The following is a 144,179-nucleotide window of genomic DNA, read 5'->3' as shown; positions in this document are numbered from 1 at the left end:
CATGACAGACAGACAGACGCATAGGAAACAAATACTTTGATAAATATGTGTATGAACTAAAAAATATATTTGTAAAAACCCATGTGTTTGTGCTTTTCTGAATATCGGATTTGGGTCCACCTCTAGTTCAAACCTCTAGCAGGTTGATGGAGGATACTGATTGGCTGTTCAATAAAGCAATTACTTTAAAATTAACATCAGAAGAGGTAAGCTTTAGTCCTCCCACAGTGACCCGGGTTCAAATTGAGCCAGTGGGCTTTTGTTGCATGTTCTCCTCTCTCTCTCTCTCTCTCTCTCTCTCTCCCACACCTCTGTCTTTCTCTCGATACATCTGTCAATAAAACATACACGCACACACACACACACACACACACACACACACACACACACACGCACACACCAGATTTATGTTGATTGACAGCTGAAATGTAAAAGACAGAGGCATAGGAAACAAATAATTTGATATGGCATTCTGATGCCATCATAAAACACTTGCTTGTATTATCAAATTATTTGGTCTAAATTCAGAATTTAGCAGCCAGAGGACAGGAGCAAAACAGAAAACATACTTCCGATGTCAGTAAAATGTCAGCTCTCTGTGGTTTTCTGTGTCATAACCCTCAGCTCATGTCTCTGCAGAGGTCAGGGGGGGGGGTTTACACAAATAACTGTACTCAGAGTTAAATAAGGGTTAGGGTTAGGGTTAGGGGCATATAAGTTCCCAAAGTATACGTAGAGAGGTTAGGGGCATATACTGTACGTATGATAAGTATAGAAGTATTCTAAGTATTTATAACTTTTCTTGTTGATTTAATGATTGTTTTGCACCTGCTGCTCACGTTTGAGATACTTCTGGCTCGCCTGGAAAGAAGGTGAAAAATTTGTCCCGTTTGAAGCTCAATTTGGGCCGTTTGAAGCCAGATTTGGGCCGTTTGAAGCCCAATTTGGGTCGTTTAAAGCCAGATTTGGGCCGTTTGAAGCCCGATTTGGGCCGTTTGAAGCCCAATTTGGGCCGTTTGAAGCCCAATTTGGGCCAAGTCCAATTTTACAATGAGATGCACCCACTTTAAACCTGAATAAAATAATAAAACCACTAGTAAACCAGTAGGCGGCGCCTGGCCTGCTGTTCAGTGAGTGGCCTGGCCTGGCCTGCAAATTTTTTTTTTTTTTTTGCAGGCCAGGCCAGGCCAGGCCACTGGGCATTTGCCCGACGTGCCCGATTATGCAGTCCGCCACTGTGTGTGTGTGTGTGTGTGTGCGCGTGCGTGTGTGTGTGTGTGCGCTTGACTTGATTACTTTCCTTCTAGTTCTAGTATGAGCGTCATTTAGAACAGTGGTTGTGAAACTTTTTGGCTTGTGACCCCTTAAAACAAAGACATGCCTACTTATTATGCAGAGTGGAGAACAGTTCAGGCAGATAATGATTTTCCCTTTTCAGGTCATTCCATTTGATTGTCAGAGGAGGCAGAGAGGCTGAAAAGTATCTAAATGAGCAAAAATGAAAGAAAAACCAGAAAAAATAGGGCATTATGAATATGTATGTATAATGTATTTGTATAGCAGATTTTTTTTCCATATCCCGTCAAGGATATTAACAGATTGCAGCGCTTCATACGTTGTACTGTGAAGGCGATCGGATGCAACCTCCCATCCCTTCAGGACCTGCACACCACCAGGACACTGAAGGTGTCTTGTAAAATCATAACAGACCCCTCCCACCCCGGACACAAACTCTTCGAAACACTCCCCTCAGCAAGAGACTGAGGTCTGTCAAGACCAAAACCTCTCGCCACAAGAACAGCTTCTTCCCATCTGCCATCATCAGCCTCATCAACAAGGCCCAAAAGCCTCCTCGGACTACAAATGTCATAAATGCAAGACAATAAAATGTATACCTTCTTCCTAGCATACTTCCAATTATATAGTTTTCACTTTCAGAGCGACACACTGGCACTGCTATGTGACTCACCTGTGTCCCATATACCCTTACATATTGAATGACTGTGTAGTAGACTAGAGAGTGGGAGGGAAGACGGTGGGGAAGACGAGAGGAGTTGATAAATGGAGTCACAGTGCCACCTGCTGGCCAGAAGAGCTACAGCTTACCCAGTCAATGAAAAAGAAGTAATTTAATTTTGAGAGTGATATATCACTGATGCCAATCTTTTTTGTACTGTTGAACAGCGGAGAGTGCAGAGGAGCAGTCATGGCAGATGTAAAAGCAGCTTCTCATAGAGCAGTCTAGTGAAAGAAACTGGTAACATATAAGCACTAGTGGAAACCATAGTGTGAGAGTGTCAAACTGACATAAGTTGTGTAAAACAGAACAGCAGGGGGGGGTATGATCATAAAATGTATATCCACTTTGACAAGCATCATAGGTAAAGCTAAAGCTGTGACGGGGCAGCCTCTGACAGAGACTTGCTGCTGCAGCCGCCCCCTCCCTCTGAATGCTGACAAGCCAAAAGTCATTGTCTTTCATACTCATTATGTCATCTTTCCAAAAAAGCCTTCAAAACCCCTTTTCACTGTTGCTTTTGACCTATAATCTTCTCTCTCTCTCTCATCTATTGCAATATTTTTTCTCTTTATTAAAGTTGTTTTATCCTGTTTGTAAAGTGTCTTTGAGCATAGTCAAACAAAGAACAAGACAAATCATTCAAACATCACATATTGATTAGTTAATCTCAACAAAACAAACTAAACGATTCTCTCACATTCATGTGACATCAACAGTTAAAAACAAATGAAAAATGAAATAAAAATGAATAAATAAAAATAAATGTATATCAGATCACTGATTCAGATTCAATACCAAATAACACTAATTTCAACAAGATTCATGATATTTGATATCCACATGATACACTTGACACTGAGTAGGCTACAACAGGAAACCACATGTACACCATCAAATATCAACACAACAACAACAGAATATCATAAACTGGTTTCTTTGTTAACAGGTGCTGTTGTTAATTTCTTTTTAAAACAACTTGTCTTACTAGAAATCTAGTTGAGGTCATGGGTTCAAGCCTAAGTCAGTTTTGAATGGCAACAGTCAGATGAAAGAGTGAAAAGCATTGAGAAAACCTGGCTTAAGAAGTCTGAGCTGGTATCCTAAACTAATATTTAAATTGAATTTTGGTGATTTTATTTCAAGACAAACAATGTATAGAAAATTGGAAAATTCTGCCTTTGTCCATGATGAAACAATCTCAATAAGACTGTGCATGATTCTCAGTTTCTAAATTCAAAGCTACTGCAATCATTTGGACCTTAATTTATCTTACATTGTTTTATGTAGGCTAATGGTAAGAGAATCCATGGCCATTTTTCCATGTGTTTGCATACCATCAAGGTCCACTTTGTAAGATTCCTCCACAACAATAACAACACAAAGCCACACACTTTTGGTACAACTGTTGCTCAAAGATTGTTTAAATAATCAAACTGCATCCATCTTTAAGTCAGTAAGGCCACACCTTATATAATAACACTGTTGTGTTTATCTCTATGGGATATAGATGGTATAGAGATAGGCACGGTGCCTATCTCTATGGGATTTAGAATGCATAGAGATGAACCCAGGTTTCCTGAGGATGACCTCTCTCCCTCATTAATTCCATTCATGATGAGATTACCTGATCCAGCGCAGCTGTCGTGGATTACCACTTTAAGACACTTAATTAGCACAATTGCGAGCGCCTGCTGCTGATTGGCCAGCCTCGGCCATATATACCTACTCTTAGCCGTGCAGCCCTTGATTTTTCTGATTCCAGCTACCAGCAGACAGTCGTGTGATAGAGTGTGTGGAGTGGAAGCAAACAAGACAAAATGAATAGCATTAGTGTTCAGTGAGCCCACTTACTTGATAAGAAGAGAGCTGATCACTGTGTTTATCTCCATGTATCTCAGTTTCTAAATGAAAGGCTACTGCAATCATTTGGACCTTGATTTATCTTACATTGTTTTATGTAGGCTAATTGTATCAGAAAGTGCCATCTGTCTGCGATTTTGGTCACGTTTTTGGTCCCACATTGTGAGATTTGTGATGATTTTGGTCAGTAATGATGTCACCGATGACAATATAGTATTCCTGTAAAATTCCTGTGGGGACTTATCGAGACTTATAGGTTTAGCATAAGACATATAGAATAATGTTATAGAATGGAATTTCACCATTCCTCATCCGCAATATAATATATATAACAGCTAATATAAACCAAATGAATGAAGCCAAGAGCCAGAAAGTTGTCTTATAAGAGTATATTTAAAGCCATAACAATCTCCTATAAACTGCATTATAGGAGTGACTGAATGCACTCAATGCACTCAATGCACTGAATGCACTCAATGCACCATCTGATCAATGTACAGAGTCCAAATATTCAGTAGCGATTGACAGTTTGACACACGCTTTATAGGCAAGGAAGGCAGAGAGAAACAGAGAGGAATGTATGAATAGTTTGGAGTGTGTGTCAGTGCAGTCCAACTGGGAGACTATTATCAGCAAGCGTTCCTGTCTCATGGTCATTGTCATGCTGAGTTTCTGAAGGCCAGAGCAAAGGGGAGAAATCTTGTGCTTGATAAACTAATTATGTGTCTCTGCATAGTGCAAATATGCATTTGTGAGATGTCTTATGACTAATAACTCATAGCATTAATTATGTGTATGCAATTATAGCTTATAGCTTATTGATTAGGAAATGGCAATGGAACTTCAATTTTCTCCAACAAATAACTACAAAAAAAATCATCAAACTTTCAGCACTAAAGACTATATACAGCATGTATGGTATGCCAGAGAAATGAAGCTGTAGTTTTGCTTTCAAACGCAAGATGGCATTACTGAGATGTCACTGCAGATCTCTGAAATGAGACATTTCCCCTGGTTTAACTTTTGCATGTGTAAGAGCTCGTCTGCCTTTTTGGTCTGACTGTTGTCACTTATATGAAGACAGGGCTTTCTTCATATATTATAGGCTATAATATAAGTGTGTGTGTGTGTGTGTGTGTGTGTAACATATATGGCAGTCATCAAGGCTACCGACCATCCATCTGCAGCAAACAGGAAGTAGTGTGAGAACTGGGAACAGCAACTGAAACCGAAACAAGCAGTTGGCGTATGGTACATGCTCCACTACCTCTATTCCTATCAAAGCACAAGCAAATGTTTACCACAGAACACACACACTCATACTGGTATTCATTACCAAACTTTTAACCCTTATCTAAACCTTAATACAAGTCTAACCTCTAGTCTAAACTGGCCAACTTTCACAGTGAATACAAACAAACTCTCTTTTATCTCAACAGGAACAGAGGTACAAGGTCTCTCACACACCATAAAAGCGGACTCTGGTCTTTACGAGTTTCACTAGACAAACCTTACACTTCTCATAAAAACCACAGATTAAATAACAAAAAAAGTCTTTATTCAGATTTACAAGATGATCCACAGTTATAGTTACCATGATAGAGAATAAACAGTTGCTGTGTGAAAACCTCTTAACTCCGGTATGAGTAGCTAAGCAGTTAGGCTCCAAACCCCCCTCATTCATTTTATGACTTGAACCGAAAGGTAATATGCTGCTTTATGGTATGTGTTGAGTGCAAGACTATAACACAAATCCCAGAATTGAATTGTAAAAGACAAGAGAGATTTTCCATGTGGAACAGTTTGTCTTATTAAAGGAACAGCTCACCCAAAAAATGACAAACATCACCAGACGTCCCCGATTTTCTCCACACTCTTTTACAGGCTCTAGTGCGCTCATTTTTAAATCTAGAGTGAAGATACTTATATATCTCCAAATGTCAAAAGTTATGGATACCAAATCACAGCATGCATTTCTCTATGGTGTTCCTCAAGGTCTTGGTGTCTTAATGTGGTATTTTGGAGGGATATCAGTCATACCATAGATTATTACAGTACAACAGCTACCATGGTCACAAACACATGAAACTATATATAATATAATAACATTTGATATTTTAATGATATAGTGACAGTTAAACTGGAAATGTCCCCGATTTTTACTTCAGAAATCTGTTGATCTTGAGTAGATGACAGAATCTTCATTTTTGGGTGAACTGTTCCTAAAACATATCGACATGCAGATGTCCGCTCCAAATACAAAGGTGAGGTATCAGGACTTCAAGCTCAGCAGCTCAGAGTGCAATCTCTTGAGAAGAACCTAGACCTGAACGTAAAAGAGGGTGAATAACTTACACCCTTCGCCACAAACCTATTGTCAGTAAGGTTTGACTCTGAAGAAGACACCTGTGTGTGTCGAAACGTTAGTCTTTGCTTGCACCTATTAAATTGCCTAACTTTGACCGTGTGCTCCAGATCCTTTTGTTTCACTAGTTTAACTCAGTCCCCTTGTCTGAGAGGCACCGGTTTGGCATTATCAGCTAAAGCACGTTTTTTCTCTCTTTGTTCTATCGTCAGTAGCTACAGAAGACCTGAGCACAGCTGTAGACTTTCTTTTCTTTCTAGTTTTACTTACTGCCCTTTATGCCTACTAACATCTAGGGCAATGGTTTTCAAAGTGGGGGTCTGGGCACCCCCAGGGGTCCCTGAGTGGGTTCCAGGGAGTCCCCAGCAAAAAGGGGAATAATTTAATTTCATTACAATTCTATCCATAAGTAACATGACAGAATGTATGACTATTTTGGTCATGGGTTTCATATAATTTCTGTAATAAAACATCTAAAAGCAAAAATCATATCAGATGGGGGGATCCTGGGACAAAATCGTATTTAGAGGTCCTTGACATGAAAAAGTTTGAAAACCACTGATCTAGGGCAGCAACAAATGATCTGCACTCCTGTCTGTTTTGGATGGTAGCCCTGCTTAAGCGTTTTCACTTGTCTCTCTCACTGTTCCACATCAGGTTTCTTAATTATTCTTCTCTTACTCCTCCTTTCTGGTGTCTAGTCTAGGACAGTTCTGTTCTGATGTCTCCAATTCATCTTCATGTTTGTCTTGTCTTGTCTAGCTGTTGTCCAGATTATTTTAAAAATAATAAAACGTATTGCCAATCTTCAAAACCCAAAACAAGCAAACTGTTGACAGAGTTTAAAAAAAGGAAGTTGACAGAGAACTAAAGGAGTACTGGCAGCTACTGTATGCTTTGATCCCATTCTTGACTTTTTGGGGGGATGTGAGGTTTTCGTCTATCACATTGATCATGGGTTGCATGAATCTGCCAACTAAACATCGAAGTACAGAAAAGCAAAACACAGGTTGGTGAGATCGAACAATGATAGAAAATCATAGTTTCAATAATAATATTACTAAGCATCAACGTTCATTCTTTTTTCTTTCTGAGAAACACAAAAATAAAATTTCAATGTCCCCTTTGGATTAATATGACAACCCTTTACATAAAATTAATAAAGCAGAAAAGGGCACTGGGCTGAAGTGCACATTAGTTATTTCATACTAGGCCTCTTTGTATTCATTCATACAACATAAGACATGGACAACCTTTTGAGGCAATATAAATTAGTCTGAATAGACATTTGGATTGCTTTGTAGGCATGATGACAACAACACCATTCATTCAATTGTTGTAGATAAGATGGTGACCTTAGGACGGTGATTATTAAAAAAAAATTATCACATCATATGACTGTTGAAAAGATGCATGAAATAAGGTCTGTGGTTAACAAAAGTTTATTTGAGTGGCAATTTGTGTTCAGCAGGATAATCTTCACAAACGTGGACCACTTGTATGACTTATGAAACGTAAATGCGTTTTTTTACGTGATTTTCAGAAAACGTAAAAAGTCATAAAAGTGGTCGTCGTCTGTTAAGATTATCCTGCTGAACACAAATGACCACTCCCATAAATTGTTAACCACCGACCTTATTTCATGCATTGAAGTGAATTCCCCACTCTAAAGTTCCATAGTCTTTTCCCACATGAAGCAACATGGCAGCGATTTCTGGTGAAGCCTACAAAAATATTATCCCTGCGGTACTCTATATGCATTGTTTAAAAATATTGCCCATGTACTATGATGGCCTTTAAGGTGGCGACAAGGCTGTTCCGGACAACAATCCAGGACTGCCAACTGAATCTGCTCAGTAAGGGAGCTGTCCTAGTAACGAAGGCACACTAAAGAAACATTTGTTCAGGCCATTTCTATCCCATGTCTGCTGTCAAGTGAACCTGAATGCACTTAAGTCAGCACATGATAGGCGCGTGTATCCAGTGTAAAAGTCCAAAGGATGGGTTCAGAGGTATGACAGATTCCTATTAGATTTGAATATGATTTGTCTTCTTGTGTTCCTGTGGCAACTTTTGGAGCTGCTCCAGGCTGGATAGTCTTAAGACGCGTTGGCTCCCGCAATTTGCAAATGCTTCCGCCTAGTACCGTCTGTACTTCATAGAGGAGAAAGTTGGTCAAATTGGATACTGTTTAAGGTGGGACATCCGCTCATTTCTCCAATCACCTGCCTGAGTTTTGTTTACATGTGTCGTGATTGGTCGAACACCACTGAACTTAGTCTGGGCTGAAGTACAGACTGTCTCTGGAGCATTGGAAGATTGTGGAAGAGATAGACTGGCTTGAGAGCCTACAGGCTGGATGACTCTGTGGAGGACAGGTCAGGCAGGCTGGGATTCAGGGATGTGCTTTAGCCTGCTAGCTGCTAACACAGCCTACAGCTTTAGCCTGCTAGTTGCTAACATGGTTATCCGACAGCTTTAGACTGCTAACACGGTTAGCCTACAGCTCAAACTACAACATGAGTCAAGTGAAAGCGCCTGAAGAAATGGCTTTGGTTAGTGCCACCGTTCATCGCTCTGTGCATTTTGCGTTGTCAATTAAGTTCCCTTTTGTGCTCAGAAACTTCCCAGTTCCCATGAAGACAGCAAAATACTCACTTTACAGTACCTGTCACAGGGATGCAAACTCATGGAGAGTGAAAATGGTGATAGACACCACGGCAGACACAAAACCACTCAAGATCTTTCACTTCCTCATGTTACTAGTTTGCACCCCTGCTGTCATCAGTGGCTATGTTTACATGCATGATGTCACCTGGCTATTGGTCATACCTAAGAAGATCATAGTCATGTTATGTTACACTGTTGACATAAACCTTTGGGATCCTGAGAGTGAGTCTTACTGTTTCCATGAATAAATCACATAGGGTTGCAACTAACGATTATTTTCATGTACTCATTACAAGTCTGCACAGTATGTCAACTGTATGTTTCCATGCCACAGTCATCAGTTTAATATATCATAACTCAGTTATGACATTGACTTGAATCAAACCTAAACCAGGTTACGTGTAACCTGGTGTCATAACTCAGTTATGACATTTACTTTAATCAAACCTAAACCAGGTTACGTGTAACCTGGTGTCATAACTCAGTTATGACATTGACTTGAATCAAACCTAAACCAGGTTACGTGTAACCTGGTGTCATAACTCAGTTATGACATTGACTTGAATCAAACCTAAACCAGGTTACATGTAACCTGGTGTCATAACTCAGTTATGACATTGACTTGAATCAAACCTAAACCAGGTTACGTGTAACCTGGTGTCATAACTAGGGATGCACCGATATAAAAATTTTGGCCGATGCCGATATTAACATTGCTGTTATGGCCGATAACCGATATTTACCGATGTCGATATGATCTGTATAAAACCACATTTTTATGATCATCACATTTTGTACATACTGAAAAACACATAACAATGAATTTGAAAAAGTTATGCATTTCTTTATTTGCAAAGCCTTTGGAAAAGCCCATAAATCATAGATTTACTGCATTATTTCATATCAATGTGAAGAATTTGGCTGATAATGATAACCGATATTAACATTGCAACATCTGACCGATACCGATATGTTAAAAAATGACCAACATCGGCCGATACCGATATGATTGCCGATATAGCGTGCATCCCTAGTCATAACTCAGTTATGACATTTACTTTAATCAAACCTAAACCAGGTTACGTGTAACCTGGTGTCATAACTCAGTTATGACATTTACTTTAATCAAACCTAAACCAGGTTACATGTAACCGGCTTAAGAATGGAATTCTCTGCACAATGTCTCTCATCTCTTTATTCCTCAAAGTGTCCTACTATCCTGTTTGCTAGCTCCATCGATAACCAACTAGCCAACACACCTATCTGCTAGTTACCTCTATGTGTTTGCTAGCTCCATCGATAACCAACTAGCCAACACACCTATCTGCTAGTTACCTCTATGTGTTTGCTAGCTCCATCGATAACCAACTAGCCAACACACCTATCTGCTAGTTACCTCTATGTGTTTGCTAGCTCCATCGATAACCAACTAGCCAACACACCTATCTGCTAGTTACCTCTATGTGTAACTAGCAGACTAAAGCACATTTAGTTTGAATCCAGCAACATACTATGAAAGGCACACATCTTCAATAAGGCTTCTCACACACACTCACACACACACACACACACACACACACACACACACACAAGTGCAGTCCATAAGGTGCAGAAGCGGCTTGCATACATACATACATACGGTATGTGCTATGTACATTATTAACAGTAGAAGGCAGAGTAGAGGGAAATTACATGATTGGTCACAGCCAGTCGATCACAGTCGGTCGGTCTGTCAGTCTCACTGGCCGTTGGCCTGTCTGTCTGTCTGTCTGTCTGCCTGCATGTCTGTCCATACGTCTGTGTTGGCGGGTACATGGTCCTGAGGTCTCCAGACAGACAGGCTGACAGACGCCTGCTTTCCACTACAGGGCAAATCAGGGCTTATACATTATTAAAGGTTTACTATGCAACCATTTAATAAAAAACCCATTATACAAACATTTCCCCTCAAAACGATCACTTCTGGCCCATATAATAGTGTGGCAGTGTGTTTATGTTGAGACGCTGTGCCCTGTGTGTATTTTGGTGATGGGACATTGTTTTGCTGTGTTCTGTGTTTATGTGGTCGAGCAAGGTTATGTTTAAGTGGAGAGAGAAAGCGCCGGTAAAGCGTTCAAACACAGGGATTAAACGTTATCCTCTGATAGTTTCACAGTGGTTATGCTATAAAAACACAAACACACACATACCTTCAAACTAGGGCTGTGAATCGCCACTGGCCTCACGATTCGATTCGATTCCGATTCAGAGGGCTACGATTCGATTCGATTACGATTATCGATGCATCTCGATGCATCTTAAATCGATGCATCACTTTTTTTTCCCCAATACATGATTTATTTTTTCTCACTTTCTTTTTTCTCACTGTGTGGCTACTTTTAAAATAAAAGTGCATTTGGAATTGCATTATATTATGATCCATAATTAAAATAAACAACTGCATGTACTTCCATTATATTTTATTTGATTATTTTAAAAGAATATATATATATATATATATATATATATAATCGATTTTTGACATTTGTGAATCGATGCAGAATCGTGCACGTCCGCATCGCGATGCATCTTATAATCGATTATTTTTTACACCCCTACTTCAAACCATCGAGGGATGAGCGCCAGACAGCTCAAACATTGATCTGGGAAGGAGCTCTATTTCCTGATTTTAGTCTGGCGCTGACTCCGCTCTAGCGATGCTATTGGTTGGCTGTTGCGCTGTGAGCGATGTTATTGGCTGGGTGTTATACAGCTCCACGTGGACCTCTTACACAATGTATCCACCCAAAAACGTCCCGGAAAACCAACATATTGCCAGCACAGGCAGAGGGCAGTGTCCCTCCATGTAAACACCCCCCCCACACAATTCCAATGGGCCATAAGCGATGATTGATAGGGTTAACTTTTCTATGAGTGTATATAGATATATAGATATTTTCTTTTATGAAATAGTTGCATAGTATACCTTTAATGTCACTCTTCTTCCCAGCAAAACAACATGCCCGTGATCCTTTCTGCGTCTTGTAGCCAGTAGAGCTGGTCTACCAGCTGGGATGTAGTTTCACATAAAATATTGTGTTCCCTCCCTTGCTATAAACATAGTTTGCTTTTATTAAAGGAGTTCCCATGCATGTGTTCCCAGTAGCATACACTATGTGACTGACAGTAGCATACACTATGTGACTGACAGTAGCATACACTATGTGACTGAGAGTAGCATACACTATGTGACTGACAGTAGCATACACTATGTGACTGACAGTAGCATACACTATGTGACTGACAGTAGCATACACTATGTGACTGATAGTAGCATACACTATGTGACTGACAGTAGCATACACTATGTGACTGATAGTAGCATACACTATGTGACTGACAGTAACATACACTATGTGACTGATAGTAGCATACACTATGTGACTGACAGTAGCATACACTATGTGACTGAGAGTAGCATACACTATGTGACTGATAGTAGCATACACTATGTGACTGATAGTAGCATACACTATGTGACTGATAGTAGCATACACTATGTGACTGATAGTAGCATACACTATGTGACTGATAGTAGCATACACTATGTGACTGACAGTAGCATACACTATGTGACTGACAGTAGCATACACTATGTGACTGACAGTAGCATACACTATGTGACTGATAGTAGCATACACTATGTGACTGATAGTAGATGACTAGAACTACTTCAACAGTGATCAAATGAGAACTTGTAGCAGCTCAAGAGCTAAATTGTCAGTACGGTAATCTTAAATTATATGTGGCGAGGTCTTGTAGTTCTGAGTAGGAGATAGGTAAACTTTACACTATATATATATATTACATATTATATCTCTCTCTCTCTCTCTGTATATAAATGGGAGCTGGGGCTCTGTCCCACTGATGACATCATCAGAGGGGCAGAGAGACTGAGGGAGAGAGAGGGGGAGACATTGTGCACGCGCCAATAGGGCAGGCAAGGCCACACAGCAGCCGAGCCGCAGGCAAGACCGCGCAATTATCCAGCAATTACCGGAAAACAGAAACGCTGAATGCTAGATACCAACAACCACTCAACATAGTGTATGCTAACACATTAGCATGGGGCACCAGAGCCAATGACGTACTGCGGACACTGACGATTTGGTGTCAATGTTGACATCTCTTAATGGGTACTCTGACCAACGGGCAAATCTCCCCAAAACTCTGTATATTCCTTTAACGGCAATCTGCATCCCCACATTGAATGGGAATCAGGAGGGGTTAAACGGCCCCAAGACGGGAGCTCCAGTGAAATCAAAGGTTTTGGAGCTTTGCCACGGTAAGCCCCACTTGGCCCTGAGGTGGAAAAGGGACATTCTCTGTCATTCCTATGCTGTGGAAGCTGTGCCCTGGTCCGGGGTCAAAAGGTCAGGAGGAGGTGAGGTCAGAAGTCTTCATAATGACACTGGCGCGCATCTCGTGGGTGGCAGCACTCGAATCCATGGGCAGCAGGTGCTGAGCGTCCTGGCTGTAGCCTGACGTCCAGCCGTCGGTGTGGTAGCTGATGAGGGGGGTGGGGTCTCGTGTGCTGGTGACCCGGAAGTTGGGCTTGTGTGGCGTGACGAAGGTGGCCATGCCAGGCAGAGAACATGTAGGAACCCTGAGAACTGACGAGCTGTAGCTGCTGTAGCCATGCTGCTTCCACAATCCACTGACACCCTGTCAATCACAATAACAAGGGGAAGAAAAGAACAAGAGGAGAAAGAAGACCATAAAAAACTGTGATTTGAGCCACGTTTCAAGGTACACAAATGAAGGTATTTGAAAACGATATTTTAACTTCGGATGTGTATACCAAAGACTAGTTTCCCAGAGCAGCACTTAGGATATTTATACCAAAGACCAGGTCCCCCAGAGCAGCAACTTAGGATGTGTATACCAAAGACTAGGTCCCCCAGAGCAGCCACTTAGGATCTGTATACCAAAGACTAGTTTCCCAGAGCAGCACTTAGGATATGTATACCAAAGACTAGTTTCCCAGAGCAGCACTTAGGATATGTATACCAAAGACTAGGTCCCCCAGAGCAGCACTTAGGATCTGTATACCAAAGACTAGGCCCCCCAGAGCAGCCACTTAGGCTCTGTATACCAAAGACTAGGTCCCCCAGAGCAGCACTTAGGATATGTATACCAAAGACTAGGTCCCCCAGAGCAGCCACTTAGGATATGTATACCAAAGACTAGGTCCCCCAGAGCAGCCACTTAGGCTCTGTATACCAAAGACTAGGTCCCCCAGAGCAGCCACTTAGGATATGTATACCAAAGACTAGGTCCCCCAGAGCAGCACTTAGGCTCTGTATACCAAAGACTAGGTCCCCCAGAGCAGCACTTAGGATATGTATACCAAAGACTAGGTCCCCCAGAGCAGCCACTTAGGATATGTATACCAAAGACTAGGTCCCCCAGAGCAGCCACTTAGGATATGTATACCAAAGACTAGGTCCCCCAGAGCAGCACTTAGGATATGTATACCAAAGACTAGGTCCCCCAGAGCAGCCACTCAGGATATGTATACCAAAGACTAGGTCCCCCAGAGCAGCACTTAGGATCTGTATACCAAAGACTAGGTCCCCCAGAGCAGCCACTTAGGCTCTGTATACCAAAGACTAGGTCCCCCAGAGCAGCACTTAGGATATGTATACCAAAGACTAGGTCCCCCAGAGCAGCCACTTAGGATATGTATACCAAAGACTAGGTCCCCCAGAGCAGCCACTTAGGCTCTGTATACCAAAGACTAGGTCCCCCAGAGCAGCCACTTAGGATATGTATACCAAAGACTAGGTCCCCCAGAGCAGCACTTAGGCTCTGTATACCAAAGACTAGGTCCCCCAGAGCAGCACTTAGGATATGTATACCAAAGACTAGGTCCCCCAGAGCAGCCACTCAGGATATGTATACCAAAGACTAGGTCCCCCAGAGCAGCCACTTAGGCTCTGTATACCAAAGACTAGGTCCCCCAGAGCAGCCACTTTAGGCTCTGTATACCAAAGACTAGGTCCCCCAGAGCAGCACTTAGGCTCTGTATACCAAAGACTAGGTCCCCCAGAGCAGCACTTAGGCTCTGTATACCAAAGACTATGTCCCCCAGAGCAGCCACTTAGGATAGGTATACCAAAGCAGAGCACCCACTTAAGATCTGTATACCAAAGCATGGGCAGTTGGCACTGTAAACAGGAATACTCTACAAAAGAAAAAATATCACTAAGTACATTTTTGAGGTAACATACAATAATGTGGATAAGCAAAAACTCAAAATCACATCACAATCCAACAAAAGGTATCATAATTATATGAACAGTCATAAGGCCATGCTCTTGGACGAATCATCTTGTTTGTAAACAAACGGATTGGCTATACTTCTGGGTGCAACTACCATTGGTTTTAAACAGCAGTTTAATGTAAAACCATGCCCTCTTTGAACTCTAACTGCTCCTTCATACCAGAGCAATTTAGAGAGAGTGGCGTCAGAGGACCAAAATGCGTGACTCATTAGCCAATGAACAGCCAGGAAGGGGTCTCACGCTACTTTTGAATGCTAAAATAAAGCTGATAAGGTACAATTTGATTAAAAAAAAAAAAAAAAAAAAGTACATCACAAACTGTCCATTTTGCTCCAACTCAACAGTGCTGCTTAATCCAGAACCTTACTTCCTGGAACTCTTAGAAGTAAAAAAAAAAAAAAAAGTCCATTGGAGTGAATGGAGATGTCGCGACTCTTCTATATACACGGCTCTGCTTCATACTTCATGTGAAACCACACCCTCTTTGAACTAACTGCTCCTTCATACTTCATGCTAGACACTCCATTTCAACTTTCAGCCAGTCACCATGTTTACGACTCATAGCTTTAATTTATATTTTGTACTCTTTGAGAAATCACAGTTTATGTTTTGTACTTTTTTCAACCTTTATAATGGGACCCTATGGGGCCAGGAAGTCACTCTTTTTACTAAATTCAAACATTTTGAAACTAGGTCAGTTCACACAACTTTAACACTACATATAGTACATATATTATACATGGAACCCTTGAGCTATTTCTGCTCTTACTCACAAGGTCAAAATATAACCGATGTGATGTATAGTTTTTCAGATATTAACGTCTGTTTGGCACAGCTTTTCAACTATATTTCATACTAGTTTCTGCTGCAATGACACCCAGAAGTACATTGTTGTTGTTGTGATGTCTTGCTGTTTTAAGGACAATGACATGTTTCTATCAAGCTATTTCTACTTTTACTTAGGTAAAACATTTGTGCACTCCCATTACTGGCAGCAGGTAGTGCATGTGTGTGTGTGTGTGTGTGTGCGTGTGTGCGCATGTGTGTGTGTGCAATGTACAAAGGACAATTGCAGGTTAATGTTTGACAGACACAGTTCCCGACAAGCCCCTCCTTTTTCTCTGGCTCTCGCAACATAACAGGAAGGAACACAAACATATATACACACACACACACACACACACACACACACACACACACACACAACCTGTGATAGGTTGTCGTTTCTCTCAGGTGAAACAGGTAAAAACCTGTTGATCTTTAGAGCAGAGCAGTTAATGATTCATTCACCACTTTCTCCTCTGTGTGTGCGTGTGTGTGTGTGTGTGAGAGAGATAAAGAGAGAGAGAGAGAGAGAGAGAGAGAGATGGGAGTCTCACCTCTTTGGTGTCTTCTGTATCACTATGCAAACTGTCTGTGTCACTGTCTGAAGATATAAAGAAAGCCACACAGAGAGAAAACCAGTTAAAAACAATAGAGTATATGTGTATAGGAAATAGCAGCAATTTTGTCAATAAGCCAACTATCCTCATTTACAACAGGGAGGAGGTGCGGAGGTGCACGAGTTCAATTCAACCTCGACCACCCTGTAGACTACACACATAGAGCACCTGTCTACATACTACATACATAGACTAAAGAAGATAGCACACTTGAGTTGATACATACTGTACATGTAGATAACACATAACAATAACAAACGTAAAAGAAAAATAATAGAAAACATGAATTACAGTCATTTTGACTCCGAGGCAACTAGCCTCATACCACCTATTCATGGCAGAGTAAGAGATGGACAGCTACAGATACATAGAGAGATAACTGCAAAGTGACAGAGCCAGCTCTGCTAGAATGGCAGGTTGGGGGAGAGAGGGAGAGGTGGACACAGGCTGGGGAGGTTGGGGGAGAGAGGGAGAGGTGGACACAGGCAGACAGGTTGGGGGAGAGAGGGAGAGATGGACACAGGCAGAGAACAGGTTGGGGGAGAGAGGGAGAGGTGGACAGGCAGAGAACAGGTTGGGGGAGAGAGGGAGAGGTGGACACAGGCAGACAGGTTGGGGGAGAGAGGGAGAGGTGGACACAGGCAGAGAACAGGTTGGGGGAGAGAGGGAGAGGTGGACAGGCAGAGAACAGGTTGGGGGAGAGAGGGAGAGGTGGACACAGGCAGACAGGTTGGGGGAGAGAGGGAGAGGTGGACACAGGCAGACAGGTTGGGGGAGAGAGGGAGAGAAGGACACAGGCAGATAACAGGTTGGGGGAGAGAGGGAGAGGTGGACAGGCAGAGAACAGGTTGGGGGAGAGAGGGAGAGGTGGACACAGGCAGACAGGTTGGGGGAGAGAGGGAGAGATGGACACAGGCAGACAGGTTGGGGCAGATAGGGAGAGATGGACACAGGCAGAGAACAGGTTGGGGGAGAGAGGGAGAGGTGGACAGGCAGAGAACAGGTTGGGGGAGAGAGGGAGAGGTGGACACAGGCAGACAGGTTGGGGGAGAGAGGGAGAGGTGGACACAGGCAGACAGGTTGGGGGAGAGAGGGAGAGAAGGACACAGGCAGATAACAGGTTGGGGGAGAGAGGGAGAGGTGGACAGGCAGAGAACAGGTTGGGGGAGAGAGGGAGAGGTGGACACAGGCAGACAGGTTGGGGGAGAGAGGGAGAGGTGGACACAGGCAGACAGGTTGGGGCAGAGGGGGAGAGATGGACACAGGCAGAGAACAGGTTGGGGGAGAGAGGGAGAGGTGGACACAGGCAGAGAACAGGTTGGGGGAGAGAGGGAGAGGTGGACACAGGCAGAGAACAGGTTGGGGGAGAGAGGGAGAGATGGACACAGGCAGAGAACAGGTTGGGGGAGAGAGGGAGAGGTGGACACAGGCAGAGAACAGGTTGGGGGAGAGAGGGAGAGGTGGACACAGGCAGAGAACAGGTTGGGGCAGAGGGGGAGAGATGGACACAGGCAGAGAACAGGTTGGGGGAGAGAGGGAGAGGTGGACACAGGCAGAGAACAGGTTGGGGGAGAGAGGGAGAGGTGGACACAGGCAGAGAACAGGTTGGGGCAGAGGGGGAGAGATGGACACAGGCAGAGAACAGGTTGGGGGAGAGAGGGAGAGGTGGACACAGGCAGAGAACAGGTTGGGGGAGAGAGGGAGAGATGGACACAGGCAGAGAACAGGTTGGGGGAGAGAGGGAGAGATGGACACAGGCAGAGAACAGGTTGGGGCAGAGAGGGAGAGGTGGACACAGGCAGAGAACAGGTTGGGGGAGAGAGGGAGAGATGGACACAGGCAGAGAACAGGTTGGGGGAGAGAGGGAGAGATGGACACAGGCAGAGAACAGGTTGGGGGAGAGAGGGAGAGGTGGACACAGGCAGAGAACAGGTTGGGGGAGAGAGGGAGAGGTGGACACAGGCAGAGAACAGGTTGGGGCAGAGGGGGAGAGATGGACACAGGCAGAGAACAGGTTGGGGGAGAGAGGGAGAGGTGGACACAGGCAGAGAACAGGTTGGGGGAGAGAGGGAGAGATGGACACAGGCAGAGAACAGGTTGGGGGAGAGAGGGAGAGATGGACACAGGCAGAGAACAGGTTGGGGGAGAGAGGGAGAGGTGGACACAGGCAGAGAACAGGTTGGGGGAGAGAGGGAGAGATGGACACAGGCAGAGAACAGGTTGGGGCAGAGGGGGAGAGATGGACACAGGCAGAGAACAGGTTGGGGGAGAGAGGGAGAGGTGGACACAGGCAGAGAACAGGTTGGGGGAGAGAGGGAGAGGTGGACACAGGCAGAGAACAGGTTGGGGGAGAGAGGGAGAGGTGGACACAGGCAGAGAACAGGTTGGGGGAGAGAGGGAGAGGTGGACACAGGCAGAGAACAGGTTGGGGGAGAGGGGGAGAGATGGACACAGGCAGAGAACAGGTTGGGGGAGAGAGGGAGAGGTGGACACAGGCAGAGAACAGGTTGGGGGAGAGAGGGAGAGATGGACACAGGCAGAGAACAGGTTGGGGGAGAGAGGGAGAGATGGACACAGGCAGAGAACAGGTTGGGGGAGAGAGGGAGAGGTGGACACAGGCAGAGAACAGGTTGGGGGAGAGAGGGAGAGGTGGACACAGGCAGAGAACAGGTTGGGGGTGTCTGTGTTGTCTCACCACAGCCTGAAGACGCAGGGGAGATCTGGAGCGGGTATGAGTGGGAAGAGCTAACTGTCTGCTCTTCGTTCTCAGTGGTCACTTCGATTGTCTGACAGACGAATGGCAGCTGCTCACTGGTCATCACATGGTGATCTGGACTGTGAGGGGCTGAACAGGCACAGACAGTATGCGTTATGATTTAAACACATGCATTCACATTCAGTGGATAAAGCGTGTGGGCCCTAAACATGGTAATTACAAGTATTTTCAAGCTGTAAATAGTTTGTTTATGTTGGCAGTTTCTGTGATAACAGTGGAACTGTGAATTAAAAAAAGAAAGCTATGACACAGCTTCCATAGGCAAAATGAAGAGCGCGCGTGCACACACATGAAACTATGCTTAGGCCCAGTGCGGGAAGGGGGGGTCACCTTTGGCCCGGTGGGGTCACCGGCTTGCATTACATCGGGGGAAACCCTGATGTGTGAACCACGGGTGACTGGATGAGATTGACCAGTATCAGTTACATTGGGATCTGAAAGTTATTATTTTCCATCAGTAAGTCCTACATCTCAAATTAGAGATCTGATTCTACTCGCAAATGAGCTTTATGGAAACGTTTGTCAGTTGCAGATAATGTTCCATTTACATTTTTTTTTACCAAGCGTATAATATCCACAGCCCATGTTAACACCAATTTTTTCCAATATTTTGGGTGGAAAAACCTGGTAGAGAAGAGTGCACAGTGAGAGTAAACACTGTAAATACTGCTATTTACCCAAAGCTGAACATGAGCTAAAACCTGAAACAACGGTACCAACATCCACCTCTACATGAAAACACCTGATCTCAACATCTTCCTCACCTGAACAACGGTACCAATCTCCACCTCTACATGCAATCACCTGATCTCAACATCTTTCTCTTTTTCCCCTCTAATGAAGGCAAGTATTCAGCGCATGTGCATAATCCGCATTTGTAGTTTGCAAGAACTTTACTGAGGTAATATACAAAAAGTTTATTAAGAATCTTTAAAAAGTCTATTGACTTTCTAATAGCCTGGTGTGCCAAGTATGAAGTGTAACCTCTGGGAAGTGGCTTGCATTCGTACACTATGGAAATTGATTGCGGTCAGAGAATCCTTATGGTAGGAGAGTTCGTTTATTCAATGAACTGAGTAAAACATACAGGGCAGGTATTGCAAGAGGTACTGTATGTGTAGTCTGAAATAAACACAGGGACATAAATTGTCTTGAGTTTAACGTAAATCCAAATATAACTAAAATATCACAGTTATTAACAGATTGTTATAATAAGGAAATAAACATTTCAACTATTCACCAATAAAGTGACACAGATGACTATACTTAGCACACAATACACTCCTCTGGCGAACAATACATCATCCTAAAAAACCTACATTAGCATGAATACTGATAATAAGGTAACGTTAGCTTCCTCTACTACTTGTCAATTTAGCTAGCAAGACCGCATGCAAGTATGCTAAACCAACAACATAAGAGAATGAGGTAGAGTAAGGTCTATTCTGAATTATTCACAAGATAAGTGTCACACTAGGGATGGGCACCAATTATCAAAAAATCGATAATTGATCATTAAGAATCACATCGATCATGTGGAATTTTGATTGAATTATTATTATTACTTTTTGTGGACCAGGGTTGGGGCGATGGACGATGGAATTAGTTCCTTCTCTCCTCCTCTCCCCTCTCCATGTGCACAGCCGACTAACATGAGGTGTAGCTTCATGAGACGGTCTCTAGTTTTCTGGCTGGCAGCATAACGTTAAACGTTACTGAAGCAATTCACATCTCGTGGCAAATAATATCCACACGTTGGACTGAGAGCAGTTGGATGAAAATCAACCATCAGGTCAGACGAGGAATGTTTTGTCACAAGTTTATAAGCCTGGAAGAAAGTTTAGCCGTGAACGGGTGTTGAGCTGAGTCCTACATTCAAAATGTGAGTACGGTACCCTACATCAGTGATACTCAACTGGCGGCCCACAGGCCACATGCGGCCCGCGGGTGCCCCCTGTGTGGCCCGTGATGGAATTGCAAAAATATATATATACCGGGTATATATATATATATATATATATATATATATATTATTATTTTTTTTACAGTGCACCTGAACGCAACATGCAAGATACCCACTGAATAAGTGTCCAAATGTTCATGTAATTCTGGCCAATACTCACACTTCTGTTATAGCATTTCACTCTGGAATATGGAATATCTTTCAATAATCTATGATTTAGCTGCTAAATTGTCAAATACCGCCGTCTGCTCGCTACCCAGGCACTTATGTATGTACTTAACCTAAGTAACTATCCGGTGTGCACAACATTGTCAGACTAAACTCTGTCTGACACCTACAATCCGCTACAGAAAAATGTATATTGATTGTTTATTAACTGGCCCCTGGCCTTCTATCATTTCACGAAAGTGGCCCCCGGGCAAAGCAAGTTGAGTATCCCTGCCCTACATGTTTGTTCCTCTGTTTGGCTCATTGACATGTGGTTTGGCTGCAGTGTGTTAGTCACAGCACTACTGTTGTCTGATATTCTTCGACTACACAACAGCATCGCCACAGCCTGTCAAGAACGCACAACATTATTACCAGAGTTAAAAACTATATTTATATATATTATTATTATTATTATCGATAATTGATCGTTAATTTTCCAGAATTTCGATTATGAAAATTTATTAAAATGCCCATCCATCCCTATGTCACACCTTACATGTATGTCCTTCACACACACATCAGGGTTACAGACCCTTTATTATTCAGCCACAACGCTACTTCGCTAGCTTGCTAATGTTGCTACATGCTAAAGTGGCTGGCTCAACACTGAACAGCGGACTGCGATGACGTCACTTGTTTAGTTACGCTGATTGGCTGAAGGCTTTTGTCTGTCAATGCAACTACTCCCATGCTACACCCATGCTCCCGCCCCTGCAAGCACTGGGTGAAAGCTTCAGGCCAGACGGTCCCGCAGAACAACATGAAATGTGAGTTAATGTGACCGCTGGTTTACCAGGCTAAGAGAGTCCGTATCTGTGATGTCAACTTATTAAGAGGTAGAACTGGACACTGGTAGGCTTTCGTACAAGTAACAAAAGTAATAAAGTCAGTCCACAGGCTGACACACGTTCAGTAAACATAGATCATAGGCATGCGGGCCATCATGCTTGCTAATATGGAGGCTCTTCTTTCACGCAAAACAGTTTCCGCTCGTCATGGTCACGTTGGCCTGGTCCCGCTTCCATCATTTCACCTCCACAATTCCGATAGTATTCTGAAAAACACGAGTTAGCACATGAACCAATCATCAGAAGTGAGTAGCCAACCCATTGCTTAACTATAGCCTAACATATTAATCAATGCAAATATTTAAGAAGGTGGTTACAGGACGTGCAATAAGGAGACTAAAATACATTGGCTAATGTTATATGCTTGGAGCCATTTAGCATTTTCAAATGCATTATCTCCATAGCAATATAGCCTTGCTGGACTGTTCCACATAAAAAAGAGGGGCGGGGGGGGGGGGGGGGGGGACTATGTTTACATTGTTTAAACATTGTCTGTTAGGAACTGATACATCTGACCCATGACTTTCTATCCATAAATGGTACTGGAGCCTCTTGTGATGTAGCCTGGTTAAAACCATCTGGATCCGTGAACTCACATTCTGTTTAGTTTCGTGGATCCGTCTGGACTCTGTACTGTGCAGTCATTTCAGTGGGTGGAAGTAGCCAATCCTTCAAGCCAATCAGCATTGGATCCAGTCAAATCCAAATCCACTCAGAAGAACGGCGAAATAATGTCTTCTCCACCAAGAAACTCCACTGTTGCATACTCCTGTTCTTGTTTAATTGTTGTTAATAACAACAACTCCAACTCTATAACAGTTATTGAGTCTATTTCTGCAATAACTGCACTTATGGCTGTTTAAACTCGACGAACATTGACGTTACTGCTCAAAACGGAGAGCCACGGAGGCAGCCATTACTGTTTTGACAGCAGCATTCCTGATTGGCCGGTTACAATGTCAACTATGAGGCAGGTCCCTGATTGGCTAGTGAACTTTGTCATTTCTGAAAGCGTCCACCCAGGGCTGGAGGCCAGACGGAAACGCAAAACGAAACAGAATGTGAGTTCAGGTGACTGGATGGTTTACCAGGCTACTTTGTAGGTTCCACAAGATTCTTCCTCCCTGTTGAAAGTCAATGAGACGCAGGGCAACATTTTCAGCCTCTTGGCAAACGCCCGGTGCACTAAAACACCTGCATAAAGATGTGGCATGGCAAATGGATTGGAGTAGTCTGAATGTACAAATATAGTAGAATCAGTGCAATTAATTTCAATTGGATGAAGTACTTGTGGTTACTTGTTCAAGTTTGATTATAAATAAACTTGAATTTGAACTTACCTACAGTGACAGCAGTGTGTGGAATCCAATGGTAAGAAGAGGCAATATGGTAGTCTTTGCACTTCACTCGTGTTAACTCTCTGAGTGTTGAGTTTGACACATCTCCGATTAAAGAATAATTAAGGTATTTTTCAACCTGGACCATATTTTCCTAACATTTTATGTCTACGCAACTAATCTGAACAGCAATTTTTTTAATTGGTGCAGTATTGAGTGAGATGGCATCAGCTCAGCTGTCCACTAAAAGTGCTCATTTTTGCAACTGACAAGCTCATTGTTATGATCAGTGTCTGACAACATGGAAATGAGAGAAATTCAACGCTTTTGTTTACATTTCGCTTGATCCCATCTGACTGTTTGTAGCTGTGTATGACCAAGTCTCACTCAGGAGATGTCTTGATCCGGTCTGTTTGTAGCTGTATGTGATCAGGGCTCGCTCAGGAGATGTCTTGATCGGATGCAGATTCGGTAGGCCTACTATAAGTAGTTATGACATAGCACGTGCGGCCATACACAGGGGCCCGGCGAACGGGCCATAACCACGCACCAGGGCCCCGATGCATATATGGTAGTTACGCCGCTGGTCATGATCCCATCTGTTTGTAGACATCACTGATGACATCACAATCGAGACACACACCGCCAGCCACTAAGCCAATTTTAACTTTTTAACTACGGTAATATTGTTGTTCAGATTAGTTACTTAGACATAAAAAGTTAGGAAAATAGGTTCCAGGTTGAAAAATACTGAAATGACCCTTTAAAAAAGTATTATTGTTTAGAAATACAGTTTCTTCCAACACATGTCAGTTTGAAGCAAATTGTGGAATTGTAAGTTTCACTTTTGTTCTCACAATAGGAGGCTCTGTTGGAATACAATGCTGCAGGTTTACTGGCCTGTGCATTGCCAAATAACAGACATGACATTAGAGACAGTTTTACTGTAGATCTATTTCTATCCACCTTATTTCTAGCTGCCATGATGCCTTATGGGTGCTTCTTCTGGTGTCATCCTCCGAGCCCCCCCCCCCCCCCCCAAGTTATGTTGCTTGCTGACAGCTTGACACCCATCTGTAAACGTGGTTTCAAAGCTGCAGGCGAACGGAGCAAATCAGGTCCAGCTTAGCAAAAATCTTGTTGATAAATATCCAGAGTTGCTCAAAGAGCAAAAGAAATAGCGGATGTGATAGATAAAATTATTACATTCCCTCAAATAAGTCGTCAAACCGGTCTTATTTATTGTGACAAGCAACCCCCCCCCCCCCCCCTCCCAGCTTTTAACGAGTCGTTAAAACTCCGACGCTGGGAGGGGAAGGGCGCATTTCCTCGTTATTAACGAGGAAGTCACGGGCAAGTCACGTTAAACCGGACCTTGTACCCATAATTATTTTACAGCGGGGCATTCAAAAATAAGTTTGATACATTCAGCAACTTTTGTTTATGTGCGACATGCCATACAGCCCATGCATGGGGAAGAAGCGCATGTGCATTTTAACAGTCAGTCAGTTAGGGAGAAAGACTTCTTTGATTACTTCTTTGTTTACTACCTCTGTAAAGTCCATGTTCTTCTTCTTTGCAAACTAACATAACCAAATGCAGATTACCCTCATGCGCTGAATGCAAGCCTTCATGAGGCGGGGGATAACACGCGCGCAACAACAGGTCATGCGATTTATTGTTAACGGTGGAGCAGCCTCTGATGGAAGCCCCTCTCATCCCATTAAAACTCCAAAACAAAGTAGTGTCCCCTTCACACAATAGTGCAAAGTGACGACTCGAGACCACTTGAGATTGGGGGTAAAAAGACACTCATGTCTACATTATGAATAGCTTTTAACACTATTACTTCCTGGATTATTGTAGCATGTAATCAAACCTGAAGAACAGGCATTTTCAGTATACTGAGGTAGAACAATTTGCCTACTACTACTACGATTACTACTACTACTACAACCCATTTCTATATTCATTGTAAGAAGAACTCCTAGTAATCAGCAGGTACTTCATAACATAGTAGAGGATTCAGACATACTGTAGTACGTTTCTGCAAGTGGTCTCATCATCAACAATCCCACCACACAAATAAAGTGCCCATGCCTCTATTTTGCCATGTCATAATTATAAAGTATCCAGAAAATAAAATAAAAAAATAAAAATAGTCCTTATTACGACTGCTACAAAATATCAAAGGAAACGCTGGCGTGGTACCTGATATCAAGCTGTCCGTCACTGTAACCTCCTCTATTTCCTCTTTGATTTCCTGTTTCGTATAGTTAGGGGGTATATACTGTGTTTCGGAATGGGTCCATTCTGGAGAGGGAGAGGCTACCTGAGGTGGAAGAGAGTGGAGAAAGATTGATAATGATTGATTAATGATCTATAACCAATATAGACAATTGTTCATGTCTGTGTCATAAAAGCACACTGAATTGACTTGAGAGTGAGCTACAGTTAGGTCCATATTTATTTCGACATTGAAGACAATCTTCATCATTTTGTCTCTGTACAACACCACAATGGACTTGAAATGAAACAATCGAGATGTGATTTAACTGCAGACTTCCAGCTTTAATTTGAAGGTATTTACATCCAAATCAGGTGAAAGGTGTAGGCATTACATTACATTTTAAGGGACCAAAAGTAATTGGACAAACTAACATAATCATCATAAATAATAAAAAATTGTCACTTTTAATGCTTGGTTGTCTGTCTGCATCCAACTCAAGAGACCCCCTTTTCTTAGTGACGTTTCAGACCCCCTGCCCACTTTCATTGTCAAAAGAGACGAGCAAAAAATCTGGAGACTTTTTATGGCCATGGGATTAGCAATGTTAATGAATTGACTCCGAAAGAACTTTTCTCAAAGTAAGCCAATGACGATAGCTAGTTAGCATAGATGGTAAAAGCACATTTTCAAAGATCACAGTGAGAACAGAACACACCCACGGTCTTATCTGCATGTGCATGGGGGCAGTGTGTACAACACAATGTACAACTAATGTTACTTGCTTGTCTAACCAGATGAACAGCGCAGCCCGGCACAGCACTTGTAATTGTCACCGGCGCATGCTGAAACTGGCACGGGCGCGCGGAGATGTTTTATTTTTATTGATTTTATTTTATTTTATTTTCATAAAAATTAACCGCTAAGTTACCGGTAATGGGTCTTGCATAATTGAAAGCTAAATTAACCAAAACTGACATCCTGCGTCAGAACCATATGGAGGAGGAAAGCCATGTTAGCTTACTTCTCTATCTACTTCTTCTTTTCTTCCTTTGGTCCTCCCTTCCTTCTCGACCCTCTTCTTTTCCGCTGGATGGAGAGACAGACACAGACAGACATCTTTCAGAAACCAATCTGAAAAGCACCAACAAAACTGGCAACTAGGCTACTACACCATTGCAGTAAAGACACAGTTATAAAGCAATGTCCTTCAAGAGAAAACGATGAATTAAACAAGTGACACTTCACCAATAGCGAGGACAGTGTGTGTGGCAGCACTGACCTCTCTTGGCGCTCCTCTCTGCGGAGGAGAGCATCTTATAAACTCTGAAGGCATTGGTTCCCTTCTTGATGCTGTTATCCTTCAGCTCCTCGATGTCTGGGAGGCTGTTCATGGCACAGCGGAAATTAGCCTTCCACGTCTTCGGGTCCGGACGATCCAAAACCGGCTGGTACTTACCTAACACACACAAACACATGCACACAAATAGAAAGTCAGACAACTATAGACAGGGTTACCACATCTTCTTAAACATCAAATTCAAGGATTTTTCAAGGACATTCCAGGCCCAATACCCTCAAATTCAAGCCCCAACATGGCATAGTGTGAGAGACGGATCAAGCTTTCTCGCCACGGTTTAACCTGACTCATTGGACAGACAGCGGGAGACACACAAGCAGACAGCAGAACGTAGCCTATTTACTAACGCTAAAGGGACAGCTCACCCTATAATCCAGAATAGATATTTTTCCTCTCACCCGTAGTGTTATTGGACAGTATATAATAGGTATATTACCAGTATGTATGGCCCATCTCATGAAGAGTGGAGCGTCTTTCTCCAGGTCCCAGCCGTGACGAGCAGCATGCATCCATGGGATCTGGAAGATTCCAATCTCCTAAAAACATTCAAATACAGTCAGACCACATGTACACAACCTTATCAGAGACACTAAGGGTGTATTCACACCTGTAGGTCGTTTGCTTTGTTTTCCGATTCAGGTACTTAATTGATACAATTGTTGCATTTGTGCCTTGGTTCGTTTGTGTTCACACAGCCACAAATGAAACGGTCCAAATAGTATTGTCAAACTTCCTGGATTGGCCAGCAGAGACTCTGATAGGCTAATAGCCTCTCGGGATGGACAAAATAATTCCCAGAGATTTTCCTATATGATTATAAAAATGCGTTTTGTTAGACCTACATTTTAGGCTATGTCGGGCGTCCGCCGTGCGAGGAGAGAGAGAGAGAGAGAGAGAGAAAGAAAGAAAGAAAGAGGGAGTGATCGGGAGAGAGAGAGAGGGAGAAAGTTCTTTATTTATTTATTAATGTATGCTATGTAGCCTATGTAAGCCTATGTATTTATTTAGCCTATTTAGGCTATTGGGAATTTGGAGATAGAAGATCAAAGACCCTCGCAAATTCTGCTATTAGGCTACTATCACGGAGATGAGGATTAGCCGAGACATAGGCTATATGAACACCTGTCCTGTCAGGAATAAAATATTAATAAATAATTTAATAATAACGGACATTTCGAGGAAGACATGCAATCAGTCTGATTGTCTGATTGAACCAGACAATCTTATCACAAAGAAGGCTGGCTCTGATTACCACGATTTGTTTTCATTTATTGAATGGAGACCAGAGAGAGCGAGAGAGAGGGAGAGAGAGGGCGGTGTGCTGCGCAGCACACCGCACACAATTTACAGGCAAAATCCGTAGAGATTCAACACATTAACGTTGCTTCCCATGGTCCGAGGTAAGTTGATTGAGTTCAAACTGCTGATGTGATGATCCAAAAATCCCCCAAAGTTTATCGATGCAAGTCACAAGTCACCAAAACAGGATCTGAAAGATGTTGTTTTTAAACGATAAAAATGTTCGTTCTTCAGGCCATTACGCACAGCGCAGCTGACTACGGCAGCTGGTTTATCCAAAAATGCGCACCGTTTACTGCTGTTGTGGCGGATCGAGGTCGGCTCACGTTCTCACCACAAACGAACCGCACCAGAGTTCGTTTGGAAGCGGACCGAGACCACCCTTTCTTGGCGATCTCGGTCCGCTTGTTTTGTCCCGCATCCGAGTGCGATTGCTGTGTTCACAATCCCCCAAACGAACCGCACCAAGGGGGAAAATGCTCTCCGTTTCGGAACAACTGCTCCAAACGAGATAGGTGTGAATACACCCTAACTCATGGAGAGTGAAAAAGTTGACAGATAAATAAAACCACTCACAAATCATTAACTTAAAGGGATAGGCCAACTTTTTGGGGGATTCGCCTATTTGCCATATCGCCCATAGATAAACAAGATAAGCAATGTCTTTGTCGTCACTCTCTGCACAGTATGCTGTGAAGTACAGCCGTTCAGTTAGTTAGTATTGCCAATGAATTAGAGGAAATGGTACAGCCGTTCAAGTCACCAAAAACACACATTTTATCAGCGCCAAAAAGCTCTATGTACATGTTGTCACTCGTGTACTCACCACGAGATGAAATAATAATACAAGAAATGGCCATCTTCTAAGTGAATCCACACACACCGAGATCTAACAAAGATTAACCAAACTAAGCAAGAGTAACTCAAGTTACTTCCTCGTTTGCCATGAGACAGGGTTTTATAAGTGCCAGCTACCAGCTAAATGGCCGGAGCCGCCGGACATTAAAACATTTCCAGCAGGCTACAATAACCACAATCCTGCAATAGCGTGCTATAGAAAAGCTGACCGTGGTGGATGGCAAGCAACCATGCTGTGTTATTGTGTGTAATTCAGAGGTGTCGCTTTGTGAGATGGCCTCTAGTTTCCCGGCTGGGCGGTGTTTGGACCTCCAGGCCAATCACCCTTAAACATGGCAAAATTAAATCATAATCTATTTAAGTACTTTCAGATTAGAGACTGGGTCCGTAATAGCTACGCAGATTTCCCACAAATTCCATCAGTATCCCCTCTTGAGAACCATTTGCTTAGTGTTGCCTTGCACACTACTAGGGGTCTGACATCCTCTATCTATACTATTCTAAACACGACTTGCCAATCTATAATAGGAATGATAACAAAAGGAAATGGGAATCGGATCTTGAATGCACGTATGATGAAATTGACTGGCACGCCCTCCTTGAAATGTCTCAGACTGTTTTAATCTCAACTAAACACAGACAGTTACAGTTTAATATATTTAACAGAACCTATTACACTCCACACAGACTCCACAAAATTTACCATAATTCCTCTCCCAACTGCCAACGATGTAGAACCTGTGATGGGGATTTACTCCATATGCTTTGGAATTGCTCTCATTTAGAAGATTTTTGGAAATTTATTGTTGAAACAACTTCAGATGTGTTAGAAATCCAGGTTCCTTATGACCCTAGGATCTGGATTTTGGGAGACACTCGCTCTCTGGAGGTGAGCATCAATAAGAAATACTTCATATTACTTGCAGGTACAGCTGGCAAAAAGTGTATATTGCTAAATTGGAAATCTGAACTGTCTCCCTCTCAGAGACATTGGTTGAACGAATTAACATCATATAGTACTCCTGAGAAGATCCTGTACAGTGTGAGAAGGAAGCCGGCAACTTATAAAAAAATATGGGGCTCCTTTCTGGCCTCATTACCTTCATTACACCCTCTTGGATAGTTGACTGATACTGGCTTCATAAGGTTCTAAGATCACCTTCATTATGTCCACTCCACATACCTAATTTGTTTATTGGTTTTGATTTGATTGAATATTACCTCCTGTAGTTGACTTTACTTTTATTTTATATTTGAAAGAGAGCGAAATGTCTACCATACCGGGAGGGGGCATACCCTCTGTTTTCTTTGTTGTTGTTGTTTTTGTTTTTCTCTGTCTGTTTTTTCTGTTTGTATTGTTTTGTTATGTATGAAAATTGAAAATTGCCCAATAAAAATATCTTAAAAAAAAAAAAAAACATGGCAAAATTGTTGAATCACATCACAGCACGTCTGTTACAGACATAATATTATATATAATATAATAATACAGGGCTTAAAATTCACTTTGCAAACTGGGGGGGAATTCCCCCCTTATGTTCTTCAGATAGGGGGGATTTATAGACTTTGGGGGGGATTTTTTCAGCCGATACGATAACCGGTAAATATCTGCTTCTCCTGTCCGATAACAGATACGATAACCAATAATAATTTCACATTTTTGTCTTTACTTAACCTGTAGTTTATGCACACCTGGGGTATTATAATATGATATGAGTGTTTTAGTAACGTGTATCACTCAATACAAAAAATAAAGGCTTTAATACAACCGAAAGCCTATGGCTGCTTATTAGTCTCCAGATAAAACACAATGACAAAAGACATAGTAATTAGAATCTTATTCAGGGATGCAAAGTCATGGATAGTTCAAAAGGTGACAGATACCAGGGCAGACAGACAGACAGACAGATACCAGGGCAGACAGACAGACAGACAGACAGACAGACAGATACCAGGGCAGACAGACAGACAGACAGACAGACAGATACCAGGGCAGACAGACAGACAGACAGACAGATTAAAAAGGGCAGACACAAAATCATTCACTAAGTGCCATATTTTGGGGTGAAAAATGTGACTCACTGTTACCTAAAGGTGACTAGTTTGCATCCCTGCTTATTCTCTTATTCTTATTCACTTCAGGTTATATTCTTTTAGTACGGCGATTTTCTCTTTGCAAATGAGGCAGAACTCGACGAAAAAATAATCACTCTCCCACTTCTCCTGAAACTGTCTGTGCTCGTCATCAACCTTTCTTTTGCCTTTTGACAGCGACATGTTCACTTCTCAACAAAAGACAATATTTTAGCGTGCAAATGTTTTTCTTTCGACTTAGTTTTTCACTCGGGTGAACCGAATCACCTACTAATGAGGTGGATTTTACATGCAGTGATGATCCCGCTGGCCTAGAGTATGAAGCCGTGTTGCCAGATACTGCTGACGGTTTCAGGCACAAAGAGTTCAAAACCCGCCAAAATGCACACAAAACCGCCCAAGGAACTGCACATCTATGGAAATTTATCTGGCAACCCTGGTGTGAAGTGCGGCTCGTCTGCATGAAGGCAGCGCCTCATCCACGCACCTCGGGAGCGGGCTCTGTGTTTTACCATGAGCCTGATTTCACTATAACTTGATATCAAGTGGCGGGCCGTATGAAATCGTTTTAGGGCCCAGGGGCCGTAAACCATTGCGTGATTACTCCCCCTTTATAAATTGAAAATATGCGGGAATTTCCAAAAAGATGCGCGAATCTCGCAATCCCGCGCCGAATTTTAAGCCCTGCACAATATACAGTATTTGAATATATTCGAACAAATATGTATTTTTTAGAAGGAATATGCAAATATCATTTTTGACCAATTTTCACAGCACTAGTGTGTGTGTGTGTGCGTGCTGGTACTCACTCTGTTGAGCCATATGAGTCCTGGTATCTGACAGGAGTTGATCTGTTCCTCCAGCCAGGGCCGCATTCGCATCCTCTCCACTGGCATTGTAGCCTGCACACACACACACACACACACACACACACACACACACACACACACACACACACACACACACACACACACACACACACACACACACACACACACACACACACACACACACGAGAATTGTATGCATGATGATTTCTAGTACTGTATGTCTATACTGTCTATGTAGAATGATTGATTGATTTTTATTTAGTACAAAAAACATTAACTAAAGTATGTAAAAAAAAAAGGCAGTGCAAGGATAAAAACACAGACAGTTGTTCAACTGATTTCCACTGTGGTCCCAAGAAGGATACAAAGAACATTTAAGATATCTGTACAGTACAAAAAGTACATATGAAGAGTCAGATGCACAAAGAGACAAAGTACCTGTTCTTCAAGAAAGACGCAAAGAGTCCAGCAAACTCATGTGGGGATCCGAATAAAGAATAAAGAATAAAGGACACAATTCCTTGCAAATGACGCTTCACGTCCCTCCTGAAGCCTGTAACAGTGGGAGAGCTTTGAATTGTCCTGGGCAAGCAGGCCGTATACAATATATATCATCCGTATATAATATATCATCCGCTGTGCTGAGTAGGTGATCGGATGCAACCTGTCATCCCTTGAGGATCTGCATACAACCAGGACGCTGAAGCGATCTCGTGCGATCTCGTATGATCCCCCCCCCCCCCCCGGCAAGAGACTGAGCTCTGTCAAGACCAGAACCTCTCGCCACAAGAACAGCTTCTTCCCAACTGCCATCGGCCTCATCCACAAGGCCCAAAGCCCCCTCTACCAAGGACCCTACCAACGCCCCCCCACCCCACCCCCCCATACACACACATACACACTAACCCCGGGAACACTGATGCCCCCCCATAAAATGTCACTTTACAGCTATAGCAGCTGGACTGGAGACTAAAGTATTATAGCTGCTCTTGTTTCCAATTCCTATTTAATTGAATACCTATTTTATATTTAACTTGGACTGTAAATTCATAATTAATACATATTCGTGATTGTACATATTGGCTGCACTTGCAATGTTGTGTTTTTTTCCCCTATTTATCTCTAAATATTGATATGACCACTATGCTGCATACTTACACTAATGCCTATGATACACTAGACAGACAACTTTGAAAATCTTCACAGATTATGAAAAGCCTGGGGAGTATATACTACCTGACTGGTTCCTGAAAATGTTTATGACTCCTGAAAAACTGACTGAAATATTATGCAACTGCCTCAAACGAAGGACCATAGACTTGTCACAGCAACTGAACCCAGCAAACTCATGTGAAAACAATGAGCTCTCGTGGCTACTAACCATACGGAAGCTAGATGATTTTACTTTAAAACTAGAATGACCGCAACGCGGACTTATGCCTCCGACATTAGTTCATTCTTGAGTCCAAATCGCCATTTGAGGCAAATTGGAAGAAATTCCGTCAAGGCGCTCCTGAGATGTTGCGTTACAGAGCTTGGAAATTGGGTGTGTGAGTGTGTGTGTGTGTCACAGTGACCTTGAACTTTGACCACCAAAATGTAATCAGTTCATCCTTGAGTCCAAGTGGACGTTTGAGTCAAATTCGAAGAAATTCCATCAAAACATTCCTGAGATATCGCATTGACAAGCTTGAAAATGGCATTGGAGAGGTCACAGTGACCTTGACTGTACTCCCTGCGACGACTCAGGGTGTTTGGGGTCGGACAGAGGATTTTGTTATTATTTTATCATGCTGTTATAGAGAGCATTTTTCATTACGGTATATCTGCTTGGTTTGGCAACTTACCAGTTAAGCTGAAATCACAAATAAATAGACTGACTCATACTGCAATGAAAGTGATGGGGGTGAGGGAGCACCCCAGCCTTCAAATACTCTTTGAGGAAACTGTAATCAGACAAGCTAGGAAGATCATTGCTGACCCCTCTCATGTCTTGTATTCAGAATACGAACTGCTTCCATCTGGCAGGCGTGCCAATCAAGAACAAAAAAAGACACCTCAACAGATACAAATACTCTTTCATCCCCATATCAGTCAGTCTCCTAAACTCAGGTCATAGGTAATGTATTGTTGATTGTACTGTAAATTATTGATGTTTGCACCTTGGTTGTGTGTTTGCACATGTCGGCACTGGTGTGCTATGCACTATTGTTTTTTGTTGTTGTTTTTGTTATGGCACTGTGTACCTACAGTATGTGGCAGCCTGTATGTGCAAGTCAAATTTCCCTCGGGACAAATTAAAATAATCTTGAATCTTGAAACCTTTGATAACCAAAATGGAATCAGTTCATCCTTGCGTCCAAGTCGATGTTTGAGCCAAATCAGAAGAAATTCTATCAAGCTGTTCTTGAGATATTGTGTTAACTAACTTGGGAATGGCGTTCGTGAGGTCACAGTGACCTTGAGGTTTGACCACCAAAATGTAATCAGTTCATCCTTGAGGCCAAGTTAATGTTTGAGGCAAATTTGATGAAATTCCGTCAAGGCATTCCTGAGATATGGCGTTAACAAGCTTGAAAATGGCGTTGGAGAGGTCACAGTGACCTTGACCTTTGATCACCAAAATGTAATCCTTTCATCCTTGCGCCCAAGTCGACGTTTGAGGCAAATTGGCAGAAATTTCATCAAGCCGTTCTTGAGATATCGCTTTAACGAACTTGGGAATGACATTCGTGAGGTCACAGTGACCTTGACCTTTGACCACGAAAATCTAATCAGTTCATCCTTGAGCCCAAGTCGATGTTTGAGGCAAATTTGATGAAACTCCATCAAGGCATTTCTGAGATGTTGCGCTAACAAGCTTGAAAATGGCATTCGAGAGGTCACAGTGACCTTGACATTTGACCACCAAAATCTAATCAGTTCATCCGTGAGTCCAAGTCGATGTTTGAGACAAGTTTTATTAAATTCCGTCAAGGCATTCTTCAGATATCGCGTTAACGAATATTGGACGTATGGACGGACGGACAACCCGGATCCATAATGCCTCCGGCCTGGCTATCGCCGGCGGAGGCATAAAAAACGCTGATGTATTACCGCAGGACTCACTACAGGTTAAAACTGACTTTTCGAAGGCAACAGATCTATTGTTTTTCATTTAAATGTCAGGAATAGCTCAGAAATAAAATTGTCAAATCATATTTTAGTTTCTTTTTGTGAGTTAATATAAATGTAACTGATTGTGTTAAATGGGCATATGATATCGTCTCATCGATCACAGGCCGAAATCGAAATTGTATCATGGCAGACTTTGTGATATCAGCAAACATTGTATCATTGTCCAAAGAATGGTAAATGGTAAATGGCCTGCATTTATATAGCGCTTTATCCAAAGCTCTTTACAGTCAGTAGGTACATTCACCCATTCACACACCGATGGCGGCAGGTTACCACACAGGGTGCTGGCACACCAACGGGAGCAATTTGGGGTTCAGTGTCTTGCCCAAGGACACTTCGACATGCAGACTGGAGGAGCCGGGAATCGAACCACCGACCTCTTTTATCCAAAGCGATTAGTGGACGACCCGCTCTACCTCCTGAGCTACAGCCGCCCAGAATCAATATAATATTGTATGATGATGAAACTTGGGAGTCCGACCCCTAGGTCTCATCACTGTGTAATATTATATTATTACTGTGTAATATTGCTACAGTCAAAAGTAAAACAGACTGTTGTTATTTGGGCCATATTGCCCACTTGTACCTACAGCGCTAATTAACATCCTTTGCCACACACATCACCTGCCTGATACTTCCCATGTTACAGCAAGCCAGCACGCTGCCTGATACTCCCCATGTTACAGCAAGCCAGCACGCTGCCTGATACTCCCCATGTTACAGCAAGCCAGCACGCTGCCTGATACTCCCCATGTTACAGCAAGCCAGCACGCTGCCTGATACTCCCCATGTTACAGCAAGCCAGCACGCTGCCTGCGTTCCCCAAAATTAATGGGGAACTCACTTCCAGGGCAAGAAATATCACGTGCCTGTTCAGCTGTATTGTATTACTGAAACAACTGAATTGAAATTAGAATGCATAGTATCAGTTATTATTATGACAATATGTTGATTATGTATATGAGGGATCAGCCAAGCAGCATTCCCCAGTGACATCACTGGGGAAACGGCAATGGGACCCTATGGAGCCAGCCTTGAGTGCTCCTGCTCACTCTAGCCCCAGCTGTGCTGTTTACATTTTTAAAACTGTGACAGTTCACACAACTTTAACACGACATGCATATATTATTACATCAGACTCTTGAGCTACTTCTGCTCTCGCTCAAAATGTCAAAATATAAGCGATGTCCTGTATAGTTCTTGAGATATTAATGTTTGTTTGGCACAACTCATACTAGTTAACTGCCGCGGTTCTGGGGCATTTGCGGTGACCACGCCACGCTGATTCCTCGTATTATTGCCAAGCACTCTAAAGTTAACTCACTAGTCTGTAATCGTTCGTTATGTCACAAATACATGTATTCAGGTTAGCTAACGTTATATGTCTGCAAAAGTGATTTGAAGGAAGACGTTTATCGTTAGTAACAACTATTTCCCTGCTCCCAATCAATCGATCACTGTAATACGTGTTTGTAACGTTCAGTCTCACAGCACCACAAACATTCCCACTTGCATAGTGCAAAGTGCAAACCAGGCAGGGTAACGTTAAATTAGCTGCAATGCAGTGAAAATAACATACCATCGGTACTTCAATCTACACTAGAGCCTGCATGCACGAATACATATGTCTGCTCATTTTCAGCCCACATGGCAAACATATCAGTCACGATAGTGTTTAACAATACTGTTAAAAGAATAACAATCAAGCTAACAGCGCTGGTTATGAAATGCGGGCTTCCCAGCAAGCAGCCACAGTATGAAGCGTGGCTAACGTTAGCACGTTGAGCTGCGTTATTAAAGTGTGATTTGGCCTGGAGGACCGAGTCCAAAGTCACCGGGCGGTGTGTGTGTTTGTCTGCCGTGTGGCAGCCAGCCTGCTGCCCCCAAAACAACTGAGCCAAAAGTGAAAATAAACCTCACCAAGCCAGAGAAAAACTACACAACTACTTTCACTTACACCATTACACAGACAGACAGCTAAGGACCCGTCATGTCGTGGAAGTTAATATGCGGAAATAAACCTTACCTGTCGGCTTTAGTTGGCCGAGCCCTCCTGGTTGTCACAATATCAAGTGTAGTTAGAGTTGTGCCGCTTTGTTTATTTGTAGTTTAAATGGTTAAAAAGTGAAAGCTGTCCAGTCTTTTTGTGTTTCTGTGCTCAGACCGAAAGCAAAACAACGGCTGCTGGGGGGAGTGGGGGCTCTATCTGGAAATCCCCCTCTCTGCTCTCGTGCTCTCTCTGGTCTCTCGAGCCCTCGGTGGAGTCGCGGAAGTCTCTCAGAGTGGGAATACATGAGGTATCACTCTGCACTTATTTCGTGGTACTACAAAGTCACCAGAGTCTAACTCCAATTCATTTGTATCAGACATTTCTAAATAGCTGGGTTTATACTGTTCTGCTGTACAGGGATGGCGGAACCGCCCGGGCCCGGGTACATTTCAGTTCCCCCCCCATTTTTTTTTTTTTTTTAGATTTTTTTTTTTTTTTTTTTTTTTTACAATTAAACCTCATTTACTTATTACACTCGACTGGTTGTTTTTCAGATGTGATGTGAATCTAAAGTGAACTAAACAAGTCAGATCCACTATAAATGTTTTTCAGTAGATGCTGTGATGTAGCCACAAGAAAGGTGCAATATTAATGTTTTTCAGGAGATGGCGATGTTGCTAGCTATAGGTTCTAAACAAGAAATATGGTTCAAATGTTTACAGTAGTTTTCCTTTCTTGCTGCACTACAATGTTACAATGCTGTGAGACAGGTCCGGCGTTGGAGGGGGGCCTGACCGGGCCGGGCCCCCCCATTCCCTAAACTGCCCCCCCCCCATTCAATTTTTATTTTATTTTTTTGTGTGTGTGCTAAAAACGTTTTTCCGTTTTTCTGTTTTAAAGTTTAAAACGGAATCTGGCTGTCATTAGGCATTGATTAACTGAATGCTATTGCTAACTGTTACTTTGAACCTCCATTTGCAATGATTCTGGCTGGATATTAACTATTGTAAATTTGTCACAATGAATGCAATTTGTGCACAATGTGTAAATACATTTAATATTAATTGTTTAGGCCTAATTATTTGTAAAGTCACAACACATTAGAGATGTGTGTAGTTCTTCATAGATTTAGCCTCTTCATTTTGCTCTCAAATGCACCAGGTTGACGAATTTTACTTTAAAATGTACAAAATCTTCTTCCGGGGGAGAATCCCCCCGGACCCTCCTTGGGTAGCTTGGCCCCCCAAGCTAGGGGCAGGCCCCCTCTGTAATTTGGTTCTGGAGCCGGGCCTGCCGTGAGACGGAGCTAAACACAAAAGATGCAATATTAATAGTTTTTCATGAGATACTCAGTATTTAATACTAATACTAATACTAATAATAGAAAAGGAGAAGATACTGAATAATGACATCACAACAGTATAATCCTAATCAAATATCAAATATTCTTCTAAATATGGATAAAAGTCCAAAAAACATAAAATTTTCTTTGACGCTGCCGAGATTCCATTCCTTACAGCACCCCCTACTTAATAATAGTTCCAGCGCGGCTGCGAAAATATGGTGGCGCATTGTGTCAAGTGTACTGGCTCGGGGAACGGTCCGGCCCCCGGTCCCTTAGGTTTCTGACAATGTGGCCCCCTGAACAATTTAGTTGAATACCCCTGCTGTAAAACCCAGTCGCACTCATATTCTGGTTTATTTCAAGGGACTGAAATGCTGCACTACAATGTTACAAGGGACTGAAATGTACCCGGGCCCGGGCCCGTGTGGCCCGGGCGGTTCCACGATTCCTGCTAGAACACATGCTTTGTTTGCACCTAATAGGTGTAACATAATTATCCCGTTTGGAATATTTTTCGATTTCTCGACCGAGCTTGTACATTTTGGGAACATTTTGAAGCATTGTGGGCGGGACTAACACCATTGTCAAGCTGTTTACTAGTCTGGGCACCTTTCACCCCGCTTTTTGTCATGGGGCGTAAACCACGGAACCAGAATGAACACCGGAAGGCAGTGCGCCAAAAAACGTCTTTGTTGCCGTGAGATTGACGTCTCAAGGTGACCAGACGTCCCCGATTTTCGGGGACAGTCCCCGTTTTTGGTGACCTGTCCCCGGCTGGAGCTGTCCCTGAAAATGTCCCCGATTTTCTACTGGCGTCTGTGGATGACTCTATAGCTCTAGCAGGCTCATTCTTAAATGACCTACAGCATCCGTTGGGACAAACAATGCCATGCTACCTTGTCGGGAAGGGGGCTAAATAATGAATTTTGAAAAACCGGCATATATGGTCAATTTCAAAGGGGACCCTTGACCGTTCTCATCTCAAGATATCTGAATGAGAATGGATTCTATGAGTCAATGTTTTGATCCAGGCATCCAACAAGTGTTTACATGTTCTGCTGCAGCTCTTTCACTAGATCTTGAACAATGAAGAAGCAATTAGGACTCCACCGAAAATACTTTTTGAGATCTGAGGCTATTCATAAAACATCTGGTGCTGTAGGTTCGGAAGGCCAGGCCAATGCTGCTGGGGAACACATTGACATTTTGTAAAGTGAATGACGTGTGTGTGTGTGTGTGTGTGTGTGTGTGTGTGTGTGTGGGTACAGTACAACAGCCATGGACAAAATTAATTAAACTGGAATCATCCCCCATTATTATTTCATAGGTAATAACATTCGATATTTTTATAATATATTGATTGCCGGACTGGAAATGTCCCCGATTTTCATTTGATAAATCTGGTCACCTTATTGTCTGATGCAAAGCTTCTGTATTGGCTTAAAAGATGTGAGATTGTGAATCCGCAATGTTTCTAAAAGAACTTCTTCAAAAACTTCGTTCGGTACGTCCATCTTTTGTTTTGTTGTTTGCCGTTCTGATACTTGGGTCAAATTGTCAAGTTAACGTAAAAGTTGACGAGCTAGAAACGCTGCCCTTCCTGTCTAGGGCGGGCTCTAGGCCGGAACCAGGTAGGGTGACAAAATCAATTGTGAACGGAAGCCAGGCTCTTTCTCGCCGAGAAGAGCCTGGTGACGCGAGGTTACTGTTTACTGTTGTCAAGTGTGCCGAGGAGTAGCCTAGCGACCACGAGGCTGTTTTTAAATCGATTAAAAGTAGCCTATACCACTTAGCCTACTTCGAAATCCGGACAGCACTGCTTTGAAGGCATTTATTCAAGGGGAGCTGAGTTTTTTTTGCATTCTCCCGAATGGAAGTAGGCTAGTACGGCCGATATGTTGGTCTCTAGTGATTGGTTAGGGAAAATGGATTTCCCCTGGGGGATTTCCCTATGGAAATCAGTTGGAATGGAGGCAATCTCAGACTGGAAAATGGAAATGGAGTGTAACGAGTTGACAATTCAGTCTGATATCAGGCTAAGCCTATGGCTAATAGCTTACGCAAAAAAGTGTATATCCGGCTGCGCAGTCCAGAACATCAAGCTAACACTGACTGGTTGTGCAAGGAAAGATTTCCCATAGCGTAGCATGTTGTCAGCACAGCATGCACCTGCCACCACTAAATTCTGCTAATTCCCGACTATATGCAGCAAACAGCAAACTTGGGGTGCGTTCGGAAATCCAATCTGACGCTCTGCACAAAAATGAGAGTGAGGCTGTTCAAAGAGGCAGAGCATGCTCTTTCTGTATGAATTAGGCCTAACGAACGGGTCATTATAGAAACCCATGCTACTGGCTAGCAGTTAGCTAACTGCTACACATACTGTACAGTGTACAAACAGCTCACTCCTGCTCTCAGCTCCTCTCCTCCATTCTCTTCTCTTCCCCTGTGTTTTTTTAACCATTTTAGCAGTTCATCATCTCTTGGCGCTCTGAGTGCCGAGTGCGCGCTCTGAATAACCAAACGCTGTATTCCAACAACGCTCCCAATTTACAAACCAGAGTGCGCACTGGGTGCTTGGAGTGCTATTTCCGAACACACCCTAGGCTACCTCACCTAGCTGTCAAGACTGTTTATATCTGTCAAGACTGTGTGTGTTAGTGTTTATAGTGTCTATCTGTTATACTGCCTATCTCTGTGAATCCTTTCAATCTCTTCAGATTCTTTATCTATTATTTGTTTATGTCTTGTATAGGCTATTTGTTCTTGTCAATGTTACATGAGCACCAACCACACCAAGATAGTTTCCTAGTGTGTGAAAACATACCTTGGCAAATAAAATAATTCTGATTCTGCAGTCAGAATCAGTTGAAAGTTAATGCCCATGTTTGATGATTTTAGGCTTCTTTTTTCTCTCACTGTGATGCATTTGTTGTCTTTTTGTTGTTTTTATTAACATGTGTTTGTCGGTGAATATTTTTATGGCTGCAGTAATGGGTGCCCAAGACAAAAATTTCCCACCTGTGAGACAATAGGACAAATCAGCTTGACGTCGCTAGCCACCCAGAAATGCGGAACCCTGCGGCAGTTAATAGTATGAGTTGTGCCCATTGGTTGTGCTAAACAAACGTTAATATCTCACAAACTATACATCACATCGTTTATATTTTGACATTCTGAGTGAGAGCAGAATTAGCTCAAAAGTTTGATGTATAATATATGCATGTCGTGTTAAGAGATGCTCACAAGTCATTTTTTGCAAGTCCAAGTCAAGTCTAAAGTCTTTGAGCTCAAGTCCAAGTCAAGTCTCAAGTCTTTGGTCACAAGTCCAAGTCAAGTCTCAAGTTTCTTATGGATGAGCGTTCTATCATCTGCTGCATGACATCCGGTCTGCTTAGAACACTGCACAGATAAAACTAAGGAATTCAAAGCATGTACTGCATTATCCTCACTCCTTTATCTATTAGAATACAGTATCAGCATTGATTGGATGACATTAGTAGATATTTCCTTAATGTTAATGCACCGAAAAAAGAAAAAGAAAAAAAAGATTGTTCAGAAGTCCCAAACCTCAAGTCCAAGTCAAGTCTCAAGTCTTTGAGGACGAGTCTCAAGTCCAAGTCTCAAGTCCAAGTCCCCATCTCTGTGTTAAAGTTGTGTGAACTGTCGGTTTTTAAAATGTAAACAGAGTTAGCCAGCTAGAGTCAGACACACAAGCCTCGCGCCACTTGGGCTCCATAGGGTTCTATTGCCGTTGCCACCCAGTGACGCGTTTTGTTTACCAAAATGCTGCTCGGCTGATCCCGTATAAAGTGAATCTTGAATCTTGAATTTTAGTGAGTGATTCATCTTCTTAATCATAGACGATCTTTGGGGCCGATTTCATTTTCACTTCCTCAATTGTCCACCTCCCTCCCCCCCGGCCCCGCCCCCTCCTTTCCTTTCTGCCTCGGTTGACGCTGGAAATGAAACTAGAAACTGCAGGCTGTGTGTGTGTGTGTGTGTGTGTGTGTGTGTGTGTGTGTGTGTGTGTGTGTGTGTGTGTGTGTGTGTGTGTGTGTGTGTGTGTGTGTGTGCGCGCGCGCGCGCGCGTGCGTGCGTAACCACCTGCAGTTCTCAGGAAAGACTGCAGCTTTTCACTTCATTTTCCTGCTCAGAACAACTGAGGTCAGGGGTCAAACCTGCAGTCTGTTTTTAGGTCAGTGGTTTTTACTGAATACAAACACAGAGATCTTTGTCCTTGTTTTACAGTGCCTTGTCAAACAGCAATGTGTTGTTTTAGGGTGAAAGAAACAAAAGTTACATGCATGCATGCCTTTGTCGGTATTGGCAAAAAAAAAAAATCCTATTCTTTTTTTTTCTTTTTTTAATAGACTACTTCATTACACCACAACGCCATCATCAGGCAGCACAGCCACAGGAGTTTCTTATCATTTTCGGTTCCTGTTCAAGCTACCGAAAGTACTTTTTAACCTCTAGAGGGCACTTAGACCCATTTATTTCACAGCAACCCTTTTGTGGTGGTAAAGCAGGAAGTAAAGCAGATCTAGTTGTACCAGTGCCAGGGCCCTCATTAATGTTATTGTTATGGTCTAATTGACACAAGAACAGAACATATTTGTTAAAGACAGTTTAAAAAAAAAGCTCCTTTTATCTATGAGTACGAAGCTGACCTGTGAATCATCAGTAGGCTAAAATGACACAATTAAAGAGCTCTCATTATCAACAGGCAGTTATGGGGAGGGTGCCAGGGCACTTATCTAGACTGGCAAGCGATCACTACACAGGCAGGCTTATCACACACACACACACACGCATGCAGGCAGGTGCGTGCACGCACGCGCACACACACACACACACACACACACACACACACACACACACACACAGAGCGGGTGAAGGTGGAGGGCGTCTGATAAATAATTGTGTCTCTTCTCCCAGTCTTCCTGTATATTGGCTAGACAGCCAAACGTACTCTGACAGGGAGACAGACAACAAATTGAGATACAGTAGGAAGACAGACAGGTCAGATAGACAGAGGAAGGGGCACAGACAGGTAAAGCAGAAAGTCAGGTCGATTCTGCAGCATATGTCATTTGGGCGAAGTTGTAATCCAAAGTGCCTTACTGTGAATTCATCAGTTTCCATTCTGCTATGTCCCAGCAGGAACTGCAGGCCGTTCTCTTCCATCTGCGTACAAAAACACCACTTTCCACTTTCAAACTGCATACAGTGAATGTGCCAAACTGTCATGTGTGCAGGGCATTCACCAAAGAGTCAGGAACTGTAAGAAGGAAGTAGCGTACCAGGAAATAGCGTGACATCGAAATAGGATGTAGTGGTCGGGGTGGTGGAGGGATTGAAACACTCGCCTTTCATGTCGGGGGGCCGTGTTCGATCCCAGCAAAGTCTATGTTAACCATAAGTCACAGACCTTGTTTTACTTGCCTAAATGCAACCAACGATGTTTTACTTGCCTAAACATAAGTTAACAAGTGTTTTTTACTTCCCTAAACATAACCAAGAAATGCATTGCCATGCACGGGGCCTCCCCCGCTCTCACCACCAGTCTGTCCTCCCCGCGGCAGGCTCATTTTGGTGTACACATTGCACATATTTTACAAAGTGGAAACCTGTGTTATTTGTACCCCATGGGGTGAGACCAGTTTGGGGATTGAAACCCGTGTTATTTGTATGCCATGGGGTGAGACCGGTTTGGGGATTGAAACCTTATCCATGGCAGTATCGGTGTCATCTTGCCCACTAGGACTTGAATGACCGCCTGACTCTCTGCCGAGCTGGGGAAATTATGCTCCACGAAAGACAACTTTCCCAATCCGTCATCCCCCCCCCAAAAAAAAGAAAGAAAGAAATACACACACACGTTCTCAACAGTGAGTTCATCAAAATTGTAGTTTGCAGATGACAACTTTCTGATTTGGTCTCATCCCAGACGGTGTCGGGTCCACATGACAGGAGGAAACGAGCCGGCATGGTGTCATGGTGTAGAGATGGCAACCTGGAACTGAACCCATTAAAACCTGTAGAGATGATCATTGATATCAGAAGGAAGCCCTCCATTGGAAATATATGGCACCTATGGTTAATAGCAGAGTAGATCCTTACAAATTCCAAGAACGGAAGTCCCACAGCGCACTTGCACTTTAACTGTATTAATAACTCTTATTCTCATTGAGCTCCAAAGAAACAAACTGACAGCGAGAAACAAATAATGGCAGCTGATTTTCTGGAGAGAGAAAACATTAAATCTGATGAGTCCCTATTTAAACAGCCTCTGTGTCATCAAGGGTTGAGCTCAATCACACTTACAATTTCTGTTCCTGAGTAAACGTCCTGCACTCATATTATCAGGCCGGACAGCTCCCTCTAGTGGCTTCATGTGAAACAGCTTGAACTGCAAAGGAGCCGTAGCCACCCGTATCAAACGTTCCTGCAAATGTTTGGAGCAAAAAAGTACATCACATCATGGGCTCTGCTCAAAACCACTGTAACAGAAAATTACTAATATCAAATATGGAATGTGTTGACTATAAATATTCTATCTGGATGAATTGATGATCTTTCTGAAAATCTAAGGGAAATACTATTAGTGGGTAGCCTACAATTAATTCACAATTGATGCCAATTATAATTGATCTCAGTCAGCTTTATTTTTGTATTAAATTATTCAACATAACACAAAAGAAATAAAACAAAAACCACACACCTACAAAATCACCTACCGTAAATTCCGGACTATAAGGCGCACCGGTGTATAAGCCGCACCTGCAAAGTTGACTGTTTTTTACATATATAAGCCGCACCGGACTATAAGCCGCGGGTGTTTTAATGTTTTTTTTTTTTTTTTTTTTTTTGTGTTTTAATGTTTAATTACCATATGTAAGGGTTCATGCACAGAGGGGATTGTCGGGAAAGAGATGGCTGTTTGAGGAAGCTCCCATTTATTAACATTTCAACAAAACAACATAACACAACACCACCTGTGTTGTTTTTTACAGTGCACACAGTGTCCGCGGTGTGGTGAAAAGAGGGCAAGAGAGGAAATTAAAACAGAAGTGGATTTATAGTTAGAAAGAGTGCTAAAAAAGAGAGATTTTTTTTTTTTTTTTTTTTTTGAAAAAATCCATAGATAAGCCGCACCGTTATATAAGCCGCAGGGGCCAAAAAAGGCCAAAAAACGGGAAAAGAGGTGCGGCTTATAGTCCGGAATTTACGGTACATACAATTGATCTCAACTTTATGAACATTCGGTTGACAAAGTAATTCAAATGTGGGGGAAAAGGAATTATGAGAAGTGGCGAAAATGACGTTACACTGACATGTTTGTGCATTCATTTGACCATTTATTGCATACAAATCATATCACCAAATTACAAACCCACCCAAAAAGTGTTTCAACATTGCCTACACAAAAGAGAGCAATTAAAACAAACATAAAAAGATAGCATGATCCCTGGAATATGTCCCACACTTACAATCAAATCAGTGCTATTCTCTGAACACAATGACCAAAAGAAACCTACATTCTGATTATAAAGACATAAAACAGTTCTGATCAATGGTAATCTGTTCCCTTTCTTTCATCCTTAAAATGATGGTGCATTCAGGTGCTCCTTGTAATGGCATTAACTGTAAACAATGTTTACATGTTTGGACTGTGCAATGCAAGTCTTGAATTGATAATACATTCCATTTGTATAGCACCTTTCTAGATACACAAATATGCTACATTTGCAATAGTAAAATAAAATACAATCAAGACAATAAAAGTAGGTAAAAACTAGAGGAGTCATGGGTTGGAGGGAAGGGTGAGGGAATGGGTTAAGTGGTGAAAGCAAGCTTTAAGAGGTGGGTCTTGGAGGCCAGTTTGAAGGATGGTAGGGTGTTTGCCTGACGGATGTGGATGGGGAGGGCGTTCCAGAGGAAGGGTGCAGCAGCCGAGAAGGCCTAGTCACCTCAGGTCCAGAGCTTTGTCCTGGGGGTCTTCAGACTTTGCATCCGCAGACCTGAGGCAACAAGAAGGGGCGTGGGGGGGCTCGGAGAGGTGGAGGGGGAGGCAGGTTGTTTCAGGCTTTGTAGGTGGTGAGTAGAATTTTGAAGTCGATCCTGTATTTAACTAGGGATGGGCATCATTTTGTATCTTTTTTAAACCGGTGCTAAAACGATACTCTTAAAAACGGTAAATGCTAAACGGTTCCTGAAATGGTACTTTTGACCATTTAAAGCGGATTTAAAGCAGAATTTGTATTTATTTAAAGAGGCTGTAAAGAGGATTTCAAACAATAATGTTATGGGTTATGCCCTAGAATGTTAGTGAACAGGCATGCAGCACCAGTTTCAGAGCACCGGAGGGCGGATATTTCACTCAGCAGCTCGAGCATGGCACCTAAATGAGGCACCTAGATCTGCGTTGCGATTCGGTACCGGTAACACCGGTTGAAAAAGTACCGGTGCCGGGTTTCTGTACCCAACCCTATATTTAACTGGGACCCAGTAAAGTTTGTGAATGACAGGGGTGATGTGATCTTGGCTACGGGTGGAGGGGAACAGGCAGGCAGCAGAGTTCTGGACGTATTGGAGTTTGAGGATTTTGTTGGGTGAGCTGTAGAGCAGGGTTTTCAAAGTGTGACACTGCGGGGCTTCCCTCGGTCAAAGCCTGGAATCCCCACTCCCCGTTTACTTGCTTAGCTTCCCTCAATTCCTAGATACCTATGGGATCATGATTGTTATTTGATTCCATAGACACTCAATAATTGAGCCAAGATTAGGGCTGCAACAACTAATCGATTAAATCGATTAAAATCGATTATTAAATTCGTTGGCAACGAATTTGATTATCGATTCGTTGCTTTTGGCAAAAAAATTTTTTTTTTTTTTCATATTTCATTTTAGTTAAATTCAGATTATTGAAACTGGATTAGCCTGACCAGTTCTACTTGTTTAACAAGCTGAAGCATATGCTCTGCCTGTAATTCAAGAGAAGTCTGCCTTTTAATTTCATATTTAATTTGAGTTCAATTCAGATGATTGAAACTGGATTAGCATGGCCCCAGTTTAATTAAAAGTTATGACCAGTTTAACTAAAAATCATATAGCCTGCCTGTGATTCATTTTTATTTCATATTAGTTAAATTCAGACGATTGAAACTGGATTAGCATGACCAGGTTAACTTGTTTTATTATTATTATTATTATTATTATTATTATTAACTTGTTTAAAAACATATAGGCATGTAATTCAAGATAAGTCTGCATTTTATTTCATATTTCATACAGTTCAAATAAGACTTTCTGAGCATGACCAGTTTGACTTGTTTAAATTTAAAAACATATAGGCCTGTAATTCAAGTCTGCCTTATTTCAATTGGTTTTTAGCCCTAGTTGCACTTCTGTTGCACTTTTTTGTTCATTTGAAGTTTATAACAGTGCATGAAGGCATTGTGTATTAAATTAATGCGCTATTTTTTGTGCAATTAATTTGAGTGGTTCAAAAAAAAATCAGAAATTTGGGTCGCGACTTCATGACAAGGAAAATAGTGGGTCCTGAGGCTACACCAGTTGAGAACCACTGCGTTAAAGCACTTTATTTAAGAAGATATGAAGATATCTTTTGCACTTACACCATACATTTGTATGTATTTTGTATTCGTTCATGCCCTGTCAAAGCTATTTCATGTAGCAAAGCCCGGTGAGTTTTTGTTTAACAAAAAAAAAGTTGCTTTTCAATAAACGGATGGAAACAATATCAGTGCATTTTTTAATCCGATTAATCGATTAATCGAACAAATAACCGACCGATTAATCGATTATCAAAATAATCGTTAGTTGCAGCCCTAGCCAAGATAACCTGATATTGCCGTTTGACTTCAGACTACATAAAAAGGTCTGTCTGAAGGCGTTTGTTTCTGACTCTGGGAGTCACCACACATTTAGGCTCTTCTATGTGATCTCCTTTTGATAACTAATGTAGTAACTAATGGAATATTTTTTCACTTCCATTTACTGACCCTCCCCTGAAACTGTTTGGAGCTCCCCTGGGGAGGCCCGCCTCCCACTTTGAAAACCTCTGCCGTAGAGGATGCTATTGCAGTAGTCGAGTCTGGAAGTTATGAGGGCATGGATATGGGTTTGAGCATCGGAAAAGGGAAGGGAGGGCAGTTTTGGTGACGTGGTTGGAATGAGGAAGGAACAAGAGGGTGTGGTCGAGGATGATTCAGAGGTTTCGGACCTGGGTGGAGGGGACGACGATGGAGCAATCAATGTTGAGTGATGGGGGTCTGGGCGAAGCGGGTTAGGGAGTTTGGGCCGATGATAAGGATTTCAGATTTTTTGCAGTTGAGATGGAGAAAGTTCTGTTGCCTCCAGGATTTTATATCTGCAAGGCAGGTGGTGAGGGTGGACTGGGTGGCTGAGGTGATGGTCTTGGAGAGGTAAAGTTGACTGTCGTAGCATTGAAAACAGAGACAACATGGCGGCAGATAATTTTACTAAGGCGAAGGATATACAGTACAGGATGAAGTGGGGACCAAGCACTGAACCCTGGGGGACACCATGAGTGATTGGGGAGGTGGAGGATTTGCACTTGTTTATGGAGATGTGTTAGAGATAATAGGAGAGCCAGGAGAGGGCGGTGCCGGTGATGCCAAGGGAGTGCTGAAGGCGTGAGAGGAGGATGGAATTCAGAGTAGAAACCAGAATAGAAGTCACATCAGAGGAAAGTTAACTGAGTTAACTAGGACCACATAGTGACATCATTCATCAGCATTGGGGCAATGCATGGCATCCGTTCTTTAAAGTTAAAATAGAATAGACTAGAATGGAATAGAATAGAATAGATTAGAACTTTAATTGCCACGCGACCAGCCTCGGTACATACAGTATGTCTAAAGACACTACAAACTGGTTGATGCAGCATATGAGAGAGAAGGATAAAAGAATCAGATTTGACCCAGTAGAAATCAGACTAGTGTGGAAAGTAGAAGTCTTTGGTTAACATTGAGACAATACAGGGGATCTGTTTCTTGGCACTGAATCCAGGCAGGTTGGAGGAAGACTCAAAGTCTGTCGCCACCTTGCGGTTGACTCGGGTCATGATCTGCATCAGCTCCAGCTTCTTGCTGTGATGCTGCAACATCTCACACAATGCCTGCATGAACCAGGAGCCATTGGATGTGTTCCTCCAGGAGTAATATCCTGTGGGACAAATTAGCGTTACAACTCATAGGGCTCATTCAGACAGCTTACAGCGCTACACAGTGGCCGCTGCGTGTAGTGCGGCTGTAGTACGTTGGGGTGGGCGGGTCTCACTTCACCCCCCCCTTTCTGCCTTCTCCCTTCAAAACAAGTATGTGTTGGGGCTATGTATAGTTCACTGTCCTGTAGTGTACTGTCCACAGCTGCTGTTAGAGTGTACCTGGGGCTGTGTATAGTTCACTGTACAGTAGTGTCGTGTCCACAGCTCAGTGTTGTGCATGAGCGCGCTAAAAGAGCACCGTTGATTGAACAAGCTCATTGATTTGGTATGATGTAGTGTCCACAGCTGCTGTTCGAGTGTACCTGGGGCTGTGGAATAGGCGTACAGGAAGTCGGCCTCCACAGGAATGCGCTCTGACTGTTCCTCGGCCACACTGTCTGTTTCCAGGGCGGGAGAGGCACCGTCGTCCAGGTCTGAGCCACGACACGCCTAGCAAGGACAGGACATAACCAGGTTAGCCACGACACGCCTAGCAAGGACAGGACATAACCGGGTTAGCCACGACATACATGCCTAGCAAGGACAGGACATAACCAGGTTAGCCAAGACACCCCTAGCAAGGACAGGACATAATCAGGTTAGCCACGACACACGCCTAGCAAGGACAGGACATAACCAGGTTAGCCAAGACACGGCTAGCAAGGACAGGACATAACTAGGTTAGCCACGACATGCCTAGCAAGGACAGGACATAACTAGGTTAGCCACGACATGCCTAGCAAGGACAGGACATAAGCAGGTTAGCCAAGACACGGCTCTCTCTCTCTCTCTCTCTCTCTCTCTCTCTCATATCTAGCTAAATGGATTTGTTGACGCAACACTCAATAAAACATAAATAATTAAAAATAGTAGTTGTCTAATGGCGGAGATCCAAAATCTAATCAATTGTTCCTTGTAGGGCTGTCAAAAGTTAGTCTGTTAGTATTTAAGTATCAATACTAAAAATTTGAAATGGGTACAATATTAAGTATTAATAGTAAAAATTAACATATACAATAGTCATTTGCAACAATATCTTTTAGGGATGTCAACCGTTAACAGACATTAATAATTTCGACCAATTAATACTATCAATTAAACAGTTACAACAACAAAAAGTAATTAAAAGTGTGTTGCATGGTAAAAGATAAATAGGCTGTAGGCCTACAATCTATTTCTTCAGCATCACATGCTGTGTATTTTCACATTCCTCTTCAATCAAGTCTCTGCACTGCATTGAGCAAATTGTCCGGTTGAAAAGTATCAAGTGACTCTTACCGTTCCAACACATGCCAGTTCAGAGAAAATGTGTAATTTTTTACTAATATTTTCCAAATGGGAGATAGACTGTCAGGGTGCATTATAGATCTAAGTTACTGCATCGCTAAATTACAGACATGACGTGATGCGCACATTGACGCAGTGCGACCCTTACAGAGCGATTTCTATGCATTGATAAAGTGATTCACTGCTTATGTTGTGCCGGCCGTGTGGATATTGTGACGCTGCCCCCGTTTATTGGAAACAAATAGCACAACAATCTACTGCTTTATTTCAGAGTAAGAGCATATCTAGGTGGTCAGGGATGTGTCCATTGTAACAGTCAGTCCATGCAGTCAAACTCCACCCGGGGGAACAGCATTTATAGTGTTGTTTCCAACTTGGCCAGCCGGGTGAATGCATTCTAAATAGTAGGCTACATTGTAATCTTGCCGGTTAACGGTTAATGACCGGTTAACGAGGGTCGGTTGTTGGTTAGGAAGGAAAAAAACACGCCATCCCTAGTATCGATGCCAATGAAAAATCAAACATACTACGGATTTTTCCCTCCCCATCATTGGCGGGTATCTGTTGCTTCAACAAGCTAAGTGTTCTGACTACAGCAGGGGTAATCTGCTGTTGAAGTGCAATGCTTTAATGAGTTTTATCAGGCCTAGATTATGGAGAAGCGTGTGTGTCTTAGTTTATTTTTATGCCTCTTGGTCTGTTGTCATCCCGTCATCCCGTCACCCCACCCCCCGCCGTAGTATTGAAAATGGTATAGTGGTATAGAGTATTAGTGAGTACCGTGACAACCCTATAGTTCCTTGACCCAATGCCTATCATTTCATCTGTTTCATACATTTGAGATATCCTGCTAACAGACAGACCATTAACACTTTGTGATTTAGATTTTTACTTTTAGATACAAAATCTTGCTGGTGCAGCTTTATGCATGTGAGTGTTTAACTAACCTGTATAAAGAAGAGCTTAGGTTTCCCCACCAGACTCCTACAGCGGTCTCCTTTAAAGTAGCACGTCAGTTTGGTCAGCTCGACAAAGCCGTCTGTCCCATAGATCACCCCCTCGTCTCCGTGACTCAACAACACACACACTAACGATGCACAACCACCATGGTCCTCCCTGGATACTGGAGACAAAAAGAGAGTCAACAACACACACACACTAGTAACGATGCACAGCCACCGTGGTCCTTCCTGGATACTGAGACAAAAAGAGACATAGAGAGACTGGCGGTCCTCCAGGGACACATCTTAACACTGACTACTGTTTCGCTTTCATTTCAGTCGGATGGCAGCACTGTGGATTCTTGGAAAGCACTTTGTTGATGCAGAGAGTTTAGCATGACTTTACTGCTCAGATGTCTTGAGTCTCAAACTCAAAACATCACATTTAGAGTGTTGCTTTTCAAACATGTTTTCAATAGTCACATAGTAACTGCAATAGACCAGACCAGCACATCCGGGTACTTCGCACAACGTGAAGGCCGCGCCCCTTTTTCGGGGGAAACAAGGCACTCTCCGTTGACTTCAATGTAAAATAGCAATACAAACTAGAACGACCGCAGATACATGTATATGACTCCGCCAAACAAGGGAGCAGTCGACATGCATGTCTGTCCAGACTTTGACGTTTGAGCCAAATGTGACGACATTTCGTCAAGGTGTTACTGAGATATGGTGTTACCGAGCTTGAAAATGGCATTTGTGAGGTCACAGTGACCTTGACCTTTCACCACCAAAATATAATGAGTTCATCCTTGAGTCCAAGTGGACGTTTGAGGCAAATTGGACGAAATTCCGTCAAGGCGTTCTTGAGATATCACCTTAACAACTTTGAAAATGCGTTTGTGAGGTCACAGTGACCTTAACCTTTGTATTGTAATTTTGTATAATAAAATTACAATAAATATTGTAATTTGTATTTCACTTACAGTTGAGCAGTGCTTGCTGCATCTGCCCCACAGTCTGGTCATTTGTCACTTTGACCTTGTAGCCCAGCCCAGAGAAGACCTTCACAGCAGTACCAGCATCAACATCCGTCCCGCTACGAGAGTTCATCCCTGGAGAGACACACAAACCAACACAGTACCCTTTAGATAGATTTGACAATCTTTAAAAAATATATACTGTACCTACTGCTTCACCAGGAGACATTTCACATACACCAGGAGACAGTTCACATACACCAAGAGACAGTTCACATACACCAAGAGACAGTTCACATACACCAAGAGACAGTTCACATACACCAAGAGACAGTTCACTTACACCAGGAGACAGTTCACATACACCAAGAGACAGTTCACATACACCAGGAGACAGTTCACATACACCAAGAGACAGTTCACTTACACCAGGAGACAGTTCACATACACCAGGAGACAGTTCACATACACCAAGAGACAGTTCACATACACCAAGAGACAGTTCACATACACCAAGAGACAGTTCACATACACCAAGAGACAGTTCACTTACACCAGGAGACAGTTCACATACACCAGGAGACAGTTCACATACACCAAGAGACAGTTCACATACACCAGGGGACAGTTCACTTACACCAGGAGACAGTTCACATACACCAGGGGACAGTTCACATACACCAAGAGACATTTCACATACACCAAGAGACAGTTCACATACACCAGGAGACAGTTCACATACACCAAGAGACAGTTCACATACACCAAGAGACAGTTCACATACACCAGGAGACAGTTCACATACACCAGGAGACAGTTCACATACACCAGGAGACAGTTCACTTACACCAAGAGACAGTTCACATACACCAGGAGACAGTTCACATACACCAGGAGACAGTTCACTTACACCAAGAGACAGTTCACATACACCAGGAGACAGTTCACATACACCAGGAGACAGTTCACTTACACCAAGAGACAGTTCACATACACCAGGAGACAGTTCACATACACCAGGAGACAGTTCACATACACCAGGAGACAGTTCACTTACACCAAGAGACAGTTCACATACACCAAGAGACAGTTCACATACACCAGGAGACAGTTCACATACACCAGGAGACAGTTCACTTACACCAAGAGACAGTTCACATACACCAAGAGACAGTTCACATACACCAGGAGACAGTTCACATACACCAGGAGACAGTTCACATACACCAGGAGACAGTTCACATACACCAGGAGACATTGCAATACAATTTTTTTCTGAAATGTTGCCACAAACAAATTCCACACTTCCAGAGTCCTTTGTATCGACATTAAACTCAAATAACGTTTGTTTGTAACTTTTGGCTAATTTCTGGTGGATTAATAGTGATTTCCTCAGCCCTCGCTTTGAAGTGTGCCCCTGGAAAAGCTCTGTTTCAAGGGCCAGTAAGCCCTCCCCCTTCACCCTAGGTCTGATGTAAAAATGAATTAGGACAGCCTACTACTTCACGTGAACGCACAAAACAGAGGGTTAAGGGCTAAGTGGTAGGGCCAAGGGGAGATTTGGGATTGGGCCTTAATGTGGGTCACATTTTCAGGTGGAAAAAGCAGGATTAATCAGGGAAAATCACATCCCTGCATTCATTGTACCTGTGCTGCTGTGGAAGTTCTTGTTGTTGATGATCAGACAGTGTCCTAGGCTGGGGTAGTCCATCTTGTAGCGGTAGGGGTCCTGGGGCGTGGCTTTACCCCTGGGCAGAGAGTCCATTTCCTCAGTGCTACGGTCCTGGGAAGCTGCAGGCTTCCTGGAGACACACACACATGCATGTACACACGCACATACACACAACGATGTATACGATGTATTTAAGCAATAGATCATGACAGGACGTGGTATATGCTCATTATACCACACCTAAGGTTTGTGCACACCTTTAGGTGTGGTATAATGAGCATATATCACAGTCTGAAGTGATCTATTGCTTTTATAAAACGGTTACCAAGCATGGCAATATGAAAATTATTATTATCATTATTATTATTTATTTTTATGTCTTAAATCACTGTTTAAAAAATGAGAAGAGCAAAAATGAGGTGAGCTGTTTGGATCTATTCAGCCCCTCTGGCTCAGGGCCAGAGGGGCTGCATAGATCCAATGAGGCTGAATAAAGTTCACACAGTGAGTGGCTCTAACTGTGCTAAATTGACTGTGGTATATGCTCAATATACCACAGCTGTGAGCCAATCAGATTGTTCGATTTGAGAGAGCCGTTTTATAAATATACATATAACATGGTCTGAGTGATTACTAGTTTGTGATTGGCCGGCAGGTGTGCGTTAAAACCGTGGAACACACACGTAGTCCAGCTCAAGTCTAATCACATGTTGTGAATTAATCCGCTACTCAACCTGCACAGCTGTTTAATCAAACAGCACAGCTAACGTTGTTCAACTCGCTCTCTCAGCTTCTATGAGCTGAGCGGACTAGCTTCCCTGCACCATAACGGCTCATATCCAAGGTTCGTCCTATTTACTGGAACAGCAAACAAGTTTCCATTGCATGAGAAGCTGATGGGATGGTAACACTTGTTCCAGGTATTAGTCAGTTTCCCAAGTGTTAGGAAAACATTATGGCTTGTGAAAAACTTTAGATATTGATTGCTAAGCTTGCACCACAGTTTTGCAAATGCTTTTATTTTATATTGTTATTAATAATGACCATGGTATAAGCTGGATAATCAACTCCTATACAACTTCCTATTTGTAACCACGAGCTCACAAGTGCCATTTGAAGGCAGCATAAAGCTTAGGACATACTCCAGGAAGGCAGCGCGAGGCGGAGCTCCCCAAACCGGGAGCGCACTCCACGCTCGGGCTGAGGTGTTCATACTCCGAGCGCAGAGCACCGCTGTTTACATAGTACAGTGAATGGCCCATGATAAAGTCATTGAAACTCAATTAAGAGTCAATGGAATGCCATTATGTTCAGTAGACTGCGGTTTCACTCTCAAACGATTGTATCAGCACATGAATAGAATTGCCAATCCTGTTTTCATTGAATGTAAATAGGCCTAGATCTGTCTCAACACAGCACAATACTTGAAATGACGAAAAACAAACAGTTAGAAATCAAAGTTTACCACATGGGTCAAGAAATGTGGTCAAAACATGGCTCAGTGTAGCCTACTTACTTCTTCATGTCATTTATCTTCCTGTCTCTCCCATGGATCTATTGTCTCCCTGCAAAGCGGTGCGGCGCGCTGCTAGAAAAATCTGGAAACACGCACTTACGGCTGCGGTGGCCTCGCCCCCACCGTGATGATGTCATACTGGCCACACGGCCCTCGCGGTTGGAAGCGCGCGTGGAGTATGTCCCGCCCTTAACATTGGAGACTGCTTATGGTAGTGACATCAACATTCAATTAACAGGCAGCAGCTCTGCAGTCAACATGCCAATCGCACGCTCCCTCACAACCTATGATATCTGTGTCATTGTGTTGTGTGATTATAAAACTGCACATTTAGACTGGTCTTTTATTGTGGCCGGCCCAAGGCACACCATGCTGTTTAATGAGCATTGTGCAAATGAGAAGAGCTCACTAACACAGATTTAAACACATCTGTGAACTACATGTGAGAGAAATAGGCTAAGCCGTTTGTTTGCATAGAAAAGGTCTTTGATCTTTTATTTCAATGCATGAAAAATGGGAGCAGAACAAAAGTTTTGCCTTTATATTTTTCTTCAATCAGTGTAATTCTGCACAATGCAAATAAAAGGCTAGCAAAAAACATTGTTTTAGTTTAGAGGAACTCATTTGTTGCATAAGTGTCAAAATTAAATGTGAAACAAAAATGTTTCAGCTATGCTTTCATCACTGCTCTCTGATGAAACTGATGACAGTAGCTGAAGTGGTTGCCCCTTTGTGTCACTCACTTGCACATTTAAGTTGGGCACTTGTGCAATAACTGGTTTTCTGAACTAAAGAAATGTTTTTGTCCAAGCCTTTTATTTGCAGTGTGCTGCCTGAATTAGCATCTTTAAAAGTTTGGTCATCTGATCATGATGTTATGTTCCTCATAGTAGCTCTGGAAAGTTGGGCAGAAACTAATGGAAAGTCAATGGGGTCACGCTCATGTATGTACAAGCTGATGGAAGCTCACTGAAATGTCATCCACAGTGCACACACACACACACACAGTACATTTGAGTGAGCCTCAGTACAATGTACATACAGGAGCGTGACCCCATTGACCTTGCTTTCGTTTTTGCCCAACTTTCCAGAGCTACTATGAGGAACAGGATGGATTGTGCTGAGAAAGAACTCTACCAATCAACATCATCATTGGTAAGTAGCAAATAGGGCTAGACTTTAAAAAATGTGAAGTCTATTTCCATCCAGTGTACAGCTGCTACCTCTCTGCCTCTTTTAATGGACAGACATCCGTCTACAGGTAGGCTATTAGATACATGGCAGTGTATAGGATGAATCAGCGTGACATCACGACACAAGCCACCCGGAACCGCAGCAGTTAACTAGTATGAGTTGTGCCAAACAAACGTTAATATCTAAAAAACTATACATCACAGCGCTTATATTTTGACATTCTGAGTGAGAGCAGAAGTAGCTCAAGGGTCTGATGTATAATATATGTATGTCGTGTTAAATTTCTGTGAACTGTCGCAGTTTTTAAAATGAAGTGAATTTAGTAAAAAGCACAGCCTGCTAGCGCGAGACACTCAAGGCTGGCTCCAAAGGGTCCCATTATAAGCTGCCGTTTGTTTACCAACACTGATCACTCGTAGAATACCGGTAATTACCTTTTTGAAAAAAACTTCAGGGCGTCCACAGTGTCTCCCAGGCTCCCCACATCACTGTCATCACCACCCGCTGACATGGTCCTGAAGACATGAATGCAGAACAGAAAGTGAAACGATGTGTAGCCTATTATGACTTTATTTAGGTAATAAAGTAATAAAAAAGTATGTAAAAGGTGGCATAAAGGTCAGATAAAAATGTGCATTAACCTGGAGGTAAATTGGTGATTCATTAAATAAAGCTAAATTAGTCAAACTTCTGTCAAGTTTCTAGAGATATCTAAATTGATCTCTTTGTAAACATGCTCATTGGTGCATGAAGCAGCAGCCTAGGCTACTTCTGGCCATCTGGCCATGACGAATTGCACAGTAAATTTAGTCAACTTTCACAATGATTGTGACTATTCCAAACAGATACCCACACACAGGAAGAAAGTGCTTACCATTTCACAATGTTACAGGCATAGCTAAATGTAAAACATGCCAAACACATTTTACATTTATGCCTATAGCATTGTGTGCACTTTTAATAAGTTAGGGTTAGTTATATATATATATATATTATATATATATATATATATATAATTGTGTGGATAAATCATCTCTAACTAGAATTGGGTTAAAATCTCATCTGAGTGACTTTATGACAATTTTTCATGGGAGTGAATTTATAATAAAGTAGCCTAGAGACGATGCAGAGCAATAACCTACCTACCATATGTCATATTCTTTCCAGAAAGGTGTGTAGCCTAGGCACAGTGAACTTCAAAGTGCAAAGAAAGGTGAATAAATACATACACCGCAATGTTCAAACCGAGCAGAGAGCACAGGCTCCTCCAAAGTCGTCAACAGATTAACATAGTGTAAATTACTGCATGGGGTTGGGTTATCCTCAAAGCCAAGGGATCATTATATTGACGAAACTCCATGCAAAATCGTGCCATTTAGTTTCGTGGCAGTTATCTGCTTCGTTCTCAGTGCTCCCTAGCACAACCCACGGTCTTGTTGTGGAAAGAAGGTATTAATTTGATATGTAACGATATGCCGAATTGAAGAAGCTTCTATCGATCCAAAAGGTCATTATGCGCTATTTCATGATACATGTTCATTAGCCAGTAGGTAAATGTGGCAACAGTAAACTGCCATATTATTAAATTGAGTTTGGTTTACCAGTATCTCCATACATACAACAGCACATTAAATACATGTTTAAAAAAAAAGTCTAGCTCGGACGTTTTTGTAGTTCGGGTATCTCCAGACTGCCTTCAGGAAACAGCTGGGTACGTTTAACTAACTTTACGTATAGTAACCCGTCCTAAAGCATACTAATTATACCAGTTTGACGAGTCCTGTCTTTACAAGCAACACACCCTGCTGCTCAGATAATATCACACAATAAACTGTCAACATACAAAACATAAAGCAGTTTACCTCAATATTCCTAGTTTGGCCTGAGACGGTGGCAGAAAGAGGACAGTAGCTGGTGTCCTTCAAGGAAATGAACAATGTAGCCTACAAGTGTTCAAAGTGCAAGCCCGTGAAATCTCCTAGCCAATCAGGAACGGCGCACACTCCTCATAGAAGACGAGCTCCCCTACTCACCTTGACCACAGGGAGCAGGTGATTGGTTCAGAAGCCTGTAGGTATCGTTGTCATCAAGTCTTTGACGTGACGTATGATTTTCGAGAATGCAAATAGGTGCGTGTTCCGGGAAACCGGTTACGTCAGTTCTTTGGTAACATGTAATTAGTTTAATAATGGGGCAGACACAGAGACTGATGTCAAGGCCTCAACAAACCATACATTGAAAGTAAGTCATCAAAACACACTACTAAAACATTATTTTTATATGCATTTGAGCCTAGGTCTCCTACTTCTTGCCTTTCCCAATAGTTCTGTCTTCTTGCATCAGAAGAATGACTTGCAGTTTAGTTCCATCCACGTGTGTGCATTGCTGGGGGTAGTACATATTACAACATATTACAGTAACAAAACTAAACATATTACATGTAATATTTTACTTTTAGCAGTAATATAACTAATAATTTATTACCAATATGATTTCAGTAATATTATAACAGTTACTCTGTCAAAGTTTTTTTTTTTTTTTTTTTATCAAAGCACATTTTTAAATAAAGATACAATAATTTCCTAATTAAATTGTGTGTTTACGCAAATAACCACTATAGATGACAATAACAAAAGGAAAAGGAAAACATTTACAATTTTGGGCGGTTTACACTGACTTTGATGGGTCAAATTCTTTTTCGGGATGGTTCCAAAGTCATTCTGGTGGTGGTGAAGTCATTCTGCTACTGCAGTTATTTTGGTTAAAGTAATGCAAAAGTAGTGGTAATGAGTTACTCTACACACAGTACTATTGTAAAGTAACTTATTACTTTCAAATGAAAGCAACTAGTAATATGTAGTATATAACATTTTGAAAATAACTTGCCCAACAGAGTGTTTGTGTGTGTGTGTGTGTGTGTGTGTGTGTGTGTGTGTGTAATTAATGGGACATAACGGATGGAAAAGCCAGAGTTTTTCTGCATAGCATATATATATATACCGTGTATATATATATATATATATATATATATATATATATATATATATATATATATATAATAGACGTAGGTCAGACATTCTGCATGAAGCACAGCCTTTCCTTGTTGGAGTGCAGCTCAACCCTATAAGTGTATCATAATCATTCATTTCTCCGTCTTGTCCAGTCTTCTTGCCAGCCGGTTATTGATTCCTCTCAGCTGATGCTCTGCTCCCAGAACATGCTTGGTCTCCAGCAGCAGAGCTGGCAAGCTGGAAGCCCCGTACTGCAGGGGAGAGAAAGGAAAGGAATGAAGGAAGGAGACAGGAGGACCAGGAAGAGCCAGAGACTATGGTTCTGCAGCCTACATGTTTTTCCACTGCAAAATGAGCAATAGTTTAATTTCACTAGAACTCAAGTCACTGATGACAGTCCCCACTATTATCTGCCCACATAGGGGAGATGGGGGGCAATTGTGCAATTCGATTAATCAGAACACAGCTTTCACGTATCCCAAGAACCAATCAACTTCAGACTTGGTGTCTGTGCTGCTGGGGACCCAAGAAAGTGCAGTGTCAAATTTAATGCAATTCGACCAATAGGGGGAGGGTGCAAGCAGGGGGGCAGGGGGAGGGGTGAAGAGTGGGAGAGCATGATGTGTGACTGGGCGAAGGGGAGGGAGGGGAGCTGGCAGAAATAACTCACAGATTACTTAAAATAAACTCAAATCAGCCATCCTTTGATATAAGAAACATTTGTGCAGTAATTCATTTCACTGAGAAGGACAAGAAGCATTCCATACATCCTAAGAGAAATGAATTGCCTGCAGAGCAGCTTTGCTCACTGAGTTTTGACTAGACCTGTCTATTTTCCCCAGAAAGGTGTGTGTAGACCTGTCTATTTTCCCCAGAAAGGTGTGTGTAGACCTGTCTATTTTCCCCAGAAAGGTGTGTGTAGACCTGTCTATTTTCCCCAGAAAGGTGTGTGTAGACCTGTCTATTTTCCACAGAAAGGTGTGTGTAGACCTGTCTATTTTCCCCAGAAAGGTGTGTGTAGACCTGTCTATTTTCCCCAGAAAGGTGTGTGTAGACCTGTCTATTTTCCCCAGAAAGGTGTGTGTAGACCTGTCTATTTTCCACAGAAAGGTGTGTGTAGACCTGTCTATTTTCCACAGAAAGGTGTGTGTAGACCTGTCTATTTTCCACAGAAAGGTGTGTGTAGACCTGTCTATTTTCCACAGAAAGGTGTGTGTAGACCTGTCTATTTTCCCCAGAAAGGTGTGTGTAGACCTGTCTATTTTCCACAGAAAGGTGTGTGTAGACCTGTCTATTTTCCACAGAAAGGTGTGTGTAGACCTGTCTATTTTCCACAGAAAGGTGTGTGTAGACCTGTCTATTTTCCACAGAAAGGTGTGTGTAGACCTGTCTATTTTCCACAGAAAGGTGTGTGTAGACCTGTCTATTTTCCCCAGAAAGGTGTGTGTAGACCTGTCTATTTTCCACAGAAAGGTGTGTGTAGACCTGTCTATTTTCCCCAGAAAGGTGTGTGTAGACCTGTCTATTTTCCCCAGAAAGGTGTGTGTAGACCTGTCTATTTTCCACAGAAAGGTGTGTGTAGACCTGTCTATTTTCCACAGAAAGGTGTGTGTAGACCTGTCTATTTTCCACAGAAAGGTGTGTGTAGACCTGTCTATTTTCCACAGAAAGGTGTGTGTAGACCTGTCTATTTTCCACAGAAAGGTGTGTGTAGACCTGTCTATTTTCCACAGAAAGGTGTGTGTAATCTTACGTTTCCCATAAGTGTCCCTGATTGTCAGCATTCGGCAGCATGTGACATGAAAACGTTTAGGAGTTGCACTGTCAGTGTAACCACTAGGTGGTGCTGAATATTTCTCAGATTTTTGAAAGCCACTGTTCACGTCACTGTGTGTGTGTGTGTGTGTGTGTGTGTGTGTGTGTGTGTGTGTGTGTGTGTGTACCTCCTCTTTCTCCTTGGGGTGTGTGCGTCGGTGTTCCAGGTATCCTCTGTTGAGCTCTCGGATGCCGTGGAGGAAGGATTGGCCTCGCCTCAGGTCAGCCAATCGCAGCTCGAGCCTGGCTTCCTCTTTTTGCAGTGACCGCAGGTTCCGTTCGGCGCTATTGACAAACAACATCAACACGCAAACACAAACACACAAACGGGCCATTGTACATAGGGGAAGTAGGTTAATCATCATGTTAGATCGACACAAATCAGAAATCACTAGTCCATACGTGGGAATAACTTGGCGCAGACTTGCCAAAAACGCTAACAGCTTAAATTTGGGAAAATGGAAAAATCTGCTTCATCAGTCGCTGCTCAATGTCCATGGCATTTTACTCAGGGTTCCAAAACCCTCTTCAACATTCAATTCAAGGACTTTAAGGACTTTCAAGGCCCCAATTCCCCAAATTCAAGGACCCAACACAGCAATCAAGGTGCACAAATCAAGGTGAATTAATTACTGTTACAACACTGAGAATTTCTATAATGAGAACTAGCAGGCTTTACAGAAGCTCACAGAAAGAGAGATGCTTGAATGTGTCAACACGTCAACTGTGCTGTGTTAGTTGCAATTGCAAATAACAGAAATCCACCAACTGCAACGCTTGTTAGAAAATATGTTGTTGTCACTTGTCGAGAGCTGGAGGCGGAAGCTAAATTTGACGGAGGCGGCGACCTCGTAATTCTCTATGCATGTATTTAAGCATCCTTGGATAATAGGGAGGCAGGCATTGGGGATGTATTAAGAAATAATTTATTCTATATATATTCATATTTACTCCATTCACACTTGGAAACGAGTGCCTGTACATCTCAACAGCTCCTCACCTGTTCAGCTCAGACTTGGCATTCAACAGGCTCCGTCTCTTCTTACTGATCAAAGAGCCCATCTGACACGCACGCACACACACGCACGCACACACACGCACGCACAAACATACAGACGTATGCACACACATACACATACACATGCACGCACACGCACACACACACAGTAAGGACAAGTTCTCATAAGCCGTTTTCACACATGCGTACAGGAAAATTACCTGTAAATCAATATCGGCCATTTCCCGGAATTTCCCTTCACACCTGAGCGCTCGCATGTGTGAATATAGTCGTCAAATAGCCTGTATGTTGGGGGGCGGGGGGGTGAAAGAAGTTTGCTTGTCACACAATAAACCACACTCGTTTGACTTAAGAGGGCATGTAAGTTGTATCCTTCACATTCGCTAACCAGTCTTTGAACTGAAATCTTTGAAGAAGTTGGGATCCGTGTCTGAGAGAAATCGCCTGGCTGGTTCGATGTTTATCCGTTCACCTGCGTCGCGTTGAAGCACTTTTTACAGACTGGCTTTGTTTGATGTGTCCGGGGCCGGGCTTGCCTTCGCTGTCAGCAACGTAAGCAAAATACTTCCACATTTCGCTTCGTGCATCTGCTTACAAGCGTTGGGCGGCTTACAAGACTCGAACAAGCCTTTGCCATTTTCGCTGTCTGTGTCCCTGTCGGGCTGGACTGAAGGACTCTGGCCAGAGAGCGAGCAGAGAGGGGAGGGGTGGGGGGGAGCACGCCCACACATGAAGCAGCCATACCGCTCTCATGACAACCTAGAAACTGGTGAAAAGTCCGCGATGACGGGGTCGCGCTTATACCGGAAAACAACTTTCACACTCCAAGGCATTAGACCGCTTTCCGGTCATTTAACGGTAAAAAGCGCATGTGTGAAAACGGCTATAGAGAGCATGGTATTGGTAGCCTGGGTAAACCCAGCCTCCACATGACCTCTATCTATGATAGCACATAGATAGAGGTCACGTGGAGGCTGGGTTTAACCAGGCTATGGTATTGGTGACAGCTTGTCTTAGGCCGCATTTAAACCATCTGGTACAAGTGACCCAATTAAAAGTAGATGTATGCAGAAGGTGAAAAAAATCGGATATAGGCAAACAGTTGGATTCGAGCATCAGTGTAAATGGAGCCATAGTTACCTTGGCGTTGTCTTTTCTTAAGACACGGAGGTTCTTGGAAGCTGTGATCTAGAAAAACAAAAATGCCATCAGGACCATAGGATTAGAAATGTTTAAATAGATAGAGAATATTGATCTACTACCTCCTAAATAGATACAGAATATTGATCTACTATCTCCTAAATAGATACAGAATATTGATCTACTATCTCCTAAATAGATACAGGATATTGATCTACTATCTCCTAAATAGATACAGGATATTGATCTACCGTACTATCTCTTAAATAGAGTACAGCAGGAATGAGTCAGAAAGACCTGGATGTTAGCACTTCTGGTTCCTACGTGTAAAAGTCAATGGGATTTTTGTATGGGGATTTTGGTTAACTGCATGAAATAAGGTATGTGGTTAACAAAGGTTTATGTTGGGCAAGATAATATTTACAAATGAGGACCACATTTTTGATTTTCCAAGCGTAAATGTGTTAGGAGGACAACATGTTGGATGGTCTGACCTGTTCAGTTAGTTGTTCCTCCACAGAGGAGGAGAAGGTGTCAATGGCCTGTCTGACGGCCTGGGACTCCACCGAATCCCTACACACACACACACACACACACACACACACACACAGACAAGGAATGCAACACAATCTCTAACTTAAAACATGTTTTTTTTAATAAAAGAAGATTATAATTGTGACAGTTAAAGCCGTTGTTTCCCACCCAGGAACATCAGTCCACTCGCCTCCCCCCAGAGACATGTCCTTCTGGCTGACCACTGACCAGACTGGTTGGACTACCTGTCTACCTGAGAACAATGGCTCCCTGCTGCTCCATTATGCTCCTGCAGCAACTGTCTGTCTCTCCTGCACTGTATACACTAACCCCCTCTGTGACTTGTAAACATGGACATTGCGTTGACACCAAACGCACGCTTATCTTTATCCTGTTACTCATCGCTGGGACCCACCCCAACCCTGGTCCTGTTTATCCTACTAGAGCCGTTTTCACACATGCATACAGGAACATTGCCTGTAAATCAATAACGGCTATTTCCCTGTATTTCCCTTCACACCTGAGGGATCACATGTGTAAAAATACCCGTGAAAGGACCTGTATTTTGGGGGGGGGCGGCAAAACTCTGATGGTGAAATAAGTTTGCTTGTCACACAATAAATCACACTCGTTTGACTTAAGAGGGCATGTATGTTGTATCCTTCACATTCGCTAACCAGTCTTTGAACTGAAATCTTTGAAGAAGTTGGGATCCCTGTCTGCATGAAATAATAATAATCCCCAGCTTAGTCAGATACAGATCTGATTTCGGCCGCACCTCCTTCCGCATTACAATTGGAACGCACTCCAAAGCACCCTCAAACTCACAACCCTGACATCACTTTCCATCTTCAAACAGAAACTCAATCAACTCTTTGTTGACCGCTGTACCTGTTGATTAGCTCCGGATCTCTCTCACTTACACGCACACGCACACGCACACGCACACACACACACACACACACCCCTTTCAGTTTAGTAGTAGTGTAGCACTTCAATTCTGTGTATATCTGTATATTTGTTTATATGCTGTTACTTGTCTATGTTTATTTGTACACTGTCTATATTTGTACATATGCCGTTACTTGTCTATATGTTTATATTTTTTTTTTGTCTTTTTGTTACTAGACTTTGACAATGTATCTATTCCTACTGGGCCCTCTTGGCCAGGTCATGTTTGCAAATGAGAACTGGTTCTCAAACAATTCACCTACGTAGTTAAATAAAGGTCAAATAAAAAAATAAAAAAATTGTGACAGTTAAAGTCTAGCTGAAATGGGATCTCAGGGTCTGTGATTCTTTATGCATACATTGTTAAATAGGTGCACTTATAACCAGGGATGTGATCTAAAGTAGAAAGAAAAATCATTTCAGGTTTAAGTAGTTTTTTCAGTACTGTGTGGTATCATGCTATGAAAGGTATTGTAGTACTATACTAGAACTGGGCAATACATTATATTGATATGGTGATATGAGACTAGATAATTTGTCTTAGATTTGCATATGGAATGTGGTGATATGGCATAAGTGTTGTCTTTTCCTGGTTTTAAAGGCTGCATTACAGTAAAGTGATGTCATTTTCTGAACTTACCAGACTGTTCTATTATTTGCCTTTTCCCACATAGTCATTATATCCACATTAATCATAATTATTTACAGATGTTGTGGCTTTCATGAGGACCAAATGCCGCCGGGTGCCGCCATGTGCTGTGGCCTCACCTTCCCAAAATTATCTCTGGCCGGAGCCAGTACAGAGCACGCCCCTACAGAGCACTAAGTACAGAGCACGCCCCTACAGAGCACTAAGTACAGAGCACGCTCTACAGAGCACGCAGTACAGGGCTCGCCCCCTAAGTACATTCAGGAGTGCAGACTTTTTCTACATGACCCTTCACCAAGGCAATGCCATCCTTTTGATTTTCTGATGGCTGAGAAGCAATGCGTTCACACACTTCGGTGGTCATAGATGTTTCTAATGTGTTAGGTATCTCACCATGATGATGTAATGTCTAGAGAGCAATAATTTATTGAACGTGTCTTCTCGTGTGTTTTTAAATATACATATTTCTATTATTAATATCATTTTCTATTAATATGAGGGCCAGTTGTAGTCAGGTAGTAGTTATAAATACCTTTTATGGAAACCTTAACTCGGCCTTTAAAGACAATCTTAAATCAAGGTGTTTTGTGCAACCAACTTCTATTAGCAAAACAAAAGATTGGTGTGTTGTGGTGGTGGTTTGGAGGGGGCAGGGGCATCTGTGAGAGGCCTCAATCCAAGCACTTCAAGGACCTTGTATGAACCCTGCAGTTTATATCTAATACTTTGAAGAAAAAATTAAGTAAATAGGCCTAAACCAGAATAAGAATCAACATGCTTTTATTATGCCAAATGTGTTACATACAATAATCAATGGGGAAAAAAGTAAGTAACTAAGCAGATTCAAAGCCATGGTTCTTGTGTCAGAGACTAATATAAACACACCTCGCCAGCTACACCTGGACCCTTCTTGAACTAACCATTCTTCTTTTAGAAAAGATCCAAAGACACCATGACATGAAAATATATTACAACTTCGCCGGCCATAGATTGCGCAAGATACATCGAAAATAGTAATTTGATCCATCTTCAGTCATGTCACTCATGTCCCTTCTGTGCCCTAGTTAGAGCCCGCTGTCTGCATGTGAATAAGGGCTCTGTATTGGAACCTACGCAATACTTGGGAATACTGATTATGCGAAACTTCGGATAACATTGCACGGGAGGTAGGTACTGTTTTATTGTGATTGCTAACGTGTATGTAGTGTACGGCCAGTTTAGCGGAGCCTGCAACTCTTTCGAGACTCAGAATGAAGGCTGAGTCTCGCGTCGAGGCTTTTGAGGTTGGCAACTTACGTTTTAAACATACAAGTTGAGACTTTTTATGGAAACATGAACATTTTATGAATACTTGTAAGCATGTCTCTAATTCGGCATAAACATACTCCAATAAAAAGCATACATTTAAAATATATTTAAAATGTTTCGCCAGTGATTCCCAGTGCTCTACCTGCAAAATACCCAGTGGAGGGAGCTAGTTCAGCAACAGAGCGAAGCGACCTACAGAGATTTTACTTTCACAAAGTGTTTCTTGGGAGATATGTATGCCGAATCGGAGAGTGGTTAACGATTCTTAAGGTTTGTAAATCATGTTCTGGCGGTATTTAATTTTCCGATAGGCAGGGCTACATTTAGGATGGAATTGAGTTTGGTGTGGCTGCATCTCCACATAAGAAAATGGGGGAAAGCCAACGTTTAGCTGATCTCTTGGCAGTTTCAGCAAAATAGCAGCAGGCTTTTGACTGTCGGGGGAAGAAGCTTATGAATCATAGCGAATAGTATCCGCTCACCCACGCTTACCCCACGTGTGCCCCAGCCCTATTCTAAGTGGCTTTGGATAGAAGCTTCTGCTAAATGCTTCGACGACCTTTGGCAGACAGACGGGGTGATCGCAGGCACTCGTTGATGCGGTCCACCAGCAGCTTCAGGTCTTTCCTGGGTTTCTGAAATCTTTGACTCACACAAGCACACACATAGTCCTTGAGGTTTCTTGGGAGCTCCCACTTCCCCCTGGATCCGTCCCAGTTCGTTGTCCGTTGCCACGCCAGGTATAGCTCCTCTGATATGAGATGGCGGAACAGCAAGCATCCGTAGCGATCGATGCGGCTGTTGCTCTGCATGAGGAGATTTGTGTGGTCATCGGCTGTCACCTCAGGTAGCTCAATGTCTGGATGCTGCTGGGGAATTTGCCAACTCCTTGCCAGGATGAGGGGGTGTGTTGAGGGAGAACAGGAAGCTGAAGGACACAACAGTTAGGTTAGCCTATCAGACAGACCAAAAACAAAACACACACACGCCTACGGCACAGTACAATTATTGGCACAATCACTATAGCTAAAACAATATTTAGCCTACCTGCTAAAGCAGGTGTCATCGCTGCTGGTGTTGGGGTGAGTCTGGGGGTTGAAAGAGGTCCGTCTGGCGTGTGATCCTCCCGCCGCAGTTCGACGATCAGCTTATCCTTGCGTGCGCTCTCTGTTGTCAGGGCCGCCACCTCCTCTTGCAAGGCAGCCTTCTCCACGTCCAATGCGTCTGCGTGCGCTTTCGCTAACCTCAACTCTTCACTCAAGGCTACAATATCATTCTCCAACACGTGTACCCGCTCATCCACCAGGCGAAGGGCCACTCTCAGACTTTCTGTCACATCGTGGATGGTTTCCACTGAGCTGATCCCAGCAGTCTGTCATTTTAAGTAGATACAGTACTGTAAGTCACAAAGTCCACAACACAACAATGTCCTTCCAAATGGAATGGAATGAAATACAGTGCGGAGAAATAATTACATTACTTACACCTTTGGACACAAATTGCACAAATTGCTCTTGCCATTCTTGTGCTTGCTTCAGACGCAGCTTCCGGTTTCCCTCCCGGGTCACTGGAACGGTTCTGTAATGGGAATATGAAAATGATCAGTCATTGAAATTTGCATCTACAAAATACCAAAAATCTAACAAGCAAAAAGGGGAGGGGGGGGAAATCAAACAAAGTTTGTGGATTCACTGTTTTCGTAATTGGGGTTTACTGTGTAATGTAATTTGGTATGTGGGGGGCGGAGTCGCTTAGTTTTGAAAATGTTTCCTCCTCAAATATTTTTGGCGGTTGTGTGTGTTTTGGTGGTTTTTGAACACCTTTTGGGCTGGAAACCATCAGCTGTATCTGGCAACACTGCCCTGAAAGGTTATCCAAGTTCATCCAAACCCATCTCTTCAATCCTTCCCACATGCTCCAGGGTTAAGAAAGGGACACAAGTACCGGTAGTTATTTTTATGTTTTTTTTTTTACTTCTATTTGAGTAAATATAAGTAATAAGTCATGTGTACTGTTTTGGTTGAGATAGTGTGCGATGATACAGTATGGTTGGTTGGTTGGTGTGTGTGTGTGTGTGTGTGTGTGTGTGTGTGTGTGTGTGTGTGTGTTTTACCCGGTCTCGCCAGATTTCCATTCAAGTTTTTGCAAGACTTTTCTCAGTGTCCCCAAACCGATGGTGATGTTGCGCTTTGATTGAAGGAGCTGTTTCACCTCATGTAGTTTGTTGTTCAATTCCTGGATGGAGTCTACTGTTTCCACCACCTGACTGGATAGAAACAGATAGATTCATTTTCATAAAAAGTTTGTGTGAAAACAAATGTGTATTCTCAGGTTTCTGGTCTCTACGTTACAATGCAAAATTTTGAGTTTCTCAACCCAGAGTTAAATTTTGATTTGATTGACCTTAATTTAAGAATATTGAGGCCAACATCACTTCATGAAATAACATCGTGCAGCAGCTATCGGCCAATATCATGTCCAAATTAACATTACTGTAGCCTCAGACCAGAACGGCGACACATCATTTTGTAGTCGGCTCATAGGCCACTGCCGCTTTTAGGAGGAAACCTGCCATTGGGAAAGACTGTACAAGAAGCCGAAAACACTTCAAATAAACAATTTGAAACTGTTTAAATAAATATTGATATGGCGAAAAGTTGCTATGTTGTTGGTTCCACTAACAATACATTTTTAAAGAAGCATCTGCAATGTTTTTTTATCGAGTGGGGTGACACCGTCAATGAGGATATCGATGAATATAACCTGGTGGAAACTCATCAGTGGGCTGCCTGGATAGTGATACAGCGTTCATATAAGTGAGTAACTACTAATATTATGGATGTACTGTGTCCTGCACATTCTATGGCCAGCCGAGTTGTAAAATATTGTCATGTCATGGTATCTTTGGGTGATTTATAAACAAAATTATTTATTTTTTTGTACCGCTATTTTACATTTAAGTCAACGGCAAGTGGCTTTTGTTTCTCCACCTAAAAGGGGCGAGGCCATATTGCCGTTCTGGTCTACTGTAGTCTATGTCCAGTGTATTTTATAATGTTGCTGGGTCCTGCCTTATGAGATATGAAAGCATCAAACATGTTTTAGAATGATCCATTTTCTTTTATCTCAGTTGTTCCCTTTCCTTGTTTGCTCCGATCCATTAAATTGTACATGACGCAGGCATTGTCAGGACATATTGTAAACAAACATTGGGATTCGGTCTATAGCCTACTGTTTACACTGATTATACAGCAGAACTTTGAAATAGAACATCAACAGACTAACTTTAACGTTACTATACACCCGCAAATATAACAGTAAACACTAACCTGGTAGCTTTATACGGCTTTCGGTTCCTCTTGACCCAAAGATCATTTCGGCTTCCGTGAGTGCGGACTATCTTCATAGAAACATTGACTCCAACTTTCGCCAAATTGTCAATGATATATCTTGTGGTATGGCCCGCTTTCCACATGTCCCTGATCATTTTACAGGTTTGCCGATTGATTTGCTGGTTGATCCGTGCCATCCTGTTGTCATGTACACTGTACAGTAGGCTATACTGTTCTGCAGCATGCACCCCCCAGTGGATGTAACCAGTTACTGTAGCCTGCAGAGACTACTCACATGTGCCACCTGGCGGCTCTTTTGCGCATTGCAGCTATTCCCAGTCTATTCTGGGGGGGAAGAGTGGAACAAAATCCCCAACGAAATCAGGCTAGCCAATTCCCTGAATGGTTTTAAAAACCTTTAAAAAAAATTCTTGATGAGTAAACTAGGTTAAAATAGGAGTAGAGTCCCCCGTTGTTTTATGGTATGTGTTTTAATTTCTAGTTCCTTTTATTGTTTTTATCGTTGTTTTATGGTATGTTTGTTTTAATCTCAAGTTCCGTTTATCCTTTGTCTGATTTGTATTGTTTTATCTGATGCTCTTATATTACTGTATGTCATGTTCTTAACACATTCACTGCCAGCCGTTTTTTCAATACTGTAGGTAGGTTCTGCCAAGGTTTTTTTTTGAGGATTCTGGCTCATCTTTCAAGAGCAGAGGATTATTTTCTGCTAAGATTTTGTGAACACAAATGATCTCAAAAGAACTAATAGAATGTGTGCTTTCTCTGTCTAAAAGAGTTAGTTTGTAGAGTTAGTAGTTATGTAGGCATTAGCAGTAGAATACAGCATGGTTTCAGCGTCTGAAAATTTATTCTGAGATAAATGGCTTTTTGTGAAATTCGATAGAACAGTCACTTTAACCATTTATTTTTGGCGTAAGACGTCAGACATCTAAACAATAGTTTTGAACAGTAATTTCCTCCATAGCAGCAGGAAACCCCCCTCTCCTTCAAACTCCTCCCTCCATGGGTGTGTCTCTTGTGGCTTTGCAGCGTTTGTCACAAGCGAGGCTCTGCCTGTCTGTGCTGCCTGGCTCGTTTCGGTTGTGAGCTCAGCTGCAATGAAGCTGCGTGCGATTGTGGGCTTTCAGCCGGTGTTTCAAAGTGTGTTGCACGCATAATCTATTATGCAAATTTGCAATCCCCCACCGCCAGCTCCCAGCGCGATAATGCGCAAAAGCGAAAGCGTTTTCGCCAATCCATTTTACAGTATGAGAATGGTTTCCTCGCGCGTTCCCCTGCAGTTTTGGCTCGGCTTTTTCTAGTCTGGAGAGCACTGTCGCCACTTAGTGGGTCGGTGGAATGGGTTGTACACGTTCGGTGGCTCCAATATTTTTATAGGAAACGTGGGGGGCGTTGATCCACGTCCCACCGTCAAATTTTTTTTTCTTCTTTTTTTGACGACTCAACTCGTCATTGGCAGTGAACGTGTTAAAGATCAGGGACCATGATGGAAATAAGTGTACACACTTTCATGTTATCCCTTGGATATATGTCTGCATTATCCATAATAAAATTCATTCATTCATTCATTCATTCAGCTGCTCGTGAAAAAGGGAGGGGGAATGATTCACCCTAATTAGCATGTCTAGATGCTGCGGTATGCTGCGACGTCAACGTGGTGTCAGGTCCTCCTGAAAGCCACATCTGTATCAACAATCTTATTGTGTAAATTGTTTTTGAAATCATCAATAGTCATCCTTAAGAAATTGTCGATAGAGGCAGTTTGTCAAAAATAGTGATATCGCCCAGTCCTATATCCCACATGTGGCTTTGAATTACAACTGAACATTTAGCCCACCTTGTAGAAAACCAAGATGCCATTCAGCCTAAAAATACCAGTATGTGCTTTTATGTTCATATCACCCAGCCCTATACTATACTGTCCACTTGTCGCACTTGTGAATGAGACCCCGGTCTCAATGTGATTTACCGGTTTAAATAAAGGCTAAGTATAGCACCGTAAGCTAACACAACCCTGGCCTAGTGGTAATTAGTACTATAGGCATTTAATAGTCACGGTAATGCTAGTTAGATTACAGATGACAGAAATGTGGCAAATTTGGTTGGATAGCTTGTAGTCTGTGTTGGCCAAGGAATCCAAAAAATCTCAGACAGTTAGTGAGTTAGTTAGGTAGGTAGGTAGGTAGCTAGTAGTGATGCGCGGGTCACCCAGAACCCGCCGGGGCCCGCGGGCTGGCCCGCCCTGGCAAATTATGAAAATATCGCGGGTGCGGGCGGGGCAGGCTCAGAACGTGACAAAGCAACATTATTAAATAATTTAGAGCAGTGAAACGAGGTAGCCTGTGTTCTCTCAAAACAAACATTTTGGAAGGATTATTCGCTGTAATTATTATTTGAAGTGTCCATAAAACTAATGCCACCGCAGATTTTCTGTTGTGGACTCGACTGTGATCCATTTGTCAACTTTACTGCAACGTGAGTAGGCTACGTGACCAATTGAGAGTGCATGAGGTAATTAAAATAAATCAGACAGCGTCAGCGAGTCTGAAGCCGTATCTGCAAGCCGTCTGCCCCTGCAGGTGCAGTAGTCACGTTGCACGCAACAATTGAGAGCGCATGAGGTAATTAAAAGAAATGGGGAAGAATAAGAAGTGTTTCTGTAGCCTACCTCCACCATGCTACCTCCATTTGAAGACCTTGGATTAATTGAAGAAAGACCGATAATAGCGGGGTTTGTAACGAAGCAGAAAGAAATCGACGACATGAAAGCAGCCGCGCAACGCATGTGAGTGTCTGTGTCTGTGTGTGTGTGTGTGTGTGAGAGAGAAAGAGAGAGGGGGGAGAGAGACAGAGTTACTTTGCACACCATTGGAGAGCTCTGCTGCGCTCCTCCCGAGTCCGGAGACATATTACATTAAATTGGCCGTTGCGGGCTGCTGGGTTGGGCTGGGTTCAGAATTTTCAGATATTTTAACGGGCGGGGCGGGGCGGGCTGGCTCCAATGATGGGTTGGGTTGGGGCGGGCCTTAAAAAACCCTGACCCGCGCATCACTACTAGCAAGCTAGATAATTAGTTAGTTATTTAGGTAGGTAACTACCTGTACTGGTCACAGAAGTCAAGGAAAGTGTCCAGCACCACTTCCAACTGTGTTCCTCCCTGAGAGCCACGTCTCTTCTTCCTCTGCTGCCCCCTACTGGCCTCTTCTGGCTCTGCAGATCCACTGGCTTGGGAAGAAAACACAGGGTTTCACTGTCTGTATCAAGCTAAATTTAAGGTGTTTTAATGCCAGTTAAAATGAAACACAACCAAATTCAATATTTCACAATTACAATAAACATGAAATTGACTATAGTCTGAGTGACTGGGCTGATTTCTCCCCAGAAAAACACGATGTTTTTAAGACTTCTAAAACTCAAGCCATTTCCACACATGAAGTCTGGACCATGCCCGGTAAATCAGGGCAGGGTATTTACCAGTCTAAAGGTCCTTACAAATCGGGAGCGTTTTCTTCGTGCGATTAATTCGCACGTCAATAATATTTTCAGAACCTATATCAGTCAATGCAACCGTGCATACCAACGGTGAAGTTTCGCTGACCGTTATTGCGGCGTTTATTTTTTCCAACCACGGTCGATTTTTCAGAAATTCGCTTCCGACGTGTACACATCTGTGGCTGTGATTGACAGGTGGGTCAAAACTCGCATCGCAATTTCATGCCGTATATTCGCATCGCTCTTGATGTGTAAGGATCTTTACCCTTCTAGACATGCGGGATTGTTGTTTCTATACATGGGGAAATGTTCAGTGTTTTGGCTGAGTAGAGCGGGGGGAGAGAGCGGGGGGATGGGGCTACGTCGTGTGTTGCACAGTGCTGCTGCCTGCTGCAGAGAGAGGCAGGCAGAGAGACAGAGCGCAGAATATAGGCTACAATTCTCTGCTCTGGATCTAAATAAATGTTTCAAATGCATTTATTCCTCTACTCTAGTAGTCTATTCTTTATAGCTCTATAGTCGATCTTTATTCCGAAGTCCTCATTAAGAGATCGACTTTGCAGCGGGAATATGCCTATAGCCTATATTTGTCCGGCATTCAACAGGCACGTCATTCTGGGCAAGCTTGGAACCCATTCGTTATTGAAACACAGACAACATGCATGCTCCTATCTGCATTTGCGGACACAAATATGAGCCAACATTTCCTCAACATTGCCTTGATGAAAAAACAATGCAACTTAAAATGCATGTGGGCATTGGGCAAATAACACTCACGACAGTAGAGAGAGGAGTGTGAGCGCCTTCTCTCTCTCCCCCCTGCACGCATTGGTCAGAAGGGGGAAAAACTGGCAGAAAAAAAATCAATACTCACAATTCTCAAACAAATTATTGGTATGTATTCTAGGCTCTAGGATGAGTTGGCTGTGTACTGTGTAGTTATAGTGGGTGGGATGAAATATCATGACACTCTACAAGACGCTACAGAATAATGAGTTTTCGCAAGTCACAAAAACTTGGACTTTATCTTCAAACAGGGATGAAAAATAATATGATCATAGTTTTGGAAGCTACAGTGATTTATGACTTTGCAGCTTGGCCAGAAGAGCCCGTCCTCTCCTGTTCTTTCCTCTTACCAGATGACTTCCTGCGTGTTGACTTCCTGCGTGTTGACCTATCAGAGGAAGACTTCCTGGATCCATCCAGACTGTGCGTTCGGGCCCTGTTCTGACTAGGGGTCTGATTGAGCGAGTGAAAGAAAGACACAAACATAAAGTCAATAAAATGCCGAAAACAAAATGGAGGCCGCAGGCTGCTAAGGTCGCTCCCTACCCAGCTCGTTTCCTCGTCCGTCACCTCGTGTTCGTCGGAGGACGGGATTGGCCCACGGCTCTGTGGAGTGGGATCAGGGTCAGATGCCTCCTAGGAGGAAAAACAACAAATAAAATCATCATCTTCCCAGTCTGTGTGCAGTCTCCATTTTGCTAGCTTCTGTTCACTGATCAATTTCTTTTTATTGGGCGTCCTAGTGGCTCAGTGGGTTAGGGTCCATACCATGTGAACGCATTACAGTATATTACAATGTTATTATTATTACTATTTTTGTAGAATTAGAATGCATTAGGGGTGTCACGGTACGTGTATTCATCCCGTGACGTCACAGTATGGGCGTCACGGTTCGGTGCGTGAAACTACACGACAAATACGTTGAATCCAGAAGGTGGTGGTAAAGCACCTAAACGCTGTTTGAACGCCATAAACGCCACAGAAGAAGACACACCAAAACAACACAAGAGCCATAGAAATCAGCGTTCACGGAATGGAACGTTTTGTGGAGAGGAAACATTACCGGGGGTCGCTCCTGCAGGTTCACATGTCGTACATCGCTTCCATGCTACTTCACAAAACCACAACATTGAAGCGTCCAGCTGCCCCCCCTTTACCGTCGTCAAAAAAGCAAGTGCAGAGCAGTATCCTAATGATTTTTATGACTCAGACAATAAGCTGTTTTGCAAATTCTGTCAACACCAAGCCGAGGTAAGCTTGCTAATGTAACATTACGTTACGTAACACTGACAAAGCTGTTAACTTGTAAACAAGCAACTTGCATCGCATGAGATCACAAGCAAGATGCAGTGAGGAAGAGGGGATGACTCCTTGTCATGTTCCAATAATCCATTATGATGACCGAATGAACGTAATCATTATGGTAAACAAAACTCGCCTCCACTCCAGTAACTTACTTACTTCCAGTTACTTACTTGGGAAAGTGAAACCCACCCCTCCCCCGCTGTGTGTGGGTATTACTCCACATGCACTCTGTTCACAGCTGGAATACAGACATCTGAGAGGGAGGCACGCCTCACACTTTGAAAATCGCTGCTGTAGAGTAAAACTTTTTTGTGTGGATTGCCTAGATCTTATTAAATTGTGGACATTTATCCATTCCCACTTATTAGACACTATTTCTGATGGTAAAATGAGCGTAAAAAGCAAAACACAGAATTCAGAAAAATTCAAACGAGAGAGAGAAAAAAACTGAATTTGGGATTTGTTACTTTTTTGTACCGAATTCGTACCAAACCGTGACCCCGAAACCGAGGTACGTAACAAACCGTGACTTTTGTGTACCGTGGCACACCTAGAATGCATCAATAATGCCACATATAGTATGCTCTTATCAGTGATATGAGGACATCACTCGACCTCCATACTGTACCTGTGACTGGGATCTCTTCTTTCTCTTCTTCAGCCCCTCACTCTTGGCAGGTCTGGCCAGGGGCCTGTATCACAAAGCAACATTAGTGGCGTAACGAGGTAACTTCAGGTTTAACCCTGGGTTTGTCCGTCCTACCACGCTAGTTCACTTCTTACCGAGATAAGATCACCATGGCGACTTATCTTTAAAGACCCCGTAGAGTAAAAAAAACAGTTTTTCTTCTTGTTCCTTTGGGGTAAGGCCATATGAAATCAGTTTAATTTTTTTTCCAAATTGTGTTTTTTCCATTTTAATTTAGGGGTTAGGATTGATATTTATTTTGAAGACTTGGCTCTCTCAGACAGTCTCTTCCACATGTTTTTCAAAGTGAAAACCAAGTTGTGAGGTCACGTAAGCATCCCACGCAAGATCCACCCCCTCTCAAAACACCCCAATCAAAAACACTATTACTTCTCTAGGCCTATTTTACAATTATGAAATCATTTAGGTTACTACAATAATTAGGTCCACTTTTGGTGTTGATAATTAGGCATATGAATTTGGCAATGTGGGCAATCTCTGTTTGTTTCAAGTTTTGTGCCGGCCACAGCTATGCCGTTTTACGTGCGATCAGGCTGAAACTTTCAGGGGATGTAAAGAGCACCGGTGCAGGTGACCCTGATGGAGCCAGATTTTTTAATTAGGGCAGATTAATTGCTCTAATTTCCCTAAAGGCCCACACGCACAGGGAGCGTCAGATCCCAGCGTTTGTAAGCCCACCCATTGTTTTAAACACGCACCAAGAACGTTTTGACGCGCGTCAAACTGCCTTGACGCTCGTACTCCGAAGCGGTTTCGATTTTTGAGCGTCAAATGAGGTTCCAGCAGCGACCAAAGCCTCTGAGCTCCCCCCTCCCTCTCTGCCCACTTCCATCCCCGTCTCTGTCTCGATAAGTAGTACTCCTCAAACTCTCACAGCAGTTTAAATACAGCAGGCATTAATACACTACACTAGCAAGAATACAACGTGAGAATAAGGTTCCCCCTCTGCACAGCAGACTGACAGACAGGTAGGATGATCCAACAGCCTCTATCCCAAGCTTGCCCAGAATGATGTGCCAAACAAAAGGCTATATTTCCCGCTGCAAAGTCGATCTTTGAGAAGAATACTAGAGGAATAAATGCATTTGAAACATATTGAACCAGAGGAGAGAATTGTAGCCTATTTTGTAGCCTACCTTTCCTCTGCAGTAGGCAGCAGCACTGTGCTCCAAACCGCGCGGGAGCTTCTCCCCATGTTTAGAAAGTGATTACCGGTAAGCAGTTTATTGAGTCATGCCTAGCAGGGTAACTGCGGCGGATAGTCGGAGACCTGATTCTACGGTTATAATCAGCAGTTCATGTTTAGAAGAGGCTTATGACAGGGGCTCAAAACTACGGTATAACAATTATTATTATTATTTTTTTTAATCGGTCAATTGTGCCTGATTACATATAAATGAGGCGTTATTTCGAATCGCACATAGGTTACGCAAAAACCACGCCCTGTGCCCGCCTACGCAGCAGTCAAGCGCCGGGATTGGCCAGGCGCTCATGCTCATGTTGGGCTCTCTGTTACAGGGACACCATTCCTGTGAGAAGCAACAACACCAAGCGAGGCTCCAATGAGGATATTGAAAGACAAAATCCTACATCGCACCAAAGCATACAATGTATTTTAATTGACTTCCTGACCACCCGCCTCAGTGCTTATTATGAGGCCAGAATAACAGATGCTGCTGGCCATTGGGAAGGCTAACCCTTTACTTTTGGTTTTATTTATTGTGTATGATTCAACTTATCATCTATGATTTTATATTACATGATTTCAGACGGCAGCCCGTCTTTATTGTCACACGAACACTACAACACATGCATGCGGCCACTACACACACTCATGCATTGCTGACGGTGGCCGGTGAAATATGTCCTCTGCATTTGACCCATCCAGGCTTGTCCTTTCCTCCAGGGGGCAAGCCAGGAGCAGTGGTCGCTATTTCTTTCCAGCGCCCGGGGACCTTCATTGGACCATCATTGGACCAACTTCAGATGTTGTTGTCACAGGTCGGATGACGATCTTCTGCATGTTTTTAGTGGGGGGTTATGTACGGAGGAACCCCCTGGGGGGTACGGGGAGAACATGCAAACTCCACACAGAAAGGCCCTTTCGACGAGATAACCCACCTGGGCAGTAGGCACTGAAGATATGGGGGGTCACAACTCCAGAGAAGCTAGGCCTATGTCCTGTAGCCTATTGTATTTTTAATTTGATATTTTTTATAGTTTTCATTTGCAGGTTAAACTGTCAGCTGAGCTCTGTTATTGAAGCTTTGGCTAAAGGCCTGAATTTTACAATGATGTTTTGAAATAAATGTTTAAAAATCGATTGTGTGTTAAAAGCTTGTGTTACGTTTTCATTGGCGTTAATACACTACCGGTAATAATTAATTTCAATGTCCGCTATCAAGAGCAATTCAGTTGGTTCATGAAATTGCTGGGCTGCGTGCCCTGCAGTGTTTGTGGTGTGGGAGATTCCAGCTGTCAAAAGAAGTTTCAATTCCTACTGCTCATAACAAGGTCTGTGGATTATCTTGAGTAACCGGGTCATGATTTCTGGAAAGAGACATTGCTGTTGAGTTTCTCAAATGTATTTCTTTGGCACTTTGAGCACCACAAGCTGAGTGCCATCCAGTTCCATTGTATTGCAGAGACGGCAGAAACTCTGCAGCCGATATTTCCAAAACTCAGGCAACTATCACAAAACGATATAGCTGCATAAATATAGCACTGCAGGTGAGAGGAAAATTATGTATTTTGGATTTTAGGGTGAGCTGTCCCTTTAAGGGTCTTAATTTTCCCTAAATTGATTGATCAACTTTTAATACTTTTCAAGACCCCGCAGATACCCTGCTACTGAAGCAAAATACCACTCCACACCAGCAGATGCCCATTCTATGACCTTCTATGTACCTTGCAGCAGACATCTGTTCGGCGCTCCTCCTCTTGGCGGGGGTCTTCTCAACCAGACGCTGTTTGCTGGATGACGGGATTTGTCGAACCCTCCTCTGGAGGACGGGGCCTGGTTCTGACTCCTCCACTTCCATATCTGCCTCTCCCGCTTCCTCCTCATTTAAGTCTTTCTTGTTGGTCTTCCCAAGCCTGTTCAAGGCAGACAAAAAGGGAGTTTGTATTTGTATGGGAACAACCGCCTGAACGACTAGACAACGACTAGACAATAGGGTTGTCCCCATACTAGAATTTCTAACTTCGATACCGATGCCAAAGTATTGAGTATCAATACTCGATACCATTTTCGATACTATGGGGGGTAAATGACAACACATCAAGAGGCATACAAATTAGGGCTGTGAATCTTCACTGGCCTCACGATTCGATTACGATTAATCTGTCAACGATTCGATTCAACTCCACGATGCATCACGATACAGCTCAAAGTATTGCAGCCCCAAGTATCAAATCCTCAATTTTCTGTATTATAACTGCACATGGCTACTTTTTCATCAATTAATACAAGCAGTCAGATAAATATCAAGTCCCGTTTTGACTTAGAAAGTGCTTTAAAATCGGAATGTCAACAGAAATTTAAACAAACGATTTAATGATTAATCTGTCAACGATTCGATCCGATTCGATTCACATGTCCGCATCGCGATGCATCGATTATACGATTAATTTTGACACCCCTAATAGAAATAAAGGAAGACAGATGGATGGACAGAGACACACGCTTCTCCATAATCTAGGCCCGATGAAACTCATTAAAAATTTGCATCATTTGCACTCATCATTTGCATTTACAGCAGATTATCCCTGCTCTATTCATCAGCCTATCAGAACACCGCAGATTATCCCTGCTCTAGTCATCAGTCATTCAGAACCCACCAATGATAGGAAGGAAAAAATCAGTAGTATGTTTGATTTTTCATTAAGAGAAAACACTGCTCGAATCAATAATGAAAATGTAGTAATATAGTTTTGTATTTATAAAAAGAAAATAATATACTTATCGATACCCATTGCAAATCAGTATTGTATCAGTTTCACATTTTTAGTATTGATACTTATCGATATCAATGCTTTTGACAACCCTTAAGTAGACAATCATAAACTCTCTAAAAATATGGACGTAGCCACCGTGACATCACCCATTCACCCAAGTTTGGAATTTTAGCCGTCACAATCTTTTTTTTCCAGCCAGACAGAGCGAGACAGAGATGCTATTCATCTGTGATCAGCGAGCTGTGAGATCACTTGACACGTGATCTGTCAATCACAGTCTGCTTCACCATTCTACTCTAAAGCCGTTTTCCCACATGCGTACCGGAAAATTACCTGTAAGTCAATATCGGACATTTCCCTGAATTTCCCTTCACACCTTAGCGCGCACATGTGGGAATCTAGTCGTCAAATAGCCGGTATGTTGGGGGGCGGGGGGAGGGGGGAGCTTATTTGGGGGGTCGGCAAAACTTGACACACAATAAATCACACTCGTTTGACAAGAGCAGCGTCAAGCCAGCGTAATAAACACAGCCGATTTCCCCCCTCCCCTCTGAGAGAGGCCAGTCCTTCACTCAGTCCTCCGCACTTCGCAGCAGCCTGACACAGGACAGACACAGCGAGAATGGCAGAGGCTTGCAAGGCAAGCTGCCCAACGCTTGTATGTATGTAGAGAAAGCAAATGCATGAAGCGAAATGTGGAAGTAGTTTGCTTTGATGTGCGCGAATGATTAGATGATGCACTTTGAAGAAGTTGGGATCCGTGTCTGAGAGAAATAGTTGCTGGTTCGATGTTTATCCGTTCACCTGCGTCGCGTTGAAGCACTTTTTACAGACTGGCTTCGTTTGATGTGTCCGGGGTTGCCTTCGGAAATCAGCAAGCTGACATACTGCTCTTATTAGGCTATCACAAGATCATTTCGCCAGTTTGCTTTAATGTGCGCGAATGATTAGATTATGCCCGCTGGAACATTAAGCAACGTGTGTAGGCTACACCTCGCCCATGATTGAAGGACCGCTGTCGCGGAAAATGACTGGACCAGTTTCCACTTGCGTCCCCTTAAGAGCATACCGCTCTTCTGACTGGATCGAAACTGGTGAAATCTCCGCGATGACGGGGTCGCGCTTATACCGGCACGACGACTTTCACACATGCAGGCATTAGACCACGTTCCGGTCATTTAGCGGTACAAAGCGCATGTGGGAAAACGGCTTAAATGGGACAATAATTAACTAAATGAACATCATGCTGTACTGAAGAAGACTTGAAACTAGTGATTGAGACCATAAACTCATAGAGACACTGCATGAAATCCATCCCCCATCCCGGGGAGAAAGCTCTCCATTCACTCCCATACACCAGTGTAATTTTCCTTTAATTAAAGATAGCTAAAAGCTGTTGTGTGGTGGGCTGCGCTGACAACAAATGTAAAAAATCACTAATTAAAGTTTTTTGTACTCCCGAGCAAAACAAGGAAGCCATTGAGAATTGGCGAGATGAAAAATGTGGATCTAGCTGTCAAGGAAGTAAGTTGGAGTGTTCATCTTTCATATATATGATCTTTGTGTGCAACACGTGACATAGGAGAACGCCAGGATTGAATGACGACGCGCTCCGCAGTGTCTCTATTAGGAAAGTGTTTACTGAGGTCATAATTCAAGTGAGAAGTCAGGTAATTTTCCCTTGACTTCTGTACAAGTGGACTTCTTTTTGGAGCTATAGACTATATCAACTGGTGCGTTATATAAAAATGCACATACAGTTGTCATGAACGGTGAAATAGGCAGTTTTTTGTACCAGGCTGTAAACACGTTTATTTCTGCTGTAAAATCTATGAGGAATAACTCCCTTTTGGAGCCAGCCTGAAGCCATTTGAGAAACTGCAGTTGTTGGCACTTCCGCGCTGGCTTCATCTTTCTTTTTCTTTTTCTTTAGGGATAATAGGGATTTAATTACAAAGACTTGTAGAATTTTGTACAGGCTGAGAAAGGTAGATGTGTCTACATAAGAGTTGGGAGAGGTTTCAATAATTAAAATATAAGAGGAGTCAAAAGATGGACGGTAGGAGACAAAAAAAACGTTTTGTTAATAAAAAATAAACAAAAAACAATTATTCAAGTCACTTCCACAAAATCTGGCAGCTGGCAAGGACCGTACATATAACACCCATTTTGACCAGAATTTTACAAATATATATTTTTGGAGACCGAGTGAAAAGGTGGTTTTTGGCTTCATCTTTCAGAACCAGAGGTTGGGCTTGCAAACAACTCTGACCTTTGACCTTACCTGGCTTCCCTTTCAATATTTGTACTTTTCTTCTTATTCTCCTCCTTGTTCCCTCCATCCCTCCCTCTCTTCGTCTGGACAGCGGCTCCAGGCTGCTTGGTGGCAGCGGTCCTCCCTGTCTGAGGAGCGCTCTTCCCCCCTCCCCTGACTGCCCCTCCCTCTTCTGGGAGGCCTAAGTCATCTTCCACAGCGGTACTGTGCAGAGGGTTACCTAGGCAAGCCAAGGGAGAGTTCTCTGGTCAGAATGATACTTTATAAGAGAGACACAAAAATACAACCACCACCAACACCAACATATTTCCTCAGAGGATTAAAGTCTTTGCACACAGAGTCCGTTTTTTCGTCCGAAATTGACGCACGAAGGGGGGGAAAAAAATACGACCTCCTTTGTGTCAATCATCATTGACCCACCGAGTCCGACAATTACGTCCGTCATTTAAGTTTTCGGACGAGGTTCGATTTTATGCGTTTTTCGCATCAGTCAACAGCTTTTTTGCGAGCTGGGGCCCGTCTGTGTTTTCAGATGACGGATTAAGAGAACGCATACGAAGAACAAGCGAACTGTGTGTGCAAAGACCATTACAACCTGGATCTATGTAAAACTCTTCCATGACTTTTCAAGGACCCAGAATATAATTCCCATGTCATGACCATTTGCGACCTTTAAGTACATACAATTTACATTATAGCATGATGCCCTTCACCCCAAAGCCCTTTTCAGACATGCAGTGAACTCCGGAACACTATGAATATCACGTGATACTAATGAAGTGTCAACCTGTCCAGCGCAGGTCTAGATTTGAAATTAGGAATACAAAAAAAACGTATTTAGAGTCTACATATTTTGAACACATTTTTAACAATAGCCAAAAACAGTGTAAATTCCAAAACACACTGTTAATTCCAAACCTTTTCCAGGCCTGGAAAATAGTTTTTCAACTTTTCCAGGAATTTCATGACCATGGGAACCCTGGAATTTAATTTAATACCAATTTAACAACCAAAATAATTACCGTAAATTCCGGACTATAAGCCGCACCTTTTTTCCCGTTTTTTGGCCCCTGCGGCTTATATAACGGTGCGGCTTATCTATGGATTTTTTCAAAAAAAAAAAAAAAAAAAAAAAACTCTTTTTTAGCACTCTTTCTAACTATAAATCCTATATAACTATAATAAGTTTTAATTTCCTCTCTTGCCCTCTTTTCACCACACTGTATGACACTGTGTGCACTGTAAAAAACAACACAGGTGGTGTTGTGTTATGTTGTTTTGTTGAAATGTTAATAAATGGGAGCTTCCTCTACAATCCCCTCTGTGCATGAACCCTTACATATGGTAATTAAACATTAAAACACAAAAAAAAAAAAAAAAATACCATTAAAACACCCGTGGCTTATAGTCCGGTGCGGCTTATATAAGAAAAAAATAGTCAACTTTGAAGGTGCGGCTTATACACCGGTGCGGCTTATAGTCCGGAATTTACGGTAGACAAAAAGCTGACAGTGTTCAACAGCTCATGTTGGCATACCATAGTTTTTAACCATCCCCTGTATTAATCTAACCGAGTAAATATTGGGTCAAACTTAATGGGTAGATTCTTTCTCAATGTCTTATTTAATTCAACAGCAGCATAGTGTTGAATGAAAGCCCAAAGTTTCAACTTGCGTCTTCATCTGGGGCCAAACAAGAATAATAGGTAGCAAATAGTACTATTTCAACATTCTCAAACAATACAGACATCCTCTAGGATAATCACATCAAGTACAATCAAGTCATCATCTGTGCCACCTGCACGACTATCTAGGCTTGCTTTACATGTTATGGGCACCATCTTCTGTTTACATTAAATTCTATCACTCTTGCCTGAAAAACAAACAGAAAATCAAGTACTAAAATAGTTTCCAACAATACAAAACTACACAATTGCTATCGGCTTGCTTTACATAGCACCATCTTCAGGCTACATATTACACCACTCCAGCCTAAAAACAAACAAACAAACAAACAAACAAGGAATCAGGTACCAATACCACTATGCCGTTGAATTAAAGACACTGAGAAAGAAATAAGTCTATGTGCGGTCCTAGCCCTTCTACTTGATGAGTGTTCCAAGGCTACCGGCACCAGCACTAATAATTACTAATGTCTCCTTTTGATAGCAAACTTAATGGGACCAACTGGAAGGGCAAGTCAAATCAGACATACTGGTCCATTTGGGCGACAATACACAAATCATGGTTTTTGCCTTACTTTTGAACTCTACTCCACCGATATTGCTGAATATTTTATACAAAAACTAATACATATTAATACTTCTGACGGCCTTACATTCAGACAATTTACTTTAAAGACTGGACACCTGGTAGACAGAGAGAGAAGAGAGAGAGAGAAGCCCCTTTCTTCAGACATGAACTCTGGATCAGCTCAGGGTTGCTTCTAGATAACTCCTGAACTCCAGGGTATGTCTGAAAGGGGCTAGAGAGAGATCTGTAGAGTCTCACCATAGTTCTGCTGCTCTGCCTCCAGGAAGCTAGCTCTCTCTATGCTGGAAAGGTGGGGGGATTCGCCAAAAACTGAAGCTTTCTGGGATACGGACACAACATTAAGCAATATCGATCAACCACTGAGTCTGTCACAATGCAGTTTGTGCATGGCCTTCCATAACATTCACAAAAAATTTAATAATCACTCAAGATGGTTTTAAAGACATGAAGCATATAATAGTGTGTGTTTAGTAAAGACATGCAAAATTAATTCCAGTTATGTTGTATAATTAAAAAACTATATGACTACATAACACCTACATGCCAGCCTCTTTACTCGGTGCTCGCCTATGGCAGCTGCATTCTGTAAGTGATTTGTTCAGTTTTAACATTTACAGTGGTGGGTGTGAAAATTGCCGCCTCATATTTCCTACAATATTCACTGTATGTAGCGCCGCCCACTTGACCCATTGTGTCACGACTTCCTGTTCAAAACGCTGGCTGTTTTACTCGGTGCTCAAACTAGTCTGACTCACCTGCTCAAAGCTAGTTTGACTCACATAGTCAGACTAGGTTTATGAGTCACAGGAACAGAACTTGCGAGTGTGTTTACACTTCCTGTTAGTCTCTCAAGCCAGACTGTCTCTTCTACATAAGGTGAATAGACTTGAGGCTATATGTAACTGTGCACGTTCACACCATACGCCAATCCCATGCCAAAGCCACGCAGTTTCATTTCAGCGTCCTTGTTAACAGGCGAGTCCGTTCACACCACGCCATGCCAAAACTATACTGAACCGATAGTTTCAGCTTCTCTTCTATTTTCCAAGCGTGCTTCGCGCTGATCCTGAGCTGCCAGGTATGCAGTCAATGCAATTTGTGAGGGGGGGCGCCTTGTTGTTCACACAAGACGCCTTCTCTTTTCCTCTTTTCCTCTCAGCACCTACTCTCTCGCCTTGAACCCGCCCACAACAACCTCCATTGACTTCATGCCTCACGGCTTCAGCGTCAAGCTTGGAAATTCGGCGTCAGTCCTGAGTGACCGCTTCAGCGTGAGCGTGGCTACGGCACGCCGTCAGCGTGGCACGCGCGCGGGTGGTGTGAACGAACGGCTTCGCCTGTTAACAAGGACGCCGAAATGAAACTTGTGGGTACAGCGTACTGTAGGTACAGCTTCGGTTGAGCATTGCTTCGGCGTGCTGTGTGAACGAGGGCGCAGGCCTGACGCCGAGTTTCCAAGCTTGACGCTGAAGCCGCGAGGCATGAAGTCAATGGGAGTTGTGGGCGGGTTCAAGGCGCTGAGAGGAAAAGAGAAGGCGTCTTGTGTGAACAACAAGGCGTACGTTCAGCTTGTGCCTGCTTCAAGCTTCAGTTCTGCTTACGTTCGGCGTCCTGTGTGAATGTAGGCTTACATTACGTTCACACAGGTGCCGAACGTAAGCAGAACTGAAGCTTGAAGCAGGCACAAGCTGAACGTACGCCTTGTTCACACAAGACGCCTTCTCTTTTCCTCTCAGCGCCTTGAACCCGCCCACAACTCCCATTGACTTCATGCCTCACGGCTTCACGGCTTCAGCGTCAAGCTTGGAAATTTGGTGTCAGGCCTGAGCCCTCGTTCACACAGCACGCCGAAGCAACGCTCAACCGAAGCTGTACCAGGCCTGTCGTCAGGCCTGAGTGATCGCTTCGGCGTGGGCACGGCGTCAGCGTGGCACGCGCGTGGGTGGTGTGAACGGCTTTGCCTGTTAACAAGGACGCCAAAATGAAACTTGTGGGTACAGCTTCAGTTCAGTTCTATGCTCTGCATATGGTGTGAACAAACACTAGAAAGGGGAATGACCCCCCCCCACCCCCATCAGAATGAATAGTGAAACCAAAGAGGATGGGATTATAGAAGCTCTATGGTGAAACGTGACCAACTGACCTCAGTGACCTGCCTCTCATCTGGTGGAGCTGTCGACTTCTTGGCTCTTTTGCCTTTTTTAGCACTGAGGAGAGAGAGAACTTGAGACCTGGCTGAGAGACACTTGGTGACTTTAGAGATTAGAGACATTCAAACAGCATTTACTACAATAACATTAGAGTTAGCTAAATACTTTAGAATAGTTTTGCCTGTTTTAACCACGCACGTCTTCCACAACAAAAATATATCGCAATGGCGAAAAGTCTATGCAACGTCCGACTAAAGATCTAACGTTATTCGTAAGACGTCTCTAAGCTTACAAACATAATAAGAATAACGTTATACAACACATGATCGGAGACAGTGGCTGGGATATTATGATGGATAAATAATGCTCACCTCATCACGGAGCGTACAGTAGATGGTCAGGGAATGAGAAGACTTGCTAACGTTAGCTTTATTAGGTCAGCACTTTCCAAAGTTCCCTAACACCTTCTTTTCGGCTAAATTAGTTATTCTGAACTAAGCTGAAACATTACAAACACTTGGACGCACGCCACTAACAAAACAAGTTTGTTTATATCGTAACGAGAACTCTTCCCGCAAAATGTTTCTATATCCGGACTGTACCAACACAAAAACCCGGGGGGACCTTAAAGAGAAAAGCGGAAATTCGAAAGTAGTTTGCATTGAAAAAAGGTCGTATATTACAAGAATTTTTACATGTTGCAAACATAGACTCTAACAAAGTGTACAAGTAACCTTGAGTCAATATATATAGCCGCATAAACTACATTATGAAAACAATAGCTACCTCCATACGTTATTTCGTTCTTGATTCCTACGGAGAGCGAAATGGTCAATTTCAGACTGTGTGAAACCAAAGAACGTACATTGATAACACATGGGACATGCTATATCAGCGCGCAGCAGCAGAGCTACGCCTCGTACTTGGCCATCTTGGCCCCTACCTCTCTGTGTCTAATGGTAAAAACAGCATCCAGTAAAAAGTCCCGCATACAAAAGTTGTACCTCTGCCAGTTGAACAACGAAGAAATAGAATAAATATGCATACTATTCTAACTAGGCCTACAGTATTTACTTATTTATTTATTCAATCTATTAAAGAAAACGTGTTTGTAAACGAAACATTCATTCTGAATTTCATTTATTAAATAACAAATACAGCACTTTGAAATCATGGGTTCAGATTTACAAATTCAATTTACTGATTGATTTATTTTTTTAAAGAAAACATACATTTATTGATGAAAGTTTGGCTCCAAGTGTCCTTATATAAACCTGCATTACATTTGTGGTAAAAATTCACTGACTACAACAGTAGGCTATATCAGGCCATTTCTAGAATAAAAAAACAAAAATATCAATGTAGAATTTGCAATCATGTAGGCCTATAAATCTACCCATAAGTAAATTTAAATTAATGTAAAAATGTAGCAGATATAGGCAGGGGCGGACTGCATAATCGGGCACGTCGGGCAAATGCCCGGTGGCCTGGCGTGCAAAAAAAAAATAAAAAAAAAAATTTGCAGGCCAGGCCACTCACTGAACAGCAGGCCAGGCGCCTCCTACTGGTTTACTAGTGGTTTTATTACTTTATTCAGGTTTAAAGTGGGTGCATCTCATTGTAAAATTGGACTTGGCCCAAATTGGGCTTCAAACGGCCCAAATCGGGCTTCAAACGGCCCAAACCTGGCTTTAAACGACCCAAATTGGGCTTCAAACGGCCCAAATCTGGCTTCAAATGGCCCAAATTGAGCTTCAAACGGCCCAAATTTTTCGCGCATCGGCCCGTATCAGCCTGGCCTGCTTGGTATCTAATGCCCGGCCTGAATTATGATCCCAGTCCGCCCCTGGATATAGGCTTGGAGAGCTGTAGACCAAGTTTCGTGATTCTAATTTGAGATTATAAATCTCTCTCGTGATGTCAATGTTTGAAGCTTATTGGATCTAGTTCAGTGGTTCTCAAACTTTTTTGGCTTCAGTATCCACTTTCCCTGATTTTCTGAATCCAAGTACCCCTTTACCAAACTACAACATTGTGCTTAGAAAACTGCAAGAGAAAAGTATAGCATGTGATGCAATGAATGAATGATAACCCACCTTTTGAAGAATATAATATTAATAACATTACAAAATAAGAAATGGGGTGAAAGAGTTGCAATTAGTGCCTCCTGACCAGATATAACACTTCATTTATTTTCATGATTTATTCTTACATTTCCCAAGTAGCCCCTGTACTAGCGACATGTAGCCTACCCATAGGGGTATAGGTACCCTAGTTTGGTAACCTGACTGATCTAGCTGATATAGGCCTATATATACACACACGCCACACACAAGATAGCGCCTGATGGTGCGTCTTGGTGGCTCACCTGGTAGCACGCGCACCACGGAAGATCGGTACTTTGCCCGGCCGACCTAGGTTCGAATCTGACCCACGGTCCTTTGCCGCATGTCATCCACTCTCCCCACCTTTCCTGTCCACTTACTGTCCTATCGAATAAAGGCAAAATGACCAAAAGAAATAACCAAAGAAGAAAAAAAGTGCCTGATGAAGCAAATCACATGAACACAACTCTTTGGTGATTTATAATGCAAATTTATGTTTTTTACAAAACACAAACATATCACAGTGCACAATAAAAACAAATTATAGCACTGCTATGACATATTTCACAGTAAATTAAAACCACAAACATTCAATGGGATCTCACAATGAAAGGTTATGCACAATATTAGTGTAGTCTCAAAAAATGTCACCCAAATTATTTTTGAATTTTTTTTCTTCCTAAAACAAACCTCTCCCTTTTATGTTGCCATCATAAATTAATTAATTAAGACACTAGCATAATAATCATATGTTTGAATGGTGATTTGCAGAGTATTTGAATTCCCTGCTGGGGATAAGATAGATAATCTCCAATATGGCTGCCTCTTCCGGTTTGTGACATATCCCGGGATCCAAACGGGACCCAAACTCAGTGACAACATGTAGGGACTCAACAGAGAGGAGCATGTGAGCCGTTCTGGGATCCAACCCTTAAGTTAAAGAGACAGTTCGCACAAAAAATTTAAATTCTGTCATCATCTAACAGTACAGTACTTGCACCTCATGCCAGCTGAATATGGACAAACTTCACCTGTGTTTCAACTGGTGTGAGTGTGAGTAGATGATGACAGAATTTTCATTTTTGGGTGAACTGTGAAACAAATATAACAATGTCCTGAGAAGTGAATACAACTAAGTCGGTGGTGCTAAGACGTGTAAGCTCTGTAAGGCTTGTGACCGTGCAGTCCTGAGATGTCTGCTCCTACAGTGCAGTGGTCATTCCCTTTTAAAAATACAGTATCACAATTCATCTGATTGGAATCAATACATTACCATAGAAGAGTCTATATTGTATACAGTATATAGCATAGATAAAACTAGTTCATTAATGGACATGTGCATTGATTCTATTTTGTACCCATAGCATTTTCACTATTTGGTTCTATAGATCTTATATTACTTGATACGTTGATCTAAAGGCTCAGATTCAAGCAAATTCCACCAAAATCCATCTCACTTGACCGGTTGATGAGTCCTTTTGGTCTGAGATGACTTATTCTTCTTTGTCTTCTTCTCTTTTCCGCTTGTTCTCCTATTCTTCCTCTCTAAATCTAACTCCCTTTTGGTCGTTTCCTCTTTTGTTGTTCTACATTTTGATGCCAGCGTATAGTTCATCTATCTGAGACCTGAAGTGTTGCCGGAGTTCCACTCTCTTGGCCTTCAGGGTCGGGGTGAGCAGGCCATTCTGCACCGAGAAGAGCTCCGTGTGGATGCAGAGGTCTTTCACCTGGACACACACACACACACACACACACACACACACAAAGCAGATAGGTTCTCTTATACCTTCTTTACATCAAAATGACCTCTTATATGCAGGTTTTCAAACACAGGTAAAAAGTGTGTGGTAAACCCCCCAAAAATAGGCCATTGACACTATCACCTTGCCTCTTAACACTTTACAGCTACTCCCCCGGAGCAGGCGCTTCAGTGGATAAACTGACTGTCACAGGCTGCAGGCTGGCCTGCATTTATATAGCGCTATATGGACGGAAAAGGGGGGGGTGGTCTGTTTTATTTTTTCTAAGGCTTTTTTTAAGGCAGAATTTTTTAAGCTTTCAGTTATTCTACGGTGTTAATTATGTATTGTTATTATTGTTATTTAATAAAAAAGTAACGTATTAAAAAATAACAGCTTGTGTTATTGTATTTTTTTCTCATAATAATAGGCTCGGAGTCCGAATCCGAGACAAAGAAGACACACAATTCAGACAGGAAAACTAACGTTGAATGAATAAAGAAATATCCTAAACAAATAAATTAAAAAATCAGACTACCGGTATGTAGCTTTTTTTTTAGCAATGGGCCAGCGGACAAATGATGAGTTGTATATTTAGTAGAGAGGGAGTTCCACCGCACGTCAGTTGGGTAGGCAAGTCTGGTGCGTCACAGGAACGGGACAGCAGCAATTAAAGAAGGAAGGATTCACTGGAGCAGCTCGAACACTTCAATGCCTTTTTAATATGTGCAGAGTACAAGACTAACGTTTCCATATCAGAGTCTGGTGAAGACGTAATATCAAAACGTTAGTCCTGGCAACAAAAACTTTTTCTTTTATATCCGAATACCAAATTTGGAAACCGAATACCTACCCAACAAACGATTATCCGAATATTCGGGTACAGCCCTAGAAATTGAGTGCGTGAACCGCACACAATTTCTAGTACAGCAATAGTGATCTGGCCACTAGGCCGAACTGTCTAGAAATGTATGACATCTACTCTCTTGACTTGCACCCCATTTACACCTGTTTTTTAAATGCAACCATTATCCAGATAACCTATCCGGATACAGGTCGCATTTAAAAACCAGGTGTAAATGGGGTGTTATAGACCAGCGGTTTTCAAAGTGTGGGGCGCGCCTCCCCTGGGGGGTGCGAGACAACTTGAAGGGAGGCGCAGCATGAGGTGGGAAAATCGGAGAGAATGGCTGCGCAGCCTCCACTGCACGAATCAGCCGGGGGCGGAGCTCCTGCAGTCTGGCTAGCTGATGTGACCTGTCAGAGAAGAAATCTGCAGTTCCAGGGAGAAGGAAATCGTGATTTTTTTAAATGCGTCTTTCACAATTCCGATCGCGGCAGTTCTTTATATGTACATCAAACACATATACGGTGCAGTCAAAAGTTTGAACACACCGTCCCATTCACTTAAAGAGAAAGTGTATCCAAACGTTTGACTAGTACTGTATGCTAATGTTTTTGTATCTGTTGAGGAGCTATTTCTGACCAATTTTACAACATTTATGTCCTTATGGGGCTGGGGATCTGTCTGTCCGTACTGGCCAGCCTGCAGCACACAGTCCATAGGGGTTGAACATGCAAAGAATGCAACATTTACACGCAGCTGTCTATATGTTCCCTGAGGGGAGGCTCACTCTCCCACACTTTGAAAACCCCTGCTATAGACGCTTAGGCCCCTAGTGGCCACGCCTTAAAAATGGAAGAATAATGCTGTCTTGTGCAGAGGAACATAGTTCGTATATTGTGCTACACGAATAAAGCTTGACTTGATTGACAGACAGACTGCTGTACCTGTTCGAAGGACTTGAGGCCTCCTTCCTTGCCCAGCCGCAGAATGTCCTCCAAGATGGCTGCCTTCACTTCCTATACAGACGGGGAACAGGACAGGAGGATACCTCAGCATGATGATGTCACTAGGTTTGCATCAGTTACATCCCTGAAGTTGATACCTTAAATGTATTCTGAGTAGGGCTAGGTATATGAAACTTCGATACTTTTAAGGCACCGACCAAATAACATTGGTAATACCAGTATCGATTCACGTCCCAAATTTTTATGCCAAATTTTGATACCATTTTCCCCGCGAGGTGTCTTAAATGCAGCATATGAGCGCGAGGTTATGTCCCCCCTGCACCTTGTCAACAGACAGTGGTCAAGGTCCCCCAAAGATCGTTATACTAGTCTGTATAATTAAGCCTTATAGAGTATTACCGCTCTGCCACAGAGTTCCAGGTAGCTGCCCTCCAGTCCCAGGGTCTTCTTAGCCCAGCCAGACAGGAAGTCAGGGTCAGGAACCACCACTGCCACCAGACACGCCTGGAGATAAGGACAATACACAAATAATTTATAATAACAAATACAACAGGGATTTTTAGAATGCTTAAACTGTTATATCACATAGTGTAGTTCGGAATTTGTTTAATCAACAAATTCTCCTCTTCATATGTAAGGAGCATTTCTTCACGAAAAAAATGTGTAGACCTTTGTTGTTGTTCCTGTTATGTTATTTTGTCATTTTGTGTTGTCTTCTTTTTATGATGCAGCTGTATGTAGCACTGTTGTCCAAGACAAATTTCCTCTCGGGGACAATAAAGTATATCCTGATCCTGATCCTGAACACCTACCTGCAAACTGTCTCCATGCACGAAGATCTGTGCCAATGCATCGCTCCTTGTGTAAATATTCTCTATCTTCTCTGGGGCGATGTACTCCCCCTGCGCCAGCTTAAAGATGTGCTTCTTCCTGTCCACGATCTTCAGCGTACCGTTCTGCACAGGCGCACGCACGCACGCACACACACACAACACACACACACACACACACACACACACACATGCACGCACGTGAAATCAAGGATTTCAAGGACCCATGGGAACCCTGTGAAATGAACTCTAACGAACTGAGGCTGAAATGAACTCACCGGCAGCCATTTCCCAATGTCTCCAGTATGAACCCACCCGTCCGCATCGATGGTCTCCTGCGTCTTCTCTGGGTCTTTCAAATAACCCTTGAACACGTTAGGACCCTTCACACACACCTGCACACGCGCGCACACACACACGCACCCACGAACACGCGCACGAACGTGCGCACACACACACACAAACACACACACACACACACAGTTATTATGAATGACATTATGCTTATCATGTCAGCAGCAATGTTTACTTGACTAGGCATCTGGCGCGCTCGATTCCTTGTCGCCCGCCCTGCAGCTCGCCAAGCCGGCCCTGCAGCTCACATACGCAGCTCGGCTGCTGCTCTATTGTCATGAGCATAAGCAGTGCACAATTGCTCAAATTTGCATCATGACATCACTCACTGATGACATCACAATGACGTCACAATGTCTATGACATCATCAGTGATGTCATAATGCGCGAGTGCAACCAAAAACCACAATGCTCAAGTGACATGATGTCACAATGCCTATGACATCATCAGTGCCTATGACATCATCAGTGGGACAAAAGTTTAAACAGAGAACAGACAGAGATTGATCACTTGCTCCCTTTTCTAAATATTATATATATATATATATATATATATATATATATATATATATATATATATATATATATATATATATATATATATATAAGAGATGGTGTGTGTGTGTGTGTGTGTGTGTGTGTGTGTGTGTGCGCGCGTGTGTGCATGCATGTTTCACCTCTCCCTCTCCGTTAGCAGCCAGGTAGTTCATCTCTGCCACATCCACCAGTTTGACCATGTTACAGGGCAGAGGAGCACCAACATGACCTGGTAAGATCAGGGTAAGCTTAGTTAGGGGTAAAGCTAACTAGTCAGTTAGTCCACCATTTTAACTGAGGTCAACAATATGATTTGGTAAAATAAAAGGAATTTAAGGTTAATGAAGCCAATAATGAAACCAATAATATTACTTAACTTAGGGTCAGATTTAGATATTCAGATTAGTTTCAATTTAAACTGCACACAAATCAGACTCCAGATATTTTCCAGACTAGGAGAGGATCAGAAACATTATGTTTATTTTATCCAAGTTGGAACATAACTGATAACTAGTGTGTTTTACCCGCACTCCAGTCCCCGGGCATGGTCATGGTGCATCCCGCGGTACACTCTGTTTGTCCATAGCCTTCATAGAACTAAGATAGAGATAAAGTATAATTATCATTATTGATGGAACACTGTAACCTGACGCTGCCAGATGGGGGTGGTTTTACCTCGCGAGAGAATCCAGCTGGCTTGCAAGGTTAGGAACACTGTGATGTACACACTAAAACTAATAGTGAAAAAGGATAGGGAATGTCATATTATAAGATCATTAGTAGGGCATCTTTGTAGTGCAGCGGTAGATTCCCTGCCTACCAACACGAGGGTTGCAGGTTCAAGCCCCTGTGTAAAAAATAAAATACAAATACAGATATAGCCGCAAGCGGCAGTAGTCGTAGTAGTAAGAGTAGTAGTGGTGGTGGTAGCAGCAGCAGTAGTAGTGGTAGTAGCAGTAGAACTGATGACATCACAATTGCTTGAGTGACATCACTGATGACATCATCATTGAGTGCTTGAGTGAAATCACTGGTGACATCACCAAATCTAATACATAAGTGATATCAGTGATTTATTTGACGACATTGGGCCACATATTGGCCAAAAGGTAAAATGGGCTGTTATATCGCCCAAATCTGCTAGATTGGTGTCATTTTGTTTCTGACTGGGTGACATTTCCAACCTATGTGCAAAGTTTGGCTGCTGTGGGGCTTATGGTTTCTGAGATGCATATAATGCTGTTTTAGCAGAGAATAACAATAGGGTTCCACGCACTACATGTTTGGACCCCTAATAAATACTAAAACTACAGGACAGATGGGATAAACTCACAACATTTTGAGAGGACAGGGAAAGCTGTGTGTGTATGTGTGTGTGTGTGTGTGTGTGTGTGTGTGTGTGTGTGTGTGTGTGTGTGTGGTACTTACCTGACAGCCTAATGCAGCTCTCAGGAAGGTGAGGACCGTCGGAGAGATGGGAGCAGCTCCTGTTACCATGACACGAATGTTACCTCCAAGGCTGGCCTGTAGAGGGCAGCACACTACATTACTACTTATTTAGAAGGAAATGGGTATTTCCCTGCATCACAAATGTTAAAAGAGAACTTAACTGAAAAACAACACTGATTTATTTTGCACATGATCTCACACATCCGAAAACTGTAAACAGTTTTGCAGTCATTAATTTAGTTTGACAGTTATTGAGAGTTGATTTGAGTTATTTAACATTGATGCCAGTGATGTCATTCATGCACAAATGACATAACTGGCATCAACTTTACTCAGAAACAAAAACTGGTTGACATCCAATCCCCACTGACTAGTCTGTCATCATAGCCACTTTCAGCTATGAACTCTGGATATGTTTGTCTGTGTTGAGAATGTCCGCTTTCCAGGCATTTGCCTTTTTAACAGCATCTTTATAATCTGCCCGGTCGTTAGCCCAAAGGCACGGGAGCATGTCATTGTGTTTATTACGTTTTCGACAAATATGTGATCTTCTTCCATTGTTAATTCAACTAGCTAGCTAACTAGTGGCTTCAGAAATTGCGGTAGGAGAGAAAAATGTTTTGGTTGTCATGACAACGGTGCCGACGATGGGGTCAAAGTTGAATCCAGATGAAGTCTTGACGATGGTCGCAACGTTCATCGCAACGATGGCATATCGCCCGTCACTGGAAGTATAAACACTTGTCGTTATCACCGACGATGGAATGTGATCATGGTCGGTCGCAACGACTATAAATCGCTGGACTCTAAACTGCCCTTAATGTCTGGATATCTTCAGAAGTTCACTGCCTGTCTGAAAAGGGCTCATGTGTGCCACATAGACTGGCATGTAGAGGGCATCACAAGACATTCATTTTGTGGCAGGACATATTAGAGTGACATACTGAGTTACGACTGGGCTGTTGCTTTTATGTACCTGGACGTGCCTGAAGATGAGTCGATCCCAGATGCTGTCTCTCCTGACAATGCCACTCATCATCTCTGCCTTCTTCCTCCTGTAGGCAAATCCCAGCAGCCAGCGCTTCAGCGAGGTGTTGGCCTCCCCAAAGATCTACATATACACAGACCCATGCACACGCTCATCATCGTCATCATCACCATCATTGTCATCATCTACAGCACTTTTCTGGACACAGACACACAGCCTTAGAGTGCATTCATGCTATGTTTAGGTTCTGGCAACGAAGACTCGGGCTTCACACTGAACATTGATCTGTTCCAAAGAGATAAAGGTGTCAAATGTCACCTTCGTCCATTTCAAATGAATGCAATGTTGTTTTGAAGGATGTGGAGCTGTTTCCATAAGCCAGTGGACATTTTACATAATCAATTACATGAATCCCAATTCATGGAAGAGAGTCATTCAAAACCAACAAATTATTCAATGATCACACTCTGCTAGCAGAGAGACAGCAGAGATGCGTTTCATCTTCTGGTTTTAAAATGCCAGAATTATTTTCACAATTACCTCCATATGGCAAAAAAGCAGTAGCCTGGTGGAAAAAAAACGTGATCACGTGACCACACATTCTGTTTCGCTCTCTCAAGCCAGACGGTCTCTTCTACATAAGGTGAATAGACCTTTACAGTGTATTGAGGCATTGTAAACTGGTTAGTCAGTCTATAGACCTTTACAGTGTATTGAGGCATTGTAAACTGGTTAGTCAGTCTATAGACCTTTACAGTGTATTGAGGCATTGTAAACTGGTTAGTCAGTCTATAGACCTTTACAGTGTATTGAGGCATTGTGAACTGGTTAGTCAGCCTATAGACCTTTACAGTGTATTGAGGCATTGTGAACTGGTTAGTCAGTCTATAGACCTTCACAGTGTATTGAGGCATTGTAAACTGGTTAGTAAGTCTATAGACCTTTACAGTGTAGTGAGGTATTGTAAACTGGTTAGTAAGTCTATAGACCTTTACAGTGTAGTGAGGCATTGTAAACTGGTTAGTCAGCCTATAGACCTTCAGAGTGTATTGAGGCATTGTAAACTGGTTAGTCAGTCTATAGACCTTCACAGTGTATTGAGGCATTGTAAACTGGTTAGTCAGTCTATAGGGCTCACACCTACCTTATCAAACATCCTGTTTAAGAGTCTGGGTACTACAGGGAAGAAAGTAGGCTTCAATGTGGTCAGGTCATCCATCAGCAGACGAATGTCTCCCTGGAAATAACCAATTCTGGCTCCCTGCACCAACATCACCCACTGTCAGCCAGACCAGCCAGAGACACAGCGAGACATATGCGAGAGAGAGAGAGAGAGAGAGAGAGAGAGAGAGACACACACACACACACACACACACACACACACACACACACACACACACACAGACAGACAGACAGAGAGAGGGTGAGAGAGAGACAGAGTGTGTGAGAGAGAGAGACCGAGTGAGAGAGAGAGAGACAGAGACAGAGAGTGAGAGACAGAGAGAGGCAGAGACAGAGAGAGTGAGAGAGATACATGTTTACATGTTGCATTGTGGGGAAATGGGGCTTGACAGTTCCAGGTGAGGATAGGGTTTGAAAGGTCTGGGAAGTGGACACATCTTTAAAAATGGAGGAGGATAGTTTAGCAGGCAGAATCAGAAAAAACAAACAGGGTTTCAGCCTCTGGCAGAGCTGCCTTCTATAATGCTCTGAGGTTAGCTTCAGCAGAAAAGTACAAATAATGCATTAAAAATGCAATTTTCCAACTTTTTGCCATGCTCTCAATCCAAAATCCAGCTCTTCTTTTGACTGGAACAACAAACCTTGAGGCTCTTTTTAGGGATGCACCGATATGGAAATGTTGGCCAATACAATAACCGATGTTAACATTGCTGTTATCGCTGATAACTGATATTTACCTATGTTATTCACTGATATGATTGCATATGTATCATGACGTCAAGTCAAGTCAAGTCAAGTTTATTTATATAGCCCTAATTCACAAGCATGTCTCAGAGGGCTTCACAGAAAGTATGTCTAGCTGATTCTAGCTAACACACAGTAACAAGAATATACAGAATAAAGATAACATTTGAACAATGCTGACGTGCATCCCAAGCTCTTTTGACAAGCAGCTTTGTGGGAATATTCAGTATGAGCTTGTGCCTTCCCAATATGTATGATGCCTGCAAAGGCCTTATTTTGGAATCTACTAATAAGAATGAGAAGTGTCCGTGTGTGTGTGTGTGCGTGTGTGCGTGTGCGTGTGCATGTGCGTGTGCGTGTGCGTGTGTGTGTGTGAGCAGAATTTTGTGCGGCCACAGCTATGCCATGTTACGTGCGATAGGGCTGAAACTTTCACGAAGTGTAAAGAGCACCTGTGTGGGTGACATGAGGGAGCCGGATTTTCTAATTAGGTAATTAATTGCCCTAATTACCTCCCACAGGGCCACTAGTTTGGGAAATATGATTTAAACTAGAGAGAACTGTAGAGAATCCTCTCCAACTCTTTTTGATGCTACTGTACAACAGTGTGGGGAAAGAAGGAAGGAAGAGAGGAAGGGAGGAAGGAACATACCTGTACTACTCTCTCCATCATATGAGCCAACGGAAGGTAGGATATATGGACATCACTGGGACGCAACGGACAGTGGGACTAAAATACAGACACACACACACACACACACACACACACACACACACACACACCGTACGTAAGGGAGGTAAGGGTGTGAATGTGAATGTTTGTACCTCCACCACCCTCTCAAACATGTGTGCCAGAGGCAGAAAAGACATCAAGACATCTTGTGAAGTGGTCGGAGCATAAGACTGGAGAGAAGAGGAGGTGACGGAGTTTAGTCATCAGCATTATCATGTTGATTTTTCCATCTTTGTCTTGTATTATTATTATTTATATTTTCCTTCAATTATACTACATTTTCTTTTTTCCTGTTCTTAATTGACTTGCCTGGTTAAATAAAGGTTATTATTGCTATTATTTCCTGGTTTGCTCACGTTGTTTGAGAAGATGCTGCGTACTTGAATTCCCTCTGATGAAGTTAATTATCTTCATTGTTTTGTCCTCTTTCAGATCCTCACTTAGTTTGGCACGTTGCACGCTTTGGAGTTATTGTCCGACAAAACCAGCCAGCGGAAAAAGCAACAATCTCCCTTCATGGAGGAAGCTCCATAAAACACATCCAGCCTGGTGCCTCAAAGCGGTGCAACAAACATCTTTCCCTCCACGCGCTGTCACGCGGACTTGTGACAGACAGTCACTCAAAGCTGAAGGATTTCTTCCACCAAAAGCTGCGGTAAACGCATACCAATCACTTCTCCTGTCAGTTAGATTAGTAATCTGCTTTGTGAACACTCACATAATAGTGTAAATTTCAGCCTGCAAATATGCCCCAAGAACTCCACACATGGAGTAACAGAACTCCACACATGAAGTAACAGAACTCCACACATGGAGTAACAGAACTCCACACATGGAGTAACAGAACTCCACACATGGAGTAACAGAACTCCACACATGGAGTAACAGGAAGCACCCGCCCCCCCGGGCAAGATGAGTATGTGACCGGCCCCCCTCCTCTCTCCCTCACATCCACGGCACAAAAAGGTATTTTTCTCAGCTCTCTGGCGAGAGACGGGCATTCTCTGTGAAAACGACCTACATTCAAGTGTCCATAACTAAAGGAAGAAGGAAGAAGGCAGAAACAAACTTTTCCCCCCATGAAAGTAGAGGCTCTCTTCTATCTTTTGAGATATTCTGTGTTCTGTGGGTCCCGGAAGATCACTGAAAATGCTCAGAAACCCTGGCGCTGGCTGGCGACTTCTCCTTTGAAACTCTGGCGGGGAATGAGTTAATTTTAGGAGCAACATTCTTAATTCTCACCAGACCCCTGTTTTCCGGACAGCCTGACGAGATAGACTTGACTGGCATGGGAATACCCAGCTTTCAAGGCGGCCGTTTTTCTGGCCTCTGGGTATGACTAAGCTGCATGCCTTGTGTAATGGTAATGTGTTCTTTTGCAACAGTGTCGTTGCAATGAGGCATACAGGTTCAGCATTACTGAAAGTCAGCAGGATGAATGCATAACTTATCAGTGCATTCTGCAGGTTTCCCACATCAACTTTCCACTGTAGGCTATTTGAGAATGACATTACAGTATTGCTTGCCATTGATGGACAACATGGCAGCTGCCCAAAAGTGAGGAAAAAATATCTCACCCCCTGGTGGCTGGCTGCAGGCGGCAAATTAAAATAACATAAATTTGGTAAGAAAGTGAAAATATTAAACAATAATATGATCATTTGGATTAAATGTTTTTATTTGTTTGTTTGTTTGTTTTTATATGTCTTTCTCCCTCCATCATCTCTTCCTCTGTCCCTCGTGTCTTTCTTTCTATTGAACCTCATCTAATGGGGATGCAAAATGGTACAAAACCTTGTTCTTGTTTTACTCTATACACCCTTTAGTTCTTATCCCTCCATTCCCTTGCTCCTTTCCACAGTCATTCTGCTGAAGGCATAACAACAGAAGTTACTGTATTAATAGTTGTAGTATAGCAGTATATATATAGCAGTTAATCATTGTATAGTATACGGTAGTTATAATGTAACAGTACAGTATAAAGGTAGTGCCTTACCTCAGTGATCCTGATGAAGGCTGAACAGTTGGACACAAGGTTCCCATGCGTCAACATGGCTCCCTTTGGATTGCCTACGCACGCACACACACACACACACACACACACACACACACACACACACACAGACACACACACAATTTATTTATGGTATGTCCACATAGTTACAAGATACAAAGGACATAAACACTTAACACATAAACACACAGACATTAGGAGTTAGTCAGTTACAAAAGTGCTTAGTTGGCGACCACATTGTTGCAAAAATACAGGATCATAACACAGGATGATAGTAGTAGCGGATGTAAACATAACAAACAGTAACCACTTCTTGGATATAAAAAAACAACACCTCCTCCATATTGAGCGGCTACCAATAATAGCAGATATTGAACAATACCTTGCTACAGTAACTGCTCGGTCCTTCTCTTAGGGAGACCAGCCATCTGAAGGCCTCTCACAACCAGCTTATGATCATTACATGACCAAGGCTAACAAATATTGAAAACTAAAAGTTTACACCTGTAACCTAGCTGTGAAATTGTCTGTTCCAGCTGTTGATATTTCAGCATCTTGGTTAGAAAGGCCTCCCCTAGGCTCTGGTCAAAGGTACAGCCAACCTCTAGAAGAAACACCTCTCTACGATCAACATAGTGTTAGCTGAGATATTAGAGAACACATCTGACATCTGTCACTACACAGATTTTAACATGCTTGGCTTCACAGTGGAATGTTTGTAAAGCAAAATAGATATCTGAAAATAAAAGTGATATCTTTTGATATCAAAGTCACTATTCTGTCGTGTAAATGTAAAGCCCTTTGTCTGCATGGCAACCATTTAAGATGTGAGACATGGTTTCAGTTCTCTGTTCATGACCATGGTGTATACCAGGGGTGGGCAATTATTTTTTCCTGGGGGGCCACATGAGAAACGCAGACTGTTGAAGGGGGCCAGAAAATATGAACATGTCACGTCACCTGTGTATGGTGCAAGAGTGTGTGTGTGCATGTGTCACCTGTGGTTCATTGATGAAAGAGTGTATGGTGTAAGAGTGTGTGTGTGCATGTGTCACCTGTGTTTCATTGATGAAAGAGTGTATGGTGTAAGAGTGTGTGTGTGCATGTGTCACCTGTGGTTCATTGATGAAAGAGTGTATGGTGTAAGAGCATGTGTGTGTGTGCATGTGTCACCTGTGGTTCATTGATGAAAGAGTGTATGGTGTAAGAGTGTGTGTGTGCATGTGTCACCTGTGTTTCATTGATGAAAGAGTGTATGGTGTAAGAGTGTGTGTGTGCATGTGTCACCTGTGTTTCATTGATGAAAGAGTGTATGGTGTAAGAGTGTGTGTGTGCATGTGTCACCTGTGGTTCATTGATGAAAGAGTGTATGGTGTAAGAGCATGTGTGTGTGTGCATGTGTCACCTGTGGTTCATTGATGAAAGAGTGTATGGTGTAAGAGTGTGTGTGTGCATGTGTCATCTGTGGTTCATTGATGAAAGAGTGTATGGTGTAAGAGCATGTGTGTGTGTGCATGTGTCACCTGTGGTTCATTGATGAAAGAGTGTATGGTGTAAGAGTGTGTGTGTGCATGTGTCACCTGTGGTTCATTGATGAAAGAGTGTATGGTGTAAGAGTGTGTGTGTGTGTGCATGTGTCACCTGTGGTTCATTGATGAAAGAGTGTATGGTGTAAGAGTGTGTGTGTGCATGTGTCACCTGTGGTTCATTGATGAAAGAGTGTATGGTGTAAGAGCATGTGTGTGTGTGCATGTGTCACCTGTGGTTCATTGATGAAAGAGTGTATGGTGTAAGAGCGTGTGTGTCATTGTGTCACCTGTGGTTCATTGATGAAAGAGTGTATGGTGTAAGAGCATGTGTGTGTGCATGTGTCACATGTGGTTCATTGATGAAAGAGTGTATGGTGTAAGAGTGTGTGTGTGCATGTGTCACCTGTGGTTCATTGATGAAAGAGTGTATGGTGTAAGAGCGTGTGTGTCATTGTGTCACCTGTGGTTCATTGATGAAAGAGTGTATGGTGTAAGAGTGTGTGTGTGCATGTGTCACCTGTGGTTCATTGATGAAAGAGTGTATGGTGTAAGAGCGTGTGTGTCATTGTGTCACCTGTGGTTCATTGATGAAAGAGTGTATGGTGTAAGAGCATGTGTGTGTGTGCATGTGTCACCTGTGGTTCATTGATGAAAGAGTGTATGGTGTAAGAGCGTGTGTGTCATTGTGTCACCTGTGGTTCCGCTGGTGAAGCAGATGACCGCCAAGTCCTCAGGTAGTGGAGCCTGGAAGGGAGGGAGTGTAAATGGCCAAACTCTGCGAGGTAACAGATGGCATCATCATCATATCAACTACCAATCAGGGTTGTTCCTGGCTCAAAATGATGCGGATGTGGTACAGTACGGTTCTCAACTGGTCTAGCCTCACTTCCCAAATGTCTTTCTTTTTTTGGGGGCGGTATATGCTTTTTGAAGAAGTTTAATTTGGTGATGCTCATCAAATAAGAATCTAAATTGAACTGTATGAAATATGAAATAAAAATGCTGAATTCTCTTGAATAAAATAAAAAGGCAGACTTAATCTTGAATTACAGGTAGGCTATGCTTTTAAGTGCATGGTTTTTGCAACAACAAAAATGCATCGGATTAGCATAAAGTGGCCATGTCTGTAAAAGGGAGACGCATGGTTACCCATAGAGCCCATTCTCATTCAGGTATCTTGAAGTGAGAGGTCAAGGGACCTCTGGCCATGCAAATTTTCCCCTGTTATTTAGCCCCGTTCCTGACAAGATATAACTTGTTTGGTACCAATGAATACCTTCACTCTAGCTTTAAAAATGAGCCCACTACAGCCTCTGAAATACAGTAACGTCAGCCATGGAAGCCGGTGTCCACAAGGAGTAGAATAACTCCTTCTTTCATGCACACAACCCACTCAAAACAGCACCGTGACCCACTTTTGGGTCACGACCCACCAGTTGAGAACCCCTGTACTAGAGCCTCGTCCGATATGGGATTTTTGAGACGATACTGATTTTAGTGGGGGGACATTCACAGCTTACTGGTAGGCGGACAATATAGTGATTATTTTGAGTTGGAATGAAAACAGTTGATTGTGCACTGATTTGACTATGCAAAGGAACTCAGAAGGCTGCTTTTTTAAACAAATAACTTTATTAAAGAATATTTAACATTAAATTGTCAACACATCGGCTTACTGCCGCAAATACAAATGACAGAAATCAACAGAGTGCAACTCTTGTTAGAAAATAGTGTTTTCCATGAAGACACCTGTCAAGAGTTTTGTCAAGAGCTGGAGGTGGCACCAAATCTGACGGAGGTAACCGCCTCCGAATTCTCTATGCAGGAAAACCCAACCGATTGGAGAGAGCGAAATCAACAAGTTACCAACATTACTCACCACTGGCTGCTGATGGTTGGCCTTGCCGATCGCCTGTAGAGAGAAGCAGAGGACCTTGGTGAGGACAGGGTGGATGGATAGGAGAGGACAAGGAAAGAAAGAGAGAAAACTAGGAAGATATGGACACAAGAAAACAGAAACAAGCAAGAAAGAAAGGAAGATACATACGGCAAATTGCACTTGAACACACAACAAATACTATAGCCGACAGTCAACTAGCATGTAGCTGTGTTGTGCTTGAGACCTAGGACTGCGGATATACAAACCATTGTTATGATACATACATGAAACAAAGCAGGGTTTGCCTACCATTTTCACACCGCTTAGAGTAGACGGTTCCGTAACATAGCTACTTTTTTTTTTTTTTTTTTATGATTTATTTATGGGATTTTTCAAGTTTACACCAACAAAACACGTACATCACAACACAACACACAGCTTCACAGTTACAACAAAACAACAATACAATACAGAGAGAAAAGTAAATAAATATCAAATAAAATAAACAAGGGGGGGGGGTACACAAAATTAAGGATAAAAAGAGGTCAGTAGAAGTAGCTTATTCAGAGGTCAGATACTGTAGCTCAGGGTCAAGACAAGATCAAGAGGGATCAGAGGTTCATCAGTCCGGGGCTGGCGGGATAATTTGGATGCCCTTTATATATTCTGAAAAAGGCTGCCAGATTTTATAGTACTTGTGCAGGGAGCCTCGTAGGGTATGCTTAATTTTCTCCAACTGCATAAAATGCAGCACGTCCCCCACCCACCGAGAATGAGTGGGAGCGTAGGGACCCTTCCAATTCATTAGAATTGATCGCCTCGCTAGAAGAGTTAGAAACGCCACAAAGTCTAAGAAGTATTTGGGCAAAGTCCCAGCTGGCAGGACTCCGAACAGTGCAGCAATTGGAGATGGCTCAATGGGCACCGAAGTGACCTTAGACAAAGTATCAAAAACAGCTTCCCAGTAGGAAGAGAGAGAGGGACACAGCCAAAACATATGACAAAGATCTGCAGGAGCTTGCCGACATTTGTTACACGTGGGATCAATGTCAGGAAAAATCCTCGCCAGCTTACACTTAGACCAGTGCACCCTATTGACCACCTTACATTGCAACACCCCATGTCTGGCACATAAGGAAGAGTGGTGAACTCTGTAAAGAATCTCATCCCAGGTCTCATTATCTAATTCTTCTCCCAATTCCTGTGACCAGATTGTACATAATGCGAAGGATTCAGGGGACTGTAGCATGGATATCTCATTATATAAACGTGTAATGACACCTTTTTGAATCGGATCTTGTTGTAAAAGCAAATCAATGGGAGAAATAGAAGGAATGGCAGGAAACCTTGAGAAATGTTTGCGGACAAAATCACGAACTTGCAGGTACCTGAAGAAGTGGGCTTTTGGAAGCTCATATATATTTACCAAATCATTAAATGAAGCAAATATGCCATCGACATATAGGTCACTAATTGTGGAGATTCCCTGACTGTGCCACAAATTGTAGGCCCTGTCCAGTACAGAGGGAGGGAAAAGCGGGTTGGCACGGACAGGGGATGACAGGGGAGGGGAGGTGAGCCCATGATGACGTGCAAATTGGTGCCAGATTTTGACACTGTTCTTCACCATAATATTCTTAATAAATTTGGCTAATGGTGGCAGGGAGGGTGAGCACAAAAGAGCCGACAATGAGGCTGGAGCGCAGGAAGCAGATTCCATACATAGCCACGCAGGAGTGGGATCCATAACATAGCTACTTCTAATCGAGAATAATATGTCTGGTCAGCCCCTTGGTCTTTTGCTTGTGGAAGAAGAAAGGAAGAGATGGAGGCGGAAAAATAAGGAGAACCCACTCAAGCGGCTTTATCGAAGGCCATGTCGTGAAAATATCCGTGCATTGGAATGATCAGAAGAACGTTTTGTGCATGCCCTCTCTTCTCTTGCACTGATTCAAAGTACCAGCCAATCAGAGAGTGAGTTCTCTCACTGACGGCACGACGCCGATTCAAAATGCTGAATCGGGGGGGTCTGGGTAGTGTAGAGGTGAAAGCACTCGCCTACCACCGCGGAGACCGGGGTTCAATCCTAGGTGGCAGTACCTTTGGCTTTGTCAGACGTTCCTACAGAGAAACAATTGACCGTGTCTGTGGGTGGGAAGTCCTGGTCGCTACACTAGCGCCCCCTCTGGTAGGTCAGGGCACCTGGTCGGGGGGGAGGAGAACAGGGGAATAGCGTGCGTCCTCACACTCGCCATGTCCTGCCAGTGAAACTCCTCGATGTCAGGTGAAAAGAAGCAGCTGGAGACTGCACATGTATCAGAGGAAGCATGTCCTAGTCTACAACTCTCCGCAGATCGGCAGAGGGGGTGGAGTAATGACCAGGACAGCAGGGGGAATTGGCCAAGTACAATTGGGGATAACAAACAAAAAGGAAGCTAGAAAACCCAAGTGCTGACCTCCATCTCCTCCAGGCTGAGGATCTGGATCCCAGCCTGGCGCCCCCTGTTGGCCAGCTCCGTACTGGGCGTCTCCATTAGTATGATGGTCTTCACTGAGTGTTGCGTGTTCTCCACACAGTCCAGTACCAGGCTGGCCTTCACAGCCACGTCACACACTATGGTGGAGATGGTGGCTGCAGCAACACACACGCACGCACGCACACGCACACGCACACGCACACACACACACACACACACACACACCGGGTCAAAAAAAGACACACACCTCCTCTAAACCAAGCCCCAACCTCCGCTTCCGAAAAATGAAGCCAAGTACCAAAAACAACAGTTCCTCCAATGGCCACTTGGGGCTGGCTGCAAAAGCGAGTCATTCCCCATGTAAAAATGCAAAAATCAACATGTTTACAGTCTGGTTAAGAAAAAAACAGTTTTGGTCTCTATAGGGCTGTCCTCGACTCAGAATTCTGCCAGTCGACGAATATTCGACTATTCTATATAAAAAAAAGTATAGAATATCATTATTATCGTTATCGTTATTCTATATCAGAATATTAGAATATTTTGACCACATTGTCAATGCAACAGAGTGATGGGGACATATTTTTTGACCATTTAAAAATCAATAAGAGACTGTATGATCATGCAAGATTTGAATTGCCGAAGTCGGGCTTTTATTGAATTAATTTTTCTGAATAATGAGACAGGCAGGACGCGTGTATTTCTTTTTTAAATTAATTAATACATTTTTTATTTCACCTTTTAAACATTAAAACATGGAGCCTACATGAATAAACAAATGAAATGGCGTAAAAAGACATTGCCGCTGCTTTGAAATGACATCTCCAATGCCTAGGGCTAGGCTATACTGTACAGTTCTTTAGCCTATTTCTCAAAAACTGATAGGCCTACTGTAAATAAATATAAACAAGAATAAATTAACAAATGAAATTAGGATTTGGATTTAAATGAGAGAGAAAAAACTACTGCTCGAATTGAAGAATCTCTGTCGACTCACGGGTCTCTCGACTGATGGTTCGACTATTCGACTTTTAGAGGACAGCCCTAGGTCTCTATAGCTAATTTCACCATTCATGACAACTGTATGGGGGTGAATTTCAATATAATTCAACTGTTTATACAGTCTATGGCTGCAAAAAGAAGGAAAATGACCTGACTTCTGGCTTCATTTATGACCTTAGTAAACACTTTGCTAATGAGTTTATGTTCTCAATCACTACTTTCAAGTCTTTTTCAAAACAGCATGATATTCATTTAGGAAATGATGGTCCCATTTAGAATAAAATAGATGATGAACCAGACTATGTTTTGTGTGATTGTGTGATTGACAGCTCGCCTGTCCAGTGATCACGCATCTCGCCGATCACGGACCAATACTGTCTGGCTCAAAAACAAACAAGATGGCGACGGTCAAAATGCCAAACTCGAGGCTTCAAAACGGGAGTGCAGAAACCAATGGGTGACGTCACGGTGCCTACGTCCATATTTTATAGTCTCTGATCTCTAAACACATTATAATAATTGAAATAGAAGGCATGAAATCAAGTGTTGTTGTTGTCGTGGTCGTTGTGATTTACCTTTGTCTATAATGTAGTTGATGGCTTCTGTCCCCAGCGTGTCGTAGAGAGGAACTGCCACCAGGGAGTAGGTGTAACAGGCCAGCTCACTGATGGTCCACTACACACGCACGCACACACACACACACCACACCAAAGAGAGAATGTGCTCTAATTGGTGGTTTGATGGATTTTAACACATTTTAATGCTGTTAATGACAGTATATTAAGGAACCCGCCAACATTTTGGGAGATTCGCCTAGTGCTAGCCTATACCAGGGGTCACCAAATACACAATCCAACAATGCGAAATTGCGAGACATTGTAATTTTCAAACAAATACATAGCTGGAACTACTTTCCTGACAAAACTGCTGGGCGTAGTGACTGCACACTAGCCTAGGTAAACCCAGCCCCCACGTGACCTGCTCTCTCAGTTCCCAGTCACATAGTGACTGAGAACAGGTCTGAGAGCAGGTCACGTGGGGGATGGGTTTACCCAGGCTAACTGCACACAGGGCCTCAAAAGCCCCATGGCATCTAAGGTTACTTCTGTCAACAAAACAAAACAGTTAATTGGCGACAAGAATGACTGATACTAATCCTGGGGTAATGGGGGTAGGCTAGCTACTAGTACCAATGACTACCATTCATTGTACTAACTGCTAAGCTAAGTATCTGGAGGGGCGGATCGCTATTTCTCTACCACACGCACAGAGAAGAGAAGAATCTATCTTCTCATCTTACTATCGAGAAGATGGCAAATAGGATAGAATAATGAATAGAATCTCCCAAAATGTTGGTGGGTTCCTTTAAAGATGAACTGAAAGCAAGGGAACCTAAGTGGCGCGTGGGTCGGAGACGTTTCAGAGTCTGAAAACAAATCTTGTCTGAGATGATAGGGTTGAGAGGTGGGCCATAATAGCGTGTCGTCGATTTGATTTGACAATTCTGGGGACTTGATTTGGCGTTGGCCAATCCTGCCGTGTTATGCCCCCAAATTGAGTGGGATTCAGCGTGTTGTGGTGCTACAGATCCGCAGAGTGAGAGTACCAGGCAGCCAGCTGCTGCCGTGTGGAGTGGAGCAGACAATCCGATGCATGAGTGCTGCCTGACCGCCTGCAATCTCTGAGGGGTGACCCCTTAGGTTAACGTTATCCTGGAATGCGAGTTTAACGAGCCAGTTACATTTCTTTGCATTCTTAGACATTACCGTTTGCTTTATTTTGTATGTTACATACAATTGGCCAAGTTATTAGTTAGATAGTTTATGGGCTAGAAATTCTGCCAGGTTACAGACACTTGGCGCCATTTTCTCCTTAATTTCGAGGAGAAAATTCTCCTGAAATGAAGATTGACTGACAGCTGCCATGTCGTGATATGATTTGTTGAAATTCAACCAATGAAATGGGGTAGAAATATTGATATAAATTATATAGTACTATGTGACATCAGCAAACTGTATAGGTGCACAGAATACCCAGGTATTTGAACTAAAATAAAAAATAAAATCATTTTTGGGTTCAGCTCGTCTTTAAAGAGATAATGTTTTATTTGAGACTACTGTGTAAAGGAACTGAAACAAAATAGGTTTAACAGTTCAGCTCTGAAATAGTCTGCTACAAACACACATACAGATCAAGTAAATTTTTCAAGAGATATGAAAAGCGATCCATTTATTGAATATAAATTTCAATTTTCGAAGTACTTTTGGCAACCGGAAGCTTTCATTGTCCATAGCTGCGATGTGATTTCAAGCTGAAAAAGCTGGTTTCTCAATTTAAACAGTTAATGAAGGATCTTGAGGCAACAAATGAGCTGTCTTTATATTTAGTTAAGACTGAAGTTAGATTTAATTTTTTTTTTTTTTTTTGGGCCATTTTTGCCTTTATTGGATAGGACAGTAGGCAGACAGGAAAGGTGGGGAGAGAGAGGGGATGACATGCAGCAAAGGACCATGGGTCAGATTCGAGCCTGGGTCGGCCGCGTGAAGGACTAAGCCTTTGTGGTATGTGCCCACCGGGATGCCCTGAAGTTAGATTTAACTAAGTTGCTGCCTGATTGAGCACTTGTATAGAAACAAATGACTGTGCCTTCTATTATATGACAGTGTTGTGTTGTTTGTCACAGCTGTGATGGCCGGGTCCCTATTGAAAAAAGAGATTATTGATTTCAATAGGGATTAACATGGTTAAATAAAAATTAAACATTAAAACTACATGACTGAAAATCCTAAACTGACAGGCTGCACTTTAACCTCATCGTCACTGTGTACCAAAGTAATAGAGGATGGTGTGTGTGTGTGTGTGTGTGTGTGTGTGTGTGTGCGTGCGTGCACGTACCTCTGGTCTGTTCTGGGAGAATATGCCGACGTAAGGGTCTGTTGTCTTTGAGTGTCCTTTGTGAAGAAATGCTGAACCCAGATTCTCGGCTTTCTCCAAAACCTAAAGCACACACGGAAGTTAGTGCTGCAAAATTACAATGAATTAGTCATTTGGCAGACACTTTTGTTGTTTTGTTGTTTGTTGTCTGGGCTATCGGTGAGCGTCTCTAGTCTTTGCGGTGCGTCCCGCACTGGCACTAATCGGCGGCTTTTTGGGCCGATAATTGAACATGTTGAATGGGCGTCGGGCCATCAGTGAGAGAAGTCGGCATCAGGCCGTTAGTGATTGGCTGGTCAGCTGGTTAAGCGAAGCAGTGCAGGAGAAGAGAAGGCACGCACAAAACTCTCTGCTCATTTTCCAACTTCATCTAATCTGATCATCCCAATACAGAGACATTTTCACACCGTGTCTTTGGGAAAGCCCCTTGAGCCTGTCGCTGCATGAGATCACGCATTTAGTGCAGTTTCTCCTTATTTCTCTGGCCTTCACCTCTTCCTTTCTTCCACAAGCAAAACACCAGACAAGGGCTGACAACACCAATGCCATTTACAATTCTTTATCAGACATATTTAGATTTAGTATGTTTAGCATTAGTAGCTATATTATTAGTAGCTATATTAGGAAACCATCTAAGTGGTGACAAACTTTCTTTCTTTCAACCTAGTTTCATCCTAGATTTGACGCAGGCCCGGTTGGCCATAGTATAAGCGGGGTGTTCAAGTGCAACTTTTTGGCTCCGAAAAAAGTGCCGCAGCAGTCTGCCTTCATTGCCGTTGCCCTGGTGTGTAGCCCCCTTTAGAGCCTTGTTGTGGAGGCAGCACCACACGCCGCTCCTTGGCAGGGCATAGTGAGCGGGAGGGAGTGTAGACCTGAATGAGGGAGTTCAGGTAGGACGTTTTTTTTTTAAACTACATAAACTGAGCGTCATTGAAACTAGCTATGATTTACAGTCTAAACAAGATGTACTGTCACTATCTATTACAGTCAAAATGTCATTGTGAAGGGAGGTACGGTGGTGCAGTGGTAAGCGCTATCGCCTCACAGCTCGAAGGTCGTGGGTTCGATTCCCACCTGGGACGATGTGAACGCTGAAGGAATGCGTGCCCGTCCGCATGTCCTCGAGTGCCCACTCCTGTGTGGAGTTTGCATGTTCTCCCCGTGCCTCCCGGGGGTTTCCTTCATATAGGAACCCCCTTCACCAAAAAACATGCAATATCCTGGTTGCTAATGTGGTTCCTCCTCTGGTCGTTAAGGGCGCCTGTTCAGAGGGAGGGGAACTGGTTGGAATGGCGTGAACCTCCCACGTGCTATGTCCTACCGGTGAAGCTTCCTCTGTCAGGTGAAAAGAAGCGGCTGGCTAACTGCCCATGTCTCGGAGGAAGCATGGAGCCAGTTTCGGCTCTCCCCAGATCGGCAGAGGGTGGAGTAGCAACCAGGATAAAGAAATTACGTTAGCACTAATGGGGGATAAAAATGGGATAAAAAACCGGTGGGGAGGGGTGTCATTGTGTATTTATATGGGGAGCCAATTATGGTGGCATGAAGTCCAACCTGTTTGTATGGCATCCATTCATACGGCTGTTTGGGTTTCCTTGAGCCCAGACAGGGACCATTATCTGGAGGGTGAGAGGGAGGCAAAGAAAAAAATTAAGACAGAAAGAATGAAAGAAGTTTATAGTGGCGACAATTACCAGAATCAACCTCCCAATGATGCTATTTGCACAAAGACATTAGATTTCATTGATTATAATCACTGCTTTCAACTTCTTTCTGAGTCTTGTGAAGTTAAATGAGCCTGAGGTCAGCTGTTTTAATTTTAATCGCTCACTTTCACTCTTTTGCAGGAATACAGGTTGCTTAAATGCTCTCTAATGCACTCTAAATCAAGGGATCCACTTTCAATTTACCAACCTGTTCCTGCCTTGTGTTACATGTCTAGCATGTCACTGTATTCATTATTTTTTACTTTGGTATTATTATATCACGTTAAAAGAAACGCCAAATGTGTTTTATTTCGAAATTCAGTTAGAACAGGAAATGGTGGTGGTTGAGGCTGTCTAGCTTGACACGAAAAAGACATGAAGTGGGGGAGTTAGACAGAAACGTGTGTAAAGAATGCTGCTGAGGTTGTTGGAGTTATAATAATAAATAATAAAAGAACACTCAGCCACAAAGAAAACGTTTCAAGCTTCGTTACTCTAAGAAGAAAAGAAAAGGTCCCTTCCCTATTATTAAACAGCGTCATGACTTACGTTAGGGTCTGTGCTCGTACCGAGCGCATTTGCGTGAGCATCAAACTGACGGTGAAAAACGTTTGCTTGTCACAAAATAACACTTGTTTGATTGACGAGTTATTTGAGGGAATGTAATTATGCTATCAATCACATTCCCTAACCTGTTGCTCTTTGAACAAGTCTGGATGTTTGTTGGCGTACGGCCAAGCCGGACGCGTGCGCCTCCGCACTCTTAAACATCGTTTACAGACGAGCTATATATTGTCCGTCCTCTTACTGTCAGCAACACAACGTAAGCAAAAATAATTCCATATTTTTCGCCCTCTGGGCAGGTTTGTTGTGTTGAAGCTAAGCACTGAATCCAAATATGGAATTATTTTTGAGTGAGTACAGTAGCGGGGTGTCTCTCTCCTTTGAGAGAGCCTGGTGACGCGAGGTTACCGGATGCTTAGATGGTTTTAACAAGAATGATTATGATTGGTTGTTCGCTGTGCATGCACAAAGAGGCTACCCCTAAAGTGAGAGTTTAGTTTGCCTTTGACATCGCGCGTCCTGCGATGTGATTATTGCGCATGCGCACATCGCGATGACGATGTGTAAACGATATATCGTGCAGCCCTAATACAAAGTGGGTTGATAAGCGGCAAAGCCTCCCTTTAATCCTCGGCAGTTTTTTAATGTATGTAATGGCTGTCTTTGTAGAAGCAGTGTTATTTGTGTTTTAAATTGTCAAATAAAACTGTCTGACTTATTACATGTTTAAACGGTATGTATGGCTATTAACCGACTTAAAAAAAAGTGCATCCTCCTTTTCTATGGATCAGCCTCTCTTGGATGTAAATATGTATAGGCTACCATACTATACTATATTGATAAGATACTATTTGCTGTAGTGCCAATGTGCAAAACAATAATACTACTAGGCTCTTGAATAGTCATATAATGATATTACAGTGTTGATGACTTACTGGAGACTCGGGCCCCTCTGAGGAAGAACTCGTACATGGTTTTGGCATCGTCATAGAAATGAGTCATGTGACCGTCTCTGTCCAGCAGAACTGACCGTCGAGCAAACTCTCCTCCCTGTTTGGAAAAAGAAACAGTCAATTAAAATATACTGTATATATATATCAGGTTTTCCTGTGGACATTATGTTGTATGCAAAATGTGTATGAAGAGGTGAGAAAGTGGAAAACCTGGCAGTTACCAACCATGCTACTGTCCCATCAAAACATTGTAATGTTTTGTAAGAACAAAGCCTCTACTTTCATGGGGGGGGGGGGGGGGGGCAGTTTGTTTCTGCCTTCTTTCGTTCTTTAGTTATCGACACTTGAATGTAGGTCGTTTTCACCAAAAACGCCTGTCGCTCACCAGGAAGCCGAGATACATGCCTGTTTGTCCAGCGAAGCGAGTGAGAAATTCACCCAGCACGGAGAGTGTACGGGGCGGGTCACACTCTCATGTTCTCCGTGGGTCTAGTGCTTCGTGGGACTCGATGTGTGGAGGTCTGGGGGCATATTTGATGGCTGAAATTTACACTATGTGAGGGTTCACAAAGCGGATTACTAATCTAAGTGACAGGTGAAGTGATTTGTGTGCGTTTACCATGCTTCTAGTGAAAGAAATCCTCCAGTGTTGAGTGACACGCCGAGCCCGGGGGTAAACATGTCCTTGCACCGCATTAAGGCCAGGCTGGACGTGTTTTATGTGGTGCCTCCATGAAGGGAGATCGATGCTGAACACGCTCGCTGGTTTTGTGGGGCAATAACTCTGGCTAGCGGAGGAATATATGAGTATGGTAGGTACCACTTCATGAGGTGGCCAAGAGTGCCACCTATCGCATGGCGGTGAAAAGACGGGTTGACGTATGGAATGAGTTCATTTGATTAACTTTTAAGACGCTAGGGCCAAGGAAACCTACTCAAAAGCATTGTTTTTTAAAAACACACAGGCCACAAAGGGAAAATCAGCCCATTTCTTTGATCTTTCAGCTCCTGAAAGGCTGACTTTTAGGAGGTGCAAGGTTTGAAAATTGACAGCCTGGGACACACACACACACACACACACACACACGCACACGCACACATGCACGCCCGCCCGCACGCACACACACGCACACACACACACACACACACACACACACACACACATACACACACACACACACACACACACACACACACACACACACACACACATTCCTGTTTGCTATTATTAATACATGACTAGTGTTACGACAGTGTGTTGTGGTGTCACCTAACCTGACATAATAGCTAACCTGTTCTGCCGACTGTAACCCTACCTAATGTTATATAAATCCAATTGAACGTGTACATGTAGGGCACTGCAATCCTAGCCTGGGTTGTGCCTGTGTAGACATTTGTTGGTAAATCTGAACTCCTTACTAGAACACTACTTACTAAACTAGGCTACATCTAGTGTCCACTAGCTGCTGGACAGCTAGAGGACACTGCTGTCACTTCAGGCCTGTCAGGGAAAGAAGTGAGCAGTGTGCAGCCCTTACAAGTTATGAACAGGTTTGTGGCCTGGGGCAGCAGCTCCCAATCTTTTCCAGCTCAGGGCCCACTTGAAAATCTCAAAACTTTTCGCGGCCCACCTCCGACCACTTGTTATTTTCCACAGTCACTAACACAGCATCTGAAACATGTCGCAGCATTTACAGTGTTCAAGTTTTCAAGGAGCTGTCCATCAGCAAGGGTTTTTTAAATGAATGTAAAAAAAAGTGTAATGATTTGGCGGCTCACTTGCAATACCTCTGCCGACCACCAGAGGTTGGAAATCGCTATCCTAGGGTGTAGTTCAGTGGACGACACTGGTTTGAAGCCCAGTAAATGTTTAGAGCCTTTATTTATCTAGTGTCTGTTGACTGAGCATTGTGCTGTTTTCCAGCAACACCCTGCTTCACACATTCACACCTGCCCAGTGCAAACAGACGCTGAGCAGCTCCACTAGAGCAACTGTGCCTTGCTCAAGGGCACTAACAGTAGTGAAGAGACTTTCACTTTCCCGGACAATTTGGGGATTCAAACCAGTTACTTCACCTCAGCAGTGCAGTAAACACACTTTTTATTTTGCTTTTTTTGCTTTTTTAATGGTCTACTTTTTAACTCACCTGAACCTCGACCGACTGCATGCGGAGGTCACAGATTGGTGGGAGTGGCTTGGGCCGCGTTGCCAGGTAGTAGGTTGTCATGGCAGCCATCGCCCCCATGCTGACCAGCGCGGGGGTGGAGAGACTCCGGACGTACTGGCGGACTTCGTCCAGATCTGGCATCCGCAGCCTCCGCAACAACTCCTGGCCCAGCATGCTATCTGCTGATGGGGTGGAGCTGGCTGAGGACGGAGCGTACGCGTGTGCTTGGAGGTGTGTGTGTGTAGAGGTGTGTGTGTGTGAGAGTGTAGAGGTGTGTATAGGTGGGGTGGTAGGATAGGGTGTGTGTGGCAGAAGTAAACGTGCCTGGATGTGTGTTTGGTGCCTGTTGGGTCAGTGGCAGTAAAGTGGTTGAGATAGGGGTGCGTTTGAAAACACTTAGCACTTTACATTAAGTGGGCCCTGAGGTAAGGTGAAGTGAAGGTGAATGCCCTGAGGTAAAGAGTGTGTGTAATGGTAAGGAGTGTGTGGAGGGGGGAGGGGAAGAGCTGGTCAGGAGAGCACCTGGAAAGACAGCAGAGAGATCATTAATTTTGTTCACTTTCTGGAGAAGTATTTATTTGGTACGTAGGTTCTGTGTAGCTTTGTTACTTCTAACCACCAACCAATCAAATTCCTACCTTTGCATGTTCCTAATGTGATTAGATCATCTCAACATAATTAAACCTCCAAATATAAAGCATGTCCACACTGAGGTAAAACAATTTTAACCTTGATTTTTCTTGGTTAATATATCCAAAAGAAACTGGAAAAAAAGTTGGATTTGTTTTTTCCGTTCTCCTTCATTTCAGTTCTCAAGGCAATAACACCTAGCAAACTATGAAAGGGTGTGCAGACTTTGATATCCACAGTACATAGGGGCCATCATCTACATTTGGGCCAGCATTAAGCTTAAAAAAAAAAAAAAAAAAAAAAAAAAACTATTTAGCCCTAATTAGCATGTTATTTTATTTTCCCTTTCTTGGAAAATGTATGTTATTTTTACCAGCCTATATGACTGTAAACTACTATCAATGGTGTGAACACAGACCCCTAACACATATACTGCATCCAGCCACCAGGGGGCAATCAAGATATTTTGGCTTCACTTTTGGGGAGCTGCCATCAATGGCAAGCAATAAAGTCACTCTCAAAGAGCCTAAAGCAGAAAGTTGGCGTGGGAAAACCGCAGCTTTAATGAAGAATGCACTGATAAGTATGCATTCATCCTGTCAGCTTTAAACCGGTAGGCCTCCCTGCAACGAAAAGAATACACTCTTAGAGTGAGCAGTCTGAGCCTGTCACAATTCACTCTTAGAGTGAGCAGTCTGAGTCTGTCACAATACACTCTTAGAGTGAGCAGTCTGAGCCTGTCACAATTCACTCTTAGAGTGAGCAGTCTGAGTCTGTCACAATACACTCTTAGAGTGAGCAGTCTGAGCCTGTCACAATACACTCTTAGAGTGAGCAGTCTGAGTCTGTCACAATACACTCTTAGAGTGAGCAGTCTGAGCCTGTCACAATTCACTCTTAGAGTGAGCAGTCTGAGTCTGTCACAATTCACTCTTAGAGTGAGCAGTCTGAGCCTGTCACAATACACTCTTAGAGTGAGCAGTCTGAGCCTGTCACAATACACTCTTAGAGTGAGCAGTCTGAGCCTGTCACAATACACTCTTAGAGTGAGCAGTCTGAGCCTGTCACAATTCACTCTTAGAGTGAGCAGTCTGAGCCTGTCACAATACACTCTTAGAGTGAGCAGTCTGAGCCTGTCACAATACACTCTTAGAGTGAGCAGTCTGAGCCTGTCACAACACACTCTTTAGAGTGAGCAGTCTGAGCCTGTCACAATTCACTCTTAGAGTGAGCAGTCTGAGTCTGTCACAATTCACTCTTAGAGTGAGCAGTCTGAGCCTGTCACAATACACTCTTAGAGTGAGCAGTCTGAGCCTGTCACAATACACTCTTAGAGTGAGCAGTCTGAGCCTGTCACAATACACTCTTAGAGTGAGCAGTCTGAGCCTGTCACAATACACTCTTTAGAGTGAGCAGTCTGAGCCTGTCACAATACACTCTTTAGAGTGAGCAGTCTGAGCCTGTCACAATACACTCTTTAGAGTGAGCAGTCTGAGCCTGTCACAACACACTCTTTAGAGTGAGCAGTCTGAGCCTGTCACAATTCACTCTTAGAGTGAGCAGTCTGAGTCTGTCACAATACACTCTTAGAGTGAGCAGTCTGAGCCTGTCACAATACACTCTTAGAGTGAGCAGTCTGAGTCTGTCACAATACACTCTTAGAGTGAGCAGTCTGAGCCTGTCACAATACACTCTTAGAGTGAACAGTCTGAGCCTGTCACAATACACTTTTTAGAGTGAGCAGTCTGAGCCTGTCACAATACACTCTTTAGAGTGAGCAGTCTGAGCCTGTCACAATACACTCTTAGAGTGAGCAGTCTGAGCCTGTCACAATACACTCTTTAGAGTGAGCAGTCTGAGCCTGTCACAATACACTCTTTAGAGTGAGCCGTCTGAGCCTGTCACAATTCACTCTTAGAGTGAGCAGTCTGAGTCTGTCACAATACACTCTTAGAGTGAGCAGTCTGAGTCTGTCACAATACACTCTTAGAGTGAGCAGTCTGAGTCTGTCACAATACACTCTTAGAGTGAGCAGTCTGAGCCTGTCACAATACACTCTTAGAGTGAACAGTCTGAGCCTGTCACAATACACTCTTTAGAGTGAGCAGTCTGAGCCTGTCACAATACACTCTTTAGAGTGAGCAGCCTGAGCCTGTCACAATACACTCTTTAGAGTGAGCAGTCTGAGCCTGTCACAATACACTCTTTAGAGTGAGCCGTCTGAGCCTGTCACAACACACTCTTTAGAGTGAGCAGTCTGAGCCTGTCACAATACACTCTTTAGAGTGAGCAGTCTGAGCCTGTCACAATACACTCTTAGAGTGAGCAGTCTGAGCCTGTCACAATACACTCTTAGAGTGAGCAGTCTGAGCCTGTCACAATACACTACGCTGTGGACAGACAGGATGCGTAAGCCCAGAAGCATGTAAGCGAAGCACATTTCCCTCACGAGCAGGCGCCTGGCTGTCCACACAAGGAGTGCATTTTTCCAGGGCGGGCATCAGCGACGCGCTCGTCTTCATCTTTTGTTTTCACATATCTACCTCATTTTTATCATGAGTTTATAACCTCATGTATGAATGTGTTCATGACAACTGTTCATGGCATGTTCCTGTCTTGGAATTGGGGTAAACAAACACTGAATGACTGACCACAGTAGGACAAAAAGTGTTTGTTAACAATGTTGTTTTGTAGGTAGGTCTATAGTCTCTGTCTCTCTCTGTCCCTCTCTAACTCTGTTGTGCCGGAGGACCACCTGAAACCCCACTTCAGATAGCAACGTCAATGCCAGGTGGATGCCCCAACTGCAGACTGCCATGTATATATATATATAAACCTACATTGTTTGTGAACAATACACAATTAGATCACCTTACCATATATTTAACAGATTTTCTCCTGTCAAGACTAGCAGGTGTCAGGTGTAAGGTTCCCATGGTGTGTGTAACAGGTGGCAAAGACCAGGGGCGGACTGGGATCATAATTCAGGCCGGGCATTAGATACCAAGCAGGCCAGGCCGATATGGGCCGACGCGCGTGACCGTTTGAAGCCCAATTTGGGTTGTTTGAAGCCAGATTTGGGCCGTTTGAAGCCCAATTTGGGCCGTTTGAAGCCCAATTTGGGCCGAGTCCAATTTTACAATGAGATGCACCCACTAACCCTGAAGTGTAATTATTACTTCAGACTAACTAATAAAGTAATAAAACCACTAGTAAACCAGTAGGCGGCGCCTAGCCTGCTGTTCAGTGAGTGGCCTGACTGCGGGCACCAAGAAACCAAAAAAACAAAACAAATTGCAGACCAGGCCAGGCCAGGCCACCGGGCATTTGCCCGACGTGCCCAATTATGCAGTCCGCGCCTGGCAAAGACAATCTGTCTTGCAACATAAACACACACACACACACGCTTAGGGCTGGGCAATATAGCTGAAATCAATGTCATGATAATTATTACAGATTTTTCTTGATATCAATATATATTATATCGTTCATGTAAGCAAAATCATGTTAAATAATCAAATTAATGTTCATCTCATTGAACCGAATGGTGTTAGGTGTGATGTCAAATAAAACAGAAATATTATAATAATATAATACTGTATGTAATGTTTATACCATACCTTATTTTATGAGTTTTTAAGTAGAATTTGCTTGTCGTCGTCAATTTAGACAGCAGATATGTGTTACGATATTAAAATATCTTCATCAAGATATGATTCCACTGAAAGACAATAAAGGATAATATTGAATTATGGCCCAGCCCTACCCCTGGTTGAGGTGACAGACTTTAGCAAGTTGAGAGCTCATTGGAAATAGTGTGAGGTCTTCTTCAGGCGAAACCGACAGGGGACAGGTCAGATTCATGTGAACCCTGACCTTTGTAGAGAGAATTTAGATGTTGTTATACCCCCTCTAGCGTAGGGGGCGCTAAGTGCATAAAGCTACTCTTTGTTGTGGGACTTCAGAAGAAGTCTATAAAAGGAAGTGGCTAACAGGAAGAAGGGATCAGTCCCCAGAGACAGGAGATGGGGGCTGGTCCACAGTGTCTGTGAGACTTTGTTTTTGTAAATAAACCTTTTGTAATACTTTTACCTTCTAGTTGCATTGGTTTTCTAAACTTAGAGTTAAATTCCTCACGACAGTTTGGTGTCCGAAACCCGGTTCGAGGAGGGATACTGGGAGATTTTAGTAGCTTGCTGGATGTCTTTTTCTTGTGGAAGTGCACAACGCAGGATGGACAACTCAGCAAAGGAGCAAAAGTCAACAGGAGGCGAGTATTGTTTTGATTGTGTTTACAGAAGCAAAGTCTATGAAAACTAGTTTGTAAATATATAAAGTATTCCTTAAGATGAGAGAGTTTGTACAGGACTGCAGACAGGAACAAAGGGCCGGTTTGCACAGAGGGGGGAGGAGAAATGGGGGTAGGCCTCTCCTGTCTGTGTGAACAGGCCTGGGTTCTTAAATCAGAAACATGTGGTAAAACAAGTTAATTTAAAGTCTACGTTGTGTTCAAAAGTCAAATCTCTCAGCTTAATGTGTTTGGTTAAGTTTGTATTTTGTTAAATGTTGCTGTGTTTTATAGGAAGGTGGCTTGAAAAGTTAGGCAGAGAGAGCGGGGGTGGTATGTTAGCAGGGCTGTAGAACAAAAGGCAGCGAGAACAAAGGCCTCTAACTTCAGCCTGCTAAATAGTTTCTCCTGGGGGGAGGAAGGTAAAAGGAAATGGAGGGTACAATATTTCTGCCACATCGGGGAAGTTCTGTAAAGTTAATGTCTAAAGTTTAATTAACTATAATTTGATTTTCTTGGGGTCTACTGTAGCTAATGTTAATTTGGGGTTATTTCACACCATGCATATAGGCTACTGTAGCTAAGTATGGCTGGACCATGCTGGCTCTAAACTGAAAAACATGCTTTTCCAATGTATATAAAGCGGTTTATCTGTGTGTAATTGTAGTAATACCGGTAATGTATGTTGGGGTTGTTTAAATGTAGGCAATAATCATCAGTGTTGTGTATGAACAAGATAAAGAAAGAGAGCGTAGATTAAACGCTAACTAGTGTTATTAGAGTTAAAAGCTATGTTTAGCAAGTAGAGAAAACAGTGTTCATGCCACCTTGATTATTGATGTATTCAGAATCTGCAAAGGTATTGTATAGGCCTACTAAAAATTTAAGAAGTATTTGGGATGTAGATAAGAAAAGTTAAGACGTTTAAATGCAAGATGAGAATTTAGAGTTAAGATTACAGACCGCCGGCAGTGGAAGAGCGCGCTATATAAATAACATAGAGGTGGGATGAAATGGCCCCAGCCTCTAGTGGACAGGCCATAGGGAATATGGGCCAAGAAGGACCGGAGAGTCCTAAAAGTGGAGTGCACGGCCTGATAAGATATTCATATTCGATCCAAATTGAATCAGATGGAGGCAGACAGACTATTGAACGTACATAATTCGAACACAAGTTCTGAATCATTTTTGAGAAATGGTCAGTCTTCGGTACATGGAAGTCTGATAGCCTATGTGCACATTAAGAAAAGTTAGCTTCAGAGATAGCAGTGGCTATGCTAACAAAAAGCCTCCCCGGGAGAGGGAGAGAGAGACTCAGGTAAGGCCAAAGGGGAGGAGTTATGGAGAGAAGGCTTGGAGAGTGGTCAAATAGACTAGAGGGCACAGGATTGTCTAAAATATGTATCATATCCATGTTTTGAGTCCTTATATGGAGGTTCCAATTTATGTCCATTTTAGACAATAGTAGATAACCAGAGAGACGCAGAACGGGAACAAAGCCTGTGAATATGATTTTAAGAATCTATCACGGCCTGGTGTAGTATGGTTAATGTGCCCAAAGAAGCTTGAATCTCCTAAATCTTTCAGGGACTGGCTCTGAGCAAGGGAACTTTGCACATGGGTGCAAATGTAAACCCCATTGGAGGGGTAAGCCTCATTGGAGAGGCAAATTTAAACCTCATTGGTGAGGCATAAATAGTTTGGGGAGCTATATAGATGAGAAGCAAAATAGGAAAATAAATTGATTAGCCATACCTTAACTAAATGGGGGCAAAAAGTGTGTTGGGCGCTCGAGGCAATTTGAATGAAGAAGGGTAGAGAGCTGGAAGCTACATGTAATTGTATAACAGAGGGACCACTTTTAACTGCCATTATATTTAGTTGTTGAGATGGTACAATAAATTGCAGATTTTGGATGCATTAGATTGTCTGTGTCCCGCGGGGTGTTTGTGTATAAGATGAAATGTGTTAATTATATGTATGAATGTGTAACATGTTAGGTGTGACAGCAGCGGTAACATAAATGCATTTACGAAGTAAAGCATTAAAGTGTGCAGGGTTAGAACTTATATAATTACCGTAAATTCCGGACTATAAGCCGCGGCTTTTTTCCCGTTTTTTGGCCTTTTTTGCCCCCTGCGGCTTAAATAACGGTGCGTCTTATCTATGGATTTTTCCAGCAAACGGCCACTCGGGAACCTCCAAAATCTATGGATGTTGGTATGAGGCAGAACGAGAGCAAGACAGACATTATGAGAGCGAGACCCTGATTGGATGATGTTGCAAAAAATGTGCCTCGCGACCTGATTGGAGCACTGTGCCACTACTCTCTCTCAGCCACTACGGTAAAACACCCTCCCTCCTCCCTCGCTCCGGGGGGAAAAAGGCAGCGATTGAGCTTGAAAGACAGTCTGAATGAAATTGAATGTAACATTCCCAATTCTATGTATTACATTCTAAAAAACTAACAGCAACATTTTGGAAGGCTAAGCCACACAACTAGGTCGTTGTAATCTAACATCATGCTTCAAAAGATGGAGAACTGGCTGTGTTACGACGATGGCGGCGAGAAGAAGAAGGAAAGAAGGAAATCGAGTAGCAGCACGTAACCTTGGCATCAGGGTGTTGACACAGAGAGCAGACGGCCGAGGTGCCGTTCAGATCCGACTGAAGGCTCAAGTTTGCCAGTGGATCCTGACAGCGTGGAGGAGTGTCAAAACATCCACGATTACCAACGGGTTCCGAAAGGCTGGACTGCTGCGTGATGAAGAGGAGGACGCCGCCAGCTGAGGGCCTTCAGAGGCTGTTCGATTCCGACAGTGACGAAGAGGAGTTCGTTGGTTTTGAGAGCGACAACGAAGGAGAGAGGAGAGTGGCTGACGAAGCCACCCTGAGCCTGTTCGTTTCCGACACTGAAGATGAGGACTTTGGTGGTTTTAGTACGCAGGAAGAAGACGAAGATGAGGATTAATGACTTGACTTTTCTGGTTACAGCCGTGTACTGCACCTTAGCCTAAAAGATGAAGACGAGGATTAATGACTTTTCTGGTAGGCTGATTACCGTATATTTTAAGCAGCCGTGTTACTGCAACTTTAGGCTTACGCGCTTACTGTCGTGTTACAGGCACTTTATTTTGCACTTTAAAAAAAACACATTTAATTTAGCCATTGATATTGCCTCGTCAAGCGCTGTAAGCTTTGTTTTTTGTTATGGTACTACTGTAGGCTATAATGTAGATCAGTGGTTTTCAACCTTTTTCATGCCAAGGACCCCTAAATTTACACAGCACAGTACATGTTCTGTAGCTACTATTGCACTAAATGGTAACACTTGAATACGTTATGCAAATATGCAACTTGTTTTGTTGAAATGTTAATAAATGGGAGCTTCCCCAAACAGCCATCTCTTTCCCGACAATCCCCTCTGTGCACGAAGCCTTACATATGGTAATTAAACATCAAAACACCCGCGGCTTATAGACCGGTGCGGCTTATAGAAGAAAAAAATAGTCACCTTTGAAGGTGCGTCTTATAGACCGGTGCGCCTTATAGTCCGGAATTTACGGTAGGTAATACATTTGATCAATGTAAGGAATAGATAAAAAAAGTGGGAAATCTATGCTGTGTTTAACATAATTTGTGTGTGTTTCAGGGAACGGAACCATGGGAGGAAGAGAGAATGCAGCAGTCGTTGCAGGAAAAATGTACATTATGAAAGCGTATTAATGTTGGTTTTAACATTTCAGGAACAGGCCGAGATGAGGTGACGTTGGGTGTCTGCTGGAAAAAACCCACAGTAGTATGAAGAACTGCTAAGTTTCCAGCGAATGTAGCTAGGAACTATATAACTATATTTACACAATGTTGTCGTGATATGTGAATCTCTGAGACTTAACAGGAAATGGGAGGAGAACTTGGAATAATCTAAATGCTAATTTTCTTACAGGGGACTGTAGGCTGAGAGGTGATGTCATGTAAAACTCTGAGATGAAACCCTAACATTGCTTTTGCAGGCAGGAAAACCATTATTCCATTCCGGAATTGTAACTAATTTGATCTTTTACTATTACAAACATTTGGTCGGTGATCATTTAAAAGGAACTCATAAGACAACAGAATTTTGGTACTAATATTTTCCGTTCACAGAAAAGGAGTTGAAAAGAATTGGAAGTCATGCTGATCAAAGGCTTTTCGTGCAGCAAGCGTGATTGAAATGCTAATTTGGAGACAGAGAAGAGCCGTCTGTCTGTCATTGTAAACAGGGGTAAGCTAACCTTTCTTTCAGGTAACTGAGGAACAAACTAAGTTAAAGCACTTGGAGGACGTGAACTTCACATGGGGTAAAATCCAACTACATTTAAGTGTATTGTTTAATTGATATTCAGTCTAATATAATATTTCGTCATAAGGAAGGGGAAGTAGTTGTGGAAGTTTGTGGGAAATAATGCTTTTTCATACGCAATGAATGACTAAATTGATGGAAAGGTCCTGACATACATGTGTATAACGTTCTGGTTGCAGATGGAGAAAATAATTTTGCTTTTAAAGCGGTAAAGTGTCATCAATAATAATATAAATTGATTAAGGGGAAGATAATTCAATGATGTCGTATCATTTAATGTGATCTGGCAAATCAACATCCTGAGTAAAAGTCACTCTTATTTAGAAAAATGTACCTTATAGAGTAACTGTGAGATTAATCTTAAACAGAAAGATGTTCCATTATTTGTGAGTGCAACGACTAACTATAATTGTTTGCTTAAATCTATTACAGAGGAGGAGTGGAGTAGAAACGGGAGAAAGCTTCCTGATTCAAATGGTACCGAGAGAGAGGTTAAAATGAATTTCTGGGAAAATACAAACTCTAAATTTCAGATTTACTTTGCTTTAGAAAAAATGTCATTTTACTTTGAGAATGGAAAAACTTTCATTCATTCATTTAGCTAGAGTTAAAAGGAGCAGAGGGGACTTTGTTGCCTAAGGCATGTTTATATGCAAATGGTCTGAATGGCTCATTCACTGCCTGAGGAAAATAAGAGAAATCTTTTTCTGAACAAACATTTAGAAAACATTAGAAAGTTAATTGAGTTGCAGACATTTACTACTTTCCAAATCTATCATTATTACCGTTAGTCTGATAAGTAGTCTCAAAATTAAAAAATATACAAGCCATGTGTCTCGAAAAAAAAAAAAATCAAGATGGAGTGAAATTTGCACTTAATAGAAGTGAGATCATAGTGATAAGGTGCGAACAGACACTAGTTGACTGGGAGACAACAGCTGGAGGGCTGCTGAGGAAGGGGGGCTTAACAAAACAAAAGAATAATCAAGGAGTTGTTCATTCACAGAGAATATACTTTCTCAAAGCCAGAAATAGGTTGACTGCGTGCAGCAGAAACAGCAGGAACGACTGCAATCTTCTGTACCATAGATTGAAAGTATTGTAGGGTAAAAGTAGTCTATTATACCGTTGCTATTACAAATAATCGGAGGAAGCGGAAGTGAGAAGCGGTAAATGCAGTGCTTAACATGGTAAGTGGAAAAGTACTTATCATATCACATTTGAACATGAAAGTAAAGCTACAGCCTAAGTATGAAATATAGATATGTTAAGAGCCAAATTATAAATGGAATCAAATGATAATGTGAATGAAGAGAATGAAACTCTAGATATAGATCTGTAGGAGTTTCAGAAGAGGGGATTTATGATTTCTTCCATTGTGATGTGTTGCAAGAAAATATTGTTGCAGATTGGAGAGACTTGGAGAGATGGGGACACCACAGGGAAGTGATGGTTACCCTGGTCTGGAGGAGAGGAGGAAAATGCATGAAGACTATTGTTTGGCTAATGACCTGAGGTCACATCATGAGACCTGGAGAGAGAACAAAGACGTTTAGGAACCGGGGAGAACAGGACTGACTTCAAAGAGATTAGGAGAGACAAATTGAAAATAGGGAAAAATCCAAATTTTCAGAGGGGGAAAAGAAGAGAAAATGTTGGACTGGACTGCTGACTGGACTTGTTGAATGACTTGACTGAAATGAGCTCATGTAAATATGTACAATAATTATGAAAATGTTTGTTGGGTGAGGCAAACTTTAAATCCAAGTGTGTTTGGGGGCATGTGGTTTGATGACAAACTAATAACTAACCAAACTAACTAATTCATAACTAACTATGAAAAGTTGATTGACATAACCAAGTTTATTGGACAAAAGTCGTGGAGGATCCATAGCACAGGTAATATTGGACAAAAGAAAGCAAGAGGTGAGCAGAATCTTTCTTATAAATATGTTATATTATGTCAGACAATCATTGTATGTTGTTATGTGAATATTAGGAATGTATGTATTGTGTTTAGTGCACAATAATTGCATATTGTCAGCTGAACCTCATTTACAGCTGAGTTGGCCAGAGGATGTGTCTCTATCTTAGTCGTATGGAAAATGGACACATAATGGGCCTACAGTACAGTGTAATATGTAATGAAATAGCTCTATGGTTGCTTTTAAAATATGTGATGATTTTCAACGTATTGTGGTCAGTGCCATACACAAACAAGCATTATGACATTGATGGAGTGAATGGTTAGTGTCATACAACCTATAATAAGAAGTCAATCTAAATGCATTGAATGGAAAGTAATTTGCTGTTTGTGTCATTACAGGAGAGAAAATGGAGACTGAGAGGAGCATTGGGGCATTTAGGAAGAAATGTCAAATGAACAGATAGGAATGACTCATTGCTGGAACTTGGACAATTAATATTTGATAATAAAGCGAATAAAGCGAATTAATTATAGCAATTAATAATATGAAAATATAGGAACGTAGTTTGGTGAGTATGAAAATGCATGCAGTACAAATTTAAAGTGTAAAGAAGGCGGCATAATGAGAGAAATTGTCCAGTGTTGCTTGCTGGAGTCACTACATGAACAGGCAAGTGATTTATTCTAATATCAAATTAATAATTTCATATATGACTAATCTGAAATGAGTTATACAGGGTTCTGTCAGAGGTGCTAAACATTCTTAAATTTAAATTAAATCACATGTATAATATGGGACTTTACTGTGTATTATGGAAAAGCGTGCGTTCAGCTGTTTATCTGTCATTTGATTTGGGATTCCCTTTGCCTGCTTTAGGTTAGTTTGGGTCCCTAAGTTTGTGGGTTTACTTAGTTGTGTACAGTTTTGGCTGCAGAGGTCAGGAGCCAATATGATGTTCCCACGTTTGTGCAAGAGCACTCCCTTAAGGAGGGCATCATGGCAGTGATCAATATCTGTCAATCATCCAGTCATTTGGACAATGTTCTTAAACTCAACCAATTACTGTATTTAAGATTGTAATTTTGAAATGAGAATGTGTTTATAGTTTCCATGTTGGTGTGGAAATTTCATCACCAGTTGGGTGTACAAGTTTACCTAAAGTGGTATTAAACTGATCTTTAAAAAGTATTATCTTTAATTGGTTATATCTGTAGAGTGCAAACACCATTTTAGCACTGTGCGAACTCAATATTATTTATCGGCAATCAGATTGTAATTGAACATTGATATTAGGTTTGTTTGCATTGCAGAACTGCTGACCAAGATGGAGAACCGACATGGATCGTTCAAGACTCCAGGAATGTCAAAATATGATTAGGAATATGAATGAATGAGTATCGACAGGATGTGAGGGTTTAAGATGGATGAGTGTGTGAACGAATGTGAGTGTGCAAGATGGAGGCGAGATACTGGAAGCCATCAAGAGGACACTTCACTAGCATCTGACCTGGGGAGGAGCCAATGGGAAAGCCATGATGACATCATTTGAATAGTGTCTGAATTGTTATAAATAAATGATAGAGCACACTTGTATAGGATGGAGCCAATGGAGAAGACGATGACATCAATCACGTCAAATATTTGAACTGCTAATGAAATTTATGTTGTATTGTATGCACTTTGTATATAATGTTGAAAAGTGAAGTGTATGATTGTAGTGCAATGTTTCATATGTTATAAGTCATGTATAGTGTCTAAGCTTAGCAATGATAGCATGCTATAGTTGTAATGAGATCCAACAACTTTAAACTGGTAGATTAGGCCAATCTATCAGAAGTATATTATGTAAATAACTTGGATTAGTAAGGAGTCCATCATTACATGGAGTGATATAGCAGCAAGGCACATTTCAAATACAGGCTTTATTAAGTGATGTCCCAAAAGCAAAGAGAGGGGGTCGCAGAGGACTTCTCTAGACTGTACACAGACAGAGTTTATAATCTGCATGTATTTGAAATATTTAAAAGCCACTGCATTCTAAAGAGAGGAGTACAGAGTTGGATTGGGAATATGGCAAAGTCAAGTGTACTTCTTTTAACAAGAATGTATATATCGGCATGGGATGATGAATACAACTAAGAGTAAGTTGAAATTCAATATAACAACTTCTAAATAAAATAGTTTTACTGTTAATAAGTAAAAAGAGGAGGGAAACTGTAGAGAGAATTTAGATGTTGTTATACCCCCTCTAGCGTAGGGGGCGCTAAGTGCATAAAGCTACTCTTTGTTGTGGGACTTCAGAAGAAGTCTATAAAAGGAAGTGGCTAACAGGAAGAAGGGATCAGTCCCCAGAGACAGGAGATGGGGGCTGGTCCACAGTGTCTGTGAGACTTTGTTTTTGTAAATAAACCTTTTGTAATACTTTTACCTTCTAGTTGCATTGGTTTTCTAAACTTAGAGTTAAATTCCTCACGACACCTTCCACCCAGATTATTAGCCAATAGCAGGGCCAAAGAGAACTCCACTGATTTGAAGGCAGACGACCGTATCCTAAAAGATTACAAAACTATTCTCATCACCATCCAAGAGTCTGAATGTGTCAAATAAAGAGAGAAAAGCAAATCCTGTATATTCAGAACAGAATCGCCACACAATCGCAACTGCTGTACAAATAAGATTGTCAAAAGTAGCAATACTAACAATTTGAAACGGATACAATAGTCATTTGCAACAGTATTGATATCAGCAATGTTTTGTCTTAATGAGAAAATCAAACATACTACTCACTACTGATTTTTCCCACCCTATCATTGGTGGGTATCTGTTGCTTCAACAAGGTAGAAGTTCCATCAGCCTGACTGGTTAAATAAATAAATAAATAAGAATCTGGCACAATAAAGACAAACTGCAGAGATTGTTATATGTCTGTCTGCTCTGTTTGTTTGTTTGTATGTATGTATGCAGTGGTTTGGTTTCAGGTTCGATCACCTTCATTAGAGTCAGTTAAAAAAAATAAGTATAGTCCCTTAAAATGAAATAATCCGTTGTCCTCTGGTTCACTGTAGGCCAATATGGCGTCATCATGAAGCTCAGCACATCCAGCCTTATTTTTGGTTAGTTTAAACCCAGAATGCAAACAGACAACTACCAAAAAATGAGACTGTAAAACTGAAGGGGTACACAAGATGACTCCCAGATTAGCGTATATTTCTCCATATGGCCTATTGAATTCCCTTTCCCTACTCACCTGTCCCACAGAGCAGCCAACCATGTGAGACACACTGCCTCGCAGCCAATGACAGCGACCCTGGAAAAGCTGTTCTCACTGCTGCAACAGCACCACACACACTGACTACTCTCTAGGATTCTCTCTCTCCCTCTCCCTCTCTCTATATCACTAAGTGATGTGTAACTGCAGCTAATCTCAAAGGTCAAGCTGGTTCCAACCAGGGCTTCAGTTGGCTGGTTCTGTCAAGACAGGCACTTTTTCATCGTGATCGCTCTCAATAACTCAAAGATTAAATGAATTGGATCAATGAGGGGCTAGAGGTCGGGTCAATAACGGAGTTCCCTCTCCCTGTTTTAAAGCTCCAATCAGCCTCTAAAGCTCTCCCCACACAGCAATAACGTTACCAGGGGAAGTCTGTTGTTTGGTCACTTTTACTGCCAGTGTAAGATCTACTCGCCCCACCGGATGTGTCCGAGGGGCCCTGCGACTACTGAAGTTAAGCTCTCACAACATTTATTTTCAAAAAGTAAGGCTCATGTTTATGAGAAATGGTCCTATACACTTGAATCCTGATCATTGAATGTTTGTATGATTCATATTTTTAATGCATTAACGTTCCCAAATGCTTTGCATTTTCAGTATTGCAGCATTTACGAACTTGGTGTCTGTGGTGACACAGGGTGGGTGGAGCTAACACAATCGACTCACTCTGTAGGTTACTGTTGGTTCCCAATAACTCACAAGCTATTTAGTAACACTTTACAATAAGGGTACATTAATTGTGGGTTAATTAATGCTTAGTTAATGCTTAATAAGCCTTAATTAACAGGGTTAGTAAAGTTAATTAAGGGTTAGTTAATGCTTAATAAGCATTAATTAACCCCTTAAATTAACAGGGCTAGTTTTCAACTTTACAATAAGGGTCATAAAGAGCATTAATAAATGGTTAATTACAGCTAAGTGCTGCTTATTCAGCACTCGTATGTGTTTATGAAGTGTCACTTAAGGCAGAGGTTCTCAAATGTTTTTCAGCCAATGACTCCTTACAAGATAGAAAATATACCAGGGACCCCCTCATTCTGATTTGTGATTTTGGGCTAAGCTTAATTGTTTCCATGGTAACGTGCTTGACTTTTAAATTGATAGGTTTGTTAGATTAGAATGTAAATTGTAATCTATGAACCATTTTAGATTTAAAGCATAAAATATGTTCGTTGAAATATGAAGCTTTTGCAACAATAAAAAAGTTTTTGTTTTTATTTTCCTGAAAACTTTTCAGGAGTGCCACGGACCCCTGGGGGTCCCTGGACCCCCATTTGAGAACCACTGACTTAAGGGTTACATTTGTTCAACTTTACAATAGGGGGTCACAAAGAGCATTAATAAATGCTTAATTACGGTTAAGTAATTATTGAATTTAATTTAATTATTTATTCATTTATTTTATTTTATTTTATTTTATTTTATTTTATTTTATTTTATTTTATATAACACACCCATAGGTGTGTTATATAATTAGGCCAAAAGCAACACAGCGAATAGACAGTACAAAGAACAATACAAAGTTTTAAACAAAAAAATCAATGAAAGACACATCACAATGCCTTGTAGTAGTCTAGGGTAAAGGTGTGTTATGTCTAGACCAAAAGCAACACAGCAATAGACAGCACAAAGAACAATACAAAAGAAAAAAAGCAAGAAAAAAGCAAGAAAAGAGACATGGCAGTGCCTTGTAGTCTAGGGTAAAGGTGTGTTATATTGGAACCAATAACACACCTTGTGAACTTTTAAATTAATTTAAATTAAAACAAGAACTTTCCCTGAGACCTGGAAAACAGCCGTTATCAGTCCCATCTTTGAATGTGGTGGGCAAGACTTGACATGTAATTACGGACTCATTTACATTTACAGACCTTCCAGCTGTCTCCAAGAAACTACAGTGCAACTCATAATACATCTAGAGACAAATCAGTTACTGCATGTTTTTTTTCAGTGAAAATGAAATGCAAAAGTTGCATTCACATGAAAACCATGACTCACAATCACAATATCTGTTTAGTATTTTCATATTGTGCAGCCCTCATTTATATATCTGCCTGACCAGCTCATGGAATCCTTACATTCTGTATGTTATGTATGTAATGGCTTGAGTCCTCGAATGTAAATGTACAAAAATAAGTTCCAATCTGTTTTTCCATACGTAAACGACACGAAAATGAAGATTCATGGTAAAAGAAATAAAGAATGAGGTCAGTGAGGTTGACAATGTTCTTGAGAATCATCTTAGACTCGCATCTAACATTTGATAAATAAGTGAATGTTTGCAAAAAAGTGAAATCAACTGATTCAGACTCATCAGAAAGGATCTGCCATTCAGCACAGCTATATAACTAGGCTACTAACTATAACCAGACGACAACAACAACAACAACAACAACAACAACAACAACAACAACGAGGTTGCACCATTGTCACATCTTGGAGAAATATTATACGAGGGATCAGCCGAGCAGCATTTTTGTAAACAAACCGCGTCACTGGGTGGCAACGGCAATGGAACCCTATGGAGCCAAAGTGGCGTGAGGCTTGAGTGTCAGACTCTAGCCGGCCAACTCTGTTTACATTTTAAAAACAGCACTTCCTGTTCCCTCGTCTCCAAGTCAATGGGATTTCTGTATGGGGATTGGGGATTTGTGTTTAGCAAGATCATCTTCACAAATAAGGACCACTCTTTTGATTTTCAAAGTGTAAATGCGTTTATTTAATATGATTTTCAGAAAATGCTGGGAAAAAAACAGAAAGTTCACTGTTTCATAAACTTTTGTTAACCAGAGACCTTATTTCATGCAGGGTCCCCATACAAAAATCCCATTGACTTTTAGACTTGGGAACTGGAACTAGCATGACTAGCTGAGTTGGCCTACAAAAATACGTCATTCCTGCGGTACTCTATTGTCCACCACTCCTGCCCCCCCACCAAAAAACTATCTTACTATTAGGCAAAATAAATCTCCAATAGAACATCAGAAATAGAATCCCTTGGTGTCTCAACTTACAGGTTCTAACAGTCCCCATGTCCACACACACACACACACACACACACACACACACACACACACACACACACACACACACACACACACACACACACACACACACACACACACGCACACACACACCTCACCTTTCTCCCAGTGACCAATGACCCCTGGTGTAGTCAGCTGAGAGGATTGGAAAGAGTCGGATAAGAGCTGAGCACAAGGGGAGAGGAGAAGAGAGAGGAGGCGAGAAGAGGGGAGGGGAGAGCAAAGAGGAGAGGGGAGAGGAGAGAGAGGACAGGAGGGGAGGTGAGGGAGAGGACAGAGGAGAGGCGGGATAGGAGAGGAAAGGAGAGGAGAGGGGAGAGGAGAGTGGAGGAGAGAGAGGGGAGAGGAGAGTGGAGGAGAGGGGGGAGAGGAGAGGAAAAGAGAGGAGGGGAGAGGGGAGAGGAGAGGGGATAGGAGGGGAGAGGAGAGGAGAGGGGATAGGAGAGGAGAAGGGAGAGGAGAGTGGAGGAGAGAGGGGAGAGGGGAGAGGAGAGGAAAAGAGAGGAGGGGAGAGGGGGAGAGGAGAGGAAAAGAGAGGAGGGGAGAGGGCAGAGAGGAGAGTGGTGAGAGGGGAGAGGAGAGTGGAGAGGAGGGGAGAGCAGAGAGGAGAGATTGGGGAGGGGAGAGGAGAGGGAAAAGAGAGGAGGGGAGAGGGGAGAGAGGAGAGGAGAGAGGGGAGGGGAGAGGGGAGGGCAGAGAGGAGAAATGGGGAGGGGAAAGGAGGTGCATAAATGCAGTGTTAGGGGTCAAATCCATATGATTTCAGGCTACATGTTTATAGCCTAGGTAAACCCAGCCACCACGTGACCTGCTCTCTCAGTTCCGTCACTATCTACCAGTCATAGTGACTGAGAACAGGTCTGAGAGCAGGTCACGTGGGGGATGGGTTTACCCAGGCTAACATGTTTATGTTCATATGGATTGGAAGACAAATTGAGGCATCCGCATAACTGATGTTAATGTTAATCTATTAGGCAAACAAGATGTAACAATGGCAATTTTCTTGTGCCGTAGGGCACTGAAATAACTGCTACATCGGCTAACTGAAAATCAGATACACACATTCTTTACTGAAGTAGAAGTACAGATATTGTGTAAAAAAATACTCTGGTAAAAGTAGAAGTACTGATTCAACTTGTTTACACAAGTAAAAATTTAAAAAGTACAGACTCTGAAATGTAATCAAGTATGTAAGTAAAAAAGTATTTCTATGCAAAGCTAACTGAACCTCACATCATCATATTATGATAACTAGAATTTTCTCAATTGGGTAGGGACTCTGGACTGGAGTTGATGAACCGAGCACACACAGACATACAGCTCTCCAATTATAGTAGGAGGGTTGGCTACAGTTGGTGTATGCTGATGGTATGGTCCTGGACTTGTTTGAAACACAGTCACTAAAGAACTAAATCTAGGAAATTAAAATAAATAAACAGACAGTCCTTCAAGTCAGTTTTGGCGGAGCACGAAGTCCTTCATCACTTGTGTTACTGGTAAGGAGTGGACTTGGTTCAGGCAATGTGTGCCCAGCGCTTAGCGGATCACATGTGGGTCAGACATCTCTTGGCCTCCAGAAAGACCCTGAGAGCTGCCCTCCCCTCCAGCTGCGCCTGCTCCAAGGTTACCAGGGCTGGGTCCGCACCGTGGTCCAGGAGCAGCTTGGACGAATGCTTCCTGGCACCTGTTAAGCAGCACCACCTCGAGCAGTCGAGAAGCCACGTGACAGGTCAGAACACCAGCGGCCTGGAGCAGCAGGCAGAAGCAGTCCAGGTGGTTGTATTTAGCGCTGATGTTGAGAGAACTCTCGAGGACATGAATGCTGTCCATGTCAACAGGAACAGCATGGAACCTGATGAGTTCCTGCAGTATGTCCAGCCTTCCCTCCCGGGCATCACAGGAGAGTGGGGTGTATAAGCAGCATCTTCTGTTGGGGTCGGCCCCAGCTTCCAGGAAGATCCAGACACAGTCCAGGTAACCGTGGTACATGGCCCAGTAGAGAGGCGTGCGGACATCAGCTAGCTCTACCTGGGCTCCCTGGGTGATCAGGTAGGCCACACAGGGAGCATGACCCCGCTTGGCTGCAAACTCCAGAGGGGTGCTGGACCAAACATGACCAACATTACACCTCAACCTCTCATTGATTCGCCTTCTGAAGTGGTCTTCCTGCAGCAGGGTCCTCAGTTTGTCCAGGTCCCCTCTCCTCTGCAGGCAGCATGGTGGAGCTGAATGTCGTCATGCTCTGCTCAAGCAGACATTACTTCAGGGCTGTCACTGTTCCTCACCGACAGGCGTTATGAAGGGCCAAATTGCTCACTCACTGATGACATCACAATTCAGTGTTTCCCCTACTGCTCAAGTGAAATCACTGTTGACATCATCTTTTATGTGCTTTTATGTGCTTAAGACAAATTTCCCACATTGTGGACAATAAAGTAAATTGAAACTGAAATCTGTGACATCATCAGTGATTTATGACATCACTATGTAGTGACCTGGCCACCAGGCTAAGCCATCTAGAACTGTACATTTAGTGATTTCATTACCGTCTGTGACATCATTATTAGACTCCGTGTCTTGTTTTGGATGTGCCTTGTTTGTTTTTACACACAAATTCCATTGTTTTTTCCATGAGCCGCGAGCCAATCTGTCAAGCTGAATAGAGCAGATCATACCAGACAGGAAGTCAAGGCATAGAGAATCCGGCCAATTGTCAAATAAAACAAATTTCTAAATAAAAGATTGATTAATGATGGTGTTGTTTGTCCTGTATATATTTATTCATTTGTCAGGCGCGTGCACATGCACGCACGTGCACACACACACACACACACACACACACACACACACACACACACACACACACACACACACACACACACACACACACACACACACACAAACACACAGAGAGAGATAAAACGGTGGAAATACGAGGTGGGGGTTTGAGTCAATTCACACATCAATTCAGAAAGAGAGAGAGTGAGGGGAAAGAAAGAGAGAGGTCAGAGGTGGGAGTGACGTTGCTATCTGAAGTGGGGCTTCAGGTGGTCATCCGGCACAACAGAGGGACAGAGAGAGAGAGATATGGCAAAACAAAAGATGAAGACGAGCAGACTCGCATGATGCCCGGCACGGAGAAATGCGTTCCTTGTGTGGACAGCCAGGCGCCTGCTCGCGCGGGAAATGCGCTTCGCGCCGCATGCTGCACGCCACACACATGCTGCCTGCAGCCTGGCATATAGCCAATTTGCACTTGTTTTTTCTTTCTCAACTTCTATGACAGTAAACTGATGATCTTTGGGTTGTGGACTTATGACAGTAAACTGATGATCTTTGGGTTGTGGACTGTCTGTTGGTCAGGACAAAAGACCTTTGAGGATGTCATCTTGAGGATGTCATCTTGAGGATGTCATCTTGAGGATGTCATCTTGGGGACGTCTTGGTAGTGTAGAGGTAAAAGCACTCGCCTACCACCACGGAGACCCAGGGCCAATTCTCGGCAGCGGTACTTCCGGCGTGGTGTGATGTTCCTACAGACACAATTGGCCGTGTCTGCGGGTGGGAAGCCGGTGGGGTATGAGTCCTGGAGGCTGCACTAGCACCTCCTCTGGTCGGCCTGTTTGGGGGAGGCGAACTGGGGGGAATAGCGTGATCCTCCCACACACTACCTCCTGCCAGTGAAACTCCTCTATGTCAGGTGAAAAGAAGTGACTGGCGAGTGGCGACTGTACTGTACATGGATCGGAGGAAGCATGTGCTATGGCGCAACGACCAGGACAGCCGGGGAGTACAATTGGGGAGAAAATGGGAGAAAAATCTGTGTGAAACGTGATTTAAAAGAAATCTGTACCTGGGCGCTATAGGCTACTCCTCCTAATAGCCCCATGGTTATAATATAGACATCTCCCTCTCTTATCAGCCACTGATAATAACATACTTCACCTCAATCAACTGTAACGGTAAACATGTTAAATGGTTAAATGCAGGCAAGACTGTTGCAGTTCACACAGGGCCATGTGTTGCATGTGTGTGATAGACAGAGAGAGAGGGGGAGGGGGCATTGGGGGCAAACCCAAGGAGGCATGCCAAGGAACCAATGACAGCAGAGTGGGTTGATGGCCGTCAGCCAATCAGAGACTAGTCACCTTTCACCTCAAAACCTAGTGCGGCGTGGCTGCCTCCTCAAAGCTTACAGTAGGCAAGTCCTCCAACCATGTCTACTGTGAATAGAATAGGTTACTGTCGACCCATTTAACGGTCTGTCACCATCATGCCCATCGCACAGGCTGCAACGTGTTGAGCATCCAGACACAACAAACTCACCATGTTGACGAAGCAAAACACTGGTGCCATGCTGGATTCAAGCCTGAGTGATTTGATTGATTTGTTGGCAGGACCGTCACCTGACCTACCCACTGCTGCATTAACTTTAACTGGCTTCATAACACTCGTATTAATCTCACTAAACAGATATAGGCCTAGCGTTACGTTATTCCCAAATTGTTAGAGACTTTCACCATAGAGAAATTTGGCCCACTTTCTCCCCATTGACCTAAACGTTCTCGGTGAAAAACAACGTGGGAGGCGAAGCAAGCCCCCTTTTAAATGAGAGCCGCTTGGTTATAAAAGCAGCAGGTCACACCAACTCAGAAAAGCTGTCCAAGGTCAACGTCTGCCGATAAGCAAGGCAGCATTTGCCAGATTTTGAATGGAATCTCTCACCTGATCTTTCTCTGCAGGCTACATAGATAAAGTAGCCTGCCCATCATTCACATAATGCATTTACCAATTTGTGTCGTTTTTATGAAGTAACCAGGGGTGTAGTGGTAAATACAGAGGTGGGTAAACTATTCAAGGTGAGTTGTTTGTCCTAATTGATTTATACAGGTGATCTGAAAATAGCTGAGTAAACTATCTGCCTCATTTCAAAGGGGTGGGTAAACTGCGTTACTTGCGTGTACCCTCCACTACACTCCTGGCTGGACGTAACACAATAATAACTGATAACAGTACCAAATAGTTATATCTTATATTCGATTTAAACGTAGGCTACCATACACACAGTTAACTTGTAGGAAACGGTCTCCCACCTGTTTGCAGCGATGCCCGGGCTTCTCTCTCTTCTGTCTGACTCGGACTAGTAGCGGCTGTCAGTGACGATAATGGTCAAGTGAGGACTTGCTCTCCACTCCTTCAAAATAAAACCCTACCAAACGTTACACACACCAGACCAGATGCTACACTTATGGCTACACCCCCCGCCCCTCTCTCTCGTCTCCCCACTCAATCTCTCATCTCTCATCTCTCTCTCTCTCTCTCTCTCTCTCTCTCTCTCTCTCTCTCTCTCTCTCTCTCTCTCTCTCTCTCTCTCTCTCTCTCTCTCTCCCTCTCTCCCTCTTTGGTTGAAGGTGTAGGCAACAGTCAAAATCACTGGTGTAGTGATTGGATCGGATGGAAGGAAAAATGGCATAATTTGCCAATGAATTATTATAGGTAGGCTACTAGGCTACCAAGTGAAAATCAACATTTTAGGACAATGTAATATAAATAGATCTAATAGTAATTTAGAGGAGAATCTTTAGTAAGCGACAATGAATTGTATGTTCTCCAAATTCGCCTAGGACAGCATAACAAGTCTATAATTCCCCCTCCAAATGTAATTATAGCCTACGTTTTTATTTTTTAAGATAAAATTGCATAACTTCCGGTATCATTCCGGTAACTTGACAAAGCCAAGACCACAATCGGCCAAGGGGCGTTTTTCAGAATATGATTTGTCTTTGTAAGGCGATTTCTATTTGGTCATATCTTGATAGTTTAATTATGTAAATGAGCATTCATCTAAAAATATAACTAGGATCAAGTCTATCAGTATGCCAACTGCTAATCATCTTGTAAAGGTTCTATTTATTTTTCAAATGAGGGATATCACTAATAGGCTAAATATTATAAACCATTATGATTTAGCTATTTATGATTTAGCTAGGCTATAGGCTACATCTATTTATGATTTCGCCTACATGGGGTGGTCACAGCCACTGACATAATATTTACAGTCATAGCTGAATGGGTGATCAATGTGATCATGCGTGCTAAACATGATCCATGAGAAACATAACACTATACATGTACACAGAATTGTACATCTGCTTTGACCAGAGCATTCATTTATCATATCAACTCTCACTCATTGAAAGTGAGACTTTTCCCCTTCTTCTCACTCACTCCACACCTGAAATTTCTCACTCCAAATTTCTCTTCTGGGCCTCAAGATGAACCAGAGGGTTGCCGTTTGGCTTAATCCAAGAGGTTAGGAGTAGACATTCAGGGGGGGGGGGGGGTATTACGTTACACTTTACCTCCCCACCCCCCAACCCCCCCTTCCCGACCACCACCAATCAACCAACTGTATGTATCTTTCCAAGTTTGCTCCCTCATTTTAAACATAACGAGGCCCCCATGGCTTGTTCATATTGTGTATTGTATTCATTTTCTACCATTAGTTTCTCTGGATCTGGGTCTGTATAAAGAAGATAATTTATTCAGATATTATTTGGGTAGACCTGAGATCCTAAAGTGGGGAGTGTCAGATGATGTTAGTGGCTTGGTGAGGAGCATAGACCTTCCTCCTCCACACACACACACACACACACACACACACACACACACACACACACACACACACACACACACACACACACACACACACACACACACACACACACACACACACACACAAACACACACTCACACTCCAAGTGCTCACTATTTCCTTCTATTGTTGAATACCCTTTTACTTTTCTCTTTATTACTGCACTTGTATGGAGAGCTTGGTGCTTTGGCAATATTGTATTATGTCCATGCCAATAAAGAGAGAGAGCGAGAGAGAGAGTGAGAGAGAGAGAGAGAGAGAGAGAGAGAGATCACACTTACAAATTCTATTTGGACACGGTTGAACTACAACATACAAAAAATTACACATATTTAGGCCTAAATATCAGCACCACGGGTAGTTTCATCACGGCTGTGAATGACCTAAGAGACAGGGCAAAAAGAGCATTCTATGCAATCAAAAGAAACATTAAAATAGACATTCCCATTAAAACCTGGCTAAAGATTCTGAAATCAGTCATAGAACCCATTGCTCTATATGGCAGCGAAGTTTGGGGACCGCTGAGCAAATACCAACATTTTACAAATTGGGACAAACATCCAATCGAAACACTTAATTTGGACTTTTGTAAAAGTATACTACACCTCCATAGGAAAACCACAAATAATGCCTGTCGAGCAGAATTAGGCCAATACCCCCTCCAAATAAAAATTGAAAAAAGAGCTATCAAATTCTATAATCACCTAAAAACAAGCGACCCCCAAACCTTCCACCACAAAGCCCTAAAACACCACTAGTCCTGAGACTCAGTCCCCTAACCTCAACCAACCCTACAGAGCCTCAGGACACCCCTATTGGCCCAACCAAATTATAACAAGACAAAAAGACAAATACATCACCCATTGGAAAAACACCACAAAAACTCAAAGTAAAATGGAGTGCTATTTGGCCCTAAACAGACAGTACACGGTGGCAGAATATCTGACCACCGTGACTGATGACAAATTAAGAAAGACATTGACTAGGTACAGAGTCAGTGGACACAGCCTGGCCCTAGAGACCGGTCGCCACAGACAGACCTGGCTACCCAGGGAGGACAGGCTATGTTCACGGTGCACACAGAACACAGTAGAAACAGAGACACACTTTCTACTACACTGTGACAAATATGCAGAAATTAGAGCGTCATTCTTCCCCAAAATTATACACAAATACCAAGAATTCGAAACACAATCAGAAAGAGACAAGCTTAAATACCTACTAGGAGAAAAACCAAACTGCTGCATATTGGCAGCTAAATATCTGGCCTCCTGCCACAACCTCAGAGACATCCAGTGAAACACACCAGCTCATTTTATTTTTATTTTTATTTTATTTTATTTTATTTTTATTTCATTCCATTTTTACTCTTATTCTTATTTTATTTATTTTACTTATTTTATTTATTTTATTTTATTTTATTTTATTTTATTTTATTTTATTTTATTTTATTTTATTTTATTTTTATTTTTATTTTTATTTTTTATTTTATTTTATTTTCTATTTTGACAATTACTATTTGTTTACCTGTTGAACAACTGTAAAAAAAAAAAAAAAAAAAAAAAAAGTCAGAATGCCCCATTTTTGGGGAAGTTTATATGTACATATATCGTTGACTGTAAATTTTGACTGTCTGTACATTATACATCTTCGAGTACATTCATTTATTATTATAATTTCCTTATTGTTGTACTGTTAATATGTATATTTGCTTTGGCAATATAAGCACTGTCTTTTCATGCCAATAAAGCT

General features: G+C 42.6%; 4 protein-coding genes across 4 annotated transcripts; all 4 read right to left on the bottom strand.

Moving 5' to 3' along the window:
- Nucleotides 1–13,328: 13,328 nt before the first annotated feature.
- irf2b (interferon regulatory factor 2b) lies at nt 13,329–32,551 on the bottom strand (the record flags this gene model as incomplete). Its single annotated transcript, XM_083651816.1, has 6 exons — nt 13,329–13,619; nt 16,621–16,667; nt 19,379–19,528; nt 27,327–27,503; nt 27,841–27,940; nt 32,465–32,551. The coding sequence occupies 6 exons, from the start codon at nt 32,549–32,551 to the stop codon at nt 13,329–13,331; spliced, it is 852 nt and encodes a 283-aa protein (XP_083507942.1).
- A 16,936-nt stretch (nt 32,552–49,487) lies between these two features.
- On the bottom strand, nt 49,488–59,817 carry casp3b (caspase 3, apoptosis-related cysteine peptidase b). The gene is made up of 7 exons (XM_083652036.1): nt 59,704–59,817; nt 58,276–58,356; nt 55,107–55,261; nt 53,466–53,594; nt 52,486–52,661; nt 50,575–50,701; nt 49,488–50,211 (listed from the first exon to the last, which is right to left on the bottom strand). Exons 2-7 carry the CDS (start codon nt 58,350–58,352, stop codon nt 49,982–49,984), a joined length of 894 nt encoding a protein of 297 aa, XP_083508162.1. The 5' UTR covers nt 58,353–58,356; nt 59,704–59,817; the 3' UTR covers nt 49,488–49,981.
- Nucleotides 59,818–60,915: 1,098 nt separating this feature from the next.
- Nucleotides 60,916–89,054, bottom strand: cenpu (centromere protein U). Its single transcript, XM_083651815.1, has 14 exons — nt 88,942–89,054; nt 88,564–88,627; nt 86,658–86,739; nt 84,157–84,367; nt 80,823–81,011; nt 77,835–77,898; nt 76,448–76,537; nt 76,252–76,354; nt 74,722–74,848; nt 65,320–65,398; nt 64,826–64,873; nt 63,668–63,729; nt 62,796–62,952; nt 60,916–61,103 (listed from the first exon to the last, which is right to left on the bottom strand). The coding sequence occupies exons 1-14, from the start codon at nt 88,944–88,946 to the stop codon at nt 60,984–60,986; spliced, it is 1,401 nt and encodes a 466-aa protein (XP_083507941.1). The 5' UTR covers nt 88,947–89,054; the 3' UTR covers nt 60,916–60,983.
- A 3,207-nt stretch (nt 89,055–92,261) lies between these two features.
- On the bottom strand, nt 92,262–118,443 carry LOC310790675 (long-chain-fatty-acid--CoA ligase 1-like; the record flags this gene model as incomplete). The annotated part of the gene is made up of 20 exons (XM_083652406.1): nt 92,262–92,402; nt 94,206–94,277; nt 94,626–94,730; nt 95,039–95,182; nt 95,335–95,451; nt 96,088–96,176; nt 96,472–96,544; nt 97,376–97,471; nt 98,373–98,507; nt 99,529–99,663; nt 100,963–101,040; nt 103,040–103,113; nt 105,279–105,330; nt 106,466–106,498; nt 108,922–109,097; nt 110,520–110,619; nt 112,840–112,941; nt 114,433–114,497; nt 116,084–116,198; nt 118,249–118,443. The coding sequence occupies 20 exons, from the start codon at nt 118,441–118,443 to the stop codon at nt 92,262–92,264; spliced, it is 2,097 nt and encodes a 698-aa protein (XP_083508532.1).
- Nucleotides 118,444–144,179: the final 25,736 nt, after the last annotated feature.

This window comes from Poromitra crassiceps (assembly GCF_964638095.1).
Source record: "Poromitra crassiceps genome assembly, chromosome: 15".
NCBI lineage: Eukaryota > Metazoa > Chordata > Actinopteri > Beryciformes > Melamphaidae > Poromitra > Poromitra crassiceps.
Note: the sequence above shows the minus strand (reverse complement) of the source record. Positions and strands in the feature narration are given on the sequence as shown.

Bases quoted from the DNA above. Each gene is read 5' to 3' on its own strand.
- casp3b (XM_083652036.1), bottom strand. From the start codon at position 58,352: ATGTCAGCGGGTGGTGATGACAGTGATGTGGGGAGCCTGGGAGACACT. The intron at 50,702-52,485 runs GTTAGTTAAACA...TGTCCTTGCTAG, and splicing joins CTAAGCTCTTCTTTATACAG to GCGTGTCGTGGCTCAGACCT. The intron at 50,212-50,574 runs GTACACTCGAAC...TTTGTCCCACAG, and splicing joins CGCCTATTCCACAGCCCCAG to GATATTACTCCTGGAGGAAC.
- cenpu (XM_083651815.1), bottom strand. The intron at 86,740-88,563 runs GTCAGTTGGTCA...TCCGTATCCCAG, and splicing joins ATGAGAGGCAGGTCACTGAG to AAAGCTTCAGTTTTTGGCGA. The intron at 65,399-74,721 runs GTAGTTACCTAC...GTGTGTGTGTAG, and splicing joins GACTTCTGTGACCAGTACAG to GGATTCGGTGGAGTCCCAGG.